At 46.6% G+C, this 128,717-nt stretch overlaps 3 protein-coding genes and 1 pseudogene across 7 annotated transcripts; 3 read left to right on the top strand and 1 right to left on the bottom strand.

Moving 5' to 3' along the window:
- The first annotated feature begins 46,913 nt into the window (after window positions 1–46,913).
- LOC113910097 (spartin-like) lies at window positions 46,914–94,111 on the top strand. The gene is given in 5 exon segments (XM_027571938.2): window positions 46,914–47,115; window positions 55,780–55,950; window positions 55,953–56,587; window positions 61,095–61,292; window positions 92,795–94,111. Coding segments are annotated over 5 exon segments (1,101 nt in total). The 5' UTR covers window positions 46,914–47,033; the 3' UTR covers window positions 92,810–94,111.
- On the top strand, window positions 69,420–71,744 carry LOC113910098 (annotated as a pseudogene).
- Window positions 94,112–97,365: 3,254 nt separating the features above from the next.
- On the bottom strand, window positions 97,366–102,291 carry LOC113909847 (2-oxoglutarate and iron-dependent oxygenase JMJD4-like). 5 transcript variants are annotated; one of them, XM_035727957.1, is made up of 6 exons: window positions 101,892–102,291; window positions 101,636–101,801; window positions 99,333–99,458; window positions 98,784–99,051; window positions 98,127–98,273; window positions 97,366–97,768 (listed from the first exon to the last, which is right to left on the bottom strand). In XM_035727957.1, the coding sequence occupies exons 1-6, from the start codon at window positions 102,154–102,156 to the stop codon at window positions 97,466–97,468; spliced, it is 1,275 nt and encodes a 424-aa protein (XP_035583850.1). In that variant the 5' UTR covers window positions 102,157–102,291; the 3' UTR covers window positions 97,366–97,465. The 5 variants fall into 5 exon arrangements, with proteins under 5 accessions (XP_035583850.1, XP_035583852.1, XP_035583851.1 ...); XM_035727959.1 differs by having other exon boundaries at window positions 98,838–99,051; XM_035727958.1 differs by having other exon boundaries at window positions 98,784–99,015.
- LOC113908795 (synaptosomal-associated protein 47-like) lies at window positions 102,159–122,207 on the top strand. The gene is made up of 3 exons (XM_035727962.1): window positions 102,159–102,648; window positions 106,537–107,066; window positions 120,489–122,207. The coding sequence occupies exons 1-3, from the start codon at window positions 102,295–102,297 to the stop codon at window positions 120,781–120,783; spliced, it is 1,179 nt and encodes a 392-aa protein (XP_035583855.1). The 5' UTR covers window positions 102,159–102,294; the 3' UTR covers window positions 120,784–122,207.
- The last annotated feature ends 6,510 nt before the right edge of the window (window positions 122,208–128,717 follow it).

Here is a 128,717-nt window from a genome sequence, read left to right as displayed (position 1 = left end):
CTGAGTGTCTCCAGGTCTCCTCTCTGGGACCTACATGCAGGAAGATGTGTCTCCTATACCTGAGGGTCAGGATTTCTCACCACAAACACCTGAATATCCTGAGGATTCATTTTTTCTGATTGTCAGGGGACAGCATCGCAACGACGGGAGGATGACAAATGCTTACCTCACATCCCTGCATGTTAAGAGATTTCACCTTCCTGGGGCGCCTGGGTGGCTCAGTCGTTAAGTGTCTGCCTTCGGCTCAGCTCACGGTCCCAGGGTCCTGGGATCGAGCCCCGCATCGGGCTCCCTGCTCTGCGGGAAGCCTGCTTCTCCCTCTCCCACTCCCCCGGTTGTGTTCCTTCTCTTGCTGTGTCTCTCTCTGTCAAATAAATAAATCAATCTTAAAAAAAGAGGTTTCACCTTCCTGTAGGAGTGGAAGGAGGTCACACCTCCACCTGCATGAAGGGCAGTGTTCCCTAACCCTAACACAAACCATAACCCTAACTCGTACCCTAACCCTAACCCGTACCCTAACCCTAACCCGTACCCTAACCCGTACCCTAACCCTAAACCTAACCCCTAACCCGTACCCTAACCCTAACCCGTACCCTAACACGTACCCTAACCCGTACCCTAACTCTAACCCTAACCATGGGTCAACTAGAGAAAAGAGGAAATCCCAGGAAGTTTGGGGTTCATGAGAAATTTGACCTCCAGTCCTGACATGAAGATGACACTGTGCCAAATGGACCTGCTGCTTTCTCTGAACACTGACATCCTGTGAAAAGCTGCATCACTGACTCACAGGCTGATGTTCAAAACATTGAGTCTCCTAGATCCAGAGCAGATAAATGCTGTCAGGTGGGGATAAGTAGGTCCTCCGACCTATGACCTGCACACCTGCCTCAATTTCTGGGAGAAGGGGAAACACACACTTGTTTTTTAAGTAGTAATTTTCTTCATTCTAAAGTAGACCAATGACTTTGACATTTTTGGAAAAGCGAAATTACTCTTCCAAATGAATACCTCAACTCATCTGTTCCTCATGCAACTTGAGTGGGATCTGGTTTACTCCAGCCTCCAGGCCCCCACCTGGAGGATCCTCCTGTACCATCTTGACAGCCCATGACCAGCATCCCCGGGGGCACAATGCTGAATTTGGGGGATGACTCTGGGGCTTCTTGCCACCGCACCTGTGCCTGGGGAAGCAGGAACCTGGAGGACCCTCCCAGATGATCCTGATGGACCGTTACCACCATCCCTGAGGACATGGGGCACAATGCTGAAGTTGGAGGACCGCTCTGGGGTTTCTTGCCACCACACCTGTGCCTGGGGGGGAGCGGGAACCTGGAGGGCCCTCCCAGACAATCCCAACGGACCATTATCACCATCCCTGGGGAACATGGGGCACAATGCTGAAATTGGGGGATGGCTCCGGGGCTTCTTGCTACCGCATCTGTGCCTAGGGGAGCAGGAACCTGAAGGACCCTCCCAGACAATCATAACGGACCATTACCACCATCCCCCTGAGGACATGGGGCACAATGCTGAAGTTGGACGATGGCTCTGGGGCTTGTTGCCACCACACCTGTGCCTGGGGGAACAGGAATCTGGAGGACCCTCCCAGACGATCCTGACGGACCATTACCACCATCCCTGAGGATGTAGGGCACAATGCTAAGTTGGAGTCCCTTGGTCCTGAAACCAGCAGGAACGGAGCTCCAAGGGCAGAAAGGAGACTCCAGGAGGATTTCCATCCAGGGAAAGGGGGTCCACTGGAGGGCACAGAAGCAGCAAGCCCCACCGACCCGCAGGCCATTTGAACAGGATCACCTCCTGCACTTACTTAGCACGTTGTCCGTCTTCGTGTGTGGACAGTGACTGGCCCACTCAGGGCTGGTGCACTTCCAGAGGAGGGCTAGAAATTTTTCAGTGCTTGCTCATGGGTCAGAGCACCAACGCCCAAAGAAGCAGAGGATATCCCTCTTTCTCTGGAGCTGGGGAAGGCAGCCACCATCCTGGAACAGGACCGGGTCCAGGAGTGTGTTCTTTCTGAAGCCCCTGCCTTCGGTGGGTGTTGCTATGCTTAAAAAAGGCCCACTCAGCCCCAGAGTCAGGAGCAGTGACAGGCTGTCTCCAACCCTAGCCCAGGACCACGACCCGAAACCATCCTGTCTTTGGGAGGACAGGTCTCTTTCAGGAGCCAGGAGGGGACTGGCCCTTCTCCCCTCCCCAGGTCCAGGATGCCCGGGACCTGCAAGAGCTCTTCATCTGAGGAGGAGTCATGGAGAACAAGTGTATCTCGTCAGCCCAGCAAGTGAAATAACCAAACCCCAATGCTCAGGTTCTAACAGAAGCAGAATTTCAATGTACTGTTTGGGGGAACCTCCTCCCCTCTTATGTGGCCTTGGGGGACCCCAAGGAAAGTCTTCTTTGTTCTCCTTCCCTCAGAGAGAGGAGCTGGCCCCATGTCCCGGGGTCCCCACCGTGTCCCAGTGCTGAGGAAGAGCCACACGCAGGGGCCTGGTGTCAGGAGTGTGGTCGGCCACTGCTCCTGGGCTCCCAGCCAGGGGCCTGGCTGCTGCATGGAAGAGCTGAATTGCTTTTGGGGGAAGGAGTGCTCACTGCCGACATCGCTCACCATCCCCCTCTGCACTCTGCAATCCAGGCTCTCTGCCCAGCTTACGTCAATCACCAGCACTCCACATGTTCCTGCCATGGGAGGGATCATTCAGCATCACCCCATTGCACAGAGGAGGAGAGCGAGGCTCAGAGAGGGGAGGTAAATGGCTCCAGTCCTAGAGCTGGTCAGCAGAGAAGCTGGAAAGCCAGCCCTCCAGAGCCCCTACTAGACCAGCCAGAGACTCCCTGAGTTGAAAGTGAGCCCTCCCCTGCCTGACCAGCCACGCACTGGCCCCTGACCTTCATGATGGCCTGTTCTTGACCTTGAAGGTGAGCTGGCTGACTAGGAGGGGGAGTTCAGCTGGTGGGACAGGCTGTAGCTACAGGACAGAGTGACACATCTGAGCTAGCAGGGGCCACACTCTGGTCTCCCTCCCGGAGCCTGCCTGCGAGCTGGAATCTGGGTGCCCTAGGGGCCAGCACACAACAGGGTCTGCACTGACCTGGGATCCATGGCCCCCAGGGAGAGTCCACTCTGCCCTCTCCCCGCTCCTGCCTGGCCTCACCTCTCCTCACTGTGGGGCTGCAGGACCCGGAACCAGGCCCCATAGGGATGGCTCGGTTCCAGCTTGTAATGATTTCACAGCCCGTGGAGCCCCTGGGTCTGGAGGGAGGACTGGCTGTGGACAAGGACTGGGCTGGGGAGGATGCAGCGCCTTGTGGAGAGTGAAGGATGGGGCAGGGGCCGAGTCCTGGGGCCACTGCTCGTGTCTAAAAAGGGCTGAAATCCCTGAATGCCCACAAGGTCCCTCATTACAGTAAGGACTCCCTTCACACTCGGGCATCCTGCTGGTGGGGCCCTCCTCCCCGGTCTCCTTCCCACCCCTCTGACTCCAGCCGGGGCTGCAGCCAGGGACAGGCTGGACCTCTGTCCCAGCTCCTGCCAGGAAGACAAGGCAGAAGGAGGAGAGGAGAAGGGGAAGGGGCAGACTGATCTTCTCCCTGTCCTGAGTTGGCCTCCACTGATGCCTCCAGGTCCTCTGGCCCAGCCCTGCACTTAGCTGGACCCTGAGAGGGAGTCTGCATTCCAGGCCAGCTGGGTGGGGGGGGTATTCAATGACCTGTGCGTCCCCAGATGTCCTACCCACCTGGCCTTGCACCCTAAGGCCTGCCGCCCAGGGTGGGTGTGATTGCGGGGCCCAGTGGACTTTGGGGCCACAGAGCAGTTGGCTGTGGTGAGGGGATGTGGGGGACCGGTCAGGTGCAGAGCCATGGGGCTCATGTCCATGCGCTGCAGGGCTGGTTCACCGTACAGGTGCTGCCTGCAGGTCTCCTTTGTACACCTGGCCATGACACACCTGGTTGGCCCTCTCGGTGGGGAGGCTTGTGTGCCTGGTGCACCTGTCCCCCACGTACCCCTGGAGGAGGGGCCACATTCAAGTGTTTCCATGTCCAACCCTCAGGGACAGTTGGGAACCTGGGTCAAGAGAGGCAGGCACTGGCCCAAGACAAATGAGGGCTGCAGAGCCCAAGGAGCAGGGCTGCTCTCCAGTCCTAGACCAGCCCCAACCCTCCCATGAGGTTCGCTTTGGGGGTGAGAGCCCCTCAGATCCTCGGGGATAGCTACCCACCATGTCCCATGTGGGGACATGACCTTGGCATCCCCAGGCATGTAGAGGCATGTGCACCTGCACACCCACCCACACGCACCACTCTGACTGCCCAGCTTGGGGTCAGAAGGGGAGGACACCCTGGGAGCGAGGTGGGGGACAAGGGGGAAAGAAGAAAGAGGTTGGAGACAGCTGGGCCATGGGGCAGGGCATCAGGACTCCTGGCAAGGACCCAGATCCAGAGCATGGGGAGGGGAGACAAGCCAGGCCGATGGTCAGGGGTCCCCAAGGGGCCCAGGGGGTTGCCAGGGCACTGGGAAAAGACAGGGTCTGGGTTCCGGTGTCCACCACCACCCTGGGCACTTGGGAGTAGGAAGAGATACCCACCCCCACGTCCAGAGGGCTATAGCACAAAAGGTCTCAGCTTACTCTGATGTCACTTGGGCTGCAGAGATGCAGTGTCCCAAGGGTCCCACAGGCTTGTAGAAGTGCCTGTTGGCCTTGGACATCCATCCCCGACCCCCTGTGATCCCAGTCTTGGGAAAATGTTTTCTACCCCCTCGAGGTCCTTCTCAGCAGAGGACAGACTCGGGGCTTGGGGGGCTTAGGACCTGGCTACGCAGAACGTGGAAGAGCACAGGGCCACCAGTCTGGAGACCAAAGTCAGGGCCCTACTTGTTGCAGCCTCAGGGTCCCCATGTGGAAGAGAATCCAGAATCACTGCTCCTGTCAGGTTGAGGAGGCCTTAGGAAGGAATGGGGCACCAGGACCGGAGAGGGAAACAGGGACAAGGGAGGCTTCTGAGGTTTCTCACATCGCCCATGGAACCCACAGGTCTGCTCCTGTGAGAGACACAGACACAGAGACAGAGAAGGAGACAGAGAATGAACACAGGAAAGAGGGAACCAGAAGAAGTCACAGACTCCATCAGCTTGGAAATGACATCCCGGCATTTTGTGCCATTCCTTTCCTGAGAGCGCAGTCACACAGGCCATCCACCCTGGAGGGGAGGGGATTCCACAGGGATGTGTGACCAGGATTCAGGGGTGCCAGGGGCCACTGTGGGGACTGCCCAGCACATGGGCACAGACGAGGCCCATGGACCTGAGCCTAACCGTAATGGGAGCCCCTGGAATTCTGTGTTGGGAGAGGACAAGGTCAGAATCAGTTCATTACTACCTTCCCACGGGGGCTGGGACACAGGCAGGAGGGGGGTGGCTTTGCCTGGACCCCAGAGCAGACTCAAGCCCCTCTGAGCTGTGTTCCATGCCAAGCCCAGCCCCTGGCTCATCCTTGCATTGCCAAGTATGCACCAGCCTCCTGTGATAGCAGGCACAGAACATATGTAGAGGTCCTACCCCTGATGGCGTCCCTAGAAGTAGAAACCAGAATTCCCCGATGTGCAGATGGGGAGCCTGGGGAGGCCCTGAGAGGCACGGGGTCTGTCCAGGGTCACAGCTCTGGGCACGCACAGGAACCAGGTCTGAACCCAGCTCTGTGCCATCACAGCAGAAACACCAGCTGCACCCAGGCCTCCCAGGGGCTGTGGGTGGGCTGTGTGGGTGTCACTGTGTGGATGGGGCATGGGGGGAGGGTGAGCATTGAGCAGCGGGGGAGGGAGGCCCTCGGGGGGCTCTTGTGTGAGGAGGAATTTGGGTAAGGGGACCCCAGGCAGTGGTGACTTCACTTCCCTGACAACAGAGCCCAACAGAATTTGGAACCCTTGTAACCAGGCACCCACATTCCACAGACAGCCCCCTGCCCAGCTCATTTTGTTGGAGATCCTCAAACCAAGATGTTCGCATGTTACCTGCCGAGGTCCGGAGGCTGCAGGCGGAAGAAAGCGCGCCCTGCAGACGCTGTCCCCCGCTGGGGATTTCCTGTCAGGGCTCCCCACCACCTCTGGCCATTGGCCGGAAGCACAGAAAGGTGACACCAGGAGGCCCAGAGCCAGCCACCCAGCCCCACTCACTCTGATGACCTGTGTAGCCCCAGGTGCCCTCCCTGTGTGTGTGTGTGTGTGTATGCGTGTGTGTGGATGGGGGTGTGTGTCTGTGTGTCTGTGTGTCTGTGTCTGTGTGTGTGTGTGTGTGAGTGTATGTGTAAAGAGGGGTCATGCGGGGTGGGGCCACCCCGAGCAGGAGCAGGCTGATGAGGGTCAGATACCCAGTGGGCAGGTCATGTTCAAGGTCAAGGCTGTCAGTGTGGGACGGGGTGTGCGGGCGCTGCCCCTTCTGCCCAAAGTTTATCCCGATAGCCCTGCAGGGATGGGTCACTGCATCCCGGGTGCAGGGCTGTGCATGCACAGGTGTGTCTGATCTGGGAGCAGCAGGGGGACTGGGCAGGAGGACAGTGCTAATGGCCGGGCAGGGCTGTGATTCCTCGGGGCCGGCTACTGGTCCCTGTCTTTGCAGAAGGCCACGGAGGACATGGAGAGGAGGCTGCTGGACACGCCCTCCATCTCCTCGACAGAGGGGGTGACCGCACAGGGGTCCCCAGGAGCAGATGCTGGGGACTGTAGGGAAGACCTCCTACACCACCCAGACCACTGTCCCAGGTGGTTGTCCACTGTCCAGAGCCCACGGAGGCCAAGGCCGAGGGTGAGAAGGCTGGGGCTGGGTGTTTGTGGTGTGTGGGGACGGGTCGGTGCTGGCCCCACAGGGAGGAGCCCCCAGAGGCTGGTTGGGGCCAGGAGCAAGACTGGGCTCAGAGCACACAGCAGGTGGAATGCAGTCGAGGAGACGTCCCTGTGAGGGTTCCTTCCCGGTTGTGGCTTCTCTGGGAGGCCCTGAGCTGGGCTCTCTCTCTGCAAAGGCCCATGGAGAGTAGGCACAGAGGTGAGCTTTTCTCTATTCACAGCTGCTCCACCCCCTGAGGAGCTAGAGCTGGCTCCCACTCCATCAGCAGCTCTGGGGGGAGGGGTGGTGCTTACAGCGACTTCAGGAGGACACCAGGAGCCGGCAGGTAACCAAGCACCTGCCCACGGAGAGCCTGGCATGGACCAGGAAGAACTGGCACCTGCTCCTACCCCAGCCCCTGCCACAGTTCCTGCCCCGGCCAGAGCCGCTCTCCCTGCCCCTGCCCCTGCCCCTGGCCCTGCTCTTACACCCAGCCCTCCCCCTATCCTAACCCCTGCCCATAATCCTGCTCCTGCAGGGCTCCCAGAGCCACATCCAGAGCCCACAGCCCTGCAGGGAGAGCTCCTTGTACCATCACCGGACCCCGACCCCTCGCCAGAGTGTTTCATCCCCTTAGCTCCATTGCCGGACCCTGACGCCTCATCAGAGTGTTTCATCCCCTCCCCCGATGTTCTTTCTCTCTGGTTCATATTAACTGTTATTTTATCTTTTCATATTCTGTATACTGTTTATTATTTGTTTTAAATAAAATTACTTCTTTTCAATTGAACATGTCATGAGCATTAAGTACATGCCCAACGCTGTGCCACCACACCCCAGAACATTGCCACAGAATATCTCATTCCCCAAAGGAGTCCCCGAACCAGAAGGCCTCCCTGCCCATTTCTCCCCCAGCTCAGACCCTGGCAACCCCTACACTGCTTTCTCTCTCTGTTCTTTTACCTGTTCTGGATGATTCCATAAGTGGAATCACGCAGTAAGGGCCTTTGTGTCTGCCCACCTGTTTTCATTTTTAATTTTTTTATTGTTATGTTAATCACCATATATTACATCATTAGTTTTTGGTGCAGTGTTCCATGATTCATTGTTTGATCATAACACCCAGTGCTCCATGCAGAACGTGCCCTCCTCAATACCCATCACCAGGCTAACCCATCCCCCTACCCCGTTCCCCTCTAGAACCCTCAGTTTGTTTTTCAGAGTCCATCATCTCTCATGGTTCGTCTCCCCCTCTGACATACTCCCCTTTTCTTCCTCTCCTGTTATCTTCTTCTTTTTCTTTTTTCTTAAAATATATTGCGTTATTTGTTTCAGAAGTACAGAACTGTGATTCAACAGTCTTGCACAATTCACAGCGCTCACCGTAGCACATACTCTCCCCAATGTCTATCACCCAGCCACCCCATCCCTCCACCCCCAACCACTCCAGTAACACTCAGTTTCTTTCCTGAGATTAAGAATTCCTCATATCAGTGAGGTCATGTGATACATGTCTTTCTCTGATTGACTTATTTCACTAAGCATAACACCCTCCAGTTCCATCCACGTCGTTGCAAATGGCAAGATCTCATTCCTTTGGATGGCTGCATAATATTCCATTGTGTATATATACCACCTCTTCTTTATCCATTCATCTGTCGATGGGCATCTTGGCTCTCTCCACAGTTTGGCTATGGTGGACATTGCTGCTATAAACATTGGGGTACACGTACCCCTTTGGGTCCCTACATTTGTATCTTTGTGGTAAATACCCAGTAGTGCAATTGCTGGATCGAACGGTAGCTCTAATTTCAACTATTTGAGGAACCTCCATACTGTTTTCCAGAGTGGTTGCACCAGCTTGCATTCCCACCAACAGTGTAGGAGGGTTCCCCTTTCTCCACATCCCCGCCAACATCTGTCGTTCCCTGACTTGTTAATTTTAGCCATTCTGACGGGTGTGAGGTGGTATCTCATTGAGGTTTTGATTTGGATTTCCCTGATGCCGAGCGATGTTGAGCACTTTTTCATGTGCCTGTTGGCCATTTGGATGTCTTCTTTGGAGAAATGTCTGTTCATGTCTTCTGCCCATTTCTTGATTGGATTATTTGTTCTTTGGGTGTTGAGTTTGATAAGTTCTTTATAGATTTTGGATACTAGCCCTTTATCTGATATGTCATTTGCAAATATTTTCTCCCATTCTGTCGGTTGTCTTTTGCTTTTGTGGACTGTTTCTTTTGCTGTGCAAAAGCTTTTTATCTTGATGAAATCCTAATAGTTCATTTTTGCCCTGGCTTCCCGTGCCTTTGGCGATGTTTCTAGGAAGAAGTTGCTGCGGCTAAGGTCGAAAAGGTTGCTACCTGTGTTCTCCTTTAGGATTTTGATGGACTCCTGTCTCACGTTTAGGTCTTTCAACCATTTGGAGTCTATTTTTGTGTGTGGTGTAAGGAAGTGGTCCAGTTTCATTCTTCTGCATGTGGCTGTCCAATTTTCCCAACACCATTTGTTGAAGAGACTCTCTTTTCCATTGGACATTCTTTCCTGCTTTGTCAAAGATAAGTTGACCATAGAGTTGAGGGTCCATTTCTGGGCTCTCGATTCTGTTCCATTGATCTATGTCTCTGTTTTTGTGCCAGTACCATACTGTCTTGATGATGACAGCTTTGTAATAGAGCTGGAAGTCCGGAATTGTGATGCCGCCAGCTTTGCTTTTCTTTTTCAATATTCCTCTGGCTATTCTGGGTCTCTTCTGGTTCCATACAAATTTTAGGATTATTTGTTCCATTTCTTTGAAAAAAGTGGATGGTATTTTGATGGGGATTGCATTGAACGTGTAGATTGCTCTAGGTAGCATTGACATCTTCACAATGTTGGTTCTCCCAATCCATGAGCATGGAACGTTTTTCCATTTCTTTGTGTCTTCTTCAATTTCTTTCATGAGTATTTTATACTTTTCTGAGTACAGATCCTTTGCCTCTTTGGTTAAATTTATTCCTAGGTATCTTATGGTTTTGGGTGCAATTGTGAATGGGATCGACTCCTTGATTTGTCTCTCTTCTGTCTTGTTGTTGGTGTATAGGAATGCCACTGATTTCTGTGCATTGATTTTATAGCCTGCGACTTGACTGAATTCCTGTATGAGTTCTAGCAGTTTTGGGGTGGAGTCTTTTGGGTTTTCCACATACAGTGTCATATCATCTGCAAAGAGTGAGAGTTTGACTTCCTCTTTGCCGATTTGGATGCCTTTGATTTCTTTTTGTTGTCTGATTGCTGTGGCTAGGACTTCTAATACTATGTTGAATAGCAGTGGTGAGAGTGGACATCCCTGCCGCGTTCCTGCCCTTAGGGGAAAAGCTCTCAGCCTTTCCCCATTGAGAATGATATTCGCTGTAGGTTTTTCGTAGATGGCTTTTATGATATTGAGGTATGTACGCTCTATCCCTATACTCTGAAGAGTTTTGATCAAGAAAGGATGTTGTACTTTGTCAAATGCTTTTTCTGCATCTATTGAGAGGATCATATGATTCTTGCTCTTTCTTTTGTTAATGTATTGTATCACGTTGATTGATTTGCGGATGTTGAACCAGCCTTGCAGCCCAGGAATAAATCCCACTTGGTCCTGGTGAATAATCCTTTTAATGTCCTGTTGGATCCTATTGGCTAGTATTTTGGTGAGAATTTTTGCATCCATGTTCATCAAGGATATTGGTCTGTAATTCTCTTTTTTGATGGGGTCTTTGTCTGGTTTTGGGATCAAGGTAATGCTGGCCTCATAAAATGAATTTGGAAGTTTCCCTTCCATTTCTATTTTTTGGAACAGTTTCAGAATAGGTATTCATTCTTCTTGAAATGTCTGATAGAATTCCCCTTGGAAGCCATCTGGCCCTGGGCTTTTGTTTCTTGGGAGATTTTTGATGACTGCTTCAATTTCCTTAGTGGTTATAGGTCTGTTCAGGTTTTCTATTTCTTCCTGGTTCAATTTTGGTAGTTGATATATCTCTAGGAATGCACCCATTTCTTCCAGGTTATCTAATTTGCTGGCATAGAGTTGCTCATCATATGTTCTTATAATTGTTTGTATTTCTTTGGTGTTGGTTATGATCTCTCCTCTTTCATTCATGATTTTGTTGATTTGGGTCATTTCTCTTTTCTTTTTGATCCGTCTGGTCAGGGGTTTATCAATCTTGTGAATTCTTTCAAAGAACCAGCTCCTAGTTTCGTTGATCTGTTCTACTGTTCTTTTGGTTTCTAGTTCATTGATTTCTGCTCTGATCTTTATGATTTCTCTTCTCCTGCTGGGTTTAGGCTTTCTTTGCTGTTCTTTCTCCAGCTCCTTTAGGTGTAGGTTTAGGTTGTGTATTTGAGACCTTTCTTGTTTCTTGAGAAAGGCTTGTATTGCTATATACTTTCCTCTCAGGACTGCCTTTGCTGTATCCCAAAGATTTTGAACAGTTGTGTTTTCATTTTCATTGGTTTCCATGAATTTTTTTAATTCTTCTTTAATTTCTTGGTTGACCCATTCATTCTTTAGTAGGATGCTCTTTAGCCTCCATGTATTTGAGTTCTTTCCGACTTTCCTCTTGTGGTTGAGTTCTAGTTTCAAAGCATTGTGGTCTGAAAATATGCAGGGAATGATCCCAATCTTTTGGTACCGATTGAGACCTGATTTGTGACCTAGGATGTGATCAATTCTAGAGAATGTTCCATGGGCACTAGAGAAGAATGTGTATTCCTTTGCTTTGGGATGGAATGTTCTGAATATGTCTGTGAAGTCCATTTGGTCCAGTGTGTCATTTAAAGTCTTTATTTCCTTGTTGATCTTTTGCTTAGAGGATCTGTCCATTTCAGTCAGGGGGGTGTTAAAGTCCCCCACTATTATTGTATTGTTGTCAATGTGTTTCTTTGCTTTTGTTATTAATTGCCTTATATAATTGGCTGCTCCCATGTTCGGGGCATAGATATTTACAATTGTTAGATCTTCTTGTTGGATAGACCCTTTAAGTAGGATATAGTGTCCTTCCTCATCTCTTATTACAGTCTTTGTTTTAAAATCTAGTTTGTCTGATATAAGGATTGCCACCCCAGCTTTCTTTTGGTGTCCATTAGCATGGTAAATGGTTTTCCACCCCCTCACTTTCAATGTGGGGGTGTCTTTGGGTCTAAAATGAGTCTCTTGCAGACAGCATATGGATGGGTCTTGTTTTTTAATCCAATCTGATAGCCTGTGTCTTTTGATTGGGGGATTTAGCCCATTTACATTCAGGGTAACTATTGAAAGGTATGAATTTAGTGCCATTGTATTACCTGTAAGGTGACTGTTAACTGTCTGTTGTCTGTGTTCGTTTCTGCTCTTTGCTGCTTTTAGGTTCTCTCTTTGCTTAGAGGACCGCTCTCAATATTTCTTGGAGGGCTGGTTTCATGTTTGCAAATTCCTTTAGTTTTTGTTTGTTCTGGAAGCTTTTTATCTCTCCTTCTATTTTCAATGATAGCGTAGCTGGATATAGTATTCTTGGCTGCATATTTTTCTCGTTTAGTGCTCTGAAGATATCTTGCCAGTCCTTTCTGGCCTGCCAGGTCTCTGTGGATAGGTCTGTTGCCAATCGAATGTTTCTACCATTGTAGGTTACATATCTCTTCTCCCGAGCTGCTTTCAGGATTTTCTCTTTGTCTGTGAGACTTTTAAGTTTTATTATTAGATGTCGGGGTGTTGACCTATTATTATTGATTTTGAGAGGGGTTCTCTGTGCCTCCTGGATTTTAATGCCTGTTTCCTTCCTCACATTAGGGAAGTTCTCTGCTATAATGTGCTCCAATATACCTTCTGCCCCTCTCTCTCTCTCTTCTTCTTCTGGGATCCCAATTATTCTAATGTTGTTTCGTCTTATCGTATCACTTATCTCTCGAATTCTGCCCTCGTGATCCTGTAGTTGTTTCTCTCTCTTTTTCTCAGCCTCTTTATTTTCCATCATTTGGTCTTCTATATCGCTGATTCTCTCTTCTGCCTCATTAATCCTAGCATTTAGTGCCCCCATTTTTGATTGCACCTCATCAATAGCCTTTTTGATTTCAATTTGGTTAGATTTTAGTTCTTTTATTTCTCCAGAAAGGGTTTCTCTAATAATTTCCACGCTTTTTTCAAGCCCAGCTAGTATCTTTAAAGTCATGATTCTGAACTCTAGGTCCGACATCGTAGTAATGTCCGTATTGAGTAGGTCCCTGGCAGACGGTACTACCTCTTGTTCTTTTTGCTGAGGTGATTTCTTTCGTCTTGTCATTTTGTCTTCCAGTAAGTGGTCGCTTCTCTGTTCAGAGAGTTGTTGCTACTCTCCTGTTCGATCTCCTGTTGAGGTCGTAGGTGTTCAGAATGGTTTGATTCCTATTCAGCTGAATTCCTGAGACCAGACGAAATCTAGGTCTCCTACTCCTCCGCCATCTTGCTCCGTCTTCTGTGGCTAGGACTTCTAATACTATGTTGAATAGCAGTGGTGAGAGTGGACATCCCTGCCGCGTTCCTGACCTTAGGGGAAAAGCTCTCAGCTTTTCCCCATTGAGAATGATATTCGCTGTAGGTTTTTCGTAGATGGCTTTTATGATATTGAGGTATATACCCTCTATCCCTATACTCTGAAGAGTTTTGATCAAGAAAGGATGCTGTACTTTGTCAAATGCTTTTTCTGCATCTATTGAGAGGATCATATGATTCTTGTTCTTTCTTTTGTTAATGTATTGTATCACGTTGATTGATTTGCGGATGTTGAACCAGCCTTGCAGCCCAGGGATAAATCCCACTTGGTCCTGGTGAATAATCCTTTTAATGTACTGTTGGATCCTATTGGGTAGTATTTTGGTGAGAATTTTTGCATCCATGTTCATCAAGGATATTGGTCTGTAATTCTCCTTTTTGATGGGATCTTTGTCTGGTTTTGGGATCAAGGTAATGGTGGCCTCATAAAATGAATTTGGAAGTTTTCCTTCCATTTCTATTTTTTGGAACAGTTTCAGGAGAATAGGTATTAATTCTTCTTGAAATGTCTGATAGAATTCCCCTGGGAAGCCATCTGGCCCTGGGCTTTTGTTTCTTGGGAGATTTTTGATGACTGCTTCAATTTCCTTAGTGGTTATAGGTCTGTTCAGGTTTTCTATTTCTTCCTGGTTCAGTTTTGGTAGCTCATACATCTCTAGGAATGCACCCATTTCTTCCAGGTTATCTAATTTGCTGGCATAGAGTTGCTCATAATATGTTCTTATAATTCTTTGTATTGCTTTGGTGTTGGTTGTGATCTCTCCTCTTTCATTCATGATTTTGTTGATTTGGGTCATTTCTCTTTTCTTTTTGATCAGTCTGGCCAGGGGTTTATCAATCTTGTTAATTCTTTCAAAGAACCAGCTCCTAGTTTCGTTGATCTGTTCTACTGTTCTTTTGGTTTCTAGTTCATTGATTTCTGCTCTGATCTTTATGATTTCTCTTCTCCTGCTGGGTTTAGGCTTTCTTTGCTGTTCTTTCTCCAGCTCCTTTAGGTGTAGGGTTAGATTGTGTATTTGAGACCTTTCTTGTTTCTTGAGAAAGGCTTGTATTGCTATAGACTTATCTCTCAGGACTGCCTTTGCTGTATCCCAAAGATTTTGGACAGTTGTGTTTTCATTTTCATTGGTTTCCATGAGTTTTTTTAATTCTTTAATTTCCTGGTTGACCCATTCATTCTTTAGTAGGATGCTCTTTAGCCTCCATGTATTTGAGTTCTTTCCGACTTTCCTCTTGTGGTTGAGTTCTAGTTTCAAAGCATTGTGGTCTGAAAATATGCAGGGAATGATCCCAATCTTTTGGTACCGGTTGAGACCTGATGTGTGACCTAGGATGTGATCAATTCTGGAGAAAGTTCCATGGGCACTAGAGAAGAATGTGTATTCCGTTGCTTTGGGATGGAATGTTCTGAATATGTCTGTGAAGTCCATTTGGTCCAGCGTGTCATTTAAAGTCTTTATTTCCTTGTTGAACTTTTTCTTAGAGGATCTGTCCATTTCAGTCAGGGGGGTGTTAAAGTCCCCCACTATTATTGTATTGTTGTCAATGTGTTTCTTTGCTTTTGTTATTATTTGCCTTATATAATTGGCTGCTCCCATGTTCGGGGCATAGATATTTACAATTGTTAGATCTTCTTGTTGGATAGACCCTTTAAGTAGGATATAGTGTCCTTCCTCATCTCTTATTACAGTCTTTGTTTTAAAATCTAGTTTGTCTGATATAAGGATTGCCACCCCAGCTTTCTTTTGGTGTCCATTAGCATGGTAAATGGTTTTCCACCCCCTCACTTTCAATCTGGGGGTGTCTTTGGGTCTAAAATGAGTCTCTTGCAGACAGCATATGGATGGGTCTTGTTTTTTAATCCAATCTGATAGCCTGTGTCTTTTGATTGGGGCATTGAGCCCATTTACATTCAGGGTAACTATTGAAAGGTATGAATTTAGTGCCATTGTATTGCCTGTAAGGTTACTGTTACTGTATGTTGTCTGTGTTCCTTTCTGATCTTTGCTGCTTTTAGGCTCTCTCTTTGCTTAGAGGACCCCTTTCAATATTTCTTGGAGGGCTGGTTTCGTGTTTGCAAATTCCTTTAGTTTTTGTTTGTTCTGGAAACTTTTTATCTCTCCTTCTATTTTCGATGACAGCCTAGCTGGATATAGTATTCTTGGCTGCATATTTTTCTCGTTTAGTGCTCTGAAGATATCTTGCCAGTCCTTTCTGGCCTGCCAGGTCTCTGTGGATAGGTCTGTTGCCAATCTAATATTTTTACCATTGTAGGTTACATATCTCTTCTCCCGAGCTGCTTTCAGGATTTTCTCTTTGTCCCTGATACTCGTAAGTTTTACTATTAGATGTCGGGGTGTTGACCTATTTTTATTGATTTTGAGAGGGGTTCTCTGTGCCTCCTGGATTTTGATGCCTGTTTCCTTCCTCACATTACGGAAGTTCTCTGCTATTATTTGCTCCAATATACCTTCTGCCCCTCTCTCTCTTTCTTCTTCTTCTGGGATCCCAATTATTCTAATGTTGTTTCGTCTTATTGAATCACTTATCTCTCGAAATCTGCCCTCATGATCCTGTAGTTGTTTCTCCCTCTTTTTCTCAGCCTCTTTACTTTCCATCATTTGGTCTTCATTATCACTGATTCTCTCTTCTGCCTCATTTATCCTAGCATTTAGTGCCCCCATTTTTGATTGCACCTCATCAATAGCCTTTTTGATTTCGACTTGGTTAGATTTTAGTTCTTTTATTTCTCCAGAAAAGATTTCTCTAATAACTTCCACGCTTTTTTCAAGCCCAGCTAGTATCTTTAAAGTCATGATTCTGAACTCTAGGTCCGACATCGTACTAATGTCCGTATTGAGTAGGTCCCTGGCTGACGGTACTACCTCTTGTTCTTTTTGCTGAGGTGATTTTTTTCGTCTTGTCATTTTGTCCAGAGGAGAATAGATGAATGAGAGAACAAAATGCTAACATGTTTACACCGTCTCCAGCAAATATACTGTATACAAATCCGAAAAGACCTGAAACCAGGGGAAAGGAAAAGGAAAGAAAGAAAAAAGAAAGAGAAAAAAAAAAAGAAAAAAAGGTAAAAACAAAAACAGAACAATACAAAAAAAGCCGAATGTGATCAAATATGATCAGGCTAGTGCATAGATCAGTGCCACACACTAGATTTTGGGCGTATTTTGGTCTGTTAGAAAAAAGTGCCTCCTAAAATTTTAAAGGAAGAAAGACATATATGTACAAAATAAGGGTTGATACAATGAAGGGATAGAAGATGACTGTAAAGATGAAAATTATAATAGATTTTATAAAAGGACTTGATAAGATAAGAAGTTGTTTGAAAAAAGAAAGAAGATTTAAAAAAAAAAAAAACAGAAAGAAAAAAGGGAGAGAATGTGATCAGGCAGGAGACTAGAACAGAGCCATACACTAGTGATTTAGGGTATATTTTTATCTGTTAGAAGAAACTGTATCTCAAAATTTTAAAGAGAGAACAACTTATATATATATGCCAAAAATAAGGCTAACTCCTATGAAGGGATAAAATATGACTCTAAAAATGAAAAATAAAAAATGTTTTGTTTTGTTTTTAAAAGAGATTGATAAGATGTTGGTTGAAAAAGGGAAAAAGAAAAAGAAAAAAATAACAGTTAACAAAAATTAACTTTGATGAACTAATGAATCATGATAAAAAAAAGGCCATGAAGTCTATGTGCAGTATTCCCCTAGCAGTGGAGTTCTCCCGTTCTCCTTGATTGGTAAACTTGGTCTTGGCTTGCTGGCTGTTCGTGCTGATCTTCTGGGGGAGGGGCCTGTTGCTGTGGTTTCCAAATGTCTTTGCCAGAGGCTGAATTGCCCCGCCCTTGTCAGTCCGGGCTAAGCAAGCTGCTCAGGTTTGATCTCAAGAGCTTTTGTTCCTTGCGAGCTCTCCGTACAACCTTGGAGGACCAGGGCAAAAATGGTGGCCTCCCAATCTCCACTCGGAGGAGCTGAGAACTCGGGGCCCCGCTCCTCAGTGCGCCCCCAGAGAAAAGCAGTCACTCCCTTGTCCCTGGTCTCTGGCAGCACTCCGTGCTCACCCGGCCTGTGACCGAGCATTTGTATCTGTGGCACCCGACCCCGTGTGGAGTCTCCAAACCCAGCAGATCCCTGTGGTGCGTTCCCGCGCCCCTCCTCCCCGGGAAGGAAGGGGAGTCTCCCCGGATCTGCCGCCTGTTGGGTCCCTGCTGCAGGAGCAGTGGCCCGACTGGGTCGCGGATCACAGTTTATGGCAACCGCAAGCTGAGAGCCCGCGCCTCAGCTCTGTCTCTGCAGCTGGCTTCCCCGCTCCAATACCTGGGAGCTCTGGTGCACTCAGGCTCCCCCGGTCTTTCTGTGACCCCAAGGGTCCTGAGACCCCACTGTCCCGCGAGGGTTCCACCTCCGCTTAGCCACTGGAGCGACGTCCCTCCGCCGAGCCAACTTCTAAAAGGTCCGATTTTGTGCTCCGCGGCTCTATCACTTGCCAGAAGCGGCCCACGGAGGCCCCTCCCCCGCCGTCTATCCTCCCGAATATCGCCTCGGATTCACTTCTCCGCACGTCCTACCTTCCAGAAAGTGGTCGCTTCTCTGTTCAGAGAGTTGTTGCTACTCTCCTCTTCGATCTCCTGTTGAGTTTGTAGGTGTTCAGAATGGTTTGATCCCTATTCAGCTGAATTCCTGAGACCAGACGAAATCTAGGTCTCCTACTCCTCCGCCATCTTGCTCCGCCCCCCTAAATTTAAAACATTTTTAAAAATAAAGAAATAAAACAATTTTTTTTAAAAAACATATGCATACAGATCAGTGGGATTTAACTGAGAGCCCAGAAATAAACCCCTTCATCTATGGTCCACTGAATTTTGACAAGGGTGGACAACATTACACTGGGGGAGAGAATGGTCTTTTCAACAAAGGGTGCTAGACAATTGGCTCTCCATGTACAGAGGAATGAAACTGGACCCTTACCTCACACCACATATAAACATTAACTCAAAATACATTAAAGGCTTAAATGTAAGAGGAAACACTATAAACTCTAGAAGAAATAAATGGGGATAAATCTTCATAACCTTGGATCTAGCAATGCTAGTAGATCTGACACCAAAGCGTAAGAAAGGAAAGAAAAACATAGATAAAATAATACCCTCAAAATTAAAAATCTGTTCTGGGTGCCTGGGTGGCTCAGTTGGTTAGGTGTCCGAGTCTTAATTTTGGCTCAGATCATGATCTCAGGGTCATGAGATCGAGCCCACGTCAGGCTCCACGCTGAGTGTGGGGCCTGCTTAAGATTCTCTCTCCTTCTCCCTCTGCCCCTGACCACTCGCACACTCACTCACTCTTAAAAAAGAAATGTAAAAAATAAAATTAAAAATCTTTGTACATAAGATACTATCTGGAAAGTGAACAGATAGCCCGCCGAATGGAAGAAAATATTTGTATATTATGTATCTAATAAGAGTCTGTTGCCCAGAACATGTAAAGAGCGTTTACAACTCCTCAGCAAAAAGACGACCCATTTCTTAAAATAGACAAAAGACTTGGATAGACCTTTCTCCAAAGAAATCCTACAAATGGTGAATAGCACATGAATAGATGTTAAACATCCTTAGTCTTTATGGAAATGAAGATTTAAACCAGTTAGATCTCCTTTTAACACAACGGAATCACTATAATCAAGAAAACTAAAATAACAAATTTTGGAAAGGATGTTGAGAAACTGAAACCCTTACACCTTGCTTGTGAAAAATGGTGCAGTCTACGTATAAAATATTTTGGCATTTAGGCAAATAGATCAAAGTAGAATGACCGTATGGTTCAACAATTATACTCCTAGATACCCCCAAAATTGAAAGGAGAAGTACTCTTATTCAGCGCAGCATTTTTCACCGCAGCCAAAAGGGGGAAGCAACCCAAGTGTCCACTGACAGACGAATGGATAAACGAAACGCGGTGTACACACCACGGAGCACGATTCAGCCTTAAAAACGAAGGGGGCTCTGACACAGGCGACACCACGCATGAAGCGGGAAGTCATCACGCTGAGCGACATCAGCCAGTCACAGAAGGACAGACGCCCTGTGGTCCCACTTACCGGAAGTGTCCCGAGACACACAGTAGAATGTGGCTGCCGGGGCCGAGGGGAAGGGGACGGGGAGCTGGCGTCTCCCGCAGACAGAGCCGCCCTCGGGGAGAAGGAAGAAGTTCTGGAGAACGACGTGCCCCCGCGGGACCCCAGCTACGGCCGGGAACTGCGCACCGGACACGTTCTGAGGGTTCGGTGGCGGGTCCGCGGGACGGCGCCCCGTCGGGGGTAACACGCCCTGAGGCAGCCCGCGGGCGGCGAGGACACGCGGCTGGGGTCTGAGTGCGGAGAGGGAGGGGCTGCGCTGCGCTGGCGGGTTTCCCGCAGAGTCGGCTCCTCTTCAAACCACCACGTCCGCGCGGCCCCGAGAAGCCGAGCCGCCGACGCTCGTGCCGCAGGCGGAGCCCCGCCCCGACCCCGACGGCGCGGCCGCGGGGAGGACCCGCAGGGCCGAGGCCCGGGGAGCGCGAGCGCCGCGGCGGGGGGCCGCTGCCTGACCGCAGCCCGGCTGCGGGGCCCCGGAACCGAATCCGAGGGGCGCGCGAACACAGGCCCCGGGACCCCCGAGCGGATCCGAGCCCAGGAAGGGGAGACCGACAGCCCCGCGCACAGCACCGCGGGGACCCCGCGTCACGGCGCACAGAGCCCCGGCGTCTACACAGCGCGCCCCTCCTCCGCGGGGTCCTGCGAGCTCGCACCCCCGCCGCAGTCCCCGCTCAGGCGGCTTCTCCTCACCTCCTCCTCCCTCGGCGAGTCCTGAGGAGGCCGGCTCCCGTCAGCGTGGACGCGGCCCCACGTCCTCCCGAAGTCTCCCCAGCGGGTCCTGAGGGGGCCGGCTCCCGTCAGCGTGGACGCGACCCCACGTTCTCCCGAAGTCTCCACAGCGGGTCCTGAGGGGGCCCGGCTCCCGTCAGCGTGGACGCGGCCCCACGTCCTCCCGAAGTCTCCCCAGCGGGTCCTGAGGAGGCCCGCTCCCGTCAGCGTGGACGCGGCCCCACGTCCTCCACAGCGGGTCCTGAGGAGGCCGGCTCCCGTCAGCGTGGACGCGGCCCCACGTCCTCCACAGCGGGTCCTGAGGAGGCCGGCTCCCGTCAGCGTGGACGCGGCCCCGCGTCCTCCCGAAGTCTCCACAGCGGGTCCTGAGGAGGCCGGCTCCCGTCAGTGTGGACGCGGCCCCACGTCCTCCCGAAGTCTCCACAGCGGGTCCTGAGGAGGCCGGCTCCCGTCAGTGTGGACGCGGCCCCACGTCCTCCCGAAGTCTCCACAGCGGGTCCTGAGGAGGCCGGCTCCCCTCAGCGTGGACGCGGCCCCACGTCCTCCCGAAGTCTCCACAGCGGGTCCTGAGGGGGCCCGGCTCCCGTCAGCGTGGACGCGGCCCCACGTCCTCCACAGCGGGTCCTGAGGAGGCCGGCTCCCGTCAGCGTGGACGCGGCCCCGCGTCCTCCCGAAGTCTCCACAGCGGGTCCTGAGGAGGCCGGCTCCCGTCAGCGTGGACGCGGCCCCACGTCCTCCCGAAGTCTCCACAGCGGGTCCTGAGGAGGCCGGCTCCCGTCAGCGTGGACGCGGCCCCACGTCCTCCCGAAGTCTCCACAGCGGGTCCTGAGAAGGCCGGCTCCCGTCAGCGTGGACGCGGCCCCACGTCCTCCCGAAGTCTCCACAGCGGGTCCTGAGGAGGCCCTGCTCCCCTCAGCGTGGACGCGGCCCCACGTCCTCCCGAAGTCTCCCCAGCGGGTCCTGAGGAGGCCGGCTCCCGTCAGCGTGGACGCGACCCCACGTCCTCCCGAAGTCTCCCCAGCGGGTCCTGAGGAGGCCGGCTCCCGTCAGCGTGGACGCGACCCCACGTTCTCCCGAAGTCTCCACAGCGGGTCCTGAGGGGCCCGGCTCCTGACCGTGGCTGAGGCCCCAAGTCCTCCTGAAGCCTGGGCGTCAGCACAGCGGGTCGGTCCTGAGGCCTTGGAACACCTGTCCTCGCCCCGGAGGAGGAGGGCTGAGCGCGCATGCCCTGCACGGGTCGCGGGGCGGGACTCGGGCGCCCCCTGCGGGAGGTGGGGGCAGTGCAGGATGCGGTGCACTCAGTTCCGTGGAGGCACCTGTCCCTTCTGCGGTCCAGCTGAATCCATTACATTTGGGAAATTCGAACTGAAATGGAGTCCAATTATCCCCTGACTTCTCCAGAAATAGAAACAATTAATTAGAAACCATACGGAATTAAGTGAAATGCAGACACAGGCTTTACAACTTACACCAAAATTCATTCAAAATTGTAGATAAATTTAAAATGTAAAACTATCAAAATAAGTTTTTGCCTTATTTTGGGTGGCTCAGTCGGTTAAGTGGCTCAGTCGGTTAAGTGGCTGCCTTCGGCTCAGGTCATGATCCCAGGGTCCTGGGATCGAGCTCCGCGTTGGGCTCCTTGCTCAGCAGGGAGCCTGCTTCTCCCCTGCCTGCTGTTCCCCCTGCTTGTGCTTGCTCTCTCTCTTTCTCTCTGTCAAATAAATAAATAAAATCTTTAAAAACAAAAAAAAAGAAAATGAAAAAATCCACATGGTCTTGGGTTTGGTGATGAGCTTTAACACACAACACCAAAAGCCAATCCACAAAAGAAAAAAATTGATAACATGAACTTCTTAAAAAACTTTTGCGGGGCGCCTGGGTGGCTCAGTCGTTAAGCGTCTGCCTTCGGCTCAGGTCATGATCCCAGGGTCCTGGGATCGAGCCCTACATCGGGCTCCCTGCTCAGCAGGGAGCTTGCTTCTCCCTCTCCCACTCCCCCTGCTTGTGTTCCCTCTCTCGCTGTGTCTCTCTCTGTCAAATAAGTAAATAAAATCTTTAAAAAAAAAAAACTTTTGCTCTGTGAAAGACCTTACTCAGAAAACTAAAAGACAAGCCACAAACTGGGAGGAAATATTTGCAAAGCACAAATCTGGTAAAAGATTTGTATTGAAAAAATACAAAAGACTATCAGAACTCAACGATAAGGAAACAAACATCCTAACTGATAATGGGTAAGGATCTGAAGAGATGCCTGGACAAAGAAGATATACAGATACAAAATAAGCATACAAAAATGTTTGACATCATCATTAGGAAAGTACAAATTTAAACAACAGTGAGACAGCACTGCAAACCAATCACAAATACTAAACTCCAAAAACAAGAATACCAATTGCTGGAAGGTGAGGAATGGCAGCAACTGTCCCTTCAGAAGACGTTTTGGCCATTTTTTCCAAACCTAAGTAAGTCTCATGTTAAGATCCAACAATTGCACTTCTAGTATTTAGAAAACTGCTTTGAAAACCTATTTCCAAACAAAAAATCACATGCAGTTATGCACAGTAGTAGTAGTTATGCACACCATTCATAATGGTTACAAACTTAAAGAAACCAGGATGTCCTTCCATAAATGAATCCATAAGCAAACAGAGTGCATCCATGTGAAGGAAGCAGAATATGCCACGCAAAATATGTCCCTTTGGCACAAGAGTTATTTGGGCTGATTAATTTTAAGAAATGGCAGACATGGGAGAATCTCTGAAAACTGGGTAAAAGTTGCCATTTGGTGAGTGAAATGTACGCTTATAAAGGAACGCCCCATTTGTAAGCCTGTCTCCCTGTGTATCAGGAACAGAATTACTAAAACTCAAGAAACTCTTACCAAAAGAGAAGGCACAGACTTAATTCTGTGTAACAACCATACCCTCGTTTACTGTGCTCTCCTGATAACATCCCTTAACTGGCCTTCCCACCACCCAAAATCTTTTGGTCTTTTGCGGAGGATGGTATTTAGGGTAAGGGCTGGGCCACTTCAAGGAATTATTCCCTTTTCCTGGGTATCTCCCATGAATAAAGGATGTATGCATGCTATTAAACTTTGACTTGTTTTTCTCTTGCTAATCTATTCAGCAATAAGAAGAAATGAACCATCACCCCATACAATGACATGGATGAACTTTACCTGTATTTTTCTAAGTGAAAGAATCTAATCTGAAAAGCTTACACACTGAGTGACCCCATTTGTAGGAGATTCTGGAAAAGGCAAAACTAGAGATGATAAAAGGATCAGGGGGTGAATTCCATCATATTTTAATGATTTATACCTGCCACTCTGCATCTATGAAAACCCAAACCTTTTGGGGCACCTGGCTGGCTCAGTACAGCATGCAACTCTTGATCCTGGGGTTGTGAGTTTGAGCCCCATGTTGGGTGTGAAGATTACTTAAAAATAAAATCTTTAAAAAACACAAACAGGGGGGCGGAGCAAGATGGCGGAGGAGTAGGAGAACTAGATTTCGTCTGGTCTCAGGAATTCAGCTGAATAGGGATCAAACCATTCTGAACACCTACGAACTCAACAGGAGATCAAAGAGGAGAGTAGCAACAACTCTCTGAACAGAGAAGCGACCACTTACTGGAAGGTAGGGCGTGCGGAGAAGTGAATCCGAGGTGATATTCGGGAGGATAGATGGCGGGGGAGGGGCCTCCGCCGGCCGCTTCTGGCAAGTGCTAGAGCCGCGGAGCACAAAATCGGACCTTTTAGAAGTCGGCTCTGCTGAGGGACGTCGCTGCAGTGGCTAAGCGGGGGGTGGAATCCTCCCGGGACAGTGTGGTCTCAGGACCCTCGGGGTCACAGAAAGACCGGGGGTGCCTGAGTGCGGCAGAGCTCCCAGGTATCGGAGCAGGGAAGCTGGCTGCAGAGACGGAGCCAAAGGGCAGGCTCTCAGCTTGGGGTGGCCATAAACTGTGATCCGCGGCCCAGTCGGGCCACTGCTCCTGCAGCAGGGACCCAACAAGCGGCAGATCCGGGGAGACTCCCCTTCCTTCCCGGGGAGGAGCGGCGCGGGAACGCACTGCAGGGATCTGCTGGGTTTGGAGACTCCACACGGGGTCGGGTGCCAGAGATAGCAACGCTCGGTCACAGGCCGGGTGAGCACGGAGAGCGGCCGGAGACTGGGGACACGGGAGTGACTGCTTTTCTCTGGGGGCGCACTGAGGAGCGGGGCCCCGAGTTCTCAGCTCCTCCGGATGCAGATTGGGAGGCCACCATTTTTGCCCTGGTCCTCCAAGGCTGTACGGAGAGCTTGCAGGGAACAAATGCTCCTGAGATCAAACCCGAGCAGCTTGCTTAGCCCGGACTGACAAGGGCGGGGCAATTCAGCCTCCCGCAAAAATATTTGGAAACCACAACAACAGGCCCCTCCCCCAGAAGATCAGCACGAACAGCCAGCAAGCCAAGACCAAGTTTACCGATCAAGGAGAACGGGAGAACTCCAGCGCTAGGGGAATACTGCACATAGAATTCATAGCTTTTTTTTACCATGATTCATTAGTTCATCAAAGTTAATTTTTGTTAACTATTTTTTATTTGAATTTTTCTTTTTCCCTTATTCAACCAACATCTTATCAATCTCTTTTAAAAAAAAAACATTTTTTATTTTTCATTTTTAGAGTCATATTTTATCCCTTCATAGTAGTTACCCTTATTTTTGGCGTATATATATAAGTTCTCTCTTTAAAATTCTATTTAAAGAATTAAATTTAATTAAAGAACTTTAAGTTCTTTAATTAAAGAATTCTAAGTTCTTAAGAATTTTAAGTTCTTTAATTAAATTTAAAAAGTTTTAAATAGAATTCCTTATTTTAAAAGTTAGAAGAAAATACAGTTTCTTCTAACAGATAAAAATATACCCTAAATCACTAGTGTATGGCTCTGTTCTAGTCTCCTACCTGATCACATTCTCTCCCTTTTTTCTTTTTTTCTTTTTTTTTAAATCTTCTTTCTTTTTTCAAACTTCTTATCTTATCAACTCCTTTTATAAAATCTTTTATAATTTTCATCTTTACAGTCATCTTCTATCCCTTCATGGTTTCAACCCTTATTTTGTACATATATGTCTTTCTTCCTTTAAAATTTTAGGAGGCACTTTTTTCTAACAGACCAAAATACGCCCAAAATCTAGTGTGTGGCACTGATCTATGCACTAGCCTGATCATATTTGATCACATTCTGCTTTTTTTATATTGTTCTGTTTTGGTTTTTATCTTTTTTTTCTTTTTTTTTTTTCTTCTCTTTCTTTTTTCTTTCTTTCCCTTTCTTTTCCCCTGGTTTCAGGTCTTTTCTGATTTGTATACAGTATATTTGCTGGGGACGTTGTAAACCTGTTAGCATTTTGTTCTCTCAGTCATCTATTCTCCTCTGGACAAAATGACAAGACGAAAGAAATCACCTCAGCAAAAAGAACAAGAGGTAGTACCGTCAGCCAGGGACCTACTCAATACGGACATTAGTACGATGTCAGACCTAGAGTTCAGAATCATGACTTTAAAGATACTAGCTGGGCTTGAAAAAAGCGTGGAAGTTATTAGAGAAACGCTTTCTGGAGAAATAAAAGAACTAAAATCTAACCAAGTCGAAATCAAAAAGGCTATTGATGAGGTGCAATCAAAAATGGGGGCACTAACTGCTAGGATAAATGAGGCAGAAGAGAGAATCAGTGATATAGAAGACCAAATGATGGAAAATAAAGAGGCTGAGAAAAAGAGGGAGAAACAACTACAGGATCACGAGGGCAGAATTCGAGAGATAAGCGATACGATAAGACGAAACAACATTAGAATAATTGGGATCCCAGAAGAAGAAGAAAGAGAGAGAGGGGCAGAAGGTATATTGGAGCAAATTATAGCAGAGAACTTCCCTAATGTGAGGAAGGAAACAGGCATCAAAATCCAGGAGGCTCAGAGAACCCCTCTCAAAATCAATAAAAATAGGTCAACACCCCGACATCTAATAGTAAAACTTACGAGTCTCAGAGACAAAGAGAAAATCCTGAAAGCAGCTCGGGAGAAGAGATATGTAACCTACAATGGTAAAAATATTAGATTGGCAATGGACCTATCCACAGAGACCTGGCAGGCCAGAAAGGACTGGCAAGATATCTTCAGAGCACTAAACGAGAAAAATATGCAGCCAAGAATACTATATCCAGTTAGGCTGTCATTGAAAATAGAAGGACAGATAAAAAGCTTCCAGAACAAACAAAAACTAAAGGAATTTGCAAACACGAAACCAGCCCTCCAAGAAATATTGAAAGGGGTCCTCTAAGCAAAGAGAGAGCCTAAAAGCAGCAAAGATCAGAAAGGAACAGAGACAATACACAGTAACAGTCACCTTACAGGCAATACAATGGCACTAAATTCATACCTTTCAATAGTTACTCTGAATGTAAATGGGCTCAATGCCCCAATCAAAAGACACAGGCTATCAGATTGGATTAAAAAACAAGACCCATCTATATGCTGTCTGCAAGAGACTCATTTTAGACCCAAAGACACCCCCAGATTGAAAGTGAGGGGGTGGAAAATAATTTACCATGCTAACGGACACCAAAAGAAAGCTGGGGTGGCAATCCTTATATCAGACAAACTAGATTTTAAAGCAAAGACTGTAATAAGAGATGAGGAAGGACACTATATCCTACTTAAAGGGTCTATCCAACAAGAAGATCTAACAATTGTAAATATCTATGCCCCGAACATGGGAGCAGCCAACTGTATAAGGCAATTAATAACAAAAGCAAAGAAACACATTGACAACAATACAATAATAGTGGGGGACTTTAAAACCCCCCTCACTGAAATGGACAGATCATCTAAGCAAAAGATCAACAAGGAAATAAAGACCTTAAATGACACACTGGACCAAATGGACTTCACAGACATATTCAGAACATTCTATCCCAAAGCAACGGAATACACATTCTTCTCTAGTGCCCATGGAACATTCTCCAGAATTGATCACATCCTAGGTCACAAATCAGGTCTCAAACGGTACCAAAAGATTGGGATCATTCCCTGCATATTTTCAGACCACAATGCTTTGAAACTAGAACTCAATCACAAGAGGAATGTCGGAAAGAACTCAAATACATGGAGGCTAAAGAGCATCCTACTAAAGAATGAATGGGTCAACCAGGAAATTAAAGAAGAATTTAAAAAAATCATGGAAACCAATGAAAATGAAAACACAACTGTCCAAAATCTTTGGGATATAGCAAAGGCAGTCCTGAGAGGAAAGTCTATAGCAATACAAGCCTTTCTCAAGAAACAAGAAAGGTCTCAAATACACAACCTAACCCTACACCTAAAGGAGCTGGAGAAAGAACAGCAAATAAAGCCTAAACCCAGCAGGAGAAGAGAAATCATAAAGATCAGAGCAGAAATCAATGAACTAGAAACCAAAAGAACAGTAGAACAGATCAACGAAACTAGGAGCTGGTTCTTTGAAAGAATTAACAAGATTGATAAACCCCTGGCCAGACTGATCAAAAAGAAAAGAGAAATGACCCAAATCAACAAAATCATGAATGAAAGAGGAGAGATCACAACCAACACCAAAGAAATACAAACAATTATAAGAACATACTATGAGCAACTCTATGCCAGCAAATTAGATAACCTGGAAGAAATGGGTGCATTCCTAGAGATGTATCAACTACCAAAACTGAACCAGGAAGAAATAGAAAACCTGAACAGACCTATAACCACTAAGGAAATTGAAGCAGTCATCAAAATTCTCCGAAGAAACAAAAGCCCAGGACCAGATGGCTTCCCAGGGGAATTCTATCAGACATTTCAAGAAGAATTAATACCTGTTCTCCTGAAACTGTTCCAAAAAATAGAAATGGAAAGAAAACTTCCAAATTCATTTTATGAGGCCACCATTACCTTGACCCCAAAACCAGACAAAGATCCCATCAAAACGGAGAATTACAGACCAATATCCTTGATGAACATGGATGCAAAAATTCTCACCAAAATACTAGCCAATAGGATCCAACAGTACATTAAAAGGATTATTCACCACGACCAAGTGGGATTTATCCCTGGGCTGCAAGGCTGGTTCAACATCCGCAAATCAATCAACGTGATACAATACATTAACAAAAGAAAGAACAAGAATCATATGAGCCTCTCCATAGATGCAGAAAAAGCATTTGACAAAGTACAGCATCCTTTCTTGATCAAAACTCTTCAGAGTATAGGGATAGAGGGTACATACCTCAATATCATAAAAGCCATCTACGAAAAACCTACAGCGAATATCATTCTCAATGGGAAAAAGCTAAGAGCTTTTCCCCTAAGGTCAGGAACGCGGCAGGGATATCCACTCTCACCACTGGTATTCAACATAGTATTAGAAGTCCTAGCCACAGCAATCAGACAACAAAAAGAAATCAAAGGCATCCAAATCGGCAAAGAGGAAGTCAAACTCTCACTCTTTGCAGATGATATGATACTGTATGTGGAAAACCCAAAAGACTCCACCCCAAAACTGCTAGAACTCATACAGGAATTCAGTCAAGTAGCAGGCTATAAAATCAATGCACAGAAATCAGTGGCATTCCTATACACCAACAACAAGACAGAAGAGAGACAAATCAAGGAGTCGATCCCATTCACAATTGCACCCAAAACCATAAGATACCTAGGAATAAATTTAACCAAAGAGGCAAAGGATCTGTACTCAGAAAAGTATAAAATACTCATGAAAGAAATTGAAGAAGACACAAAGAAATGGAAAAACGTTCCATGCTCATGGATTGGGAGAATCAACATTGTGAAGATGTCAATGCTACCTAGAGCAATCTACACGTTCAATGCAATCCCCATCAAAATACCATCCACTTTTTTCAAAGAAATGGAACAAATAATCCTAAAATTTGTATGGAACCAGAAGAGACCCCGAATAGCCAGAGGAATATTGAAAAGGAAAAGCAATGCTGGCGGCATCACAATTCCGGACTTCCAGCTCTATTACAAAGCTGTCATCATCAAGACAGTATGTTACTGGCACAAAAACAGACACATAGATCAATGGAACAGAATCGAGAGCCCAGAAATGGACCCTCAACTCTATGGTCAACTCCCATCTTTGACAAAGCAGGAAAGAATGTCCAGTGGAAAAAAGACAGTCTCTTCAACAAATGGTGTTGGGAAAATTGGACAGCCACATGCAGAAGAATGAAACTGGACAATTTCCTTACACCACACACAAAAATAGACTCCAAATGGTTGAAAGACCTAAACGTGAGACAGGAGTCCATCCAAATCCTAAAGGAGAACACAGGTAGCAACCTCTTCGACCTCAGCCGCAGCAACTTCTTCCTAGAAACATCACCAAATGCACGGGAAGCCAGGGCAAAAATGAACTATTGGGATTTCAGCCAGATAAAAAGCTTTTGCACAGCAAAAGAAACAGTCCACAAAACCGAAGACAACCGACAGAATGGGAGAACATATTTGCAAATGACATATCAGATAAAGGGCTTTATAGATAAAATCTATAAAGAACTTATCCAACTCAACACCCAAAGAACAAATAATCCAATCAAGAAATGGGCAGAAGACATGAACAGACATTTTTCCAAAGAAGACATCCAAATGGCCAACAGGCACATGTAAAAGTGCTCAACATTGCTCGGCATCAGGGAAATCCAAATCAAAACCTCAATGAGATACCACCTCACACCCGTCAGAATGGCTAAAATTAACAAGTCAGGGAACGACAGATTTTGGCGGGGATGTGGAGAAAGGGGATCCCTCCTACACTGTTGGTGGGAAGGCAAGCTGGTGCAACCCCTCTGGAAAACAGTATGGAGGTTCTTCAAACAGTTGAAATTAGAGCTACCATTCGATCCAGCAATTGCACTACTGGGTATTTACCCCAAAGATACAAATGTAGGGATCCGAAGGGGTACGTGCACCCCAATGTTTATAGCAGCAATGTCCACAATAGCCAAACTGTGGAAAGAGCCAAGATGTCCATCGACAGATGAATGGATAAAGAAGCAGTGGTATATATACACAATGGAATATTATGCAGCCATCAAAAGGAATGAGATCTTGCCATTTGCAACGACGTGGATGGAACTGGAGGGTGTTATGCTGAGTGAAATAAGTCAATCAGAGAAAGACATGTATCATATGACCTCACTGATATGAGGAATTCTTAATCTCAGAAACAAACTGAGGTTTGCTGGAGTGGTCGGGGGTGGGAGGGATGGGGTGGCTGGGTGATAGACATTGGGGAGGGTATGTGCTACGGTGAGCGCTGTGAATTGTGTAAGACTGTTGAATCACAGATCTGTAATTCTGAAACAAATAATGCAACATATTTTAAGAAAAAAGAAAAAGAAGAAGATAGCAGGAGAGGAAGAATGAAGGGGAGTAAGTCAGAGGGGGAGACGAACCAGGAGAGATGATGGACTCTGAAAAACAAACAGGTTTCTAGAGGGGAGGAGGGTAGGGGGATGGGTTAGCCTGGTGATGGGTATTAAAGAGGGCACATTCTGCACGGAGCACTGGGTGTTATGGACAAACAATGAATCATGGAACACTACACCAAAACAAATGATGTAATATATGGTGATTAACATAACAATAAAAATTTAAAAAAATAATAAAATAAAAAACACAAACATTTTTACATCCCAAAAAGTAAATCATAATCTGCTGAAATTAAGTTGTTTAGGAAGTGGGAGTGCCACAGGATGGTGTAGGGGCCAACGGCAGGCTGCCCCAAATCTGCCACTTTGACACATAGATCATTTTAAATAAAAGTTACTTAAGAGACAGCCTATGCAATGAGGATACTTAGACCCTCCTCTGTCCCCCTGGAAGCAGGAAATCTATCTCCCATGTGGAGATGTCCCTGTACCAGGAGGTAAAGACATTTTGACAACACCAGAGATGGGAGATTTGGAGCCCATAAGGCTGTATAAACAACACTTGTTACTTTTTACTAATTTATGACCCCAGCCCAAATTCTGTTTAGAATTGCTTACTAATTGAAGCTCCCAAGGTTAAGTTTTCCTTGTCCTGTGATTTCATCACAGGTGTATTTTCCCTTTGTCCAAAAAGTATAAAACCTGGCTTCCTTGGTCATTTCTTTAGACCTCAGTTTCATTTTTGGGTCTCCATGTGCACATCATTACACTTTGGGTTTTTTTCTCCTATTACTCTGTCTCATGTCGATTTCATTCTTAGTTCCCTGGTAAGAACCTTGGACCAAGGAAAATTTCTTCCTCCCCTTCAATGGAATACAGAACGTGACACATAATCTAACACTTAGAAAAATACATGTAAAGTTCATCCAGGTCATGTATTAGAAACATATGGGGAAAAAAAACCCTCACTGTAGGTTGTATGACAAAAGGTGCTCACCAAAGTAACTTTGGAAATGAATGGAATCTGTAGATTAAAGAAAAACTGTACTGTACGGACACAGTGGACTCTATGTGATAAAGTTCTCTGCCATCAGAGTGGTAACTAACAGTTCTGAAAACACCACATCTGTAATCTGGAACGGAGCAATGAATTAAATAAAGGGCTGGTGCCCCCTCAACCATAGTAAGACATTAAGAATGCATGCATATTTTTTTAAATAATGCTAACAAGCCAGTATATCAGAATGACAGAACAAAGGATTCCATAACTCTGGCCAAGCGAAACTAAAGGAATACATCATTTCAGGGAGAAAAAGACAGATTGAAGAAGCTAACCCTTATGAGGAAAATAAGCCTCAGAGCCCCACCCAGCTCAATCTGCTGAGACCCTCAGTGCATATGAGTGAGGCTCTGAGCCGATATTCTTTGGGTGTGCAAGGGTGGGGGTATCTAACAAGATTCAAGTAACACCAAGAAAACATCAAAAGAAGTATTTTAGCAACTTTAAGAACGTATCTTATTCCTAGACAAAAACAAGAACAAGTAGGAGCCAATGAAGTAATGAATTAAATCCATGATGTTGGTGCTTTAAAATAGATTTAAATATAATAACGGTAAGTCTCTAATCATCACTGATGTGTTCATTTTGTGTACCATTTAAGGTGTGTTCAAAAGAATCATTATGTTAAATATGTTAAATAATGTCAGTTTACATTGTTCAAGGAAATTTAAGTTTGCAACCACTGTTCAAATTTAACACTTATATTTCAAAGTTCTGTTTATAGATTATGTTTAATGTTTGGCATTAAATAAAATATGCATGTGGGGGAAGGTTTCCTCCATGGGCAAAAAAATCCTCAAACTTTGAAAACCTTATCAACAATGAGCATAAACTCTGTCAAAAAATAAGGATTAAAAAAATAAGTGTACATGGAAAAAAAATTTCTTTAAATAAATAAATAAAGGGCTGGTGGTGAGAGCCAGGTTTGTCACTTGTTAGAGTAGGAAGTTACATATCAGCAAAGGGAGAAGATCACAATCTCCATGTGGTGACGGACCAGGTTGGAGACAGCAGTATAAACAGGTCTTTAGCTTAATATGGATACAGTTCCACACGGAAATCCTTATAATTAGGTGTGTTTACATAGGTTGGAATACATGCATATATTGCCTTGCATTGTCCGCTGAGCACATTCAGGTCCCACAGGTGAGACTTTATTACCATTCTCTAATAAAAGGAACCAGGGCTCTTTGAAGAAATTTCTTATACTGGGATTAAGTACATATAGGAGCCGGGATAATCTTGAAGTATCAGAAAGTAAGGAAGTACCAACAAAAACCCCACAAAGATAGAATTATATCAAAGAGAAAGTGGAGCCAATGGAAACCTCAGGGTCATGAGATTGAGCCCCACGGTGGGCGACACGCTCAGTGCAGTCTGCTTGAGATTCTGTCTCTCCTTCTTCCTCTGCACCTTCTCCCTCTTGTGCTCTCTCTCTCTCCCTCAAAATAAATAAATACCTCTTTAAAAACCTTTCCTTCCCTGTAGCTCAAAGGAGCTCCTTTGTATTTTCTAGATGGGATGCTGCCTGATTCATTAATTGCTCAATGAAACCAATGGGATTGAGATCTTTTAAATTACTTGGTTTATTAACAGATTACATAGTTTTCTTACAAATGGGTTGAATAGACCTCTCCTAACAGAATTCCAAATAACAGATGTAAACATTCAGCCACCCATCAGGGAGGTGAAACTAACTTCCCTCTCCTAAAGTGTGTGGGCTCCACACAGTGTCTTCCTGCTCACGAAGATGCACATGGGAAAGAATAACTCATGGTGGGGAAGCCTGACCAACAATGCCTCAGCCAGGTGACCAGTGTTAACACGGACAGTGACAAGTGACCTCCAGAGCATGTTCCCTTGATATAAAGTGATGACAGAGCACCTTACCTTTGTGATCTGCTTCCTCAAAACCCATAACCCCAGTCTAATCATGAGGAAAGCACAGTAAATCTGATTGCAGGACTTTCTACCAAATACCTGACCAGGTCTCCTCAATACTGCCAAAGGCATCAAAATAAGACAAGTCTGAGGGACTGTCACAGCCAAGGAGAGCCTAAAGAGACACGATGACTACATGTCATGTGGTGCCCTGCATGGGATCCTGGAGCAGGGAAAGGGTTAGAGGGAACCTGAATAAAGTATGGACTTTACTAAATAATAACATATCAATATTTGTTCGTTATTTGTGAAAACTCTGTCGAAAAACAGAGAGAGAGTAGAAATTAGAGGTCAAACAAGAGAAACCTATTGCATCAGACTGGAAACCTAAAGGAAATGGGTGATTTCCCAGTAAAAATACGCTTTAACAAAATGGACCCTAAAATAAGAAAAATACAAACAGACCACTTAGCCACCCAGGGCCTCTTCTTCCTGCTGGTTCTCCTCTCACTGTTCTGAGGTTTTCCTCTCCTGGGACAGAGAAGGAACAGCTTCCCTAAGACCTGACCCCACTCACTGTCTTATCTCCCCCAGCCATGCCCCGTCCAGTGAGGATGGCGTGCCGGGGAGTCTCAGGGACTGTTGATCCTGATGTGTCAGCTAGCATTTTCTGGATGGCAAGGGACTGGACACACTTATTAAAGTAAAATGAATTAATATTTTTTAAATGGTGGAAGTAAATTAATACTTGCAAGAGGCAAGTTAAGAGTGTTTTTGGACTGGGTGTTATACGCAACTAATGAATCATTGAACGCTACATCAAAAACTAATGATGTACTATATGTTGGGTAATTGCATTTAAATTTAAAAAAGAAAAAAGAGTTTTTAGACTTGGCAGGCCAGGGGCTCACACTCTCACAATGTGACCTGGACCCTCTCCAACTCTCCATCCTGCTCAGTGCTCTGGGATGGCCCCATTCACAGGCACAGTCTCTCTCACCGCATCTGGGGCCTCCCACCACTTCCAGGCTGACACTCACTCACCATCCATTCTACTGGGAAGGGTTTTTCTTTCCCTTGGGTTCCATGAAAAGTCCTGGCTTTAAGTATCTTTGGCCCAGCTTCAGTCACATTCTCATCCCTGAAGCCATCAGATCACCCAGAAGATAGAGCAAGGGGTTGGGTAGACACGGATCATACGCCCATCTGTGAGGTGGCTGGAAAGTGGGGTCTGCCCTCTGGAACTGTTTGGATGGGAGGCCGGTGAGATGGGGTTCCCAAAGGCAAGCTGAGGTGCTGGACTCAGACGTGAGAAGAGATGCCGGGCTGGGAAAGCAGCAGATTCCACATCACTGGTGACTGACTGCACGGCTGTGGAATCTGAAGCCCAAGGAAGGAAGAGGTCTTTTTGGGTCAGGGGCTGCAGCCACCAATCCAGTGCTCTTGTTGTTCTCCCACGATGGCAAGACACTCTTTCAATTGCTGAAAAAGCAACTTTGCTATTGGTGGGAAATTCAAGGTTCCTGCCCTGGGCATTGGATCCTAGTGTCTCAGAGACTGGGAGCCACACAGACCTCACTCGTGTCCCTGGAGGAGGGAGCCCAGGAGTCACACATTAATCACACCATTAATCACCCATCCCCAAAGCACAAACTGGCTCATTCTCCAGTCTCTTCTTTCTCCTTTACAAAGGGCAGAGACCAAATATGAGGATGGTAAGGAAATTATTGCTCAATGAAGCAGTGGGAGGCTCAAGGATTATTCCACAACACAGAATCCACACTTGGCAGGCCACCATCGTGGGTCATGCTCATAACTCTCTGAGACCATGCAACCTCAAAGACAAACTGCCCCCTGGGAGACACAGTTGCTCCCACATCCTTGCTTCTTAATGAATATGCCTGTCAAAGGTTTATATTACAATCAGGAGGCCAAAGGATCCATCGGCTATATGGCTTTTGTGGCCAGGGCCAAATTCATGGAATATAGATTCATGGAATACAGAGAAATAGAAATATCCAATTTTAAGAATACAGGGGATAATTGAAGGGAAAGTAAAAAATAACAGAACCTAAAGAACCTATGGTAGAGTATCAAGAGATCTCATATGTGGACAATTAGATTTCTTGAGGGAGAGGAGAGATAAAATGAGGCAGGAAAAATACTTGAATGGATAATGGTCAAAAACTTCCCAATTTTGGTAAAGAATAAAAAAAGAGACTTAACTACCAATATTGTAGATATTTAGAAATATGAGGATATTTTGAATAACTTTATCCTAATAAATTAAAACTTTTGAATGTGGTAGACAAATTCCCAGAAAAAATAAAATAACTCAAACACAAGTAGCAAATCAAATAGTCTTATAACCATAAAAAAACAAAACAACAAAATCAATCATCAAAAGTCATTTGCCTAGAAAGACTCCAGGCTCAGATGCTTCCCTGGGAAGTTTATTAAACACCTAAGGGGACAAACAATTCCAATGTTACATATACTCTTCTAAAGAACAGAAAATGAAAGAACATATCCTACCTTATTTTATGAGATAAGCATAAATTTTGATACTACAAGTTGACAATGATAGAACAAGAAAAGAATAGTACGGGTCAATCTTATGCATGAACATAGGCAGAGAAATTCTCAAGTCTTAGTAAACTGGGACAGGGAATGTATAACAATGGCAATATATCATGATCAATAGGATTTATCCCAGAAAAGGAGGGCTAGTTTAATATTATAAAATCATTTAATATAATCCACATATCAACAGATTAAAGGAGAAGAAAAAGTCCCGGGATCATCTCCATGGCAACAGAAAAGTCATTTGGAAATCGGTCATCTTTGGGAAGACTTTGGCCTTGCACTAGAGTTAGAGGTACACACGGCCATCAGCTCTGCTCCTGGGCACAAGAACGTTCATGGCAGCACTATTCTCAGTGACCAAGAAGTGCAGATGACACAAGTGTGTGCCGGAGGACAGTGGACACACAAAGTGTGGTGTTTCCTACCATGGAGGCCTGCACAGAACGACAGGAGAAAGGGGCTATAGCTCCATGTGTGTTCACAGACATGCACGAACCCAGAACCACATCCATCTGTGAATCTCAATACACGATGTAGGAGGTCTCAACGCCAGGAGACCTAAACTACGGTGCAGCTGGGCATGTGGGTGGCATGGGAGTGTCCCCCATCAGGACAAAGATGGCCTCAGAGTGGGGAGGGCATAAGGGACAAAAAGTGCTTCAGAGGTATTTCAGATGCTCGGTGCTTTAAAGGGAGTGATGCTAAACAGAGGAGATCTGCACTAATGCATATTTTCTTTGGATCATATGACATGTCACGATAGAAGAGAAGAAATAACTAAGAGGAACCAAAACGGGACCCTCGGCTTGGACTCAGGGAGCTGAGTCTGCATAGTCGGGATTGAGCTCTCCTTGTGTTTCTGCAGGTTACGGGCACGTCCTCTGTTTGACCACCCACTCAGGCCGGGATTGAGCTCTCCTTGTGTTTCTGCAGGTTAGGGGCACGTCCCCTGTTTGGCCACCCACTCAGGCGGGGATTGAGCTCTCCTTGTGTTTCTGCAGGTTACAGTCACGTCCTCTGTTTGACCACCCACTCAGGCGGGGATTGAGCTCTCCTTGTGTTTCTGCAGGTTACGGGCACGTCCTCTGTTTGACCACCCACTCAGGCGGGGATTGAGCTCTCCTTGTGTTTCTGCAGGTTAGGGGCACGTCCTCTGTTTGACCACCCACTCGGGTCTGACTGCAGAGCCTCTTGTCACAGCACTCTGCTCCTGGCCCTGTAGTCAGAGGTCAGGCCCGGGGACAGGAAGGGCCTGCGGAAGTCCACCCAGTCCAGGGCCCCAGGCCTTCCCGCCCATAGCTGTCCATCTGGGAGGTGGCACTTCCACCCTTGCTACCGGAACCTCATTTCCCTGGCTCAAGTCCCTGTGTCCGAGATGGTGTGAGCCGGCTCCTCGCTAGGCTGAGCTCAGCAGACAGCGTATATTGGTCACACTCAGCTGAGGCAATGCTTGGAATACACGGCAAAAGCTCCATTTCTGCCACACCTCCCTCACTGTCGGTGCCTGTAGGGGACAGGGGATGGGTGCAGCCCTCCTGGAGCCAAAGCCTTAGTGGGGAAGGCAGAGGCTAATGTGACAGCCACAGGAATAACATGCAAAGGTGCACAGGACAAAGGCTACCTGTGGCTGCAGGGAGAGCCTTTGGAAGGGCCCCAGACTGCCTCAAGAGGTGGGGTGCGGTGCTTGGCAGAGGGAGGGTTTCAGCTGAGATCTGCAGATGAGCAGGAGTTGGGTGGGGGATGGGCGGAAGCAGTGCAAAGTCCCTGTGGGCAGAGTATGACTGATCTGTGGCTCTGGAGCCTTTCCACTTGTTTCCTGCCCCCACACTCCACTAAAGGCAGCCAAAGCTGGCTCAGACCTGTCTTAAGGGCAGTAAACAACTTCTGTAGGAGTGGGAGATGGGTCAGCCCTCCACAATGTTCTTGAAGCCCAGACCTGGCTGAGGTATGGTGGCCCAGGACTGTAGCGTCTGAGCCCACACCATGGCTTGCTTTTACAGGGGCTCTCCATGTCCTCAGGGGCAGGTCCCCCCAGTGTGCTGTAACACACAGGAGGCCCTGCTCTGAAATAACTCACATTCCAAGACTGACTGGATGTTTGCCTCTGTGGGAGGGGAGTCTCTCTTTGTCAGAGTAAAATCCTGAGTACAATGGAATGAGTGTGAGCAGACGGTTCCCCACATCTCCCACTGAGCTCCCTGGAGGGGGCAAAGGGTTTGCAGGATTAGAACAGGTGGATTTTCTAAATCCTCTTATTATTTTGGTTTTCACTATTTCTGAACTGGAAACAATTTTAATTCATGTGCTCCATGATTGTCCTGCTATGATAGAGAGAGGTATAGTTCCTCTTTGTTTCTCAGAAGAAACAAATCAACATATAAGAAACTTTCTACATATTAGAGATTTTTATCTCAATGGTATTTATTTAAATATGAAATGCCGACTGAGAAAAAAACATTTAAATATTATGGCAAAACCTTCAACAGAAATGGCTCTTTAGTAAAACTTTTACTTGCTTCAAACAGGTATTTGCAGGTCATCTTTGTTTGCCTACTTTGTCCTCAATGAGCAAATGTTGGAGAGTTTTTCAAAAAGCGTACTGTGGAGGCCCAGGACATAAGGGTTTTCGCACAGGGTTCCGTGTGAGCTGTGAAGGGGGCTGTCTGGGAGACAAGCCCTCTCACCTGATAGAGCCCATGCCAGCGAGCTCCGTGACCTGTGCACGGGGTCAGCCGGCCAGCACCACCTCAAGAACGGGGACAGCCTCACAGCAGAAGTCCTGCTCCAGGTGTGAGCACACTGCATCTTTGTGCTGGGCATCCCGAGGGCGGTCACAGCCATTTGGCCACTTTCTGATGTTTCGGGACTGTGGAAACATTCTCCTGGAAAGTTAATATTTTCTGTTACTATATTCCTTTACTATAACTTATCAGAAAAACAAGGGGTTGAAATAAAAGGAGATGAACTATCCAGATGTTAAATTTAAGTGGTGTCTATAAAATAAAAAATATGAAAAGTTAAAATATTCTACAAACAAGTAGATGAAGAAAGGCAGAATTCATAACCAATTTGGGTCTTAGAACACGCTCAAAAATATCTCTTTATTTAAGACTTGAAAATGTTCAAACGACAGAACGTAATGCTCAAAAAGTAAAGGCCGATCTGCGGCTGTGGCCCCAAACCCGCCAAGGCCCTGACCCTCGGTGGCGGAGCCTCATGGTGCTGTCAGCAGGGGGCACCCAGCCCCCTCACCAGACACTTCCTGTTCTAGCCACAGAAAGCCAATGCATAGCCATGATGTCATCTCCCCAAGGACACCCCAGAGCTGCACAGGCCGTGATCCCAGCCCCCACACTACCCCTCTGTGATCCCAGAATGCACCGCGCTCATCTCGCCTCAGGGCCACTGTACCAGCTGTTCCTGGACCTGGCTGCTAACCTCTGGGCAGCGAGCCCTCTCTCTTCCTTTAGCCTGACGTGTCTACAGCTGGATCCCAGCCCTGCTCTCTTCCATCTTGTCTCCTCTCAGTGCTTCTCAAAACTTACTCTGTCTTCGCTTTGGTTGGGGCCTTCTCTGCCATTGGGACAGGAGGCCTCTGAGAGCAGGGTCCACATCTACCTGTACACGTCCAGCTCACTGTCCAGAGCGCAGCAGGTGCCCAGAAGAGGGTGCTTCCTTCATCTCTCTGCTGCTTCCCTGGGAGGCCAACCTCATGGCCACCCTGGTGTGGGTTAATGAATGAGCAGCATCCACACCCACTCCCCAAACACACTTCCTTCTGCTTGCTGCTGTCTGCATTTCCTTTATCTTGGGAGATAAAGGTGAAAAATTCAAAGGCCAGATGGGGCAAGCTGGTCCAGTGCACAGGATGCCTAAGGTCAGGGAGGAAGGGAGGGCAGGAGGAAGGCCACCAGTGTGAGAGAGCCTGCAGGAGAAGGGAGACCAAGGGGCAAGGCACCAAGGGCTGAACCAGGGTGGGACCCTCCCAGAGCCTGGCCCTGCCCCAGTGCACACAGATGCTCCACAAAGAGCACCCAAGCTGGCCCCAGCACAGGCTTCCCTCTGGCTGGTGAATGGAACGCCCATTGCAGAGACTTTCCACCATAGCCTGTAGGTGCATAGTGTTCTGCTGCAAGGGGTTCCCAGAGCATTGTGGTGGCACGGATGCAGACTGGTGTGGGCTGCTCCTTTATGGAATTCGCATCTGATACACGCTCCATCCATCCTGCCTCACCAGGATGCCCACTCAGCGGTTTCACGTGTAATTCTTGTGTGTGGCCAGCATATTTCCCAAGATAATCTCTGATTAAAACTTAAACTGAAGGCAGAAGCAGATATAGAATACAATAAAAACTGAAAGTTCAAAGCTTGAGCCATGAACCCAGCCTTTGACAGCTTCCACAGCAGAGCCCTGGAGAGCATAATTTGCTGCAAATGTTGTGGTTTGTAGTGCAAGATTCCACACAGAGAAAAGGCATTACAGGTGCTATGCACCCACAGGGAGATCTGACCAGACATTAAACTGTGTGTGACATCCCATGCATGATTTTATGCTTTAACAGCATGGGCATGTGCTGATAAACCATCCAGAGCATTTTGGGTTTACCTAGATGAACCACTCCGCTCTGATCCTTTTGTAACTTGCTGTCTTTTTTACTCAACATCGCCCTTAAGGCTTCTCTGTGTTTATTCATTTTATCTGCTCTGCTCCTTTGTTTAAGTGCACGATGTGCTTCTCTGTCCCCCTATTGTTGGACATTTAGGGTGCCTCTGACACTGGCATGACAGTGCTAGAGTGAGGATTTGCTGAGCCCCTAGAACACTGCAGCTGTTCCCCTCAGGTGTGTGTCTGCCTTCTCGGGATTTGCTGACTGTGAAGTTTCTTTGCCATGTCCACAGACACTCACCACCAACACTCAGCAAACACCAAACACTTGGGATTTTTAGGCCACACTATTTTAAAATATTAAATGTTTTAGCTTGAGATATTTTATAAAAAGTATTTTTAACTTTAAATATTTTTAGGCCTTAACTACTTTGGTAAATGACAGATATGAGAGTGTGTCTACACTTACATTTTCCTCATTACTAGAAAGAATGAACATTTTTTGTTTATCGATCATTAGAGTTTAGTCTTTTGAAATGTCAGTTCTGTCTCTCTCTGTCTCACTTTTTTTTCTTTCTGAGTTTTTAGGAACTCTTTCTGTGTTCTGGATCCTGATCACTATTGACTACAACAGATTCAAACATCCCCCACTTTGTGGCTTATCTTTTAAATTCATCACCCACATTTCCCTGAATAGGAATTTAAATTCATTAAATTTAATGTTAATATAGTCAAATATATCAGTCATTTTATCCATAGTTCATGCTTTGTTCATTACCTTTATCAAATACTTCCCTATCCCAATTTCACCACAATCTTCTCTTTTTTTAAGGTTTTGCTTTTCATATTCTGTTCTTCTATTTACAAGTTATTTTTAGTGAGGTAAAACTCACATAACATAAAATTCACCATTTCAGCCATTTCAAAGTGTACAGTTCAGTGGTACTTAGTAAATTCACATATAATGCGAACATCACCACCATCTGCCTGCAGAACACTGCCCTTCCCCCAAGAGGAAACTTTGTATCCCTGGAGCATTAACCACCCCCCAGCCCCTCTCCCTAGTGACCCCCCAACCCCCATCTCTATGGATTTATCTACTCCAGATATTTCACATACATAGAATCATACAATATGTGGTCTTTGTGTCTGGTTTCCTTCAGTTAGCAAAATGTTTCTAACACTCATCCACGTTGTAACATGAATCAAAATGTCATTTCTTTCTATGACTGAAGAGTATTCCATTGTATGGATATACCACATTTTCTTTGTCCATTCATCTGTGGGTGGAAATTGGATTCTTTCCGTCTTTTGGCAATTGTGAAGAGTGCTGCTATGAACATTTATGTCCAAGTTTTTCTGCTAATTTATATTTTCATTTCTCTTGGATATGGACTCAGGAATGGATCCTAGGTCACATAGCAACTCTATGTTTAACTTTTTAGTAAATGCCCAACTTTTCCACAGAGGCTGAAGATCTTTACATTCCCAAGAGCAGCAATGTACAAGGGTTCTAATTTCTCTATACCCTCACCTACACTTATTATTCACCCTCCCTTTTTAAAAGCCATCCTAGTGAGGTATCTCACCATGGTTTTGATTTACATATCCCTAGTGATTAATGATGTTGAGCATCTTCTCATGTGCTTATTAACCCTCTGTTTATCTTCTATGGAGAAATGTCTATTTAAGTCCTCTGTTGTTTACCTGGATTGTTTGTCTCCGTCATTGAGTTTTAGGAATTCTTTATATACTCTGGATACTAATCCCTTATTGAATATATGACTCCCAAATATTTTCTTCCATTCTGTGGGTTGTCTTCATGATAGTGAGCTTTGATGTACAAAAGTGTCAAATTTTGATGAAGTCCAATTTATGTAATTTTTCTTATGTAGCTTGTGGTTTTTGGTGCCATATCTAAGAAACCACTGCCAAATCCAAGGTCATGAAGATTTATCCCAATTTTCTTCTAAAAATTTCATAGCCTTAGCTCTTACATTTAGGTCTTTGATCCATTTTGGTTAGTTTTTATATGGCGTGAAGTAAGGGTCCAATTTCATTCTTCTGTATGTGGATGTCCAGTTTTACCAGCACCATTTATTGAAAACACTGTCCTTTCCCATTGAATGTTCTTGTCACCTTTGTCAAAGATCATTTAATCATATATGCAAATATTTATTTCTGGGCTCTCTATTCTGTTCCATTCATCTATATGTCTGTCTTTATGTCAGGGCCATGCCATGGGAGTTTTAATTACCATAGCTTTGCGGGTAATGCGAGTCCCCCAACTTTGTTGTTTTTGTTTTTGTTTTTGTTTTCGAGATTGTTTTTGCTATAGGGGACACTTGAGGATCAGCTTTTCCATCTTTGAAAAAAAAAGGCTGCTGATATTTTGATAGGAATTATGTTGAATCTGTAGATGATGGCACTGACATCTTGACGTAGTTAACTCTTCCTATCCATGGACTTGCGATGTCTTTCCATTTGTTAGTTCATCTCTAATTTCTTTCAGCAATGTTTGGTAGTTTTCAGCATACAAGTCTTTCACTTCCTTGATTAGATTTAGTCCTAAGTAACTCTTCTAGATGGTATTCTAAATGGAATTATTTTCTTAATTTCACTTTTAAATTATTCATTGCTGGTGTATTAGAAACACAACTGATTTGTGTGTATTGGTCTTGTACTCTGCAACTTCGCTGTGTTCGTTCATTAGTTCTAGTAACTTTTTGGTGGATTCATTGGCATTTTCTATATATAGGATCATGTCACTATGAATAGCGATTGTTTTACCACTTCCTTTCCAATTTCCTTCCAAATTTCTTTTATTTCATTATCGCTAACATCTCTGACTAGAACTTCCAGCACAATGTGGAGTAGAAATAGCAAAAGCATACATCCTTGTCTTATTCCTGACCTTACAGAGAAAGTTTTCAGTCTTTCACCATTGTGAATGATGTTAACTGGGTTTTCCATAAATACTGTTTATCACGTTGAAGAATTTTCTCTCTAATTGTCGCTTTCTGAGAGCTTTTATCATGAAATAGTGTTGGATTTTTTGAAATACCTTTCCTGTGTCAATCAAGACAAGTTTTATCCCCCCACTGTTCTGTTAAGGTGATGTACTCCATCAGTTTTCTCATGTGGCGCCACCTTTGCATTCCTGGGATCAATCTCACTTATTCATGGTGAGTAACCCTTCTAATTTGCTGTTGGATTCTATTTGCTAAAATTTTGTTGAAATTGTTTGCATCTTTGGATATTCATCAGGGATATTGGCCTGTAGTTTTCTTGTGATGTCTTTCTCTGGCTTTGGGATCAGAGTAATGCTGACCTCATAGAATGAGTTAGAAAGTATTCCCTCCTCTTCAGTTTTCTGGAAGAATTTGAGGAGGCACATCTACTCTTGTAACCTCTAAATGTGGGCACATTCCCCATGTCAATCGTGGTTCCTCTTCCCTTCTGTCTGCACATTCAGTCCCTTGTCTCTAAACACACCCATGTGTGGGCATTTCCAGCTCTGTTTCCAGCCTGACCTCTGCTCTCAGCCCAACACATCTAACAGATGTCCCAATGTCAACATACTTTCTCCTCCCTGGCCTGCTTCTTCCCAAGTCTCTCCCACCTCAGTAAAGGGGGCCAACCTCCTCACCTGCTGATCAGGCCCCAAATCCTTGAATTGCTGTTTTGGTGCTGATTCTCAACTGCAGACACCAGAATCTACTGTAGCTAATTTAAGCAATAAGTGATGTATTACAAGCTATTAGGTAGATTATAGCATCTGTGCGAAGGTCAGGTAAACAGGAACATCCAGGAACGTTAGAGAAACACCCAACCGTACTGGAGAATTGTTTTAGGGAACCTCCCCACAGCCCTGTTTCTTTCTGCTCAGCACTGCAGCTGCCAGGGATGAGACCCAAACTGCCCAAATGAACCAAACACCTCCACTGCCAATCTGCTATAAGAGTTGCTACTTCCTGTGGTTCCTTCCACATTTTATGTGGTGCATGTATTGGCAAAACCAGGCACATCTGCTCTCAGATGCAAGGGATCTGAGGCACATAGTTTTTGCAGTCTCCAGCTTCTACATGCAGGAGAGTATGCTATTGGGGGCTGGCACAGGCCACTGTCCTCCTCGGCTGTTCTTTCCCTGATTCTCCAGGGATCCAGCCACCAGCTGGTTCTCTCAGATCTCTCTGACTTTACTGCGGCCGCTTCTCATAACCTCTGTCACTCCCACCTCAACTCAGCCCATCATTCTCACTGACACTGTGGCAGTTGCTTCCTGATGGGTCTCCCTGCCTCAACCAGCTGTGGTCTCCACACTGCAGCCAGGGTGACATGTTTGGAATGTAAATCAGCTAATGTCACATCCTTCCCAAACTCTCTCCACGGTGGTTTCTCACGACACTCAGAATAAAACAAAGCTCATCGCCATGACCTACTTTTATCCCTGCTGCATTTCCAATCTTGGTTGCTTTGCGTCTGCCCTCCTTCACCATGCTCCCAGGTACAAAGCCTTCCTCAAGCACACCAGAACCATTCCCACCCCAGGGCCTTTGCACACATGGAAGTAACAAGCAGATCCCTTCCACACTGGTCCCTGTATAGTCTTCTCTGCCAGGACCACCTGCTTTATTGTGCTTTTTTTTTTTTTTTTTGCTTTTTTCTCTGTTCATTGCTTTATTGTTTGTCTCCCTCCATTGGAATGTCAGACCCCCAGGGGCCTGAGTGGGCCATGCAGTGACTGGCCAAAAGTTAGTGATTCACCTTTGGAATAAATCAACCCATCTTAGGAGTCTAAATTTTGGGGAAAACTTCTTAGAAAACACTCCTGACTCTATGGATACACAACAAAGAAGGACCCAGATTCTTAAAAACTGCGGCTGTTCCTGTGCAGGCTCTGCTTTGCCTCTGCACAACGGATGTGGCAGGTGCGCTTCCCCTGTAGGCCCCAAAATCTCCAGTAAGAGTGAGATTCCAGGGCTGCACCCTGACCTGGCATCAGGTCAACAACTGTTGACCTCCCCTGAGGTCAGCTTCTGGATCCTGGAGAAGCTGACCAGGGACAAAGTCGCCTGCTCTGGAGGCATGCCAACATTCCCAAGTTCTGTCCTGACAGGTGCTTTGGGACCGCACAGGTTTATAAAGAATGGTTCCTATTCCTGGAGCATCAAGGGCAGGACGCCCACAGGAAGAGCAGGTGAGAACAGGACGAGGCAGAGATGCTTGAGGGCTTCAGGGACCAAGAACACCCAGGTCCCCAAGTACTGAGACAGGGCTGGCGGTTCCAGGAAGCATAGCGGATGAGTGAGGCAGGGGACAATCAGAAGAATTCAAAAAAGCCAGTGAGACAGGTGAAGGAGGGCAACCCATCCCTGCCTCCCTCAACTTTATTCATTCTGTAATCTGTGGCCAGGAGCCTTCCTGTTCCAAAGCTGCTTATTCCTCTGTACAATTGAACTTTATCCCTAAATGAGCACATTTGTCCTGCATTGGGTGGGATGAACCAGTGCCCATGTTTCTAGTCAAGACAGTGCTGGGTGAGAGACCTAAAGATGGGCGGGTTCTTCTGTGAGATTCCTCCTGCCCCCCAAGGAGGCTCTCCTGGCATCCCATCAGCCCATGTGCGCCCTTGGAGGGGAAGGGGAAGCTAGTTGGTCTCTACGGGTGTAAATCAGGTACGAGTCTGTTTACACTGTGGGAAACCAATGTCTGATGGTCTTCCCGAGCAGAAATCAGGGTCTGGTCTGTCTACAGGGGCGGAAATCGGACGCAGCGCCCGAGCCACTGGTCTGCAAACACAACCCCAGGCCCCGAGGCTTTGTGAGAACAAAAGTAAAGGCAAACGCCCCGCAACCACCCCCGCTTGCTTCGGAGGGAGGAGCCCTGCGCCCCCGCCCCCATGACCGCCCCGGTGAGGGCACCTGCGCGCTGGGTGCGCCTGCGGGAGGTGAGAGCGGCGCCCCCTCCCCGCAGTCCTCCCAGCCCCTCCGCGTCCCGCCGAGTGGAGGGGGTCTGCCGGGCGGGGAGAGGGTCTGCTGGGGGGGGGGTGGTCCGCGGGGGGCGGGTGTCCGTCCGGCGGGGAAGGGTCTGCCCCCCGCAGAGGAGGGGCGTTTTCCGGGGCAGCGGGGGCGGGGAGGGTCTGGCCCCGGCCGCCCGCGGGTCTGGCTCGCGTCTCCGGTTCCGGCGGGGCGGGCGCCGGACAGTGGCCTTTATGGGAACGTTTTCCTTCGGGGTCGGACAAAGGCGGCGCCACCATGGCTCTCAGCGTGGCCGACAAAGGCTCCGGCACCAAGGTAGGGTCCGGCGGCTGGGTGCCGGGGAAGGGGTTCCTGAGGGCCGCCGCTGCAGGACTTTACAGTCGCTTAAAGGCCAGTTTAGCAAACTTTTGCCTTAACTTCATGAATCCGTATGAGAAAATAGGGCTTCCAGACAGATCTGCATTGCTAGGGTCTGAGGGGTGTCGGGGGAGGAAGTGCGGGACTAAAATCACCTGTGGAATTGTTGCTCCCTTCCTTGTTATTCGTTAGCTCGGAACCGGGAGGACAAACCAGTCGACTAGGGCGCTGCAAAGACAAAGAACTTGTACCTAAAAAAATACCGAGATGGACTTCTGTGTTGGAACTCAGTTGATTTCAATAAGGAACGTAGCCTAGGGCAACAAGACCGTCCTTTGGGGTTTGGAAAAGTGGGGTAGAGGCGGCTTTGTATTTCTTCGTGTGAAATGCAGCAGTGCATTGGGTTTGTCTCCCCTTTCTCCTGGGAAGCTGGATTACAGACTGTTTGGCGTAATAATTACACTCTACTCCTGTTAGCAACAGCACTTTTACTTAAAAAGTTTAGTTGTTACTTTCGGGGTCTAATTAAAAATTAAAACATATCATTAAAAAATAGGTGAAATGTAGTTGAAACTCTGCATAATTAATAGCTCACGAATCTGCAGCTTACACTAGCTGAGCTTTAGGCAGGGCTGTGGGCGCTCAGAGGAGGCTTGGCTTCTCAGCTTCACGTAGAGATTTCCAAAGTGGCGGTAGTGCCGCTGGGCTTCCCATTTCCCTGAACCTGCTTCAGACTCACAGGATTTCTGGGTGAGGAGGATCTTGAGATGTCACTCTTTGCTCTCAGTAAAAATACACTCCGATTCTGAGATATTTAACAGCAACACGTTTCCATTCCCGGTGGAATCATGCCTGTACTGGCGTGCTGGGCATCTGACACCAAGGTAATAAACCCACTTCTGATTCCGAGGCAGCACCACATTTTGGTCTCACTGTGCTTTGGGGGACAAGTGGGTGGTCCAGGTGGGCCTCGAGAGGACAGCCCTGAGTTTCCCAGTGGGCTGGTGGGCCTGGGTGCTAACCTGTGACGAGCAGGACAGACCTCATGGTTTTATCCCAGTCCCGTGGGCCTGGTCTGAAACGGCCTCTGTGAATCGTGGGCCTTTGTGTCTGCGGCATCCTGGGGTGGTCTCCCATGAATCCTGTATTACTTGTGAAGCATCCCCCAAATGCCAGGCTAAGGAAATAAAGTTGGCCCTGAATTTGCCCTGAGGCTTTCTGAGATGTGTGTTCACGGGTTGTATCATCCAGCCGAACACAGGAAATCCAGATCTCAGAATCCCAGATCGCAGCGTTTTCGGTGAGAATATTTCAAGCCCAGTTCACACGCCACCACCTCCCACCTTCCAAACAGAGCTAATGTGCCCTGTCTCTGTGTTGGAACGAAAATAAAAATCACTCAGAACCTGCTAGTTACCCATTCTGCAGCCAAGAGGCAGCCCCGAAGCAGTGGTTTCCTCTCCACACAGCTGTGCCCCGAAGCAGAGAGCTCCTGCTCAGGATTTACCCCCCTGCCCTGTCAGCTCTGGGCTTCTTCCTCTCCTCCATCCCTCCACCCCTGTCAGGGCCTGCCACTCAGCAGGTGTGCACAGGCAGGTGCTCACTGATCCGGCAGATAAGGATGAGCCCAGGGGATGGTTGGTCTGACCTTAGAGCCCAGCACACTTCTGAGGGGGTGGGGAATGAAGAGGAGGAGGCTGGGGCGAGGGAGGCGGTGGGGGGGGACAGAAGGGGGTGCTGAGAGGTGGCAAATCCTGTCCTGCACATGTTGATCCTGGGGCACCTTGAGAATCTGTGGTCTCGTGAGCAGAAGGCATCCTGCCATTGCCATCTGCCCTGCAAGGGGCCAAGGAGGGCAGGTGCTTGTGGTGTGGAGAAGAGGCTCCGGACCCTGACCTGCTGCCCGGAGAACAGACCTGGGATCGTGGAGATTTGATGAGCACCCACATCCACCCGCTATTAGCTCTTGCCCTTTCGCTTTGTAGTTCAGCCTCTCTGAGCTTCAATCTGCTCATTAACAGGGATAATGCATGGCCCACCTACCTCAGAGCACCATATGGGTTCACGTTAAAGACGCATGTGTAGATGCTTCCTGAAAGGTAACCCAGCTCATCATTCAGTTCAAGGCTCCTACACTGAAGGCTTCTTCTGTCCTGAGAGCTGGTATACCTTTCCAGGTGTTTCTAGGCACCTCAGTTCACACCTGGGCCCAAGTTCTCAGCTTTCAGATACTGTCTGACCTTACAAAATGTTCCCCAACATTGAGAAAATCAGATTGTGCAAAAGCTACTTTGTGGTAAATTTCTTTTACATGACTTTAAAAGATCTTACGTTTCTAAGACCTGAGACAGGGATTAAATCTAATACCTACAGCAGTTTGGGACACGAATTAAGTTTAAATTCTGAAGTTGAGTTGTTCAGGTCAGCAGGTATGTGCATTTCTTCCAACGAAACATCACCTGTGTGCGGCTCCCAGACCCAGAGACCCCCAACGCTGGTAGGCATCACCCTCAGAAAGCTCCCCTGGTCATCCTGCCTACACCCCCGCCACAGCCACACACCCCCAGCCCCTTTCCTGCTTGGCTTTGCCATAGGAGGGCCTCCATGGGAGAGTCTGAGCTAACATCCTCTTGTGCCTGATCTTTGTTGACTGCCTGTCTCCCCAGGCAGTGCTGGCTTTGCGTTATTTCCCTGTTTTCCCATGCATCATAATGCAGGGCATAAAGTAGGCGCTCAACAAATATTTGTCACATGGTGGTCACCCTCCCCTCTCATAAAGCCCATTTTTAGTCCCCTGCCCAGCCCCAGCCTTCTGTGGGCCACACAGATGCAGTACCTGCCCTGTGGGATGCCTGTCTATGGCTTCCCACCTGACCCAAGCTAAGAGCACTGCCTGTGACTTTCAAGAATAAAAACAACATCCTCAGAAGGGAGCAGCTGGACTACAGGTGAGTCTGGGAATCCTTGTTTGTCTCAGTGTGAAATAGTCCAAGCAGATCCAAGACAGCTCTAGAGAAAGACTTGATAAGACCCTGTGTGAAGTACTGAATGTGCTCTGTGTATGTGTTTTGGGGTGGGGACAATGGTGCGCAGAGCAGAAGAGAAGAAATGCCTGAATTCTAAATGAATGGGAAGGACAGTCAGAAGAAGGGTGACCCGTCCCTTTACTGTCAAGTAGAGGAATCGTGGTTTGGTAGACAGCTTTGACCCAGGCCATGCACGGCTGCAGGCCATAAGGTGCATTCGCCTGCAGAGTGAAGAGTCTCTTCGGCTCTGTCCCTTGCTAGGATGAGACACAGGGCAGTGTGGCACCGTGTGGTTGGGGATGCATGCTGTGCACCCAGAGTTCTAACCCTGGTTTCCCCACTGAGTGGGCAGACAAGCCCGTCAAGCTTACCATCTTTAGAATGGGGGTGATCATAGAATTATAATGGCCTTAAACAGTGTCTGGTAGGAGCACATGGGTGGCTCCATTGGTTAAGCGTCTGCCTTTGGCCCAGGTCATAATCCCAGGATTCTGGGATCGAGTCCCACATCGGGCTCCCTGCTCAGCAGGGCATCTGCTTCTCCCTCTGCCTCTGCCCCTCCCCCCACCCCTGCTCATGCACTTGTGCGCTCTCTCTCTCAAGTAAATGAAGTCTTCCAAAAAAAAAAAAAAAACCAGCATCTGGTATATAGTAAGTGCCCAATAAAAGTTAGCTATTATTCTGTGATTCTATGACAGAGAGAGAGGGATTTTCCTACAAGTAAGAGATAAAAAGGATTGAGTTTTAATTTTTTTGAAATCATTTAAGGAAAAATACCCAATGAAGTTATCTTTGGGGTACTTTGGCACTCAAAAGATATCACCAGGAAGAGGAATTACAATTATAATTATGTACTATTTTAACAGTATAATTGTGTATTTTTTTGAAGAAATGTTTTGTGGAAGTGCCAAGTCAATAGGCCATGAACTCAACTTGAGTTCAAGGTTCCCCTAGCTTTCCTTATGGGTTCCTCAGAAAAACTACAGAAAACGTCATTGGGGTTCAGTCCCCTAGGGCACCACGCTGGGTAATAGAGTGAGCATTTAGTTCTCAAACTGGTATTCGTGCGTCCAGAGACTGCGATCTCCTGAGACCCCGGCCCAGAGGGTCTTGGTGGCCAGCGATGTGGGCAGAATACAACCTCTCCCCAAAGCACAATGTTTAAGTGAGCGTTGGTGGGGTGGGGCGACGGCAACGAACAAGGGAAACAGATACTAGCAGAGTTTCTGAAAAGCTCTGGAACTTTTGTTTTTAAGAGTTATTCTTTTGAGAGAGAGAGAGAGTGTAAGAGCTCAAGCAGAGGGAGGGACAGAGGGAGAGAATCTCCAGCAGACCCTCCCTGGGGCACGGAGCTCCACGCGGGGCTTGGCTCCATCCCACAGCCCCAAGAATGTGACCTAAGCCAAAACCAAGAGTTGGACGCTCAGCCAACTGAGGCACCCAGGAGCCCCTGGAACTAATTTTTTAAAATAATATTTTGAGGTGAAATTCACATACATTAAACCGTTTCAGAGCAAACAATTCAGTGGCATTTAGTACAATTCCCAGTGTTGTGCAACCACCAGCTCTGCGTAGTTCCAGAACCTCTCTGTGCCCCACAGTAAAATCCCACACCCATGTAACAGCTTCTCCCCATTCCACCCCCTCTCATCCCCTGGAACCGCCAGTCTGCTGTCTTTATGGATTTGTGGGCTCTGAATATTCCACGTAAGTGGAACCACACGGTGTGTGACTGTTTTATTGTGCTGAAATACATACAACACACAGTTTATACGTTCAAACCATCCATCCTTACAGCCCCTTCCATCCTGTGACTCTGAAACTCTGTCGCTATTACACAGTGACTCCGACTCTCCCCCCCAGCCCCTCACTGCCAACACTTTACGTCCTGTCCTCATGGGTGTGACTGCACCAAGGGCCTCATATAGTTAGAATCATGCAGTATTTGTCTTTTTGGGATTGGTTTATTTAACTTACTGTAAAGTCCTCAAGATTCTATCCATGTTGTAGTATGTGTCAGAAATTTCTTCCTTTTTAAGGCCGAATATTATTCCATTGCATGGATATACCACTATTTGTGTATCCACTTTTCTGTTGATGGACATTTATACTGTTTCCATCTTTTGGCTTTTGCAAATAGTGCTGCTACGAGCATGTGTTTACAAGTTTTTGTGTGTGCAATATTTTCATTTCTTTGAGTATATACCAAAGAGTAGAATTTCAGGTTCATATGGTAATTCTATGTTTAACTTTTTAATGAGCCACCAAACTGTTTTCCACAGTAGCTGAACCACTTTACATTCCCACCGGTAATGTATGAGGGTTCCAATTTTTCCACACCCTTACCAACAGTTGTTATTTTCTTTTTTTAAATTATTATAGTCACTCTAATGAGTAGGAAGTGATATTTCATTGTAGTTTTGGTGTGCATTTCCCTAATGACTACTGATGTTGAGAATCTTTTTGCATATTTGTTGAAAAAAAGTCTATTCAAGTTCTTTGCCCATTTTTAAATTGGGCTGTTTATATTTTTGTTGTTGTGTCCTAAGAGTTCTTTATATATTCTGGATATTAGACTCCTCAGATATATGATTTGCAAATATTTTGTTCCTTTTACTTTCTTAATAGTGTCCTTTGATGCACAAAATTTTTATTTTTAATGAAGTTAAATTTATATATTTTTTGTTGTTAATGCTTTTGGTATCATGTCTAAGAAATTGTTGCCATCTGCAAGATCGTGAAGATTTACCTTTATGTTTTCTTCTAAGAGTTTTATTATTTTAGTACTTATATTCATGTCATTGATCCATTGTAGTTAATTTTTGTGTATGGTGTGAGATAGGGAGCCAACTTTCTTCTTTTGTATGGGGATATCCACTTTTCCCAGCACGATTTGTTGAAGAAATAATTTTTTCCTTATTGAATAGTCTTGGAACCCGGGTTGAAAGCCAATTGGCTGTAGTTGTATAGGTTTATTTCCAGATCTTCAATCCTTTTCTGTTGGTCTGTATGTCTGTCTTTATGCTAGAATCAGACGGTTTTAATTACTGTAGTTTTGTAGTGGGTTTTGAATTCAGGAAGTGTGAGTCCTCCAACTTTGTTCTTCTTCTTTAAATTTTATTGTTATGTTAATCACCATACATTACATCATTAGTTTTGGATGTAGTGTTCCATGATTCATTGTTTGTGCATAACACCCAGTGCTCCACGCAGAACGTGCCCTCTTAATACCCATCACCAGGCTAACCCATCCCTCCACTCCCCTCCCCTCTAGAACCCTCAGTTTGTTTTTCAGAGTCCATCGTCTCTCATGGTTCATCTCCCCCTCCGATTTACTCCCCTTCATTCTTCCCCTCCTGCTATCTTCTTCTTTTTCTTTTTTCTTAACATATGTTGCATTATTTGTTTCACAAGTACAGATCTGTGATTCAGCAGTCTTGCACAATTCACAGCGCTCACCATAGCACATACCCTTCCCAGTGTCTATCACCCAGCCACCCCATCCCTCCCACCCCCCACCACTCCAGCAAGCCTCCATTTGTTTCCTGAGATTAAGAATTCCTCATATCAGTAAGGTCATATGATACATGTCTTTCTCTGATTGACCTATTTCACTCAGCATAACACCCTCCAGTTCCATCCATGTGGCTGCAAATGGCAAGATCTCATTCCTTTTGATGGCTGCATAATATTCCATTGTGTATATATACCACATCTTCTTTATCCATTCATCTGTCGATGGATATCTTGGCTCTTTCCACAGTTTGGCAATTGTGGACATTGCTGCTATAAACATTGTGGTGCACGTACCCCTTCGGATCCCTACATTTGTATCTTTGGGGTAAATACCCAGTAGGGCAATTGCTGGATTGTATGGTAGCTCTATTTTCAACTTTTTGAGGAACCTCCATACTGTTTTCCAGAGTGGCTGCACCAGCTTGCATTCCCACCAACAGTGTAGGAGGGTTCCCCTTTCTCCACATCCCTGCCAACATCTGTCCTTTCCTGACTTGTTAGTTTTAGCCATTCTGACTGGTGTGAGGGGGTATCTCATTGAGGTTTTGATTTGGATTTCCTTGATGCCGAGGGATGTTGAGCACTTTTTCATGTGTCTGTTGGCCATTTGGATGTCTTCTTTGGAAAAATGTCTTTTCATATCTTCTGCCCATTTCTTGATTGGATTATTCTTTGGTTGTTGATTTGGATAAGTTCTTTATAGATTTTGGATACTAGCCCTTTATCTGATATGTCATTTACAAATATTTTCTCCCATTCTGTCAGTTGTCTTTTGGTTTTGTGGACTCTCTTTTGCTGTGCAAAAGCTTTTTATCTTGATGAAATCCCAATAGTTCATTTTTGCCCTTGCTTCCCTTGCCTTTGGCGATGTTTCTAGGAAGAAGTTGCTGTGGCTGAGTTTGAAGAGGTTGCTGCCTGTGTTCTCCTTTAGGATTCTGATGGACTCCTGTCTCACATTTAGGTCTTTCAACCATTTTGAGTCATGGAATTACACCACGATCACCACTTCCCCGGCACCGCCCCCCACACACTTTTCTTTTCAGTAGGCAGCCCATTTCCTCCAGTGACACATTATTTGAGGAAATCTTTCAGCACACTGTGTAACATAAGCTTTGAAATGTAGGTATATACAAGATCAGGTGTTGAACACCTTTTCACATGCCATTTAAAGATCCTCTTTTGTGAAGTACCGGTTCATGTTTTTTTCTCATTAACAGGAATAAGAGGTTTTGCCTTTTTAATCTTGCTAGAGTTATTTTAATGGAGTAACTTTTTATATTGCAAAATCACTATAGGTCTATTCATGAAATTAGAAATTAATTTGGTCTTAAGTAGGCAGGCATAGAATCCTAGAGTTTTGGGAGGGAACAGGGCTAACTATATGTGAGTAACCTGCCACCTTTAAGTGGAATTAGGTAACTTTAAAGCTCATCCAGATAATTTTTTCTCATTTCTGTCCTCTCCAATGATTCAACCTCATTTTTTTTTTAAGATTTGTTTATTTATTTGAGAGAGAGTGTGAGCATGAGCAGGAGGGGCAGAGGGAGAGGAAAAGAGAATCCAAAGCAGACTCCTTGCTCAGCACAGAGCCTGACTCAGGGCTCAATCTCACGACCCTGAGATCAAGACCTGAGCTGAAATCAAGAGTCAGATGGTTAAGTGAGAGAGCCACCCAGGCACCCTTCAACCTCATTTTTAATTAGCTGGATATAATCTGGATTTATATTATAATGAATTTTAGAATGAGACTCTTCGGTTCCAACATTAGCTACATGGTAGGAACCAGTCATTTATTATAAGAAACTGTAACAAGAAAATTATTCAATAGATATATTCTGACTTGTTCTCTTCTGTTTTTAATTAAAATGATATTTAGGAACAAGAGCATTATTTATTCAGCAAATACAAATTGAGTGCATTCTCTATGTCAGATCTAATAATAGGGTTAGAAAATACAATAGTGAACAGGACAGACCAGCAAGGCTCCTGTCTTGTTGAAATATATTTAGGTAGGGGAAATTGATAATAATTCAGTAAACAAATACTTAGATAATTAAAGATAATATTTTCTGTTTGGCAGGAATGGAGCAAGAGCCACAAAATGGAGAGCCTGCTGAAATTAAGATCATCCAGGAAGCATACAAGAAGGCCTTTTTATTTGTTAATAAGGGACTGAATACAGATGAATTAGGTCAGAAGGAAGAAGCAAAGAACTACTATAAGCAAGGAACAGGACACTTGCTCAGAGGAATCACATATCATCGACAGAGCCTGAACACATAGGTGCTGGGTGGGAATCTGCTAGGCAGATGCAACAGAAAATGAAAGAAACACTACAGAATGTACGTACCAGGTTGGAAATTCTGGAGAAGGGTCTTGCCACTCTACGGAATGATCTTCAGGAAGTACCCAAGTTATATCCAGAATTTCCACCTAAAGACATGCCTGAAAAGTCACCAGAGCCTCAGTCCTTTAGTTCACCTCCTCAGCACACTGAAGTAAATGGAAACACTTCAATGACAAGTACAGGGTTGGTTCCTGCACCTAGTTCTTTATCCTTACCATCTCAGAGTCCTCCCGCAGAAGCACCTCCTGCTTATACTCCTCAGGCTGCTGAGGGTCATTACACTGTATCCTATGGAATAGAATCTGGGGAATTTTCATCAGTTGGAGAAGACTTTTACAGGAATCATTCTCAGCCACCTCCTCTTGAGACCTTAGGGCTAGATGCAGATGAGTTGATTTTGATACCAAACGGAGTACAGATTTTTTTTGTAAATCCTGCAGGGGAGGTTAGTGTACCTTCATATCCAGGGTACCTTCGAATTGTGAGGTTCTTGGATAATTCTCTTGATACTGTTCTAAACCATCCTCCTGGGTTCCTTCAGGTAAGCCAAAGAAAAATGTAAATACAATTTGAAATATGTATAGAATACATCATTTTCGTTTGTCAGTATTTATTATGTGTCCAGGACAATAAGTGCAAAAAGATTATTCTCATTCCTTATTAATATATTCTGTGAAATTTATGAGCCTTAAATATCTATGTGTTTAATAGATTATTTTATTAAAGATACAAAATACTGTTTTATTTTTTTCAAAATTGTGTTTTAGTATTAAAATTGTGATGACAAGATCTGAGGGGCATCGGAGAATTCATCCTTAAAATTTTAATTCTTTATTGAAGAAGAAACCTAATAACTTCAATTTAAAAAGGGATTTATGTAACTCATGTGGATGTGTTACTGTAAATTTCCACAACTGTTGTCAAGCCCCATCTGAGGGGTTGATCTGGGCTAGACCCAGCCCAGTATGTCGAACAGTGGTTCTCAAACAGGGATGATCCCCCTCCACTCTTCAACCCAAGGACATTTTGACAATGTCTGGAGACATTTTGGTTGTCACAACTGGGGGGTGGGTTGTGCTACTATATTAATAATGTGCTACTGCTACTGGCATATAGTAGGTAGAGGCCAGGTGGAACTGCTAAACTTCTAAACAGGATCACTTCACCAATCAATATTATCTAACCCAAAATGTTAATCATGCAGAGGTTAAGAAACTTTGGTATAGAAGTAGAGATTGTGATGATAATTTAAGATGCATTTCTAACATTCCAAGCAGATAAATTTATCAGAAATGCCCTTGGTCCAAGAGTAAAGACTGGTGCTAAATAACAGCTGGTGTTGTTAGGGCACTGCTGTGGAATTAATGAAATATTCTAAAGGCAATATTTTGAAGGTGATGTTGTAATAACAATCTGTTTTTAAATGATTGGACATCAGTATAGGGAGTTGGGTTCTAGAAATGAGGACTCCATTTACACTGGGTATAACAGAGAAATTTGCATGCATGTCAGGAAGATGACTATTTGAACAAAGCAGGTCTTTTTGTCCAGAGTCCAAATGATGCCATTGGTTTAGTTACAGCACTAGTTACCTAGATTGATTTTGTCTTTTGGTATATTCCACTTTTAATTCTTATGCAGCTTTTACAAGGAATCAACTTGAAAGATGTTTTAAAGGTAGTTGGAGACTTACTAACTGTATGAAGGAGTTGTTTGGGGGCATTGCTGAAAAAAAAAAGACTTCATTATAGGATAGGAAGAATATTTTGTATCCCATAGGTTATTTTAGGAAAGAATCCTTGAGGTAGAAAGAGTAGGCATATTGATTGGGATTGTGAAGAGGCTCATAAAAGCTGTAATACTTTCTGCTGAACTGGTAATAGAGCTGTGTTGTAACAGTGGAATTTAAAACCTCTGGGGAGAGGGAGGTGCCTGAATGGCTCAGTTAAGTGTCAGACTCTTGATTTCAGCGCAGGTCACCATCTCAGGGTTGTGATATCAAGCAAGGCTCCATGTTGGGCATGGACCCTACTTAAGATTCTCTCTCTCCTTCTCCCTCTGCCCCCCCCAAAAAAACCATAAATAAATACATACATACAATAAAATACAATAAACAATAAACCTTTGGGGCCCAGGCTACTGGAGATATGGGAAATGAATATCAGAAACACTCTACTTGGTTACATGAGCTCAACCAATAACATGACTTGTTCTGTAGTAAAAATTTATCCTGTTTGAGTGCTATAAATAAAGTGTTTTTAATCTTTCTAGTATCTCCTATTTTTGGTTGTAAATAATAAGTAAAATTTCACCCAAAGTTTAATTTGAGTCTCTCAAAGGGGCTCTCATTTGCATGTATTCAGATATGTGTAACAGTGACCTAAAAGGCAGTTAACTTGTGTTTACTGAATGTCTCTGTTCTGAAAAACAAACACTAAATCAGCTGAGTATTAGAAGTTAAATATATTTTTTAAATATAACTTTTTATATTGCAAAAATCACTATAGGTCTATTCATGAAATTAGAAATTAATTTGGTCTTAAGTAGGCAGACATAGAATTCTAGGGTTCCTAAAAACTATTTTTCTCTAGGTTTTAGTTTAATAACCTTTTTAAACCTATTAAATTTGTAGTCAGTTCATTAGAACTTAGACATAAGGTTTCTCTCTGAAAGTGAATCTGGGAGAAATCAGCCTGTTGTGGATAAGCCTTCCAATCTGTAATGATTTACCCTGAGAAAGGTCTATAAATTTTCATTTCAGAAGATTTGGAGATACTCCAGTTCAATCAGGGTGTCAAGAATGTAGTTAGTCTTAGAGAAATCATGACAATAAAAGAAAACTTTCCCTTTGCAACTTTTTTTGTCAGTTTCATACTTCTGCTATTATCACTTTCTTAATATTTCAATTTAAATGTCTCATTTGTTGGGGTTCCTGGATGGCTCAGTTGGTTAAGTGTCCAATTTTGATTTCAGCTCAGGTCATGATCTCAGGGTCAAGATTCTCCCTCTCCCTCTGCCCTACCTCCCCTCTCTTAAATAAATAAATAGGTAGGTAGGTAGATAGATAGGTAGATAGATAAATGTCTCATTTGTTAATTTTATCATCCCAACCAGTAACAACTGTGAAATTGAGGGACAGATGTATTTTTTCCTAATACATTGAAATACATTACTATTCAAATTTAAATAATTTGGTTTATTACTTGAGGTCATTTCATATACCACTCATGGTAATATATCATACCTTGGAGGATACAGCAATGAGTTTTATTATGACTTCTCTAAAGTTTGACTTATAAAAGATGGAGAGTGGCATTTGAGATGACTAAAAAAGAGAATCCATAATAGAAGAATTTGAGGGGCGCCTGGATGGCTCAGTCATTGAGCGTCTGCCTTCGGCTCAGGTCATGGTCCTGGGGTCCTGGGATCGAGCCCTGCATCAGGCTCCTGGCTCCGCGGGAGGCCTGCTTCTCCCTCTCCCGCTCCCCCTGCTCGTGTTCCCTCTCTTGCTGTGTTTCTTTCTGCCGAAAAAATAAATAAAATCTTTTTTAAAAAGATAGAAAACATAAAAAGAAGAATTTGAAAAGGTTTGTAAGGATTTTCCAAGAAAGAATCAGACTTGGATACTCTGATCCTTTTAGGTTTATATTCTGTTGGTTAGAGATGATGGCAGTGCACCAGATTTTTCCATTTTTTTTATGAAATTCTTTCATGCTCTTTGACTCATTTGTACAATATTTTGATAATAGATTGTTCTCCCAAGTTTCTTAATAATTAGGAAAACAGTGTGTCCTGGATGAGCAGCACAATTAGAATATTATTCTTGGGCACCTGGGTGGCTCATTTGTTATGCGTCTGCCTTCGGCTCAGGTCATGATCCCAGGGTCCTGGGATCAAGCCCCGCATCCAGCTCCCTGCTTGGCAGGAAGCCTGCTTCTCCCTCTCCCCCTCCCCCTGCTTGTGTTCCCTCTCTCGCTGTGTCTCTCTCTGTCAGATAAATAAATAAAATCTTTAAAAAAAAAAGATTCTTCTTGCTCAAAGAATGTAATCTCAATGGAAATGAATATATTTGGTTAGTATGAATTAAACTTAAGTCTCTTCTGAATTTATATCTCCAGAAAGTGAGCTTAATTTAAGTCTTAGTGTATGGACAATCTGATGATATTGCAGGGCAGCTTTGTGTTGTTTTGATTGAAGTTAATAGTAGATGGTAAATGTATAAACATAATGATCTCTTCTAGCTATGTCATGTCAGGTTTTCAGACTTAGTAAAAAAAAAAAAAGCAGCATTGTGAATTCTGGGTTTATTATTTTTTATAAGATTTTATTAAGAGAGTGTACTGTGGGGGGAGGGCCAGAGGGAGAGGAGAGAGAGAATCTCAAAGCGGACTCCGTTTTATCTCACGACCCCAAGATCATGACCTGAGCCAAAATCAAGTCAGATGTTTAGCCAACTCAGCCACCCACATTCCCCTGTGAATGCTGTGTTTCTAGTTAAAGGAATTGTTTGGCTTCTCTGGTGCCAGATTGCTTGTGTCTAAATCCTAGCTCCACTTTTCTCACAGACTCTGAGCAACTTAATTAACCTCTCTGTGCCTCTTTCTTGTATGTAAAATGACAATATCTAATTTCATGGAATTGTGAGGATTAAATCAGTAAATACATGTACTTGAAAACGGTTTGATTTTATTTCCACAAAGGCATGTCTAATTTGAATTATAAAGAAAGTCTTAATTTATTTTGTTATTTATTTAAAACTAACTCATTATTGGTTATTTGTGGGCTATTTAAGGCCACTGACTTGAAGACTGTATAGTTAGTGGAGCAATAACATTTTCAGGACCGTTCTTGTGGGTGATATATACACAAAGATTAGACAAGCAAATGGCTAATTTTTAGTGGGGATTTGTTGATGCTAATGATTTTGTAAAGCCATGTAAAATGTATTTAGAATTTTGAAATGTTTATTTTCTGGTATAACAATTCTAAAACCAGTGAAAACCTAGTTCTATTCATTGATTTTTTTTTTTCCTAACTAATCCTTTCAGGTTTTTGACTGGTTGTATCCTCTAGTTCCTGATAGATCTCCAGTTCTTAAATGTACTGTGGGAGCCTACATGTTTCCTGATACCATGTTACAAGCATCAGGATGCTTTGTGGGGGTTGTCTTGTCTTCTGAATTACCAGAAGATGATAGAGAACTTTTTGAGGATTTATTAAGACAGATGTCTGACCTTCAGCTTCAGGTAACTTGTGTGATCATCTTTAGGATGAAATCTACTTTAATGTAAGAACTTACACTTTTAAAGAAACTGTAATAGGGTCTAATATGATCAAAGTTAGAAAACTGAGAATATATAATTTGCTTGTGTGTTCACAAATACTGGCTGGAAATTGCCTGGATTTGAATTTGAACTCTTGCACTTAATTGTTGTTTTACTCAAGTAATTGATCTTCTTTTTAGTTTCTTTATCATAAAATGGGAATAATATCTACTTCATTGGGCTGTGGTGAATACATACTGGATCACAAATCATGCATATTTTCTGAACACAATGCTATGAAACTCAATGCAACCACAAGAAAAAAATTGGAAAGGCCATAAATACATGGATGTTAAACAACATGCTACTGAAAAATGAATGGGTCAACCAGGAAATGAAAGAAGAAAATTTTTTAAAAAATGAAAATGAAAAGAGAATAGTCCAAAATGTTTGGGATGCCATAAAAGTGGTCCTGAAAGGGAATAACATAGCAATAAAGGCCTACTTAAGAAGCATGAAACATCTCAAAGAAAAAGCCTAACTTTTACATAAAGGGGCCAGAAAAAGAACAACAAATGAAGCCTAAAGATTATAATGGAAATATTGACATAGAACCTAAAAAACAAATATAACAGATCAATGAAAGCAGGAGGTGGTTCTTTGAAAATTTTAATAAAATTGATAAACCCTTACCAGACTTATTAAAAAAAAGATCCAAATAAATAAAATTAAAAAATGAGAGAGAAGAGGTAACACCCAACAATGCAAAATACAAACAAGCATAAGAGGATATTATGAAAAATTCTATGGCAACAAATGGGACAACCCAGAAGAAACTGATGAAATCCCAGAAATATATAACAGACCCAAACTGAAAGAAACAGGAAGAAATAGAGAACTTGAGTAGACTGATAACCAGCAAAGGAAGCGAATGGGTAATCAAAAATCTCTGAACATACAAAAGTCCAGGACCAATTCCCTTCACAGGCAAATTCTACCAAACATGTAAAAAGACTTAATGCCTATTCTTCTCATAATATTCCAAAAAAGGGAAGGCAAAGTTCTAATTCGTTCTATGAAGCTAGCATTATCCTGATACCAAAACCAAAGTCTCCACTAACAAAGAGAGGTAGAGGCCAATATCCGTATTGAATATGGATGCAAAAATTCTCAATAAAATATTAGGAAACTGAATCCAAAAATACATTTAAAAAATCACAAATTCACCACAATCAAGTGGTATTTTTCTGTGCGTTCCAGAAACATCTGGTTTCCAGAAGAGAAAGCGATTTCCATTCTAGGTGTGGAAACAAAGGCAAGGTGCCCAGTCCCTGTCTGGGAGATCCAGGTCCGTGGAGAGTACAACATTTGACCCACAAAAGTTTCTTCCAAAAGGAAGCTTTCTAGCACAGGGGTGGGCAAGCTTCGGCGGGCTTCCATATCCTTGCCTCTGAGGAACAACACTGTGGAGACTGCCACTTACCAGGAACATCTTGTTTCCAGAGATCAAACAATTTCCAGCACGGGACTGGAAGGAGAGACTAAGGGGCATGTCCCTGTCAGGGAGAAACCAGTCCGTGGAGACTGCCACATTCATGAACACCTCATTTCCTCAAGCGAGAAGCTTCCTAGCCTATATTGGTGAGAACTACCAGGATAATGCCATACCCTCCTCTCTGAGAAACAAGACTGTGGGGAATGACACTTTCCACTCACATCTCATCTCCAGAAAAGAAAAGCGATTTCCAATCCACGTGTGGAGGTCTAGGATAGGGGCCATGGCCTTATGCTTAGAAACGAGGCTGGGGAGCATGCACCATTCAGAGAACCATAAGTTTCTCAAGCGAGAAGCATTCTAGCATGTATGTGTTGAAGCCTCCAAAACATGCCCCATCCTCCCTCTGTGAATCAAGTCTCAGGGCAACGCAACCTTCCCCTAAGAGGAATTTCACTCCAGTGAGAATCTTTGGACCACGTTTGTCTAGAGGCATGCACAAAGTGCCATGCCCTTCACTCAGAGAAAGAAGGCTGCAAATAAAGCAAGTTTCAGTGAAGAACACGACACTTCCTAACAAATCCCTTCGAACAGATCCATGTGTTTTAACATGAGGAAATGCTGTATCCTTCACTTAGGGAAAGAATTATGTGGAGGAGTCCATTTCAACAACATCGTAGTTTTTCAAGCCAGAAACTTCCAAGCCTCTCTGTGTGGAAAGATTACGTTAGGGCCATATTCTTTCCTCCAAGATACCAGATGATGGAGGAACCCGCTGTCCACTCACATCTTGTTTTCACAAGAGAAAAGCCATTTCTCATATTTGTGTGGAAGTATATGGAAGGGGTGTTGTCCTTACGATGAGAAACAAGACTGTGGAGAGTGCAACTTTCAGAGCACCAGAAGCGTCTCTAGTGAGAAGCCTTGTGGCACGTAGGCCTTGTAGCATCCGAAAGGTGCCTACGCTTCCCTCAGTGAAAACAGTCTGTATCAAATACAACGTTCAAGTAACCTCTTTCTTCCTGAAGATACAAGCCTTTCCCTTGCAGTTGTGGGATCATGAGGAAACATCCGTACCCAAAACTCTGAAAAACAAGACGTGGGGAATGGAAATCTTCACGGCCTTCTGGATGTCAGAAGATAGAACCATATTCAAATCTGTGTGTGGAAGCATAGGCAAGGGGCTAGGACGCTATGCTTAGAAACAAGTCTGTGGAGAATAGAACGTTCAGCACACCACAAGTGTCTTCCCAGAGAGATCTTCTAGCATGGATGTGTGCAAGCATCAGGATAGTTCCATCTCCTTCCCACTGAGAAACAAGCTTGTGAAGAATGCCACTTAGAGATAACATCTTGTTTCCAGGGTTCCAAGCGATTCCCAGCATATGTGTGGAAGGACAGGCAAGGTGCAATGTCCCCCACTGTTGTAGTAAGAATTCTGTGGACAATGCAACCTTCAGGAAACCCAAGTTCCTTCAAACAAGAAGCTTTCTAATATATATGTCTAGAAGCCTCTTTACATGGCATATATTTCCTTGTGGGAGACAAGATTGGGCGGAATGCGACTTCCACCAGCATCGAGTTTCCAGAAGAGAAAATCGATTTCCAATATATGCGTGGAAGCCTAGTGTATGTAGGGGCCATGTCCTGACGCTTTGAGACAAGTGTGTGGAACATGCACCATTGAGAGAACCACAAGTTTCTCAAGCGAGACGCATTCTAGCATGTCTGTGCTAAAGCTATGGAAACATACCCTATCCTTTCCTCCTTGAATACTGTCTCTGGGAAATGCAACTTTCCCCTCCGAGGAAGTTTGTCCTGGTGAAATCTCTCTAGCATGTTGTTCCGGAGGCAAGCGGAAAGTGCCACAAATCCTTCGCTCAAGAAAAAAGTCTGTGAAGAAAGCAAGCTTCAGTGAAGGACATGACACTTCATACCAAATCCCTTCCAGAAAATATATGTGTTGTAGCATTAGGAATGTGCCGTATCCTTGCCTTGGAGAAAGAATTCCTTTGAGAGTGCAGTTGCTGCCACGTCGTGGGTTTTCAAAGGAGCAGCTACCTACCCTATATGTGTGGAAGCATCACGAGAGGGCAATAGTCTTCCCTTGAGAAACAAGCCATTGCAGAATGTCGCTTCTCACGCAAGTCACTTTTATAGGTTAGGAACGCGATTTCCAATATCTGGAAGTCTCGGGAGTGGGCAATGTCCTTATGCTTCCAGACAAGTCTGTGAAGCATGCAGTGTTCAGAGATCCACCAGTTTCTCAAGCGAGAAGAATTCTAGCATGTATGTGCTGAAGCTTCAGAAACATGGCCTCTTATTCCCTCTGTGATTACAGTCTCAAGGGAATGCAACTTTCCCCTCAGAGGAGGCTTGGTACAGGGAAAAGCTTTCTGGCATGTTTATGTAGAGGTACGGGGATGTGTGGTAGCAATAAGGTGCTGTACCTATGGCCTGGAGAAACAATTCTGTGAAGAATTCAACTTCAGCGCCAATGTGCTTTTCCAAGCAAGAAGCTTCCTAGCCTAATATGTGGAAGCATCACTATAATGCCACATCCTTCCCTCTGAGAAACAAGATGGTGGAGAACGCCACTTTCCCGGAACATCTTGTTTCCAGAAGAGAAAAGCGATCTCTAACAGATGTGTCGAAGTTCAGAGATGGCGGTTTGTCCTGGTCTTAGAAACAAGTCTGTTGTGATTTCCCCTTTAAGAGTACCACCAGTGTCTCTAGCGAGGAGCCTTCTAGCATGTATGTGTGGAGGCATCAGGAGGGTACAGTATCCATCCCTCAGTGAAAACACTCTGTTTAGAACAACGTTCCAGGAACCTCTTGCTTACAGAACGTACTGCTTTTAACAGTGCGGAGTGTCATCCTGAGGAGTCTGGCTGACAGGAACTCTGAGAAACAATACTGCAGCGAATGGAAACATTCCCAGCCACCTGGATATCAGAAGATGGAACCCATTTCACGTCTATGTGAGGAAGTAGAGGCAAGGGGCCTTGACTTGATGCTCATAAACGCGTCTGTGCAGAATACAACTTCGAGCGAACAACCAATTTCTTCCCGTGAGAAGCCCTGTAGCATGTATGTGTACAAGCATCAGGAGAGGGCCCTCTCCTTCCCTCGGAGAAACAAGCCTGTGGAGAATGCCACGTCGAGTTACCATCTTTTCTTAAGAGTCCTCAGCCATTTCCAGTATCGGTCTAGAAGGAGAGGCAAAGGACAAAGTCCCCGTATTGGAGACACCAGGATGTGGAGAAAGCAGCTGCCAGGAAACACAAGTTCCCTCCAATGAGACGCTTTCTAACACACAGGTATGGAAGCATTCGGATGTACGATATATTTCCTTCTGAGAAATCAGACGTCACAGAAGGCGACTTTCCACGAACATCTTGTTTCCAGGAGAGAAAGCCGATTTCCAGTATCTGTGTGGAAGTCTAGGGAAGGGGCAAGGTCCTTAGGCTTAGAAAAGAGTCTGTGGAGCAGGCACCTTTCAGAGAACCCCAAGTATCTCAAGCGAGAATCATTCTAGCTTGAATGTACGAAGTGTGCGAAACATGCCCTATCCTTCTGTCTGTGAAGAAGTCTCTGGGGAATGCAACTTTCCCCTCAGAGGAAGTTTGTTCCAGTGAGAGGCATTCTAGCATCTTTGCCTAGAGGCAAACGGAAAGTGCCTTCAACTTCGCGGAGAACAAGTCTGTGAATAAAGCAAGATTCAGCGTAGAACACGACACTTAAAAAGAAACCCTTCTAACAAATGTATGGGTTCTAACACTAGGATAATGCCATGTCCTTCACTTGGAGAAAGACTTCTGTGGAGAATGCAGTTCCAGAGACACTGTGGGTGTTCAAACAAGAAGCTTCCGAGCCTATATGTGTGGAGGCATCCGGAGACTGCTCCAGTCTTCCCTTTGAGGAAAAAGACTGTGAAGAGAACCACTGCCCGCTACCATCTTGATTCCAGAAGAGAAAAACGGTGTCTCCTATAGGTGTGGAAGTATACGGCAGGTGGTTTGTCCTTAGGCATAGAATCCAGATGGTGGAGACTGCACCTTTCAGAGCTACACAAGTGTCTCTAGCGTGAAGCCTTCCAGCACGTATGTGTGGCAGCATCAGGAAGGTGCCCTCTAGTTCCGCTGAATGACTTCTATGCCCTAATAAGGAGGCACAGCTTGTTGGGCTGGATTATTAAAAAACTCTAAGTGCTGCCTGCAAGAAGTACACATTAAATAAGAAAACAAAGGGGGCACATGGGTGGGTCAGTGGGTTCAGCGTCTGCCTTCCGCTCAGGTCATGATCTCAGGGTCCTAGGATCGAACCAAGCATTGGGCTCCCTGCTTGGCGAGGAACCTGCTTCTCCCTCTGCCTCTGTCTCCCCCACCTTGTGCTCTCTTGCTCTCAAATAAATGAATGAATACCTTTAAAAAATAATAAATAGAAAATTATAATAATTAAAGATGAATTAATAAAACACAGGTAAAAGGATGGAAAAAGTCATAAAAGGACTAATCATAAAAGACCTCGGTAGTCATATTAATATCAAATTAGATTTCAGAGCAAAAAACGGGATAACATAGATCACTTCCTAATATAAATGATCAACTGATGTTCCAAAGCAAGTTCTGAAATCAGACTTTCTAGGTTAGAAATGCTGCTAAAACCAGTGGATGAAAATCTGAGGAGCTGCTCCTTATTTGCTGTCCTATAGTTTTGGAGCATGAGGGATTTTATGTTCAACCTGAAATCTCTTAGGACTCCTACCGAAATGAAGGGCTTTACTCACCTACCTTGAACATGACCGTTCCTGCCTCCTATTTCGTTTTGGAAACTTAACCTTCTCTCATCTGCCTGTTCCTTTTCATGTAGCCTCCATGTTCAATATAACACATACTGAAGGAATATTATTAAAAACAAAATCTGCATCCAGTCTATAAAACCTCTTCACAAAGACAGAAGAGAAAGAAAACAATTTTGTTATAGATTAAGAACTAACCAGAGAGAGCATACGGTGCATCACATCCTAAGTGATAAAAAGATCACAAAGACAGAAATCTGATTCTTCTATATAGCTAAGAAGATACAACCTATTCTATTCATGTTTTCCAGATAAAATAGCTCATTTCTTTTATCTTTATGGAGGTAAGGTTTAAAATTTAGAGTCAGATGACATTTGAATTAGGCCAACTTTCCCTAAAATCCCCAAAATCTTCTTTTTCCCTGCTTGAAGAAACTTTTCTACATTTAATGTGATTTCTGCTTTCTGTTCCTCCATTAACTCGCTGTTTTCTCTACATATACACCCCGTTGTTTGTAGCCATAGATAATCACTATGCCCCCCAATAAAATTGCATGTGGAAAATTAAGGAAATGCCCTAGAATATAAATACACATATTTACAATTTTGCAAAAAAAAAAAAAGGTTTGAATGAAATAATTGTCAAAATTCATGAACCTGCATTGGACGGAGTATCTTTTTTTTTTTTTTAAGATTTAGTTTATTTATTTATTTGAGAGAGAAGAGTTTGAACAAGTGGTAGAGAAGGGAAGCAGGGAAGGGACAGAATCTCAAGCAGACTCACAGCTGTGTGTGGAGCCTGACTTGAGACTTGATTTCATGATCCTGAGATCATGACCTGAGCTAAAAACCAAGAGTTGGATGCTTTACTAACAAAGCCACCCTGGAGGGAGTATCTTTTTATCTCCCTGAAATATTTACTGATGTGAAAATGTTTATTACTTATGGTTAATACATTCAATTCTGGGTTTAAAAAGTATATTAACCTAAGACATCCTCCTAATGTTGGTATCTCTTTCTGAGGCATGATAAAATATGGCAATTGTAAAAATAATTCATTTCTTCTACACATATTGAAAATACAAAGCAGTCATAATATAATACCATGAACCTACAGAAATTCTTACTGTAGGTGGAGTATGGTTATTGCTAGACAGAAAAGGAACTTTTTACTCAAAATTAAGATTGCCTTACAAATACACATTCTGTTTGTAGGGCACAAAGTTTATCCCACATAATCTTTTTTATAAATACGTTGGCTGTTGCAATAAAAGCAATTTTCACAAGAGACACATAGAAATAGATTTTATTTATAACACTGTCATGTTCTTTTTTATCTCTGACTCTTTAGGATCTCATTCATGGTAGATCTCTTGACATCTCTTAAAACCTTTTACTTTCTGACTATCTAAGAGGTATTTACAGACATACCAAACAAAATCATATTCATTCCACTAATATGACTATGAAATGTTTTTGATACTATTTAACACAGAATACTTAAGAGAATCAGATAAGTTTACTTTATATTCAGAAACCTAATTACATTTTATTTTAGTCAGTAATAACAACAGATTCAGGCTATTGTAAAAAATTACCTAATTCTTAAATATTTTCAACATCTTAAGAAAAAATCCTTTTTTAAAAAAGATTTTTATTTATTTATTTATTTGAGACAGAATGAGAGAGAGAGAGCACATGAGAGGGGGGAGGGTCAGAGGGAGAAGCAGACTCTCCGCCAAGAAGGGAGCCCGATGCGGGACTCGATCCAGGGACTCCTGGATCATGACCTGAGCCAAAGGCAGTCGCTTAACCAACTGAGCCACCCAGGCGCCCAAGAAAAAAATCCTTTAAACAGAACTTTCCGTTTCCCTCTGACCTGACCCAGGGCAACCACTCACTTGTGGTCTCAATGACTTTCTTTATATACAGGTTACACAGATTTAAGTGCCAAATCATCAGGGCATTTTAAATCTTTTGTTTTACTCATTTTTTTTTTTTGCAGTTTTCATTTACCAGGTTTTATGTTATTGGCACCAACCTAATAAGAGTGTGTTTAGAAGAAGGAAATGATTTTATATCAGGGGCTAAATAAAATTATGTATTTATTTCTATAAAAAAATTTGTAAAAAGGAGATTTTGTACATCCTATTTTATTGGTCCTGTCTACATAACTTTTATTTTAAGTAGTTTATTTTAACCGAATGAATTTCAAAAGTAAACACTCGGGCTTTAATTGCTAGGGAACAGACATCTTGTGATGTCACAACTACTCAGGTGGTGGACCATTGTGATGGTCTGAATAGTTTATCTGGGTAGGCCAGCCAAAGCGGCATTTGAAAGCTGCAGTGTTCAAAACCATGCAGATCAGAAACGTAGCTGAAGGAAAACTTATTTGAGATGGCACATGTTTCTTCAGAAATTCAAGATGATTCTCCTAAAGATGGATCGACTGGTTCCGCAGCCGCCATTAGCGCTCGTTTGTGGGATCACACATTCACTGGAGATGTGGACCTGAGGTCTATGATTGAAGAAAATGCTTTTCAGGCCTTGTCAGGAGGATCCTTGATAAAAAGACCACATTACACATTCTGTGTCTCTGAACCAGATGAAGATAATGATTTTCTTTCTCTGACCTTTCCCAGGAAACTTTGGAAAATAGTTGAAAGCGATCAATTCAAGTCAATTCGTTGGGATGAGAAGGGAACTTCTGTAGTGATTGATGAGAAACTCTTCAAGAAAGAAGTTTTGGAGAGAAAGGTTCCTTTTAGAATATTAGAAACTGGAAGTATGAAGAGTTTAGTTTGCCAGCTTAATCTTTATGGATTTAGTAAAATGCAACAGAGATTTCAAAGATCTGCTTCTCTGGCTGACTTTCTGGCAGAGGAAAAAGAAGTTTCTGTTTTAAGCAAGGTATTCAAAAATGTTATGACTTATATACAGAATATATAAGATTTTACCTTGTATAGCAGTAAATAGGTTCCTATGTATAGGTTAAAGTCAGATTTTTAAATTTTTAATATTTTTCAAAAATTGAGGCCAGCTTAGGCATGTCACATTCAGGGTTATAAGTAATTTTGGTAGTATCTTTGACCCTTACCAATGAACTTCAATTTAAATAAGGTCCTGAAGCCAATTAAAGTGCTATTCACTGTTATTTGTAAATATATAGCCCATTTTCATGAACCATATTTAAACGTTTGTTTCCAGTAAGTACATTTTTAAAAATACTAACATACAAAATATATTATTTGATGACTTTTTGTGATGAAACTAAAGTCAGATTTTATAGGTTATCTTCTCTTATATCTTAGTTGGAAATGTCACTTAGTAACGTTCTCCTTTGGTTTGTTACAGTACTATCATAATCCATATTTTAAACGGGGCTGCCCCCATCTTTGAGTAAGAATGAAAAGAAGAGTCGGGATTAAAAATTCTTCTACAGTTTCATTAGTTCAGGATTTCAACAAGAAACCCTGCAGAGCAGGGGATAATGTGGAAAGTCCTAATTCTGGTTTTGTTGCTGAAACTAGTGGAGAAAGGCTATGTTCAAACTCCACCAATGTAAATGTTCCTCTAATAAGGAAGCCGCCTCACAGCCAGGGAATTGCTACTACAATGGCCCCTATGAGAAGTGATTCTCCTGCATCAGCAATGTCAGTTAGACCATCAGAACAAATTGGAATGGAGCAACATGTTACTTTAAACCAGGTGACCACTTTTCACATGCACTCACATAGCAGCTACACTCAAGCAAATGGCCACATTGTGAACTTTGTTACAACTACAACTTCTCCATCTCAGTACCGTATCATATCTCCCTTACAGAGCAGTTATTTGGGAATGATGGTGGAGCCTTCCACTTTTCCAACTAGATATGCTGATTTGTCAGCCAGTGAGGCTCGTTTTTCTAACCTGCAACCGGCTGGCAACCCATGGTGCACAATGCCAATGATAGGTGATACTTCTGCTGCCTCACTTTCAAGATCAACTCATCAACCGTCTCCATCGTATGCACATCATCCTAATTACAACTGATCTGTCAAAGGACTGTCATTATGCAAGATAACAAAGGTTATCATTTGTTAGCAATTGACCACATATTGGCAATTCTCTTACTTGAACAATAAAATTACATGTTCATCTTTATGGTTTCATTATGTTTATATTTTGAAATAGTTCAGGGTAAAAATCTTGATTTTATTTATTGTATTTTTTTGTGTGATTTGGCAAGAACAGTTGACATACATCCTAAATACATTATATGTATTTAGAAAAGAATGGGAGCAAAGGAAAAGAAGCATTTGGAGTTAAGTAATTTCTGAAATAGTCCAGGATGAATAAAATGAGGGCATAAATTACAATGATGTGGAAGGGGGCGCCCGGTGGTTCAGTTGTTAAATGTCTGCTTTCGGCTCAGGTTATGATCCCAGGGTCCTGGGATCGAGCCTTGCATCCATTGCAGACTTGTGTCCAGAAGCAGACTCCCTCTCCCTTTGCCACTCCCCACACTTGTATGTGCTCTGCAATAAATAAAATCTCAAAAAAAATTGATGTGGAAGAGATACATGTCAATGAAATCTAGAAAAGACAAATACATAGTATTCACTTTAGTATTTTCTCAATTACATTATATTCTCCCAGTTATTTAGAAGAGTCCTTGGATTTTAGTTGGCAAAGATTCTCTTCATTAAAAAATACATTCGTAGTGGAAAGTATAACACTCTCACCAGTTCAGCAACCATTATGTCATCACATGCTGCAGTCATGGACTGCATGTCTCAGAATGTTGTGTAATTTTACAGGTGGTATTATCAAAGGCCTGTTTTGCCCTAGTGATCTCAAAACATTCGATTTGTGCCTTCATTTCCTCCCCTCATTAGCCCACGTTTGATATTTTTTAATGGATACATTTATGTTGCCTTCTGATTCCATCCACAGCCTATTTCAGGCTTAATTCCTTATGCTGTTTCTAATGCCTTTTAAATTCTGAGCCCTGAAATTCAGCATAGTTAACAAGTCTTTAAAGACAACTGTTTACCTGAGCAGGTTCATAAGTTTCTATTCCCTTATCCCTTTTGAGTTACATTCAAACTCTTTTTAGCCATGCCAATTCTCATCATACAACTCTTAGGTAGAACCCCTTTACTTTGTCTTGGACATCAGCACAGATTGAGCACAGTTAACTGTCAAATATATTATGTATATATATATATATATATATGAATGATAATTGAACGTTGGTTTAAGCCAATCAAAATCTGCTTTTTGTTACTGAACATCCCATGTCTTTTACTCTTATCATAATTGGTCTTACTCTTCACTGGAAATTTTCATTCAGGAGTAGCTCACAGTTATGTACACTACAGATAATGAGTTTGACTTAAGAAAACTAGCAGCACTGGTTATCAGTGCATGCACTAATTTCTAGTTTCCAGTTTTTTGGCCATTATGCAAACTTGGATATTCTGGTTATTGCCACTATAAAGACTTTTTTCCGTTCTGTTTCATCGAATTATAGGATTATTTCTCTGCCTGTCACAATATCTTCTCCATCTTCTGCTTTGACAACTCATTCCCTGAGAGAATTTGCTACATACTTACTAGCTCTGTGTCTATGGCAGTCTCCCAACTAGTGTGCAGTACAATGACAAAATTCATTCCTTTGGCCTCTGAGGTAACTGGAATCGGGATGAAATACAGACCTGAAAAATCCATTCTTGTCATCCTGCTGCATCAACACATATACTTTTTTGCTTTTGTTTCACTAACTTTTGGAGATGTATCTTGATAGAAGTTGCAGTGGGCGATGTCAAAGAGGTTATTGCCTATGATCTCCTCTAGGGGTCCTCCCTGCCTCTAGGATGCGAATGTTTGTTTCATTCCCCAGATTAGGGAAGTTCTCAGCTACAATTTGCTCAAATACATCTTCTAGTCCCCTCTCTCTCTCTCCACTCCCTCCGGGATTCCAATTATTCTGACATTGGAATGCTTCATGGTGTCACTTATTTCTCTCATTCTATTTTCATGGATTCTGAGTTGTTTTTCCCTGGCCTCTTTTCCCTTTTTATCTATTATATTGTCTTCCAGGTCGCTTATTCGTTCTTCTGCCTCACTTACCCTAGCTGTTAGAGTATCTAGATTGGATTGGATCTCACTGATAGCATTTTTAAGTTCTGCCAATTCAGTTTTCATTTCTGCCCTTAGAGACTCTATGTTGCCATTAATTGATTTTTCCATTCTAGCTATTGTCTTCACAATTGCTACCATGAATTCCATCTCCGACATTTGGTTATATCTGCATCCATTTGTAAATCTGCACCATAAGTCATAATCTCTGAGTCTTTTCTATTTGAGGGATTCCTCCTCCTAGTCATTCTGTTGATGGATGTTTGAGGGAAAGAAAAGAGTCCAAACTATTGACCAGAACCCAATCAAGATGCACCTGTTTTCTTGGGACCTTAGGGTTGCTGGCCTGTTGTTTTTCCAGCCTGTCTTCTGGGGGAAGAGCCTGCCACGCTGTTACTCAGGCAACCCAGTTTGGGCAGAGATTCCTTCCCCCCTGTGGTGGGGGATGGGCTCAGCGGGAATCAGTTTGGGGGGCTTTTGTTCTCCGGCGGATTTCCCTGGAGGATTTCCCTGGAGGCTTTCTGCGTCTCTTCTGCAAGTCAGAGCAGAAGAGACCATTTCCAACCCTCTGTCTCAGGGCAGAGAGTCCGCCATCTGTTCTTCAGTGAGCTCTCCAGGCCACAACATCTCTGTTTCTGTCCCTGCTGCTATAAACTGCAGCGTCCTGGGTTGTGCACCCCTCTGCAGCAGCCCCAGTCCTGCCTCCAGGTCGGAGCATGTCTCTGCCCTTTGTGCTTCTAAAACCGCCAGCTGCTCCTAGTTGCCACGGGAGACCCCGTCGCTCTGGGTTTCCCCCGGTGGCTGCCCTAAAGTACTTTTCCCAATGCTACTGGTCTGTGAGTCTCTGCCCGGTCCCCAGCCCGTGAGGCTGTCACTCACCGGCAGTGTAGGATCCAAACAGCCAGGCACCTTCCCACTGCCATTTATCCTCTGATATCTGCCCACGGAATCAGGGCTCCCCACTTGGTACCTCAACACCAACGGCCTCCGGTGTTCTGTTCTTAGAGACCCAGAACTTCTTACATCTTAGGCTGGTTTCATGGGTGCTCGCAATGGTCTGGTAGATATCCAGCTCAATTCCGGGGACCAGTTGAAATAGGGTCCCCTACTCCTCTGCCATCTTTCCTCTCCTATCAAGCACTGACTCTTGATCTCAACTGAGGTCTTGATCTCAAAGACCTGAGTTCAAGCCCTAGAGTGAATCTCTTATAGAAAGCATGAAAATGGATGATGGTTTTTCCATTATTACAAATAGTGTCTTTACTCAAATAGTCTAATTCATGTACATTTATTTTATTTTATTTATTTAGTTAGTTTTTAATGTTCTTTTTATTAACTCAAACCCAAGCACCAGCCAGAGAGTGTATATCTTCTCGCCATATAGTCACACACATTAATTATTATATTAATTTCATCTTTTGAAGGAATATCTCCTCAGGGTCTACTCCAGAGACCTCTAACGTACTATATCTTTAATGGCCACTCTCGGACTTGGTATAGAAATATGATCTTGAGGTCTCTATCATTACCTTGGGGATTGCTTTTGCCTATGAACTCACTTCTGTTTTCCAGTTCCTGATTTGATGTCTTCTTCCTTCTCCAAAACTGCTTTGTATTGTTGAGCATTCTTCAGTAACTTCCCAGAAAAGGGTGCACGAGTGATAATTTTTTTTGAAACTTTGAATGAACATATCTTTGTTCTGTTGATGGTTTGGCTGGTTATAGAATTCTAAATATTTTGAAATTTATTAATGATGTGGCTTTGGATAGATATATTTTCACCTGTAGTTGGGGTACTGCTTGGAACCTTTCAATGTGAAAAATTACGTTCTGGGACATTAAAAAATATATACTTTGATGATTTCCTTCTCTTTATTTTCTCTCTTTTTTTTCGGGAACTTTTAGCATTATGTTGAAATTTCTGGATTGGTACCCTAATTTTCTAATCTCTTGTCTCTCTTTGTGTTTTTGCTTTACCTCCTGGGAGTTTTTCTTAATTTAATCTTCCAAATTTTCTGTCTAGTTTTTCCACTTTTGACCATGCTTTTAATTTCCAAAAGCTATTTTTATTTTTTAAATGATTCTTATATACCACAACTTATTTATCCATTTATCTGTTGATGGACACTTCGATTGTTTCAACATCTTGGCTATTGTAAATACATGATACTGCTGTGAACATCTCTTTGACATAGGGTTTTAGTTTCCTTTGGATATATTCACAGAAGTGGAATTCCTGCATCATATGGTAGTTCTATTTTTATATTTTTGAGGAAACTCTATATTGTTTTCCATAGTAGCTTCACCAATTTACATTCCCATCAACATTCCACAGGGTTCTATTTTCTACACTTTCTCTGCAGCAATTATGTCTTGTTTTTTTGATGAAGGCCATCATAGTAGATATGAAGTGATGTCTCGTTCTAGGTTTGAATGACATTTCCCTTATCATTAGTGATGTAGAGCACCTTTTCATGTACATGTTGGTTATCTGTATATCTTCTTTTATTTTCCTTCAATTTTTTATTGTTATGTTAATCACCATACATTACATCAAGTTCTTTTTTTTTAATTTTTTTATTGTTATGTTAATCACCATATATTACATCATTAGTTTTTGGTGCAGTGTTCCATGATTCATTGTTTGTTCATAACACCCAGTGCTCCATGCAGAACGTACCCTCCTCAATACCAATCACCAGGCTAACACATCCCCCCACCCCCCTCCCCTCCAGAACCCTCAGTTTGTTTTTCAGAGTCCATCATCTCTCATGGTTCGTCTCCCCCTCTGACATACTCCCCTTTTCTTCCTCTCCTTTATCTTCTTCTTTTACTTTTTTCTTAAAATATGTTGCGTTATTTGTTTCAGAAGTACAGATCTGTGATTCAACAGTCTTGCACAATTCACAGCGCTCGCCGTAGCACATACCCTCCCCAATGTCTATCACCCAGCCACCCCATCCCTCCCACCCCCAACCACTCCAGTAACACTCAGTTTCTTTCCTGAGATTAAGAATTCCTCATATCAGTGAGGTCATGTGATACATGTCTTTCTCTGATTGACTTATTTCACTCAGCATAACACCCTCCAGTTCCATCCACGTCGTTGCAAATGGCAAGATCTCATTCCTTTTGATGGCTGCATAATATTCCATTGTGTATATATACCACTGCTTCTTTATCCATTCATCTGTCGATGGGCATCTTGGCTCTTTCCACAGTTTGGCTATGGTGGACATTGTTGCTATAAACATTGGGGTACACGTACCCCTTCGGGTCCCTACATTTGTATCTTTGTGGTAAATACCCAGTAGTGCAATTGCTGGATCGAACGGTAGCTCTAATTTCAACTGTTTGAGGAACCTCCATACTGTTTTCCAGAGTGGTTGCACCAGCTTGCATTCCCACCAACAGTGTAGGAGGGTTCCCCTTTCTCCACATCCCCGCCCACATCTGTCGTTCCCACACTTGTTAATTTTAGCCATTCTGACGGGTGTGAGGTGGTATCTCATTGAGGTTTTGATTTAGATTTCCCTGATGCCAAGCGATGTTGAGCACTTTTTCATGTGCCTGTTGGCCATTTGGATGTCTTCTTTGGAGAAATGTCTGTTCATGTCTTCTGCCCATTTCTTGATTGGATTATTTGTTCTTTGGGTGTTGAGTTGGATAAGTTCTTTATAGATTTTGGATACTAGCCCTTTATCTGATATGTCATTTGCAAATATTTTCTCCCATTCTGTCGGTTGTCTTTTGGTTTTGTGGACAGTTTCTTTTGCTGTGCAGAAGCTTTTTATCTTGATGAAATCCCAATAGTTCATTTTTGCCCTGGCTTCCCGTGCCTTTGGCAATGTTTCTACGAAGAAGTTGCTGCGGCTAAGGTCGAAAAGGTTGCTACCTGTGTTCTCCTTTAGGATTTGGATGGACTCCTGTCTCACGTTTAGGTCTTTCAACCATTTGGAGTCTATTTTTGTGTGTGGTGTAAGGAAATAGTCCAGTTTCATTCTTCTGCATGTGGCTGTCCAATTTTCCCAACACCATTTGTTGAAGAGACTGTCTTTTTTCCACTGGACATTCTTTCCTGCTTTGTCAAAGATGGGAGTTGACCATAGAGTTGAGGGTCCATTTCTGGGCTCTCGATTCTGTTCCATTGATCTATGTGTCTGTTTTTGTGCCAGGACCATACTGTCTTGATGATGACAGCTTTGTAATAGAGCTGGAAGTCCGGAATTGTGATGCCGCCAGCTTTGCTTTTCTTTTTCAGTATTCCTCTGGCTATTCGGGGGTCTCCTCTGGTTCCATACAAATTTTAGGATTATTTGTTCCATTTCTTTGAAAAAACTGGATGGTATTTTGATGGGGATTGCATTGAATGTGTAGATTGCTCTAGGTAGCATTGACATCTTCACAATGTTGATTCTCCCAATCCATGAGCATGGAACGTTTTTCCATTTCTTTGTGTCTTCTTCAATTTCTTTCATGAGTATTTTATAGTTTTCTGAGTACAGATCCTTTGCCTCTTTGGTTAGATTTATTCCTAGGTATCTAATGGTTTTGGGTGCAATTGTAAATGGGATCAACTCCTTGATTTGTCTCTCTTCTGTCTTGTTGTTGGTGTATAGCAATGCCACCGATTTCTGTGCATTGATTTTATAGCCTGCTACTTGACTGAATTCCTGTATGAGTTCTAGCAGTTTTGGGGTGGAGTCTTTTGGGTTTTCCACATACAGTATCATATCATCTGCAAAGAGTGAGAGTTTGACTTCCTCTTTGCCGATTTGGATGCCTTTGATTTCTTTTTGTTGTCTGATAGCTGTGGCTAGGACTTCTAATACTATGTTGAATAGCAGTGGTGAGAGTGGACATCCCTGCCGCGTTCCTGACCTTAGGGGAAAAGCTCTCAGCCTTTCCCCATTGAGAATGATATTCGCTGTAGGTTTTTCATAGATGCCTTTTATGATATTGAGGTATGTACCCTCTATCCCTATACTCTGAAGAGTTTTGATCAAGAAAGGATGTTGTACTTTGTCAAATGCTTTTTCTGCATCTATGGAGAGGATCATATGATTCTTGTTCTTTCTTTTGTTAATGTATTGTATCACGTTGATTGATTTGCAGATGTTGAACCAGCCTTGTAGCCCAGGGATAAATCCCACTTGGTCGTGGTGAATAATCCTTTTAATGTACTGTTGGATCCTATTGGCTAGTATTTTGGTGAGAATTTTTGCCTCCATGTTCATCAAGGATATTGGTCTGTAATTCTCCTTTTGGATGGGGTCTTTGTCTGCTTTTGGGATCAAGGTAATGCTGGCCTCATAAAATGAGTTTGGAAGTTTTCCTTCCATTTCTATTTTTTGGAACAGTTTCAGGAGAATAGGGATTAATTCTTCTTTAAATGTCTGATAGAATTCCCCTGGGAAGCCGTCTGGCCCTGGGCTTTTGCTTGTTGGGAGATTTTTGATGACTGCTTCAATTTCCTTAGTGGTTATAGGTCTGTTCATGTTTTCTATTTCTTCCTGGTTCCGTTTTGGTAGTTGATACATCTCTAGGAATGCACCCATTTCTTCCAGGTTATCTAATTTGCTGGCGTAGAGTTGCTCCTAATATGTTCTTATAATTGTATTTCTTTGGTGTTGGTTGTGATCTCTCCTCTTTCATTCATGATTTTGTTGATTTGAGTCATTTCTCTTTTCTTTTTGATAAGTCTGGCCAGGGGTTTATCAATCTTGTTAATTCTTTCAAAGAACCAGCTCCTAGTCTCGTTGATTTGTTCTACTGTTCTTTTGGTTTCTAGTTCATTGATTTCTGCTCTGATCTTTCTTATTTCTCTTCTCCTCCTGGGTTTAGGCTTTATTTGCTGTTTTTTCTCTAGCCCCTTTAGGTGTAGGGTTAGGTTGTGTATTTGAGACCTTTCCTGTTTCTTGAGAAAGGCTTGTATTGCTATATACTTTCCTCTCAGGACTGCCTTTGCTGTATCCCAAAGATTTTGAACAGTTGTATTTTCATTTTCATGGGTTTCCATGAATTTTTTAAATTCTTCTTTAATTTCCTGGTTGACCCATTCATTCTTTAGTAGATGCTCTTTAGCCTCCATGTATTTGCGTTCTTTATGACTTTCGTGTTGTGATTGAGTTCTTGTTTCAAAGCATTGTGCCTGAAAATATGCAGGGAATAATCCCAATCTTTTGGTACCGGTTGAGACCTGATTTGTGACCTAGGATGTGATCAATTCTGGAGAATGTTCCATGGGCACTAGAGAAGAATGTGTATTCCGTTTCTTTGGGATGGAATGTTCTGAATATGTCTGTGAAGTCCATTTGGTCCAGTGTGTCATTTAAAGTCTTTATTTCCTTGTTGATCTTTTGCTTAGATGATCTGTCCATTTCAGTCAGGGGGGTGTTAAAGTTCCCCACTATTATTGTATTGTTGTCAATGTGTTTCTTTGCTTTTGTTATTAATTGCCTTATATAATTGGCTGCTCCCATGTTAGGGGCATAGATATTTACAATTGTTAGATCTTCTTGTTGGATAGACCCTTTAAGTAGGATATAGTGTCCTTCTTCATCTCTTATTACAGTCTTTGTTTTAAAATCTAATTTGTCTGATATAAGGATTGCCACCCCAGCTTTCTTTTGGTGTCCATTAGCATGGTAAATTGTTTTCCACCCCCTCACTTTCAATCTGGGGGTGTCTTTGGGTCTAAAATGAGTCTCTTGCAGACAGCATATCGATGGGTCTTGTTTCCTTTATACCATCTGATAGCCTGTGTCTTTTGATTGGGTGATTTCGCCCATTTACATTCAGGGTAACTATTGAAAGATAGGAATTTAATGCCATTGTATTGCCTGTAAGGTGACTATAACTGTATATTGTCTGTGTTCCTTCCTGGTCTGTGTTACTTTTAGGTTCTCTCTTTGCTTAGAGGACCCCTTTCAATATTTCTTGTAGGGCTGGTTTCGTGTTTGCAAATTCCTTTAGTTTCTGTTTTTCCTGGAAGTTTTTTATCTCTCCTTCTATTTTCATTGACAGCCTAGCTGGGTATAGTATTCTTGGCTGCATATTTTTCCCGTTTAGTGCTCTGACGAATCATGCCAGCCCTTTCTGGCCTGCCAGGTCTCTGTGGATAGGTCTGTTGCCAGTCTAATGTTATTGCCATTGTAGGTTACAGATCTCTTCTCCCAAGCTGCTTTCAGGTTTTCTCTTTGTCTCTGAGACTCGTAAGTTTTACTATTAGATGTTGGGGTGTTGACCTATTTTTCTTGATTTTGAGGGGGGTTTTTTGGTCTCTCCTGAATTTTGACGGCTGTTTCCTTCCCCACATTAGGGAAGTTCTCTGCTTTAATTTGCTCCAATATACCTTCTGCCCCTCTCTCTCTTTCTTCTTCTTCTGGGATCCCAATTATTCTAATGTTGTTTCGTCTTATGGTATCACCTGTCTTTCAATTTCTGCCCTCGTGATCCAGTGGCTGTTTTATCTCTCTTTTTCTCACCTTCTTTATTTTCCATCACTTGGTCTTCTAGATCACTAATTCTCTCTTCTGCCTCATTTATCCTAGCAGTTAGAGCCTCCGTTTTTTATTGCACCTCATTAATAGCCTTTTTTATTTCAACTTGGTTAGATTTTAGTTCTTTTATTTCTCCAGAAAGAGTTTCTCTAATAACCTCCATGCTTCTTTAAAGTCCAGCTAGTATCTTTAAAATCATCATTCTGAACTCTAGTTCTGACATCTTACTAGTGTCCGTATTGATTAGGTCATTGGCCATCGGTCCTGTGTCTTGTTTTTTTTCTTTTGAGATGATTTTTTCCGTGTGGTCATTTTGTCCAGAGGAGAGGAGATGAATGAGAGAACAAAATGCTAACAGGGTAACAGCGTCTCCAGATAATATACACTAAACAAATCATAAAAGACCTGAAACCAGGGGAAAGAAAGAGAAAGAAAGAAAAAAAAAGAAAAAGATAAAAACAAACAAAAACGAGCAAACAAACAAACAGAATATGATTAAATTTGATCAGGCTGGTGCATAGATCGGTGCCACACACTAGATTTGGTGTGTATATTGTTCTGTTAGAAGAAAGTGCCTCCCAAAATTTTAAAGAAAGAAAAACCTATATATGTACAAGAATAAGGGTTAATACAATGAAGGGATGGAATATGAATATAAAGATGAAAATTATAAAAGATTATATAAAAGGAATTGATAAGAAGTTGGTTGAAAAAAGAAAGAAGAGGATAAAAAAAGGGAGAGAATGTGATCAGGCAGGAGACTGGAACAAAGCCATACACTAGAGATTTAGGGTATAATTTGATCTGTTAGAAGAACCTATCCCAAAATTTTAAAGAGAGAACAACTTATATATATATGCCAAAAATAAGGGTAACTACTATGAAGGGATAGAATATGACTCTAAAAATGAAAAATAAAAATGTTTTTTTAAAAAAGATTGATAAGATGTTGGTTGAAAAAGGGAAAAAGAAAAATTCAAAAAAAAAGACACTTAAAAAAATTAACTTTGAAAGACTAAAGAATCATGGTAAAAAAGCCATGAATTCTTTGTGCAGTATTCCCCTAGCACTGGAGTTCTGCCCTTCTCATTGATCGGTAAACTTGGTCTTGGCTGGCTGTTCTTGTTGAGCTTCTCGGGGAGGGGCCTGTTGCAATGGTTCCCAAATGTCTTTGCCGGAGGCGGAATGCCCCGTCCTTGTCGGGCCAGGCTAAGTAATCTGCTCGGGTTTGCTCTCAGGAGCTTTTGTTCCCTGCAAGCTTTCCATACAGCTTTGGAGAACCAGAGTGAAAATGGTGGCCTCCCAGTCTTCACCCCAGAGGAGCCGAGAACTCGCGGCCCCGCTCCTCGTGCGCCCCCAGAGAAAAGCAGTCAATCACTCCCGTCTCCCGGGTCTCTGGCTGCACTCCGTGCTCACCCGGCCTGTGACCAAGCGTTTCTATCTCTGGCACCCGACCCGGTGTGGAGTCTCCAAACCCAGCAGATCCCTGTGGTGCACTCTCAGGCCACTCCTCCCAGGGGAGGAAGGGGAGTCTCCCCAGATCTGCCTCTTGTTGGGTCCCTGCTGGAGGATCAGTGGCCCGACTGGGCCGTGGATCACTGTTTATGGCAACCCCGAGCTGAGAGCCTGCTCCTCGGCTCCGTCTCTGCAGCCGGCTTCTCCGCTCCGATACTTGGGAGCTCTGCTGTGCTCAGGCACCCCTGGTCTTCCTGTGACCCCAAGGGTCCTCAGACCACACTGTCCCGTGAGGGTTCCACCCCCCGCTTAGTCACTGGAGCGACGTCCCTCAGCGGAGCCGAATTCTAAAAGTTCCGATTTTGTGCTCCGTGGCTCTATCACTTGCCAGAACGGCCAACGGAGGCCCCCTCCCCCACTGTCTATCCTCCCGAATATGGCCTCGGATTTGCTTCTCTGCACGTCCTATCTTCCAGAAAATGGTCGCTTTTTTGTTCAGAGAGTTGTTGCTATTCTTTTCTTCAATCTCCTGTTGAGTTCATAGATGTTCAGAATGGTTTGATCCCTATCCAGCTGAATTCCTGAGACCAGACGAAATTTAGGTCTCCTACTCCTCCGCCATCTTGCTCCTCCCTCCAGACTTGAATTTCAAGTTTCTGAAACTTCAATATAAAACAAGCATATTGCTTTGTCTTGTTCAATGACCAAATTCTCAATACAAGGTCCATGATATAACTTACACAACTTTAACTATAGGAAAAAAAATCTACATTTTTTTAATTTAAATGTTTCATTTTGAAATGATTATAGATTCACAGGAAGTTGTCAGGGCAGAAAAATGGCACCAACCCTTCACCAAGTTGCCCCTAATGGTTACATCTTTCATAATTACAGCACAATACAGAGTAATTCAATAGTGTGTATGTATATTTTATCACATGTGGAGTTGTGTAACCGCTACCTCCATCAAGATACAAAACTGTTCCTTCCACATGCACATTCCTTCTTGCTGCTGCTTTATACTCACATCCACCCACCACCACATATCTGTTTTCCATCACTTTAATTTTGTAATTTCAAGACTGTTACATAAATATGATCATATAATTATACAGCATATAATCTGGGATATGGTTTTTATTGCTGAGCATTCGTCTCTGGATCCATCCAAGCTGTGCATGCATCAATAGCTAAGTCCTTTTTACTCTTAAGATTCCTGATATCAGTGGACCACAGTTTGATTAACATTTGCCTATGGACAGACACTACAGTTGTTTTGCAGTTTGGCTATCACAAACAAACACCAGTTTTGAATTACTATCAACAACTGTATACAAGTATTTGTGTAAACATAAGTTTTCATTTCTCTGAAACAAATGCCCAGGTCTACAATTGATGGATTGTACGGCAAGTGTATATTCGGTGTTTAAAGAAACTGCCAACTGCTTTCCAGAGTGGCTGTGCCATTTACGTTCCTACCAGCTGTGTAGGCAATCCAGTTGCTCTGCAACCTCTCCAATATTTGGCATTTTAATAATCTGTTTTAAAAATTGTGGTAAATTACAAATAACACTAAATCTACCATATTCACTATTTATAAGCATATAACTCAGAGGTGTTAAGTATATTCATGTTGTTGTGCAATGGATCTCCAGAACTTTTCCGTCTTTCAAATCTGAAACTCTATACCCGTTAACCAATGACCCCCCCCCCTTCTCCTTTCCCTTAACCTCTGATAACCACCATTCTACTTTCTATCGCTATGAATTTGGCTACTTGAGATACTTCATATAACTGGAATCATATAGTATTTGTCATATTGTGACTGGTTGCTATCACTTGGCTTAATGTCCATTCTGTGTAGCATGTGACAGGGTTGTCTTTTTAAGGCTGAATGATATTCCATTATATGAATATATCACATTCTGTTTATTCTTTCATCCATTGATGGATTTCTTGTGTTTACCTATTGTGAATAATGCTGCTATGAACACGAGTGTGCAAATATCTCCCCAAGACTTGCTTTCAGTTCTTTTGGAGTATACCCAGAAGTGAAATTGATAAGTCACATGGTAGTTCTACTTTTGCTTTTTTGAGGAACTGTCATACTGTTTTCCATAGTGGTTTCACCATTTTACCATCCCATTAACAGTGCTCAGAGCTTCTAATTTTTCTACATCCTTGTCAACACTTGTTATTTTCTGATTTTTCAATAGTACTCTTCCTAATGGGTGTGAGGTGATAGTTCATTGTAGTTTTGAGTTGCATTTCTCTAATGATTAGTGATGTTGAGCATCTTTTATTTCTTTTTTTTAAAGATTTTGTGTATTTATTTGTCAGAGAAAGAGAGAGAACACAAGCAGAGGTTGCGACAGGTAGAGGGGGAAGCAGGCAGAGGGAGAAGCAGGCTCCTCGTCAAGCAAGGAGCCCAATGCGGGACTGGATCCCAGGACCCTGGGATCATGACCTGAGCTAAAAGCAGACACTTACCCGACTAAGCCGCCCAGGCATCCCAAGCATCTTTTTGTATACTTGTTGCTCATTTGTATATCTTCTTTGGAGAAATGTCTATTCACATCATTTGATCATTTTTAAATCAACTTACTTATCTTTTGCTATTGAGTTGTAGGAGATGTCTACAAATCTGGATATTAATCCCTTATCACTTATATGACTTACAAATATTTTCTCCCATTCTATAGATTTTTTTTTCACTCTGCTGATTGTGCCCTTTGATGCACAAGTGTTTTAAAGTTTGATGTAGTCCCATTTGTCTTTGCTTTTATTGCCTACGCTTTTGGTGTCGTGTCCAGAAATCACTGCCAGATCCAATGTTGTGAAGGTTTCCCATGTGCTTTCTGCTAGAAACAAGTGTCTACTGTTTGTAAGCCTCCCAGTCTGCGGTGTTCTGTTAGAGCTGCCCATACAGACTCAGACAATCAGCAATGATGTATAGGACAAATTGAAATTGAAACGAAAACAAATTACGGTACCAGGGCAAAACTTAAATTTCATAATGTAAATCAAGCAAAATACATACAAATATGCTTTCAGAGAACACTGAAACATGGGATAAATCAAAATATAAATACATGTAGATATTACTTGTTCAGGAGCAATATACTCAAAATTCTTACCATGGCAGTCCTTTCTACCTTGATCTACAGATTCCATGGACACCCATCAAATTCCCGTCAAACTGTGTAAACTGAGTGTAGACAATGTGAGCCTGAGGAACACAGTTGAAGAACCCACACGTGGGGGTCCAAACACTTGTCATAAAGCTACAGCAGTGACAAGAGTATTATCAGAGGAGGAACAAAGGGGACAACAGGGAACCATGTGAATACAGTCATTGATTTGTCAAAGGGACAAAGGTGAAATGACACAGAGGAAGGTCAGCTCCACAAACGGTGATGGAACACTGGGAAATGGGAAAATGGGAATGTATACAAACATTCACTCAAAATAAACATGTGAACAAAATAGACATAAATCTTCAAAGGCAAAACTAGAAAGATTACACAGGAACAATCAACATGACCTTGGGATGGTTGATGAGTTTTTAAATAAAATACCAAAAGCCAGCCCATGAAAAAAAAAATGCTGGTGTTTACTTCATTAAAATGTAAAATGCTTCCTCTGTGAAAGGTCCCACTAAAAGAACAAAAGACAAGCCAAACTGGGAGAGCATATTTGGAAAACACATCTGAAAGAAAGCTATGAACAATATACAAAGAAAAAAATATATACAAAGAAATTCCAAAAGAAAACAAGACAAACAATCCAAATAAAAATTGGTAAACATCTGCAAACACATTTAACCAAACAAGATATACAGGTGACAAGCATATAAAATAATGCTCAAGGTAATTCATCAGGAGGGAAAAGCAAATGAAAACAACAGTGACATAACACCACACGCCTACTAAAATAGCCAAGATCTTAAGGAAAAAAATAGCAACAGGAACTTTCCTTCATTGCAGGTGGAATGCATAAGGGTACAGCCACTTTGGCAGTGTTTTCCAAAACGAAACATGCTCTCATCATGTAAGCCAACAATTGCAGTCCTGGGTATTTGGACAACTGCTTTGAACATTCCCGTCCAAACAAAAGCCAGTATGCAATTATGCACATCTCCCTCTCCATGATGGCCAAACACCTTTAAAAGTCAGGGTATCCTTCAATAGGTGAATTAATAGCCAAGTGAGGTACATCTAAGCACCCATGAATGGAATACTATTCAGCAGTATGAAAGGATTTCTCAAGCCATGCAAGGACATGGATGGATCTTACGGTCTATTACTACGTGAAAGAAGCCAAGCTGAGTAGACTACACGCTGTGCGCTCCAGTTTATATGACATTATGGAGATGGTAAGAAGAGCCGTGACTGAGAGTAGATGGGGCAGTTGAATAGAGTAGGGTGATAGGAGGCAAGATGGGCGGGTTTGCAGTGGACATCCCGTGAGGGGAATGCAAATCAAGACCACAGTGTGCGCCTCACACCCATCAGAAGCACTATTATAAAAACAATGGACATGAGGGCGCCTGGGTGGCTCAGTTGGTTAAGCGACTGCCTTCGGCTCAGGTCATGATCCTGGAGTCCCAGGATCAAGTCCCGCATCGGGCTCCCTGCTCAGCAGGGAGTCAGCTTCTTCCTTTGACCCTCCCCCCTCTCATGCTCTCTTTCTCTCAAATAAATAGATAAAATCTTTAAAAAAAAATATGGACATGAGTTGGAGAATGTGGAGAAATTGGAACCCTAGCATGTTACTAATGAGACTGTAAAATGTCGCAGTCACTGTGAAAGAGTCTGGCAGTTCTTCCAAAAGCTAAATGTAGATTTAACATTGATCTTGCAATTTCACTCCAAATCTGAACCTTAAACACTAAACCCAAACTCAAACCTGAACTCTAATCCAGTCAGAAACCACAGCCCTTCTCCAGCCCAGGACCCTACTCCCTAATGGCTGGTCTGGCTTAGCACACTTGACCCCTGTCTCTGACACTAGACTGCTGCTCCTAAATCTCAACCTGCTACATTCACTCAAACCTCCCCCACAGGCTGTGCTTTGGAAATTAGATCTCCCAGGAACATGATGGACCCCATCCACCACCTCCTGTCCACCACCTCCCATGTAGGCCCTGTTCCTCTGGGCATCCTCCCACCCTGCCCCCCCCCCACAGATTTCCAGGTGGGGAGCATGGGTGGGAAGCCAGAGGAGGGGCAGCACTGGAGGTGGCAAGGGGGAAGGAGAAAGAGGTTGAAGACATCTCTGCCAGCCTTCTAGCAGCATGCCCAGGCCCAGAGCAAGAGGAGTGGAAAGATGCCTGGCTGACAGGCCATGGGGCCTGCCTGGGTCAGGGCCATCGGTCAAGCATCCTGGAGAGGATAGGGCTTGGGGTCCTGTGTCTGCCCCTCCTCATGTGGAGGGGCTACAGGAGAGAAGGTCTATCTCTTCCTCTGCAGGTTTGGTGTGTGGAGCAGGCGATCCCAAGGGTTCCACATGGTCAGAGAAGTGTCTGTTGGACTCCTCCAGGGATGTCCCACTATGTTTGAGAACCCTGGTGGTCCTTTTAGTAGAGTGGCTTGGGGACTCAGAAGGCCAGGGAGCTGGTGTGGTTCAGAATGTGGCCGAGCAGAACGACTCCGAATCCAGCCAGAGTCTAGAGAGGCACCCACCCTTATAAGAGCCTTGGGTCTTCACTTGGCAGTGGGGCCGTGGTCATTGTCCAGGCCTGGTGTGACAGCCTTGTGAGGACTGGGCACCCAGGTACACAGGAGAGGCTCACAGTCTTTCTCACAGCCCTGGAGCCTGGCACCCACTCCTCTGCCCAGAGGTGGGTTTTATTCCCTGGTGTCCCACCTGGGCTGCAGTATGGATGCCATCCTCCAAGGGGTCCGAGGGAGCAATGGGGCAGGGATGGTCATTCTGGTGTCCTGGGCTCCCACTCAGCACACACTGCCTCTTACTACCATCTGAGTCCCAAGTGTGACCTCCTCACAGCTGGAAGGGACTCTGAATGTTCTCATCTCTTCCTGAGTTGGGGGCGAGTAAGACCCAGATGCCACACTCCGGTGGGATCCCTGCCCTCAAGGAGCTCACAGTCTGGAGGGCAGAGGGGCAAAGGCAAGGCACCCCAAATGGCCAGAGGACCCGAAAGTAAAGCAGGGCAGCCCGAGGAGGCCAGTCCAGCTCAGGCCAGCACTGTGACCCAGTTCCCTAGGCCCCTCGGACCCGCAGGCCATACCAGCCCCAGCTCTTGACCTCATGGTGCCCCAGAACTGGTGGCAAGGAGGGAATCAGGAGCACAGCCACAAAGGCAGGGAGCCGTCAGGACAAGGCCATGTGTCTGGGGAGAGAGTGGGGAGTCCTACGCCCTGAGATTAGGGGTGCAGGGCCGAGACAGCGCCAATGGCGCTGGCCAGCTCTACTTGCTGAGGGCTCACCCAGGCCCCACCCTCATGACTGTCCTCACCAGCACAAGTATGGGGGGCCCTAGGAGCTGGGAGGGCAGGGTCAGGGCCTGGTCCGTGCTTTTGCGGGAACTTTCCAGTGAGGTGTGCTTGAGAGCTTCTCCTCCAAGGTCAGGCTTCCTATTGCCACTGCCAGAAGAGGGTCTGAGGGGGACTTGGGGGACCCTGACCCCTGAGGGGAACAGGGAGCAGAGGGTAGGATCTGGGAGAGGGCAGCCTCTACCAGCTGAGCTGGTGGACTTGCAAGCTCCACTCCCTGGCAAGACACTTGTCCAGCTGTAGAGAACGATCCTCCAGACCCTACCTTGGCTGCTCCCCAGTGGTGACTTTCTAGGCCAAAGAGGGAAAGTGAACATCTGTGTCCATTTCCTGCTTCATCAGGAGGACCCATCCCCTCCTTGAGGGAAGGGCTGTCCCTCCAAGTATGGGCTGTGGAGGTTTGTGTGAGTACTGCTCTGGGGTCCTCTCACTCTGCTGCCTGTCTGCCTTCCCCCAGCACCTTCTCCTCAATCCTGGCTGCCTGGCTGGACCAGTCTCTGGAGGGCTTCTGTCAGCTTCCATACCTTCCTCTCTAGGATGCTAGTGAACCAAGCACAACTTAACATGCCTGGTTTGGACCTGCTGCTCTGCCCAGATGCTCTTGCCCAGCTGGAGCCCACTGAGGCCGAGCCAGAGGGTCAGGAGAACTGGGGGGTGGCTGCTGTGATGAGGGGGAGGGGGCTGGACCATGAAAACAGGAGCAGAGCGTGGTCTCAGCCCACTCCCCTGGTGAACTGCCATCTGCAGACACTTCTTGGGATGTGTCTCTTGGGTTGGTTTGGGTTTCGCTTGAAGGCAAGGGGATGTTTTCTGTGTTGGGAGAGTCATATGGTAAGGTAATCATGTTGGTTAAACAGTCCTCTGCCCGCAGCTCATGTCTGCTCTACAGCCAGGTCTAGAGCTAATGACAGCTGTGTCTTCAGCTCCAGCACCAGAAATAGCAGCCACAGTACCAGCGTTTTAACATGTATATAAAATAAAAATTATCTTTTAAAGCATTTTACATTGTCCAATTCAGTGGCATTAGTACATGCACAATGTCTTGAAACCATCAGCCCTGTCTAGTTAGAGAACACTTCACTTCAAACAGAAACCCCATCCCCCTCCTTAAACAGCCCATCTTCATTCCCCCACTCCCCCAGACCCTGGCAACCAACCATCTCCTTTCTGTCTCCATAGCTTTACCTGTCCTGCACATCTCATGTAAGTGGAATCATACACTATGCGGCCTTTGTGTCTAGCTGCTTTCACCGAGCATAATATTTTCAAGGTTCCATCCATGCTGTAGCATGTACCAAAACTCCTCCTTCTTGAGGCTGAATATTCCACTGTACATGGAATAAAATAAATTTTATTCATTCCATGTCCTTATCTGTAAATGGACTTATCCATTGTTGATGGACATGTGGGTTATTTCCACTTTTCAGCTTATTGTGACTAGTGCAAACATGAACATTCAGATACAGATATACATCTGAGTGTTTGTCTTCAGCTGTTTTGGTAGGAGTAGAATTGCCTAGTCAAATGGCAAGTCTGAAACTGCTAAACTGTTTTTGACAGAAGCTTCACCACTGTACATCTCCCCCCACTCCAGCAATGTATGAGGCTTCCGACCTTACCAACACTTATTTTTTGTGTTTTAAATTATAGTCACCTTGATGGGTATGATGTGGTATCTTACTGTGATATCTCTGTATTCTTGATACAAGACGCTTATCATATTTATTATTTGCAAATATTTTCTACCATCATTTGGGTGGTTTTATTTTGTGTCCCTTGATACACATTTTTTAAACTATTTATTTTAGAGAGAGAGCTAGTGAGAAAGAACATGAGCTGGGCGCGGGGAAGGAGACACCAGGGAGCCCGATGTGGGGCTCATTCCCAGGACCCTGGGATCATGACCTAAGCCAAACGCAGACACTTAACCAACTGAGCCACCCAGACACCATGATAAAAAACATTTTTAAGTTTTGATGCAGTCCAATTTGTTTTAGATTTTGTTGCTTGTGCTTTTGGTGTCCTATTTAAGAAACCATTGGTAAATCAAATGACATGAATATTGGCTCCTGTGTTTTTTTCCTAAGGGTTCTAGAATTTTAACTCTTAAATTTAGGTATTTGATCCCTTTTAAGTTAATTTTTACATATGCTGTGAGGTAAGGTTTCAGCTTTACTCTTTGGCGTGTAGTAAATGCACTTTTCCCAACACTACTGTTTGAAGAACTGCTTTCCTTCATTCAATGGTCTTGGTGCCTTTGTTGAAAAAAAAAAAATCCATTGACCACATGCGTATGGATTTAATTCTTGGATCTCAGTTCTATTCCATTGATCTAGTATCTGGCAGCCTGACTGAATTTGTTTATTAGCTCAAACAGTTGTGTGTGTGTGTGTGGTGGTGGGGGGCTATTCTTTAGGATTTTGTACATATAAGAGCTTGTCATCTATAAATAGACAGTTTTACCTCCTACTTTCCTATTTGGATGCTTTTATGTTTCTTGCCTAATTGCTCTGTCCAGATCTTCCAGTGGAATGTTGAGTAGGAGTCATGAAAGTGGATGTAGATGTCTTTGCCTTGTTCCTGATCTTAGGGAGAAAGCTTTCAGTCAACTAAGCATGATGTTACTTGTGGGTTTTTCATAAATGCTCTCTATCATGCTGAGGACATTCCCTTTTATTTCTACTTGATTGAGTTCTCTTATTGTGAAAGGATGTTGGATTTTGTCAAATACTTTTTCTGCAGCAGTGGAGATGATTGAATTTTCCACTTCATTCTACTAATCTGGATAGGTCGCTCTTCATATATGGAACCTTTAAATCTCTGGGATAAACCCCACTTGGTCATGATGTATAATCCTTTAATTTGCTGCTGGATTCTGCTTGGTATTATTTATTGTGGGATTTCTGCATCTATATCAGAGGGCTATTGGTCTGTAGTTTCCTTGTGACGCCTTTGGCTTTGGTATGAAGCTAATGTTAGCTTTGTAGATATCAAAAGTGTTCCCTTCTCTCTTATTTGCTGGATGAGAAGTGGTATTAATTTTTCTTTAAATGTTTAGTAGTATTCACCAATAGAATGTTTTGCAGTTTGTGTGCTTCTAGGAATTTGTACATTTCATCTAGATAATCCAATTTGTTGCTCAATTGTTCATAGTCTCTTACAATAAACCCTTTTTTTGAGTCCTGTCTAAATTTCTCTTAGTCAATATAGCTGTTTGGACATTTTTTTCCATTTTTTCAGAAAAACAACTTTTGCCAATTTTCTCTACAGCTTTTCTGTTCTCAACTACATTACTCTCTAACATTTTTTTAGGTTTACTTTGCTTTGTTTCTAGTTCATGAAGTGCATGTGACTGACCCCTGGCAATGCCAGCCTCAGGATCACCATCTCTAGGTTATGGCTGACCAGATAGCTGAACACTTACGGACTGGAGTGGCCCAGGCCAGCACAACCCCCGCCCCCCAGCATGCCAGCACAGGTCACCACAGACTCTGGTCTACGGCTGAACATGATGCGTGACAGTTGACAGGCCAGCCTGGAACTCTGTGGACCACCTGCTGCCCTAGGTACTTTTTGCTTTCCAGGACCCTGAGGACTAGCTGACCCTGGCCAAGGAACACAGCCAATGGGCATGGTGCCCTGCCTGCAGCCAGGCATTTCCCTCACCCCTGCACAGCTATGGGTCCCTGCCCCTGTGCCCACAGGCACGACAGAGCACTCACTCACACACTGGGTCTGATGACTGCAGTTCCCTCCTCACGTCTGCATCTGCCCACAACCCTCCCAAGGGTCCACACTGCTTCGCACTGCTCCAGACTTTTTCAGCGTAGATGGAATCTCGGATTCTACCGTCAAGGCCAATGGTGAGCGAGAGTCCTGTCCGCCCCTCCGCCAGGAGAGGAGAGGCCCCCTTCAAGGACCTCACTCTTCACCAGGTGCGGAGGGGCAGCCGAGTCCCACCGATACTCTCTGGTGCCCCTGCAAACGCCAGGCACCAGGGCTCTGAGACCACAGGAGATGCGGCCGGTGGGAAGGGACGATTTCAGAAGAGGTGAGAGGGTAATTGAACTTTTGTACAACAGGTTAAAAAAAAAAAATCTTTACTGATTTGGACAATATTGGTCATAAATATCAAAAGCTACACTTTGAATTCTACATTAAAATCCTCTTTCTACCATAGCTGGGAGTTGTGATTTTGTTCTTTCATTTTCTGTGTTTAAATGAAACACAGACCCACTCCTCACTCAGTAGATAGTCTTGCAGGCTTATCAGCTTATTAGGTGAGAGAGGCGAGGAGGGCCAGCTACATTGCTCTGGGTGCTCTGAGATACACCAGGTGCCCCTTGCTCAGAGGACACTTCAGTGTTGGGACCCTGGACAAGAGCAGAGACGGCCTCCCAGAATCCTGGCATTTAGAGGTTGAAGGTACTTTCTCAGCACAGCAACCACTAAAACTTGGGAGCCTTTAAAAATAGTGCTTGCCAGGACCATTTCCTTTCTCAGGACAGTAGCTGCTACAATTGGGGAAGATGGAACACACTCTGCTTCTCTTGCTGAGATTTCTTCTGACCACCGATTGAGAAATTGTGGTGTTCAAGATCGAACTCCGGAATTTCCTCGGCCCAGTGGGGAAAATCATACAAAAGCAAAAACAAAACAATAAACGAAACAGGTGAGAATGTGCAACGTGGCCAGAGGAAGATTACTTGTAAGTGGACTAAGGGCAGGCAGGACTTGACCTCCGTAACCCCCCCCAAGGGCCTTACAGCCAACCCTTTACCTAGATTTATTTTTTTATTATATGTTCAGTTAGCCACTGTGTAATACACTATTTGTTTTTTGATGTAGTGTTCCACGATTCATTAGTTGCGTATAACACCCAGTGCTCATCACAGCACGTGCCCTCCTTAATGTCCATCACCCAGGTACCCCATCCCCCCACCCCCCTCCCCTCTGAAACCCTGTTTGTTTCCCGGAGTCCAGAGTCTCTCATGGTTCGTCTTCCTCTCTGATTTCTTCCCAGTTTTCCCTCCCTTCCCCTGTGGTCCTCCACGCTATTCCTTATGTGCCACATGAGTGAAACCATATAATAGATTTTCTCTGCTTGACTTATTTCACTTAGCATAATCTCCTCCAGTCCCATCCATGTGGATGTAAAAATTGGGTATTCATCCTTTCTGATGGCTGAGTAATATTCCATTGTATATATGGACCACATCTATTTTTTTTTAAGATTTTATTTATTTATTTGAGAGAGAGAGAGCATGAGAGGGAAGAGGTTCAGAGGGAGCAGCAGACTCCCTGCTGAGCAGGGAGCCCGATGCGGGACTCGATCCCGGGACTCCAGGATCATGACCTGAGCCGAAGGCAGTCGCTTAACCAACTGCGCCACCCAGGCGCCCCCATATGGACCACATCTTTATCCACTCATCTGTTGAAGCGCCTCTCGGCTCTTTCCACACTTTAGCTACTGCGGACATTACTGCTATGAACGTTGGGGGGCAGGTGCCCCTTCTTTTCACTACGTCTGTATCTTTGGCTTTACCTAGATTTAAACCCTCCTGGGGTTGTCTCTGACCTCAGACCCCCTTTTCCTGTTGGCTTCTTATCCAGGGTAAAGACTTGTGATGCAGAATTTAGACCCAAAGCTGCAACCCAGTCCATAAGGATCCCTGCTCCCTGTACACAAGGAGTTCCAGCATCACCACTATCTATGCCTTGCACAACTGTTCACCCCAGAAACGCCCACCCCATCAGGTACACCGTGGTCACTCCTGTCTGGCTGAGACCTCATGACTGTGTCCTGGTTACGTCATGGGGGTGCAAACTTTTCCCACGAGGAGGTGGAAAAATGCAGCCTGAGCAGAGGGGTGCTACCAGAAATGATGATCCACGGGCAGCACGCAACTGCCTCACCAATGAAACACTGGAATGGTTCCAATCCAGGTGGCAAACACACATGCCCTGAGCTTGCTGGAGTGCCCTTCCAGGTCCTTCCCCAGGACGAGGAGCTGAAGGGCAAGCCAGGCAAGCCAGGGAACCTCCAGTGCACCTGGTCACATACTGCCGACATCTTCCCCTGAAGAGACAGCCTGCAGAGGCAAGAGTCGGGTGAATGATGGGGACAATGCTGAGTTAGCCCCTCCTCCTCAACGGCTGCAACTGGACACACAGCACGGGGCAGAAGCTAGAGCAACATGGAGCAAGCAGCTACTGGACCACACGTGGCAGTTCTGGGTGGTTTAGTGGGTTGGATGGTACAGCATGAACGCGCAAGGAACTGATGAATCGCCGTGTGCGCAGTGGTCACGGGTTCGCACCATGAACACACAAGCACCACTTGACGGCACACCACGGCTGTGCAGACGGGAACTACAAGCAGCAGAACGATGCCAAGTTTGCACCTGGCCTGTGAGTGTGCAGTGAGACATTGTCTACTAGCACCAAGTGGGTGTGCTAGAACCAAAAGCTTGATGAGAACAGGAGCAAATGTGAGGCACTGTAGGTGTGCAGGGGGCACTGGATCGCACATGGCAAGTGTGCACACCGTGCACCTGAGAGTAGCGTGAGTACCAGCATTTGAGGGACACGTGGGACGCGTGGGAGGAGCGAGGACACGGTAGAGCAGGAGTTCCAGGGGTGGAGGCTGACAGGACACGTGTGCAAGGGGTGACTGCTGAATAATGCGGTGTGCGCCACGGCACGGCTGGACGGCACACAGGGACGTGTGCAGACACAACTGTCCGACGGCAGTGGGGGGGGTAAGTGCTACACACGGGGAGGTTGTGGGACTGCCCGCGGCTGCTGGGAAAGGAGCAGATGCTGGGCATCGAGGTGGGCACGGGACAGAGCAGCGTGCCTGCTGAGTCCCTGCGAGCACAGGGGAGTGACTTATGTTGGCCAGTTCGACACATCGACTTGGCCAGGCCACGGTGCCCAGCCGTTTGTTCAAACGCCAGTCTCCATGCTGCTGTGAAAGCATCCTTTAGATGTGATTAACTCTGAATTCCACAGACCTTGATAAAGCAGATCATCCCCCACAATTTGGGTGAGGCTCATCCAGTCAGTGGAAGGCCTTAAGGGCAAGGACAGAGGTTTCCCAAAGACGCAATTCTGCCTTCAGACTTCAACACACTAACCCTGAGTTTGCAGACTTTGGACCCCAGACCACAAAGTCCACGTTCCCCTCAGTCCCTGGCCTGCTGGCCTGCCCTGCAGATCTCACTCACCAGCCCCCACCGTCTCTCGCTCTATTCTGTGGGTTCCATTTCCCTGGAGAACCCTACTACTGTCACTGTCGAGTGGCACACGGAGTGCAGAGTGGCTGTGAACCAAGCAGCGACTGCTGGTGGCCTAAGATGGCCAGCACATGTGAAGGGTGGGAGAGGGACTACGGGGGGCTCTGGACACCTGGGGCAAGGTCCAAGCCCTCACTGGGGCCTGGGGGGCACAGGCAGTGCTGCCACAAATAAGAGGGACATAAAATCACGGGTGCCAGCCGACCCTAAGGGGCCCCTGAACGGTGCACCTGTGATGCCTAGGGGCCTGCATGAGGGACAAGGTATGAGGCCTGGCCTGGTGCCCGGACCATACAGACATCTTTGGCTCCGGACTCTGGACGGGGGGAAGCACAGGCCAGTAGGGGGATGGCAAGCTCCATGTAAATAGTGGCTCTCCTGTGGGATAGACACAAGAGGTCCTGGGCCCCAGGATGTCCGGCCTACTCAGGAGGGGCTTGCTCCAGGGCAAGATGGAGCCGAGCAGGGGCGTGGTCCTACTGCAGAGGGAACCGTGCAGGACAAGCCAGCTGCCTCGCACTGCTGTGGATGGGAGGCCTACGGGCTGGGATGCTGGTCCTTGCTGAGGGAAGGCTGGGGGCACCAGGAATCCCAACCACATGCTGCCCCCACGCCTGAGTCCCCAGCACACTCCGGGCCTTCTGGCGGCAGATCTCACTTAGCAGGACCTCCCCACCCACCCCCTCACTGGATCCAGAGCACTCAGCCCTGGCTAAGCCTCATGAAGACAGGGAGCCCAAACCCTCTGCACAGGCATCAGGGTCCCAGGGATGCCAGTGGACAGTCAGGACAGTACCACACCCTTAAGAGCACCTGAGGCCACGAGGCTCCGCGGGAAGGTGACCTGTCCCATGCCACACAGCAGCACAGAGCTTTATTTCTGGAAGGCGCTGTGGAAGAGACTGCCTGCCTTCCGTGCCGGTGCCTCGGGGCCCCGCCTGATGCAAGCCTCATGCCCTAAAGAGAGGCAGTGGCAGCCACGACCTCCTCCAGCTGCTGGAGGAGCTCCCCCGGCTGCAGTGAGAACACGCTAGTATCCACTCTCTGGAAGTCGGGGTGGGCCACCACGGAGGCCAGCACCTCTGCAATCCGGCTGACATCAAAAGCAGCCTGCTGGGGGCCCAGCCCCCTGCCCGCACTGCCCTCCATGTCACCAGGGCCCAGCTCTTTCGTCAGAAGCAGCAGCCTCCTTTCGGCGATGATCTTGAGGAAGTGGTAAAATTCTTCAAAATTGATCCCGGAGCAGGACCTCATGATGACCTGGCCAGAGAGGAGCACCAGTGAGCCGCGGCTTGCTCGCAGCGCCAGGCAAGTGTCTGAGGACTATGGGCAGGGCCCAGTCCCAGAGGATGGGAACAGAGATACCCGGGAGCCAGCCAGCGATGGGTCTGAGTCCTGCAACCTGGAAGCCCCAGTGACCTGCCTCAGGACCACACCGACCTTCACACGGGCAGGCTGGCGGCTACCACGTCCCCAAAGCCACAGCTCTGAGCTTACAGAACAAGCCCTCCTCTGAGAATGCAGGCTGCCCTGAGGGCTGCCCCACGCCCTCCCCACCCTGCAGCCCTGGCCCTGCAGAGCCCCTCCCAGTCCTTCCCTCCTGCCCAGGCTGGCCCACCTGGCAGTGATGGTCCCAGTCAGGCATAGTGTCCCTCCACTGGCTGACCTCCTGCTGCACGGCCCGGAGCTCTTGCTGCAGGAAGTGCCACATATTGGCCAGGTTACAGCCGTTGACCCAGTTGTGGTTGATGGAGATGGTGTCCTCCTGGAAGGGGTGGGGTGTGGGTGTCGCCATGAGTCCACACCAGACCATCCCCCAGCCCTGTCCTGAGGTCCTTGCAACCCTCCTCGGCCAGGAAGGGCTGCTCCTGTCTCCCGGTAGGTGCTAGCATAAAGACGGGGCTGGATTCTTCTGAGTGCACAGCTAACCAAGAGCAGGGCTCCCAGGGAAGCTCCACGGTGTAGAAGGACCCACTGCTGCCCAGGGAAGAAACGGGGGCTGGTGGCCCTTCTCCGGTCCGTGCAATCCCATACCCAGGCTCTCTAGGGGGCAGCCTGCCCACTGTGGGATCAGGAGGGGTGCGCCTGGCCCTCTCTCTGTGGAAAGGCATCTAAGAATGTGTCAAGGGTGAGGAGTGTGCTGGGTAAGCCGAGGGGCAGATCAACCGGAGATGGACGCTCTGGGCTTGGGGTCAGACCAGTGGGACCCCAGGGCGTCTCCCTGACCTGCCTGGGCCGCATGGCACGCACATGCGGTGGGCTGTGCCCACCCTACCAGGTTGTGGACTTGGTGGTGCCACCCGCTGGGCACAAAGACCATCTCGCCTGCCTCCTGCGTGAGCTCCAGGGGTGGACTGCAGTGCTTGCGCATGGGGTACAGGCGGCCGTCGAGCAGCGTGGGCGAAGTCACGTCGTAGGGCAGGCCACCGTGGCAATCCCGAAGGGCTTCTTCTTGCCCCGGAGGGAAGAAGAACCACCTTTTCCTCCCGCAGATGTTGACAGACCAGCTGAAGGAGCGGAAGATGTCGGCGTGGAACGGTGACCTGTGTGAACCCTCCTGTCGGTGCCTACTGAACCAGAGGTGGTCTGGCGCTTCAGAAAGGCTGGCCGAGCACACGGGCCCCAGGGGCCCCAGCGCTCACACCTCCCCCATCTCAGAGCCCCCAGGGGCAACGGAGGCATGGAGGCTTGGAAAGGGGACGGCCGGCAGCCTTCCCCACGGCCTAGGCATCTCTGAGAGGCTCTGGCAGAGGGCACAGGGTTGAGGAGAGCATGTGGGGCAGGGACAAGGCGCAGAGAGGAGGCTGGGAGGGACGCACGGTACCAGGTGCCCGCGGGCCCCATGTAGACAAAGCGGTAGTCGTCCACGTCCAGGACGTCCCAGTACTCGTTGAGCCAGTCGGATGAGAAGTACACAGGCAGGGTGAACACGTCCTCGGCCAGGGGGGCCCTGCAGGGAGTGACGGGGGGCCCTGCAGCGCGTGACGGGGGCCCTGCAGCGCGTGAAGGGGGGGCCCTGCGGCGCGTGATGGGGGGGGCCCTGCGGGGCATGACGGGGGGGCCTGCAGGGCGTGACGGGGGGGGCCTGCAGGGAGTGACGGGGGGAGGCCCTGCGGGGCGTGACGGGGGGGCCTGCAGGGAGTGACGGGGGGCCCTGCGGCGCGTGACGGGGGGGGCCCTGCGGGGCATGACGGGGGGGCCTGCGAGGCATGACGGGAGGGCCCTGCGGGGCGTGACGGGGACCCTGCAGCGCGTGACAGGGGCCTTGCAGGGCGTGACGGGGGGGCCGGGGCAGGAGCGGCCACCTTCTGGCCCCTGTGCCCCGAGCAGGAGACAGCCAGAGGTGTGGAAGGACACGGATGACGCTGAACTGCCCTCCGCAGCCGGCGTCCACAGTGAGGCTGGCCACCCTGCGCGAGTCCAGCCAGCACATGACCACAGGCCCAAGCGACCCCACCTGAGCCCCGGGCAAGGAACGAACCCCCATCGTAAACAGAGGAAACGACGTTGGGGGTGTTGTGATGCCACTCAGATGACCCGTGCAGGCAGCACCGCCATTGTTCCAGACCCCTCTTGCGCCAGATCCAGAATTCCAGCCTCTGGTTGAGCTGGTGCTCTAAGTGCCTCATCTGCATCACGCTGTTCTCCAGAACCTGTGGGCCTCGTCCACGCTCTCGCCCCGCCAGTGACCTCGAGTCTGCCGAGTGGATGCCCGACCAGTGGCCCAGGCACTATGGCCCATGTCCACTGAGGTCCTTCTCCCCTACCCCACAGCCCCCCACTCCTCCTGGTCCAAAAGCCTGATCCCCGCAACCAGAAAAATGCCCCCCACACACACACACAGAAGCACGCCAACCCAGCTCCAGAAAGAGTGAGCTCTCCCAACGACGCACTGGAACAAGCTTCTGAGTAGCTCACACATCACTCATGGTCAGAGGCCATGATCAGGGAGAGCCCGAGGAGCACCAAACCACGTGTAGTACCCCAAAACGCCATGCCTCTGCAGGATGTCAGACTGCCACTTATCCCTCAAATCAGATATCACGGCCCCTAGAGCCGTCTCTGCCTGTCTGGCCTCCCTCTGCTCTGTTTGCTCTGGGGTTTCCAGGGAAGATATATAATATTCAGTCAAAACTGACCTTCAAACAACGGACAGGAACGTCCCGTGTAACACCTGTAACACACTTGTTGCCTATTTGAAGCCCACGCCCACCGTGCAGGAGCACTGGGTCTAGGAGTCCTATGTGCTGCTGGATCAAGAGTCCCTGGGGGCCACAACCAGGGTCTGGGTGTCCCTGGTCCACCCCCTGGGGCCAGCTCTCACTGCCAGACAGGACGCTGTGAGGCTGGGAGCATCCACGGCATGCCGGTGCGAGATGCTCTTGGATGGGTCTTGGGAATCGCAAGCGAGTGACTCACTGTAATATCCCTAGTTTCCACATCAGCAAAACAAGAATTCAATCGTTCACTCATTTATACAAAACTCTTCGAGCCCATACTGTGCCCTGTACCAGCTGGTTGGGGTGTGAGGAGGAGGGTCTCTGCCTGTGACCAGCACACCGCTGGGTAGGGGAATGGACACAACCCAAGGACGCCCTCTGAGCAAGGGAACCAAGCAGCCGGGGTGTGGCTGCCCACGAGTGCGAGATATGTCCCAGAGGCCCCTCGTTGGAGCTCCCAGGGTGGAAGAAGGGTGTGCTCGAACCACAGAAGGCCTCCTTGGACAGGGCAGGCGAGCCGCTGGTCCGTGACGGAGATGCTACACAGCTCGGGCACAGCCTTGCTGGGAAGACGGCTGAGAATGTGAGTGAGCTGAGCAGGGTGGAGCGGGACTTGGGGCGGCCAGGGTGAGTGAGACCTGGCCTGAGCGGGAACAGCGGGCAGCGGACAGGAAAGGCACAGCTAGGTACGCCCCGTCAGAGGGCGTGCAGCCCGCAAGGATGGTTCTAGCAGCCAGGACACCCAGGAGAGGCGGCCTCGGCCCACCTGGGTTCCCACCTGACGCAGCGTGGCCGGCCCGGCGGTGGGGAGAACCTCCAACCACGCTGCGGGAGCCAGATTCGTGCGCGCACTGCAACTCCCACCCGGGGAAACGACAAGCTGCTTTGTGCGCTCCGCCCCCTTTACCTGCACAGGTGCCAGTCCTTGAGGTAGAGGCAGCCGCGCGGAGAGGAGGAGCCCCCCTGGATGTAGTCTTTCCAGTAGCTGATGTAGTCTCGGAGGAGCATGTGCTCCTTGGGGTTGGAATTGTACTCCCGGACCCCGCAGTTGGCCACAGGGACGACCACGTCTCCTGAAACGAGAGGCCGTCGGACGTTGCGCGCCCTCCCCCGGACGGCGGCGGCCCCCCAGCCCTGGCTGCTCGCGCGCGCTCCGCACTTACCGTAGTTCCGCAGCAGGTGCTCGAAGGCCGGCTTCCCGCCCGGCGTCACCCAGCGCCTGCGGCTGCCCCAGCCCTCGGTGAAGGAGCTGGAGAAAACGCACGGCACGTTGGGCAGCAGGTAGCCCTTGAAGAAGTCGGCGTAGGAAAAAGAGTCCGGGCTCTCGATGAAGTCCACGCGGCCCGGCGTCGCGCCCACCCCGCCCGCGGGCCGTCCGCGGAGGCGTCGGAAGTGGCTCTCGGCGAACGCGCGCGTCTCCCTGTCCATCCCCGGCCCGGCTCGGCGCCCGCGCTGGACGACAGGGCGGCGGGGGACGCCCGGGTCCCGGGGACGCCGCAGCCCGGCGAGGGGCGTGGGCCCGGCACCCGCCTCCGGCCTCCACTTCCCTGCTCTTCAAACGGAGAGATGAAAAGGAAGTACTTGCTACAACTACTTCCGGAGCAGGCGCTGGAGCGGGCACGGGCTGCTCCCCAGCCTCCGTGCCAGCCGGAGCGAGAACCGCGCGGCACAGACTCTCGGAGCTTGCGGTCGGCCCGGCGCGGCCGAGCGGAATCGAGAGAATGCGGCCAGAGTTCCTGCCGGAGTACGAATCCCGGCGCGCCTGGCCCTGGACGCACGCGCATAGCAGCCCGCGGCCCTCGTTCTGCGCAGGCGCGGGAGCGTCCCGCAGCGCCTCTGGAGCGGCTGGCTGGTCTGTCCGGCGTCGGAAACAGCGCCAGACCCGAGTGTGGCCGTCTTCGCGCCTCCCCAGTGACACAGGTAAGCGGCGCCCCCAGTCTGCGGTCGGGCCTGTGCTAGAGTCCTCCCGACCCTCTCCCGGCTCAGTCCCGCCTGCTACTGCTGCCGCGATGAGAACCTCTCCTGTTCTGACAGAGAGGCCCCGGGGCCAAAGGTGGGGTCCTGGGGAATGCTGGGGGTCCAGGGGGATGCTGGGGGCGCGGAGGGGATGCTGGGGGCGCGGAGGGGATGCTAGGGACCCAGGGGGATGCTGGGGGCCCGGAGGGGATGCTGGAGATCTAGAGGGATGCTGGGGCCCCAGGGGGACGCTGGGGGCCCAGGGGGATGCTGGGGGCCCGGAGGGGATGCTGGGGGCCCGGAGGGGATGCTGGGGGCGCGGAGGGGATGCTGGGGGCCCAGGGGGATGCTGGGGCCCCAGGGGGACGCTGGGGGCCCAGGGGGATGCTGGGGGCCCGGAGGGGATGCTGGGGGCGCGGAGGGGACGGTGGGGACCCAGGGGGATGCTGGGGGCCCGGAGGGGATGCTGGGGGCCCAGGGGGATGCTGGGGCACTGGAAGGGATATTGGGGGCCCAGGGGGATTGTAGGCACCTGGAAGAGATGCTTGGGGCCTAAGGGGATGGTGGGGGCCTGGAGCGGATGGTGAGGGGCTGGTGGGGGAACAGGGGGCCTGAAATGCAGGTGTGGAGAATCAAAGGTGAGAATTTGAGGCCCACGCCAGCAGGACGGAAATGGGGGGTGTCTGAGTGGGGACGTGGTAGGGGTGACACGTCCGGGTCTGAGCATGTTAGAGACAAGGTTCTGCAGACGCCAAGCTACCCCGTCAGTCTGGAAGGGAAGAACGCAGGCTCGCTGCTACGGGAGCCTGGCAGATGGCATGGATGCGGAGCATGGGCAGGGGAGTACGTCTCATACATGGGCAAGCACAAGAAGGAGCGATTAAGACCTGCCATCGCCCTGAGGGAAAAGCAGATAGATGCATCCTGTAGTCCTGCAGCTGGGGAGAGATGCCTGACTCAGTTCTGGAGCTCTGCGTTTACGGCTCTGAGTTGGTGGCCGTGCCTTGTAAAATCTGGATGCCACGTATGTCGTTCCTGAACAAAGGGGCACTCTGAGTGAGGACGAGGGGTAGATGTCGCCCCTTTATTAAGTGAGGAAGATGCCACCCTGTTTACCTTTGCGGGTGGGGTAAGGGAGTTGTCCCCAGTTGGGACTCTGAGCTTTGGAGAGGGGCTTGAGGGGGACTCTTCCCACGTAACCTAAAGCTTACCCAGACGGAGAGCAGGGAGGACGGCAGGTGGGGAAAGGCAGAGGAGAGGGGGGCCTGGGAGGAGGGTGAGTTTGGGAGTGTCTGGGTTCTGGGCTGAGCACACCAGTGAGGTGGGCTGGTGGAGCAGCATGAAGGGCTGTGTGATGCTGTGTGTGCTGGGCTGCCTTCCCAGGCGGCCTCGCTGTGCCCGGGGTGGTCCAGGTGTGGAATTCCTCACAGGTGTGGCCAGTGAGTTCACAGCTGAGGGAGAGGGAGGCCGTGGGCGTGTCGTTCCTGCTCTGGCCCTCCCCTTCATCTTGTTCACTGCGTCTGTTGGGAAAACGCCATGGAAAGGTGTGGTAGGAAGCGTGCTGACCACAGGTTTCTCCGCTTGCTTTTTCCTGGAATCCTCAAACCCGAGGGCTGCTCTCACAGTCCTCACGTGTAGCACCTTAGTGAGAAGTGTTTCGTTTCTGCTTCATTCCTCTTTCCTTGTCCTCTCCTTGTGGTTTTTTTTTTTTTAGGATTTTATTTATTTATTTGACAGAGAAACAGTGAGACAGGGAACACAAGCAGGGGGAGTACAAGAGGGAGGAGCAGGCTTCCCGCGGAGCAGGGATCCCAACTCGGGGCTCGATCCCAGGACCCCCGGGACCATGACCTGAACCAAAGGCAGACGCTTAACAACCGAGCCAGCCAGGCGCCTCAGTGTCCTCCTCTCTTTGAATTCTAGCATATTTCAGAGCTGCTGTTGTCCTTCGGTCTTCAGTCATTTGAGTGGTGGGTAAACAGGCCCAGAGGGTGAAGGAACTTTCCATGGTTGTAAAGCACGTGGCAGAGCGGAGCTCCTCAGACCCTGCAGTGCCACACTCCATCGCTCTGGAGCATGTGTGTCTCATCTCGCTTGGAGCTCTGGAGTCCCCCCGGGGTACAGGCTCTTGTTAGTAGAGACTCAGCCTCTAGCTGCAGCAAGCTCCCCAACACTGGACAGTGGTGAACAGCACAGGCCCTGACTCTCTCTGCGGGTTGGACACAGTTTGTGGTGGTCGGGTGGCTGAATGGCAGGAGGGTCCCTTCAGCGGGGAGGACGAGGGTCAGGCTGGCTCCAGGTGCTGACCAGCACATGGAGCATGGTCCAGGGTGGGGCCGAGGCACCCAGCCTCCGATCTCGCTCTTGGACTGGGAAACACCAGAAACTGTGGGTAGTATTCCCCGTTCTGAGAGTAGAGACCTTCCCAGCCTCCACAGTCCGAATGACTTCGGGGGCCCCGTGGCACAACGGCCCTGGCGGGTCTGTGCGGGGGACCTCACAGGTCTGTGCCAGTAGAGGTCCCAGGCCAGCAGGCCACAGTGGTCTGTGTTTCAGTGTTGGGTGGATGTCCCTCTCGCTGGGGAGAGAAGTCTGAGCAGGACACGTCTGCTTTCTGGTTCCCTCTCTCCAGTGAGAGACCTCGTCCCAGAGGAGAGGCCGCCGTGCTGCACCTGTGCCCCAGGTGGTCGTAGGATGTGTGTGAAAGCTCTCAAGGAGGTAACTCGGTGCTGTGTTCAGCAGGTCTGAACTGTGGGTTGGCTGGCCCTTCAGAGCGCCCTCCTGAGGTCACACGGTGAGCCTGCTGTCTGCCGACTCTCCAGGCACTTGGATTCCGTGTAATTAGGAAGCTCCATGCCATGCAAGCTCTTTTCTTGTCTTGCCCAGCCTTGGTTGCTTGATGTGGCATCATGGAGAAGTCTGGGTCTTTTAAGTATAACTCAGTGAACAAATGCAGAGGGTTTCTGTGGACGCTGAGCTTCAGGAGCCAGGGACGATGTCAGTGTTGGCACCTCGGTGCCTGCCGCCCCACATGGCCTGTGGGGCCTCGAAGCCATGGCCAGGATTCAGAGACTCCCACAATTCTCAGTATTGTAAGAGATAATAGCAGTGATTTGTTCTCCCGTGTTTACAAACGAGGTTATGCCATAACTGTGTGTGCGCATAGCGTGGCGGGGGTGTGTGTGGAAGACAGGCCCCAGCTGGACCTCTGCACACAAGGGAGGTGCACGAGGCATTCCCAAGTCTAGTTGTAGCCAAGTCCACGTCACGTACCTGTGGTTTGACCTTGCACGAGGTTCTCCTCCTTTCCTGACTTTGTGGGCTTATCTGATCAGTGAGAGGGGCGCACGTGGTATTCTGTCAGGATTGCATCACATCCATCATGCCTGACTTCCCAAACGTTGTTAGCAAATGCAAAAGCCGTAGATGTGAACAGCGTACCTTCACTACTTACAGCCGTGTAAAACCGTACGTACAGATACGTATGCGAAGCTAGATAATTACGTAGAACTTGATGAATTTGTGGGCCATGCAAGAAGGGAAAGGTCTGCCTGTAGGATTACTTCCTTTATGATGAAGATTTCGAGAGGAGAGTGTTAGTGTAGGAACATGAGAGGACTGTGTATTGGTGGGGCTGTCACAGCAGAAGTGGTGTTCTTGTGAAGGATCCTGGGGTGGCAGTCGCATCGAGCCGTGGACCCTGGTTCGGGTGGGGTGGGCCTCCATCCTGCCAGTCCCGGGTGGTGGGAGTCCCCGGTGTACTCAGCACCCCGAGCGGTCCTCCTGTCTGTGGTCCAAGTGTGCTGACACGCGCTAGCCCCACCCATCCGCTAACCTGTCCCTCTCCTCCAGAGGCAGAGTGGCCGTGGCCGTGGGGCAGACCAGCCCGGGAGCCAGATGAGCAGAGAGGTCTGTGTGCACTCCTGGCCTTGCTCCTACTACTTAGAACCGGAGAAGCGATGGGTTCCTGGAAAGCTTTCGTTACCTTCTCACTCCCTGAGATCTGCAACTGATAAAACCGGGGAGGCCCTGGTCAGCTTCCCCCTGTCTAGTGTGATTGAGATCAAGAAGGAGGCTTCTCACTTTGTCTTCAGTTCTATCACCGTCCTGGAGAAGGACCACCTCAAGCACTGGTTCAGCTCCTTGCAGCCCAGTCGGAATGCAGTCTTCACCATCATCGAGCATTTCTGGAGAGAGCTGCTGCTGTCTCCGTCGGAAGCACCGCTCCCTGTGACCAAGGGGAAGCAGCTGACTGGTCTGATGGCCTGTTCCCAGAATCGCCTGGAAGAGACAGCCCAAGTCCTCCACCATCAGGGCGAGCAGCTGGGTAGCATCACCAAGGGCCTGGACAAGATGGAATCTGACCTGGACGTGGCTGACAGGTACAGGGAGCGTTTCGGACACACGGGTCACGCCCCTGCCGTGCGCAGTGATGCCGGGTGGGCGTTGGTGAGGGACACATTCTGTGCCTGGTGCAGAGCTCCAGTCTTGTGTGAATAAGGAAGGCTACCTCGTTTCATCCTGTGGGGGAAACAGGCCGAGGGGCCAGGTCACACAGATGAAGTTGCTGTTCTGCACGGCCATGTGGTTGCAGGGTTTGAGCTGAAGCTCAAACCAGGGTCCCCAAACCAGGGACCCCCTCCAGTCTTCTAAACAGTGGTGGCCCCAAGGAGCTTTTGTTTATGTGGTTGTGTGTGCCAACATTGCCGCATTTCTTTAAAAACTAAGAAATTAAAAAAGTATTTGTCCGTTGAAAAAGTACGATAATGAACCCATGACCTAGTAACGGAAGTCACTTTGTCAATGACAAATAGCTTTGATAAAGCAGACATGTTTAGTGGGAAGAGTGGGCCGTGTCAGAGATGGCCAGGTCCTTCCACCTGCTTCTGCAGCCTGCCCCCCACCTCCCCTCCGGGTTATCCTGTGTCCCGGGACCTCTGGGCCGCTCCCCGTACATGCAGGAGAGCGAGGGCGAAAAGCCGAGCAGTGTCGTGGTGCTGTTGTGAAGAAACAGACCCCCCTGGAGGGTCCCAAAGACCCCAGTTTGCCAAGCACTGCCCTGACTCTAAGTCGTGTGCAGTGTGAAAGGGATTTTAGCACCTGGGAGGGCTGCCTCAGAGCTCATGACAAGGTGGCGGCCTCTCGTGTTGGGCCCTGAGCGTAGGCAACGCTATCTCACATCAGGGACACGTGCCCGCTGGTGCCGGGAACCCTTGGCCCCAAGTGACCCCAGTCTGCAGTTACCACCTGTGGCTATCTTGGGATATTCTTTCCTAAGTGCCTGCATGGTGAAAGACCTAGTGCTGCAGGGAACGGCCCCAAATCTTGCCCTTAAGAGGGGTGCCTGTGGTAACTGAGGTGGAAGGTGCTCAGACCTCTGTGAGTTTTGGTTCTGGGAACATAGCTGAGCAGTTTTTGCCCTCCGTGCCATCATGGGGTGGGGGAGGTCATGGGACTGAGTGGTGGGCAGGAGTGATGTAGGTCACTTCCAGGCCTGGTCTCTGAAAGCCTCCCATCCCACACCATCTGTGTGCTGTCTTCCCCTCACCTGCTGGTGGCATGCAGAGAATCCTCCCCAGGACTCAGACGTGAGCTGGAGTTTGGGTCGCCACGTGGCATCCCAGAGCAGGCCCGACCCCAGCCCTCCAGTGGGGGGCTATGTCAACATTAAGATAATAAAAATCTAGGTTTTGATGATCAGGTTAATAAGAATTAAAAAAAAAGGAATTAAAGGAAGAATACACAGTACCAGCTGGAGGATAGTGAATAAGCGCTTTCACACACTGCTATTTGGGAATGTCTGTTGGTTAATCCTTTTGGAGAACAATCTGGCAATTTAGAAATGTTCTTTTAACAAAAGGCCAACTGATGGGGCCCCTGGGTGGCTCAGTCGGTGGGCGTCTGCCTTTGGCTGAGGTCGTGATCCCAGGGTTCTGGGATCGAGTCCCACATCGGGCTCCCTGCTCAGCGAGAAGCCTGCTTCTTCCTCTCCCGCTCCCCCTGGTCGTGTTCCCTCTCTCGCTGTGTTTCTTTCTGTTAAATAAATAAAATCTTAAAAAAAAAAAAAAACACCACAAAAGTGAGAAGATGAACCTGAGGCTAGAGAAGATGCTTGTAGTAACCACTTGTATTCTCACCCGGGGATTCATACCCAGCTAGGTAGAGAGCTCATATGCCAGAATGAGAAAAAGCCAGTTCGGTAGAAAAGTGGGCAGGACCATTGTTTGGAGTGTAGGCTCGGCTGCCGTCACGGAGATCCTCAGATCCTGTGGCTTACAGAAGCTGGGAAGCTATTTCCCCCCGCCCTCCCACAGAGGTGCAGGGGAAAGTCGGCGTCCCAGGGAGGTCGAAGGCTCTGCTCTGGGTCACGCCCCGGGGCCCCGTGTTGGCTCCGTGGCTGCGTCAGAAGCTGTTGGCAGCACTCTTCCCAGCCACTGGGAAGGGGGCACAGGGAGGCCAGTGCACACGGCCTTGTTTTTAAGCAGATGAGCCCAGCCCACGAAAGGGAGGTACTGGCACCCCAGTAATTAGAGAAAGGTAAACTAAACCAACAAGTACAGATGTGGGACAACACCGACTGACAGGGTGTGGGTCGGGACGAGACGTCTTGTGTCGCTGTCACTGATGGGACCTGGCTCGGCCCCTGGCAAGACCTAGCTAAGCCGAAGGTGCACAGACCCCATGACGAAGCCCAGCGTGTGTGGATGGGCACATTCACTGAGGCAGCTGTAGTCAGTCGATCCTCAAGGGGATGCAGTAATTAGTCACTACTGTGTAGTTTTTGGAAAGAGGTGAGGTCCAGAGCCGACGGCCAAGGAAGAATTCTTGAGATGTCTTCAGTGCAAAATGGTGGTTTTATTAAAACACGGGGATGGACCCGTGGACGGAAAGAGCTGCTGCTGAGGTTATGAGGAGCAAATGATGCTGTACTTTGGGGTGGGGTGGGGAGTAAAGGGAGGTTCCAAAAGGATCTTCATCTGCTAAGGACGACATGGGTTACCAGAGCCCTTGCTATTGTCAGACCAAGGTGGTTTTTCCTTGTAGCCAGGCATTAACAGTAACGCAGTATTTGTCAGTAGGCTGCAGGGTAGAAGGACAAAAAATTTTATCTACCTTTCCTTCTGCCTTTGTTTCCCACATCACTGCCAACTCAGATTCAAGACACTGATTTCTGTTAGATCTGCACGGACTGACTTGGATCCACCTTAAAGCAATGTTAATAACGCAAAACCAAGTTGAAGGTAGATGTGTACAAAAGCAACATTTATAAGAGTTTTTAAATGGGTAAAGTAGCAAAAATGCAGGGAGCACTGAACTGCGAAAGCCCAAGCTGGAGAGGCATGCACAGGGCCACACGTGCCACAGTTCCACAGCGAGCTCCCACAGAGCCGCCAATGGGTGCTCCTCGTGGGGGTCTCCTGGCTCTTGGGGGTCGTTGGCACAGGTGTTCGGTGAGCATGTGATGCGGTTCTGCCTTTCAGTTTTTTTTTTTTTTTTTTTTTTAAAGATTTTATTTATTTATTCATGAGAGACAGACAGAGAGAGAGAGAGAGAGAGGCAGAGGGAGAAGCAGGCTCCCAAGGAGCAGGGAGCCCGATGCGGGACTCGATCCCAGGACCCTGGGATCATGACCTGAGCCGAAGGCAGACGCTTAACCATCTGAGCCACCCAGGCGCCCCTGCCTTTCAGTTTTAATGTGTGTTCCTTCTGGAACGCCCGTTGTCTGGTTACCGGCCGTCCTGGATTGATCTTCTGATAGCGTTCTCATTTTTCTCCTTGTCTTTTTGTTCTACTATTTCTTGAGTTTCATCTTCCTCCTACCCTTCCATTTTTGTGATATTTTTAATTTCTAAGATTTATTTTTTAATCTCCAAATGTTTCTTTTGAATAGCAGCCGCCTGTTGTTACTTTGTGGGTTACTGTCCTCTTATCTCTCAGGATTTTCTGGAAAGCGCCTTGCAGGAAGGGCCTGGGGTGTGCCTCCCGGCTTGGGGGAGGCCTCTGCTCCCATTTCCTGCTCGCAGTTCACCACGCCCCCTGCAGTGGTGGCCAGACGGAGGTGGGGCCTAGCAGCACCAGGTGGGTTCTCGTTAAATGAACTTCCAGTCTGTTGGGGTTTGAGGCCCAACTTCACGCCTGTTTTCAGAGGTCCCTGGAATTCTGTCTTTTTCCACACAGAGGGTTCTGAGGCAGGGATAACTAGATTCTGGGGTGGCTGGGCCAGGCAGTGGCCCTTGGCCACTGAAGACAAGTGGGGATGGTCACCATAATGGACAGCAGAGCCAAAGCCGTGATCAGAATAGTCTGACTCCGAGAGACCTGTGCTCCTGGAGGAGAAGTAGATGGGCAGTTGACCCAGTTCTTTTTTTTTTTTTTAAGATTTTATTTATTTATTTGACAGAGAAAGACATAGCAAGAGAGGGAACACGAGCAAGGAGAGGGGCAGGGAGCCCGATGCGGGGCTCAATCCCAGGACCCCAGGATCACCCAGGAGCCCCAGTTGACCCAGTTCATACTTTGGCCAGGTCAAGTGAGCAGGCTTCTAACTTGAATTAAAAAGCAGTCACGGCCCCTGAATCAGCTCCCAGACTTGAAGACCGAGTTTGCAGGTTCGAAACCCCTTGAATGATGGGGAAGCTGGAAGGACCCCGGTTTGCTCCTAAAAGTTTACACTTTGGGAGCCCCTGGGTGGCTCAGTTGGCTAAGCGTCTGCCTTTGGCTTAGGTCATGATCCCAGGGTCCTGCGATCAAGCCCCACATCAAGTTCCTTGCTCTGGGGAGCCCACTCCTCCCTCTCCTCCCCACTTGTACTCTCTCACGGTCTCTCCTTCTCACTCTCTCAAATAAATAAATAAAAGCTTTATTAATTAATTAATTAAAGTTTACACCTTTGTTCTTTCTCCCAGCCTTCCCCCACAGGACTTGTGGCATTTAACCAGGGTGGCCGTGCACTGGGGAGCAGGAAGCCACCAGACTTTTTGGGACCCCTGGATGCTGGAACTGACCCGATGGCAGCAGACCAGTCAGAGTAGGGGCTTCTGGGGGTCAAGGGATCAGTGGAGCTCTAACTGAGGTCTGCCTCGTAGTGTCACAGTGGGCCCAGTAGGCCCCGAACCCATCCCAGTCCTGGAGCACATCATCCAGCAGCAGGCAGAATCGCACACTGGTTCCCTGACCTGTGTAGTGAGGGCTGTTCTGGTGGCCAAGCCAAGTGGGAGCCTCTGGACTGCCTAGAATAGTAACCTCTTCTTGGAGGGATTTCTGAGATCAGTGCCCCCATCAAGGACTGGAAGGGTGCATGGATAGTGAGCCTGCATCATCTGCACTCAGCTCACTCACTCGACGGTGCAGAACAAAGATGGATTGTCTTAAACTTACCAGGTGGTACTCTTAATTGCAGTTGCTGTTCCCGATGCTTGAGCAAATGAACACATCCTCTGGAACGTTCTCTGCAGTGGTCTGTCTGGCAAATGCTCTTAGGAAGGACCACCAGATCAGCTTGCTTTCAGCCGCCAGCAGTGCATCATATCGTCCCACCTCAGGGGTATACCAGCTCTCCAGCCCTGTGTCATGCTTTATGTCACAGGGCCCTTGACTGTCTCTCCCTTCACAGGATAGCATGCTGGCCCATTACATGGGGGATACCGTGCGGACTGGCTCAAGGAAGAAGTAGCAGCTACTCTAGATGCACTGGAAAGATGTTTGCTTGTCAGAGGTGGGAAAGAAATCTGACAGAAATTAGGGACTTTCATCCTCATTGAAATTTCTAGGGATCCAGTGGAGTGGGGCTTACTGAGGTATCTTTTTATGGTGAAGGATAGATTTTGCATCTGGCTCTTCCTACAACCAAAAGGAAGACACACTTGGGGTGTCTGGGTGGCTCAGTCGGTTAAGCGTCCAACTCTTGGTTTCAGCTCAGGTCATGATCTCAGGGTCATGAGATTGAGCCCCACATCATGCTCTATACCCAGTTGGAAGTCAGCTTGAGATTCTTTCCCTCTCCCTCCCCCCTCTGCTCTTGCCCCCCACTCACACACATGCTTGTGCACGTTCTCTCTCTCTCTCTCTCTCTTTCTCTGTCTCAAATAAATAAATAAATAAAATTTAAAAAAGAAAAAACTAAAAGGAGACATGGCGCCTAGTGAGCCCCTTAGCATTTTGGAAGCGACATACTCTTCACTTGGGTGTGCTACTCTGGCCAGTTACCAAGTGACTTAAAAAGTTGCTAGTTTTGAGTGGGGTCCAGAATAAGAAGGCTCTGTAGCAGGTCCAGGTGCCACCTGGGCCACATGATCCAGCAGATCCAGTGGCGCTCCAAGTATCTGTGGTAGACAACGGTGCTCTTTGGAGCCCTTGCGGGACCTTTATAGGGAGTCACAGAGTAGGATTTCAGAACAGAGCCCTGCTACAGGAGATCAGGCTCCAGCAGGCCCTGAAAGCATAGGCTAGGTCATATGGCCCCCACTCCTGCCATACCGCCTTTTCTCTCCCAGCCTGCACTGAGGGCACATTCCCTACCTGGGGAACACCCTACAGTCAGTTGACTGAGGAGGAAAATTGTGGAGCCTGGTTTACAGATGGTTTTGTGCAATATGCAGGCATGACTCAGAAATCCTCCCAGTGGGCTGAACTTCAAGCCATGCACCTGAAAATTCATTGTGTTGGAAAGGCAGTCTTGTGCATAAAGTCTTTTGACGCACTCTCAGCCTCATAAGAATGGGTTTTAGGCTTGGGACACATAGCCTGTGCCAGACTTATCCCCTAGTAGGGAAATGGCTTTCCCTGTTACAAGCTCAGCCAGTGCTCTTTTGTTCTACAGAAGCATGCACCCGGGCCCTCTTCGTGGCCACACCCTCGACTCCTCCTCGGGATACCAGCATCCCAGGGCCTGACTGCATCTCTCGTGCCTGTGGCCCAGACCTGGCTGGCTGCAGGCCTAAAAGATTTAAAGTGTATCTGTTTTTCTTTCATCATTTGCCTTTGGTGTCATATCTGATTCATTGCCAAATCCAGAGTCACAGAGGTTAACTCTTTTTTAGCCTTTCTGTTTAGGTCTGTGATCCACTTGCAGTTCATGGCATGAGAAATGGGCCCAACTTCTTTTCTTTTTATGTGGATATCCAGTGGTCTCAGCAATATTTCAATTCACTGTTTCCCCGTTGAATTGTCTTGTTGTCCTTGTTGGAGACCGGCTGACCCTACACGTAAAGGCTTGTTTCTAGACTGAGTTCTATCATTGATCCATGTGTGGACCCTATGGCAGTACCACACCATCTTCATTTCCATAGCTTTGTAGTAAGCTTTGCACTCAGGTAGTGGGAGTCAGCCAACTTTATTCTTCTTTTTCAAGATCGTTGGCTCTTCTGGGTCCCTTGCATTTCTATATGAATTTCAGGATTAACTGGCCGGTTTCTGCACAAGAGCCAGCTGGGATTTTGATAGAAATTGGACTGAACCTGGAGCAGTTTTGCCATCCTAGCAATGTAATTATTAGTGTGGTGTAAAAACACTTGAATCTGCTGTTTTATTTTTTGTGTTACTTGTTACCTCTGTTGCTCATTTCTTCCCCGCCCCCCGCCTCCTGTAGGTTACCTGAATATTATTTCAGAATTCCATTGTGACTTACCTACACTGTTGTGAATGTATGTCCTTACATATATTCTTCATTGGACACTCTAGGTATTACGTTGTATATGCATAATTGGTCACAGTGTGCTGGTGTTGACTTTTTTTTTTTAAAGATTTTATTTATTTGTTTGACAGAGAGACACAGCGAGAGAGGGAACACAAGCAGGGGAGTGGGAGAGGGAAAAGCAGGCTTCCCGCAGAGCAGGGAGCCCAATACGGGGCTCGATCCCAGGACCCTAGAATCATGACCTGAGCCAAAGGCAGCCGCTTAATGACTGAGCCACCCAGGCACCCCTGGTGTTGACATTTTACCCAATTGAGTGGTGTGTAGAAACCTAACCACTGTCTTTATGTCTGTTTACCCTACCAGATTCATATAATCCTCTGTAAGTTAATTATCTTAACTTCGTTTACCTATTTGAGAACCACATCAATTTTGTAATTTTTACTTCAAGTGCCATACATATTTTAGCCAGCTCAAAAGAAAAAAGCAAGTGCATTTTATTTCCCTATATTTGTACTCTTTCTGTTTCTCTACCCTCCTTCTTCATGTTCTAGGATTCCTGCCCTTATCAGTTCCTTTCTGATTCATTGACTTCTTCAAGACATTCTTTTAGGGCAGCAATTTCTTTGTGGGTTTTCTTCCTCCGAGAATAACTCAATTTCCTCTTTATTCCTGAAGAAAAGTTTCACTCATTGTGGAATTTTGAACTGACAGTTCTTTTCTTTGAGCACTGAAAACATTGTGCCACTTCTTTCTGGCTCCATGGTTTCTGACGAGAAGTGCGCTGCCATTCAAATTGGTTTTCTCCTATAGATGAGGTCTCTAGTGCCGCTGTCAAGATCTTTTCTTTGTTTAACATAACTTCACGGTAATTTCTTTGGTTTTATGCTGTGGGGTCTGATTAGGTTTTTTTTTTTTTTTAACTCTATCTTATTTATGTCTTTTTGCCTAACTTGGGAAATGTTCAGCCATTATTTGTTTGAGTACTTTTCCAGCCCGACACTCTTTCTCTTCTCCTGCTGGAGTGGTGGTGATGAGTGTTCAGTCTTTTGTTTTGGACCCTTGGGTTTGTTGTCATTGTTGTTTTTAGTATTTTCTCTCTGTTGTTCAGATTGGGTAATTTCTGTTCTTTGATCTTTAATTTCACAGATTCCTTTATCTGTCATCTCAGGCTGCAGTCTACGTCTACCCATTTTTTTAATCGGTTATTGTATTTCTAAGTTCAAAAATTTCCGGATACTTTATTGTGTCTTCTGTTTCTCTGCTAAGACTTTGTGTTTTTTTATTTATTTCCAGCATGTCCATAATTGCTTGTGGAAATACTTTTATGATGGTGCTTTAGAATTCTTGTCCAGTAATTCCCATCAGTTTCATCCTGGTTTTGGCATTTGCTTCTATTTTTTATTTAAGAAGAGATTTTCCTGGTTCTTAGCATGGCGATTCTTCATTGTATCCTGGACATTTTGGGTATTAAGACTCTGAATCTTGTTTTTCTGTTTTAGCAGAGCTTTCCCTGACATGGTGCCCCAGGAGTAAGAAGCTGTTTCCTCTTGGGGCGCCTGGGTGGCTCAGTGGGTTAAGCATCTGACTCTTGATCTCGGCTCAGGCCGTGATCTCAGGGTGGTGCGATGAAGCCCCATATTGGGCTCCATGCTGAGCGATGAGACTGCTTGAGATTCTCTCTCTCCCTCCCCCACTCTCTCTTTTTCTCTCTTAAAGGAAAGCGAGAAAGAAGGGAAGGAGAAGGGAAGCTGATTCCTCTTACTGCTGTGTGAGGATGAGAGCCCCAATTCCCCACGTGGCCCTTGTTTGTGCCTTGGGGTAGGAACAGACACCTGCTGCTGCTGGCTGGGAGTGGGATTTCAAGCTTCCCCATAACTGTGCCCTAGCTGGGAGAATTGGGGGGGGGTCTTGTTACCATCCCCCTCCACTGAGCCAGTAAGGTTTTCCTTGTTACTGATGGCTCTTCATGTGGCCTTCCCTACCACCATCCCACTTAGGGGAAGGACACCTACTGCAACCAGGTAAGGGTGGATGTCGAGGCTCCTCACGTACTTTTTCTGACACTGCTCCAGTTGGGGAAAGCACACCACAGTATAGCCAACTGAGGGTGGACATCCATGCCCCTTTTTTTAGTTGAAGTATAGTTGATACACAATGCTCTGTTAATTTCAGATGTACAACATAGTGATTTCACAAGTTAATGTTACACTCACCACAAGTGTAGCTTCCATCTGTGTTGGTATTACAATACCGTTGACCATGTTCCCTATGCTGTACCTTTTCTCTCCATGATTTATTTGTTCCATACTGGAAGCCTGTATCACCCACTCCCCTTCATCCATTTTGCCCCTCCCCCAACCCTCTCCCCTCTCGCAGCCATCAGTTCTCTGTATTTATGGGTCTGTTTCTGCTTTTTGTTTGTTCATTTGCTTAGTTTTTTAGGTTCTACATATAAATGAAGTCATGTAGTGTTTGTCTTTCTTTGCCTTATTTCACTTAGCATTAATACCCTCTAGTTCCATCCACATGCTTGCAAAAGGCAAGACTTCATTCTTTTTTGTGGCTAATATTCCACTGTGTGTGTGTGTGTGACATTTTCATTATCAATATAGGGAGACCCTTGGGTTACCTCCATATTTTGGATATTGTAAATAATGCTGCAGTAGAGATAGGGGTGTGGATATCTTTATCACTAGTGTTTTTATTTTCTTTGGGTAAATACCCAGTATTGGAATTATTGGGTCATCTGTTTTTAATTTTTGAGGAACCTCCTTACTGTTTTCCAGAGTGGCTGCACCAGTTTGCATTCCCATCAACAGTGCAAGAGGGTTCACCTTTCTCTGCATCCTCTCCAACACCTGTTGTCTCCTGTGTTGTTAATTTTAGCCATTCAGACCGGTGTGAGGTGTTATCTCAATGTGGTTTTCATTTGTATTTCCCTGATGATGAGTGATGTTGAGATCTTTTCATGTGTCTTTTGGCCACATGGATGTCTTCTTTGGGAAAAGGCCTATTCAGATCCTCTGCCCATTTTTTAATCGGATTGTTTGTTTGTTTTGGTGATGAATTGTGTAAGTTCTTTATATATTTTGGATATTAATCTCTTAGCAGATGTATCATTTGCAAATAACTTTTCCCATTCAGTCGATTGCCTTTTTGTTTTGTCAGTGATTTCCTTTGCTGTACAGAAACTTTTTATTTTGATGTGGTCCCAACAGTTTGTTTTCACTTTCTTTCCATTGCCTAAAGAGACATATCCATAAATATGTTACCAAGGTGGATGTCAAGGCGATTTTACTGTATATGTTTTCTTTTAGGAGTTTTATGGATTCAAGTCTCACATTTAATCCATTAATCCATTTTGAGCTAATTTTTGTGTATGGTGTAAGAAAGAGTCCTGTTTCATTCTTTTGCATGTGGCTGTCTAGTTTTCACACCACCATTTGTTGAAGAGATTGTCCTTTCCCTGTTGTATATTCTTGCCTCCTTCATCATAGATTAATTGACAGTGTAAGTGTGGGTGTATTTCTGGGCTCTCTGTTGTATTCCTTTGATCGGTGTGTCTGCTTTTGTGTCAGTACTGTGTACTGTTATGATTACTACAACTTGGTAGTATATCCTGAAATCTGGGATTCTGATACCTCCAGCTTTGTTCTTCTTTCTCAAGATCACTTTGGCTAGTTGAGGTCTTTTGTGGTTACAGACAAATTTTAGTATTATTCTACTTCTGTGGAAAATGCTCTTGGTATTTTGATAGGGATTGCGTTAAATCTGTTGATTGCTTTGGGAATTATGGACATTTTCACAGTATTAATTATTCCAGTCCATGAGCATAGTATGTATTTCCATTTGCTTGTGTCATCTTTAGTTTGTTTGTTTGTTTGTTTTTAATCAAGGTCTGATAGTTTTCAGAGTAGAAGTCTTTCATTTCCTTGGTTAAATTTATCCCTAAGGTATTTTATTATTTTTGGTACATTCGTAAATGGGATTTTTTTTCTAAATTTCTCTTGCTGCCACTTTGTTATGGGTGTTCATATTCTTTTTTTTTTTTAATTTTATTTATTTCAGAGAGAGAATGAGAGATAGCACGAGAGGGGAGAGGGTCAGAGGGAGAAGCAGACTCCCCGCTGAGCAGGGAGCCCGATGTGGGACTTGATCCCGGGACTCCAGGATCATGACCTGAGCCGAAGGCAGTCGTTCAACCAACTGAGCCACCCAGGCGCCCGGGTGTTCATATTCTTAAACTACTTCTTGCTTCAGTTTTGGAAGGTTGGGTGTTTTGAGTATTTTGTCTATTTCATATAAGTTGTCCCATTTATTGGTGTAAAGTTGGGTATGATATCCCCTAGAAGGCTTTCCAGGGCTAAAAGGATCTATGGTGATGCCTCCCTTTTTATTCCTGATATTGGTAATGTGCATTTTCTTTGCTTTCTTTTTTTTTTTTTTAAGATTTTATTTATTTATTTGACAGAGAGCAAGAGAGCACAAGCAGGGGGAGCAGCGGAGGGAGAGGGAGAAGCAGCCTCCCCACTGAGCAGGGAGCCTGATGCGGGGGATCCCAGGACCGTGGGATCATGACCTGAGCCAAAGGCAGACGCTTAACCGACTGAACCACCCAGGTACCCCTCTTTGTTTTATTCTTGTTCATTTCTTGTAAGGGTTTAATTTTTAAAAATAACTTCAAAGAACCAACTTTTGCCTTTGTTAATATTTTCTTTTTTTCTGTTTTCAGTTTCATTGATTTCTGCTTTTCCATTCTTCTACTCTGGGTTTAATTTATAACTTTTTGCGACAGAAGCTTAGATCACTGATTATAAACCTTTCTGAGAAGTTTTCAAATACATGCATTGAGAACTATAAATTTTCCTCATGACTGCTCTATTTGCATCCTGCCATTTCCTGCATATTGTTTTGTTTCATTCACTTCAGATATTTTCCAGTTCCCTTTATTTAGAATTGTGCTTAATCTCCAAATATTTGAGGACTTTCTATTAGTCTTTTGTCATTAATTTCAGATTTCATTTCTTTGGGGACAGATGGTATACTTGAAATTTATTGAGACATGTTACACTCTTAGAGTTCTGAATATTCTTTAAAATAGTGTGCATTCAGCGGTTGGATAATGTTTCCATAAATATCAGTCAGGCTGAGTGGATTAAATAGTGTTTATATTCTTACTAATCATTTTTGTCTTCTTGCTGTGTTAATTATGGAGAGGAATTTGTTGAAATCTACAACTGTGATTGTCTGTTTCTCCTTTAGTTTTGTTAATTTTTGCTTAATGAATTTTGAAATTGTGTTAGATATACATGTTTAGTATTAAGTCTTTTTGTCAAATTGACTCTCTTATTATTGTGTATTGTCTGTCTTTATCCCTGGTAACACTCCCTGTCTTAAAGTTTACTTTTGGCACAATATGTCTTTTTTCCAGTCCCTTTGCTTTTGATGTTTCTGTGTCCTTATATTTCAGTGTCTCTTATAAACAAGACATAGCTGTGTCTTGGTGGTTTTTTCTTTAATCCAGGCTGACAGCCTTTAAATTAGAGGATTTAGTCTATTTACATTTAGTATAATTACTAATATGGTTGAGTCTAACTTCACCATCTTGATATTTATTTTCTGTTGATACCATTTGATCTTTGTTCCTTTGCTTTTCTTTTCCTGCTTCCTTTTTTACTTTTGCTACAAGGTGGATCTCTTTGTATTCGTGGGTACGTTACAGTGGTGCCATCCACTGTGGTAGCCACCAGCCACATGTACTTAAGTTGAAAATTCAGTCCCTCGTTATATCAGCCACACTCTGGATGCCCAGTAGCCACACATGCTTGTTACCACATTGGAAAGGAGAGATTACTGCAGAAAGTTCCAGATTGAGGTCAGGATTTGTTTTGAGTCAGAATTACCCAGGGTCCAATGTGAAAAGGGCATCATTCTAGTCAGAAGACGTGTGTTCATGTTTTGTGTTTACTACTGATGGGCTTTGTGTCCGTAGGCCTACGAGATCCTGCTCTTAGCCTCAGTTTTCTTTTCTAAAACATACGGACAGTAATTCCTGCTCTTCCGCTTCACGGAGTGCTTGTGGAAAAGAACACTACAAAATGGTTCACAGTCCTCAGGAAAACATTAAAACTCAGTTGACTGTGTTTCTGTGTTTTGTTTGGTCTTTTAGGTTGCTGACGGAGCTGGAGTCCCCTTCTTGGTGGCCCTTTAGCTCCAAGCTCTGGAAGATGCCAGCAGAAACAAAGCCCAAGGGGGGCACCTCAACGGCTAGTCCCAAAGCTCTTGGAAAAGAAGGGGTAGTGGTCCGAATTCCTGCTCTTATCTCCCAGGGAACAGCATCTCATGTTAAAGCAGGATGTCTCACCATCCTTGTGTCCGGGTTGGAAATCCATGACTCGAGTTCTTTGCTCATGCACAGATTTGAAAGAGAAGATATAGACGACATTAATGTTCACACACCTTAGGAAATTAGCATCCGCCAACGGTTCATCGGGAAGCCAGACATAGCTTATCGCCTGATATCCGCCAAGATGCCCGAGGCTGTCCCCATTTTGGAGGTGCAGTTCAGCAAGAAGATGGAGTTGTTAGAAGGTGGCCTGACGCCCGGGAAGTGCCAGCACGTCTTCCCCAGCAGAGAAGGGCTGCTATGTCTGGCAGGCGGGTGAGTGCGTGTCGGTCTCCAGGGGTGCGGCCTGTGGTACACCATTAACGTGCTGTGTCACTGAGAGCATCTGCTGGTTCTGTGCACCAGTGCAGACTGTCCGTTTGTTTGTAAATGAGAACACTTCAGACCGTTTTCCTCAGTACCTGCCACCTCAGACTGTGTGAGTCCCGGAGCGCGGGTGTATCACACACGGGAGGGCTGTGTGGGTTTCCCCTGAGCTCAGCAAGGCTCGGTGGCACTTTCAGAACAGAGGAAGGCTCCAAGGTAGGCGATTCCCCCTTTCCTCTGTGTGACTCAGGGCACCTAGCTGCCCACCCTGGTGGGTGTCCAGTCCCTCCACCCCTGACCTTGGCATCAGTCTGGGTCATCCCAGCCTGCCTTCCAGGGACATGTTTAGGAATCAGAATCTCTGAAAACTGCAGCATAGTTTTTGTGGGTTTGCAGGCCTCCACTGTTGGTGAGGCGTGCTGTCCTCCCAAGTGTCTCTGGGGAGCACGGAGCTGGGCATGGCCCCAGGGGTTGCAAGGGTCCCAGGTCCCAGCCCCAGCCTTGCCCACAGCAGCCTGGGGTCATCTGACTTCTCAGATTTGCCGTCCTGATGGTATCCAGTGGCATCTTTTTGGTGTCTTTATTTTCATGTCTGATTGATTGTGACATGGAGCATCTGACGCTCCTTATTTGCTTTTGGGCTTCACATGTTTCTCTGTGGATTGCCTATTCTGTGGTTTTTGTTTTTTATTCTGCTGTGCTGTTTGTTTAGTCCATGTTGTAGGTATGCATCCCTGTTGGCTTTAGAAGCTACCACCTCTGCCAGACTGTCATTGTCCGTTACAGAAATCCTTAATTGGGTAAATTCCCCTTGAGTTTGTTTCTGCACCCATCTTAAGAAATCCCAAAGTCATAAAATACCTTATTTTCCCATAGGTGATTTTATGTCTGTGTTACTGTGATTTTTCTAACAGGCTAGTAGGCTTTCCTTATTGACTTTGATTGCTGGATGTCTGTTACAATAAGAGATATGTTTGCTTCTTTTTGTTCTGAAGTGATTGATTTCAGTGCTAATATGTAACCTCGTTCCCTAACACATGAATATTTTGATGTTACTCTACATGGTTTCACGTTTCAAAAGAAATTTACCTGAAAATAGATCTGTCCCATAAGCACCAAAATTTTGGAAGTGTTAATGTAAACAAGTAATTTTTTGGAATTTCCAGATTTTTCTTTGGCCCTTCTCAAGGCAGGACTGGGAAGCCCGTAAAGGGGCCGAGAAGGGTGGGCAGTACCAGCGAGCCCAAGACCCTGATGAGGGAGGCGTCAGGCCAGGCCGTCGGTGCCCCCACCCTGCGGTTTGCCCCTGGGGGGCTGGGGCTGGGCACTGAGGGGACCCGGGGCTGTTAGGCCTGACACAGAGCGCCTTCAGCCATTGATTCTGCTGATGGAGAACTCCCCGTGCCAGGCACAGTGCCGGGCCCCCACAGTCCCTCTTCTCATGGAGCTCCACCACATTCGTGGGTTTTCTGTGTACCTGGTGGTTTCGGAGAGAGTGTCGCGTGCCAGTTGCGGGATGCCAGCACACTCCATGCAGGGGAGAAGAGGCTTGCTGGGCCTGCTCTGACCCCAAATGTCCAGGTGCAGACAGGGCTGGAGAGGAGCAGGAAGTGCGTGCCAGGGCCTCTGTGGCCGTGGTCCAGCAGCAGGAGGCTAGGTGAGTGTGGATTCCACAGGGCCCGCCATCAGGAAGGGCACAGGCCAAGGCTGTTGACCACAGGCCGCACGTCTTCCTCCTCAGGGAAGCCTCACATAAAGTCAGCTGGTGCTGGGCCTTCGCCACATCCACAGACACCTTCTCAGCAGCACCTAGATTCAGGATGTGTGGCCTCGCCTGTCAGTCACAGACGGTGTGTGTGTGGAAGGAGTGGGACCACCTCCACGATGACAGATGGGTGTTCATCCTGGTGCTCACTTTAGCCTCTGGGGTGGAGGGGTTCCCACAGCATGTCTGCATCTGCATGGAGCAAGAGGTGCCATGCTCCCTCGGTGAGGCCACCCTGCCCCAGGAGTGGGTGAGGGCGCAGGTGATGAGGAGGGGAGGCGGGGGGGAGGCCAGCACGTGGGCTTGGGAGCAGAACAGCAGGACCGCGTCTGGCTTGCTGGGGACTCCGCGGGAGGCCTGGGCGGGCCCTCTCTGTCACCTCTGATGTTTCCAGCACCTGTGTTTTCACTGTCCCACGGTGGAAAATGCAGAAGCGGTGGGGGTGGAAACCATGACTTGACATCTCAGAAATTTATCCCGTCCTGCAGAAGCCGTGTTGGTAGCCTGCGTGGCCAGCAGGGGGCAATGTCACCACAGGACCGGGTTTGCCTTGGGTCAGTGTGGGGAAGAACTTTCCAGAGACCTCTGCAGTCCTGTGCAGTGTAGGTGGCCCGGGCAGCGACTGGCCCCAGGGGTCTCCTGGGCTTCGGGGGCTGGGAATGACACAGGTGGCCTGCGTTCACCCTGGGGAAGAGCAGTGGAAAATGGCTGTTTTCTTGCACAGCATCTTTAGGGTACCCTTTACATCTTAGCATGGATTCAGACTTGAGGAAGAGCTGGGAGGAGAGTCCCCCGTGGCTGCCATCCTCACTGTCACAGCTGACGAGCCTGTCTGAGCTCTGTCTAGATCCCCTCGTGCTTGCCGTTGCAGGACACCGTCTGGAGTCCCCCACGACGGGTGGTGTCTCCCTGGGCTCCCTTACTCTGAAGGTCTCGACGGCGCGTAGGAGGCGTGCTGAGGTTTTGTACACCGTCTCCTGATTGCACTCTTGTCTCATGTTGTCTCATGGTCCTGGGGTGATGGTTTTAGGAAGAAGACTTCAGAGCATGGCCCGTGCTTAGCAATTGATGGCATTTTGGGTACTTATTTTTGTCTTTGTTGTTTGCCAACGGCCACGTTTGAGAGAAGCCTTCTCTGACCACCTCATTTAAGAGACAACACTCGCCCTCGGGTGCTGTTGCCCTCTGATTGGCTGCCGTGCTCTCACACTGGGACATGTACTGCATCTGGACCGGACGCAACTTGTCTCTTGATGACCACACCTCCAGCACCCAGAACAGGCCCAGGCATCCAGGAGCACACTCATCTGCATGAAATAGTACACATCTGGGACCCCGACTTCATCGTGCCCAGGCCGCAGTCCTTGAGCCTGACACTCCCCCCAACCCATGGCCTCAACTCAGACCACTGAGGCCATTCACAGCACCAGCACATCAGGCCTGTCATGCCCCTAAGCCCTAAGCCTAACCCCAGGTTGGCTTCTGAGCGTCTCTCCCCAGAGCCTTGCTCCAAAGCACCAGGTATTCGGGACACCCGAGCAGTATCAAGGGACTCGGGCTGCCACCCAGAAGGAAACCGCACCACTGTGAACTCCAGAAAGCGCTCAGAGCAGAACTCTGAATGCCCATCCTGGGGAAACTGCAATTTCTGCACCACCTGGCGGCAAACCCTGAGCCTGACACCCAACCTGATCCCGCGCTCAAGACACACTGCCCAGCCCAAGCTTGCCACAGTTGCCGCAGACCAGGAGTGCTGTGCACCTGGGCCCTAACCCTAACCCTAACCCTCACGTGGCTTCTGAGAGGTCCCCCCTAGGTCCCTGGCTCTATGCCCCAGGGATTTGGGCCATCTGAGCAATACAAGAGGACACAGACTGACACCACAAAGCAAAATGCGCCTTTTGGCACTTCTGAAAGTGCTGAGAGCAGGAGAGCTCTGCCTGCCGTGCCCCTAGGCCCTAACCCCAACCCTAGGTGGGCTCCTGAGTGCCTTGTTCCCGCAGGTCTCGCTCCAGAGCCCCACGGACAGGGGACACCTGAGCAATACCAGAGGACTCAGCTTGCCACCCAGAAGGAACCCCACCGGTTGGAACCCCAGAAAGGATTCACAGCAGGAGAGTGCTGCATGCCCACCCGAGCGAACCCACACTATCGGCGGCCCCCTGGCCGAAAAGAGGAGCAGACACTCACGCTGACTAAAGACACTCACGCTGACCCACACCCTTGACCCTCACCCCCGGGAACCTCGAGGCAGCGCTGGCACATCAGGCGTTCCGTGCCCCTATGTCCTAACCCTCACCCTAGGTTGGCTGCTGAGGGGTCAGTCCCCAGAACCTGGCTCCAAAGCCCCAAAGGTTCGGGACACCCGAGCAATATCGAGGGACTCCGGCTGCCACCCGGAAGGAAAACGCGCCATTGGGAACTCGGGAAAGCATTCAGAGCAGGAGAACTCTGAATGCCCATCCCAAGGAACGCACAAATTTTGCGCCCTCTGGCGGCCAACCCTGAGCCTGACACTCAACCTGACCCACGCCCTCAAGACAAACCCCCGGGAAGCAGGCCACAGTGCTGGCACACGTCGGGCCTGCCGGGCCTGCCGTGCCCCTAGGCCCGCACCCTATCCCTCGCTGGCTTCTGAGGGCTATGGCCCCAGAGGCCTGGCTCTAAAGCCACAGGGATCGGAGGCACCTGAGGAATACCAGAGGATGCAGCCTGTCTCCCAGAAGGAAAACGCACCATTGGGAACTCGGGGCAAAGCTTTCCGAGTAGGAAAACTCTGCATGCCCATCCCAGCGAAATGCCACTTTCAACGGACCCCTGCCCGCAAACCCATCCATATTGTCTCAAATGGCAAGATTCCCTTCTTTTTAAATGGTTGAGTAATATTCCATGGCACAGAGAAATGGGAGGTGTTGGTCAAAGGGTACACTTGTAGTTATAAGGTGGGTAAGTTCTGAGGATCTAGCGTACAGCATGGTGACTACAACTAATAATACTGCATCATATACTTGAAAGCTGCTAAGAGAGTAAATCTTCAGCGTTTTTACTACACACCAAAAAAAGATAAAAATGTGAAGTGATGGATGTGTTAACAAACCTTTTGTGGCAATTATTTTGCAATACATATGTTTGTTAAATCATCACGTTGTACACCATGACAATCTAAAATACCAATTACATCTCAAAACTTTTAATTTTTTAACAATTTATTAAAATTAAGTGTTTCTGTTCATCAAAATACACCAGTAATAGAGTGAAAAGCCAGAGACTAGAAGAAGGTTCGGAATGTCTGAAGATATTCCTACAAGTCAATAATAAAAAGACAAACAATCCAATAAAAAGGGGCAACTGGCTTAAACAGGCATTTCACAAAGGAGGATTTCCAATGACCAATAAGCATCAGTAAGCACCAGTAAGTGAAAAGGGCCTCTTCATAATTAGTCATCATTCTAGAAAGTCTTAAATATAATCTCTATGAATCATCAACCTTCATAAATGTGCTGTCAAAATGTTTCCTTACTACTTTTTTCCCTGCTTGATCTATTGGTGATTGAGAGGAAGACCTATTCTGAGCCCGGTCAGTCATCCAGTTAGAACCTTATTCAGACTTGGTCACTCCTCGGCTCAAACCATCCCATGTTTTTGCGTTTCTTTCAGTTCCAAGCCTCCTCAGATCCCAAGGCCCGCTTCCATTTGCTCTCTCCTCACCCACTGCCTTCCCACTGCTCCCTCTGCTCCAGCCACTGGCCAGTCCCTCTAGCTGAAATGCTCCTCCCCACGCATGGCTTGTTCCCTTGCCTTCTTCAAACCTTCGCTCAAATGACACCTTCGCAAACAGGCCTGCCCTGACCACTCTCCTTAGACTACAGCTGCACTTTCCCCCACATATTAAGGGCCAATCCTTATGTGTCTATAAATTGAATACATTCTAGCCATGATTTTATATTTCTAAGATTTAAACTGTAGCTTCCCTTGTAGAAGGATGGTAGATTCTGTTTATAATTGAAAAGAAACAACATCCACATTATAAAGAAAATACACCACTTTCTTAAACGGAAGTAGGAAAATCTCCCAGTGAAATCACTGCCGCCAGAGGTCCAGAGGGCTGTGCTTCGATACTGCCTTGAGAGACCATGTGCTCCTGAAGTGGAGGAGGAAGGCAGAGCTCAAGAGACTTGTCTCATCAGAGCGGGCCGTGGAAGAGTGATGGTCCCTACCCTCCTGTCCCAGAAGCATGTCCCTCTCTGGAGGCCCCGTCCCCAGGCATCCAGCCCATCTCCTCCTGGCCCTTGGGGTTAGTAAGGCACGGGACAGGGGTCAGGCTGTGTATGTCCCGCTCCCTAACCTCCCCTGTCAGCTCCAGCCTGTGCGTACACCACGTGACCCTAAGAGGGTGTGCATCTTTGCCCTCTGTGAACAACGGTGGACAGCGATCACTGAGAGAATGACACCCTAAAAGCCATCACCCAGAAAAGGCAATGCATCTGGAGCTAACCACTCTGTTTTTGAACAAAGATTTGTCTTTATTCATTTTCCTCATCAGGTCAAACTAGTGGCAGATGGGAAGATAAAACTAAGACCCACTGAAGACCTACCATGTGTCAGATCTTGGGCTAGTCACTCGGAAAACATTGTGAAGTAAGCCTTGTTATCCTTCCACCACTCCCCCCGCCCCCCCCCCCAAAAGGGAGGCCAGGAGCTTAAGTGATTGAGTCAGGGGGCAAACCATATCTGGAGCTAACCTCTCAACAAGTGGATAAGGAAAGGCCATGTTTTGTTATTAAGCAGAGGGAGCATCAGGGTCCAAAGAAATCTTTAAGGAAGGCAAGGCCCGAGGGGCACCTGGGTGGATCAGTCGGTAAGTATCTGCCTTCGGTTCAGGTCACGATCCCAGGGTCCTGGGATCAAGCCCTGCATCAGGCTCCCTGCTTAGCGGGGAGCCTGCTTCTCCCTCTGCCTCTCCCCCTGTTTGTGCTTTCTCTCTCTCAAATATATAAAATCTTTAAAAAAAAAAAAACCTATACACACAAAAGAAAGGCAAGGCCCAAAATAGCCTGAACCGCCCCCCCCCCCCAAGGGGAAGACGGTTTCTTGAGCTGCAGAAAGAGAAGCTACAGAGGGAGTATGGGCTCCTCTCATTGCTGACCAGGGGTACAGAAAACGTGAAGAAAATGTATGGAGGACTGGCAGGGTCTCCAAATGACATGGTTATAAGTGGGCACACAGGGGCTTTTACTGATCACCTGGAGCAGGGTCTGACCCTGTTGGTACTCAGCACTTGTAAAGTGAGATGTCTATTAAAGTGGACCCAGGCTGGACAATCAGATCATGAGCTGGCCAGGTCAGAGGTCATTACAGGAGAACATCTTGCAGTAGCATCCAACTCAGGAAGCGGGTACGTGCAGGAGTGAAGGCGGTGAGAGAGCTATGTCATTAGAACCCACCCCTAACAGAGGCTTGGGGGGCCAAAAACAAAGACACAAAGAGGAAATGGAATCAAGAGGCATGAACCTGCTGCATGACAAAGAACAAAGAGAAAGCCTGCTGCTTCTGCCCCGCAGCCCTGCTTGTTTTCCAGATGCTGTGGCCATAGAGGCCAATGCTGTGGTATTTGAAATCCTGCTAGCCTCCCGGATTCTCACTTTTTGTTGTGGTCCTCAGTGAGGCTTGTAAGAAACCAGCACTGAACTTTGGGTTGGGCAGTGCTCAGGAAGCAGGCAGGCCACCTCGGGCCTCACTCCAAGCCCCCACCTAGTCTTTACCCTCCTGCCACTCCTGCTCCCCATTTGCTGGGAAACACTGCACTTGGCTGGGAAATAGGGGGTGTTCTTTACTGTGCAATCTCCCCAAACTGCAACTGTTGAGGATGGTCAAAGCAACTGTAAAACACTAAACTAGATCTGCACTGTGTGCATATGGGG

This window comes from Zalophus californianus, chromosome 6 (genome assembly GCF_009762305.2).
Source record: "Zalophus californianus isolate mZalCal1 chromosome 6, mZalCal1.pri.v2, whole genome shotgun sequence".
NCBI lineage: Eukaryota > Metazoa > Chordata > Mammalia > Carnivora > Otariidae > Zalophus > Zalophus californianus.
This window is presented reverse-complemented; position numbering and strand designations above follow the sequence as displayed.

What these genes read in the sequence shown, in the direction of transcription:
- LOC113909847 (XM_035727957.1), bottom strand. Translation starts at nt 102,156, where the DNA reads ATGGACAGGGAGACGCGCGCGTTCGCCGAGAGCCACTTCCGACGCCTC. An exon ending in GCACCTGCTGCGGAACTACG is followed by an intron (nt 101,802 to 101,891) that starts GTAAGTGCGGAG and finishes CTCTCGTTTCAG; the next exon opens with GAGACGTGGTCGTCCCTGTG. An exon ending in ACCACCAAGTCCACAACCTG is followed by an intron (nt 98,274 to 98,783) that starts GTAGGGTGGGCA and finishes CACCCCTTCCAG; the next exon opens with GAGGACACCATCTCCATCAA.
- LOC113908795 (XM_035727962.1), top strand. Translation starts at nt 102,295, where the DNA reads ATGAAAAGGAAGTACTTGCTACAACTACTTCCGGAGCAGGCGCTGGAG. An exon ending in GCGCCTCCCCAGTGACACAG is followed by an intron (nt 102,649 to 106,536) that starts GTAAGCGGCGCC and finishes CCTCTCCTCCAG; the next exon opens with AGGCAGAGTGGCCGTGGCCG. An exon ending in GACCTGGACGTGGCTGACAG is followed by an intron (nt 107,067 to 120,488) that starts GTACAGGGAGCG and finishes TTGGTCTTTTAG; the next exon opens with GTTGCTGACGGAGCTGGAGT.